Below are 121,896 nucleotides of genomic sequence, written 5' to 3' on the forward strand. Positions count from 1 at the left end.
TGTCTGTCTCTGAAATAAATAAATCAGTCTTTTAAAAAAGCCCCTTTGTTCTTTACTCTAGCACTTTGCATACATCAACCCACTAAAATCCATCTAAACACACAGAAATTGATGACATTATCTAGTGGATCCTGGTGTTCCTAGGAAAAAAATGGATGGAGGGTCTACTGAATTCTGACCTGGTCTACGGAAGTAGAAATCTCCGTCAAGTGAGCAGGGACTAACTTGAGTGACCAAAACAAAGTCAATGCCCGCAATCAGTTCTTGGACTTGAACAAAGGGGAGCTGGTTCCCCTTGAGGAGGGACCCCACAGTTACCCTCTTCACCCCTGTGTTTATAGCAGCATTATCTACAATAGCCAAACTACAGAAGCCACCAACTGATGATTGGATAAAGAAGATGTGGTATATGAATACAGTGGAATATTACTGAGCCATCAAAAGAATGAAATCTTGCCATTTGCAATGATGTGGACAGAGCTAGAGGGTATCATGCTAGCGAAACGGTCAGAGAAAGATAGCATATGATTTCACTCGTATGTAGAATTTAAGAAACAGAGCGGACGAAGAAAGAAAAAAAGAGACAAACTGGAAAACAGACTCTTAACTATAAAGAACAAACTGTGGGTCACCAGAAGGAAGATGGGTGGGGGGTGGGGGAACTAGGTGAAGGGGTTAAGAGCACACTCATCTCGATGAGTACGGGGTGATGTATGGAGGTGCTGAATCACTGAAACTAATATAACACTGTATGTTCACTCTACTGGAATTAAAATAATAATAATAAAACTAACAGAAAGGAATAATATTAAAAAAAAATAAAAGCAGTGTGAGCCCTTTAAAACAACTTGCCAGTTCTCTGGCAGGAAAAGAAATTTAGCCAACTTAGGACTGAAAAGAAAAATGGGCGCTGTACACATATATCAAATGGAAAGTAAAAAAGAAATAAAGTAACTGAGAATTTCAAATGGAGCTCAGTGAGAAAAGAGCGACAGATTAAAAAAAAAGGAAGAGGGAGAAGTTACACTCTACAGCTTTCTCCCAGCCTCCCCCAAGGGCACTTCCAGCCCTTTACCAGGGTGACTGCGCATTCAGGAAAGGAGATAATCAGACTTTCCTGGCTCTAACCTGACATGAACTCCAGGAGACCCAGAACATCACAATGGTCCACCCGTCAGAGCCAGGACTTTGGGAGAGATCAGGAGATCCATGGGGTGTCCACTTAGGTCTGTCTCATACTTGGCCAGATGGGTCCCCAAACCCACACCGTGGTATTTCCCCAGTTCTAGAATGTCCAATTGGAATAGACATCCTCGGCAACTGGCAGAGTCCCCGTAATGCAGGCGCCGCTACTGTCCCCATCTTACAGAGGGGAATGCGGAAGCATAGGACATTCTGTCCTTCACCCATGGGCACACAGCTGGAGACTGGGACTCCAACCGTGGCAGTCTGGCTGCAAATCCATGTCCTCAAGTGCTTGCAGCTTTGTGGGAAAGAGACGCAAGTGCACGGATGACCGAGGTGCCTTGGAGAATTGTAGCCACAGAGATGAGCATAGAAGTTATGAGGATCTGGGGGTGCGGTGGGGGTCAGCCAAGGGCTCCCAGCAGCGGTAGTGTCTAAACACAGTTTTGAAGGATGAGTTGGGGGGGGGGCAAAAGCGCCCTAGATGGGCAGAGGGGCCCTACAGAGGAGGGGCTGTCCTTCAGGGAGGTGGTGGGGATGGCTCAGGTTGTGGGAGCTCGGGGGTGAGAGCTATGGTACCTGGAACGGGAGGGTGCCAGGGTCCCCAAGAGGGCTACTGTGGGTGGGGTCCTGTGCCTGCCTCTTGGGGCCCCGCCCAGCCTGCCTTCCTGGCCACCCTAGCTTGTGACATTCCGGGGCATCCCCCAACGTGTGGTTTCCGTACAGAAGTCCTTGTGGTTAGTGTTTAGCAATGTACTTTCATCTCAGAGTAAACACTTCTTTCCTTTTGTTTTTTCTTCCTCTTTATTTATCGCCCTGGGCAGCTTCTAGATCCCCACCCCAGGCCCTAAAAGGAAGACAAAAGCTCTTTGGAAAGCCTTGGAGGGCTAGTGGCCCTGTGTGAAAGACTCTCATCCTGGTCACCTGGACTGAAGTCCAACGGCCTGGGAAGTGAAGGAACGCATTGCCCCAGGCCTTGGCAGTGGTTTAGGGGGAGAAAGGAGGGAGATGTGTGGGGTGCCTCCTGGGGGCCAGCCCCGTGCACTCCTTTTCCTTCTCATACTAGGAAGTAGATCACCTGTTTCTCGGGTGAGGAAAATCTGGCACAGAGAGGTAAGTGAGCTGGCCCAAAGTTGCACAGCAGCACGAGGAGGGGTGGAGTGGAAGCCTCACACTGGGGGGCTGTGACAACCGCCTTTCCCACAAGCCCACCCTGTGGCCTGAAGCGTGGACAGTTTGGTGTCTTTAGGTTGGTGGAACTTAGGGAGAGTAACTGAGAGCCTAGAGAAGACAGACTCAGTATTCTCCTTTTCGGGCTCCAGAGACTGGCATGAAAATAATTCCAGCCAACACCACTGAGGAGGGCTTTCGAGCATTTTGCTGGTATGGAGACATCGAAACCTCACCACACTTCTTCCTTCCAACCTCGGTGCTCGCACTAGTCTCATTTCACAAGTAAGGAAACTGAGGAACAGAAAGGGAAAGAAACCTGCCCATGGTCACACAGCGCATGAGTGGCAGAGCTAGGATTTGAAATGAAGCTGTCCCTTAAAAAAAGATCGCGCTTTTTTTTTTTTTTTTAAAGATTTCATTTATTTATTTGCGAGTGAGAGAAAGAGAGCAAGAGCTAGCGAACTGGGGGGGAGGGACAGAGGGAGAGGGAGGAGGAGAGAAGAGGACTCGAGGCTGAGCACGGAAGCTGGCGTCAGGGCTCCATCCCGAGATCATGACCTGAGCCGAAACCAGGAGTCACACGCTCAACCGACTACTGAGTCACCCAGGGACCCCTAAAGTGCTTTTTAATTTATTAATTAATTTTTAATTGTGGTGAAACACACATCCCATAAACTTTCCCATCTTAAGCGCCTGCCAGCGAATATTCTGGTGGCACTAATCACGTTCACACTGTTTGCAACTGTCCCCGCCTTCCACCGCCAGAACTTTTTTCCACTTGCCAAACAAGCTCTGTCCCCATTGAACAGAGACCACCCCCCACCCCCCGCCACCGCTGCCATCTGCCCTTCCCGGCAGCCCCTCCCAAGGAGCATTTCAAGCAGGCGCCACCCCCTGCATGGAGCCCAGCACGGAGCTTGAACCCAGGACCCTGAGATCCAGACCTGAGCTGAGATCATGCCTCCCCGACGGAGCCACCCAGGCGCCCCATGCGGCTTTTTATTCCCTGTCTCTGCAAAGCTGACTCCTCTAGGTACCCCACTGGAATCATAAGATATTTGTCCTTCGGTGACTGGCTTATTTCATGAAGAGGAATGTCTTCCGGGTTCATCCACGCCGCAGCCTGGGTCCGAAGTGTCCTCGTCCCTAAGGCTGAGAGTCCACTGTGTGTGTGGACCACACCTTGGTTATCCGCTCGCTGCTGACCAGCACCAGGGTCCTTCCGCCTTTTGGCATATGGGAACAAGGCCGCTATAAACAGGGATGGGCACCTATCCCTTGCAGACCCTGCTTTCAGTTCCGAGGGGCGCACCGTGCTTCACCCCATGACCTGCCTCTTAGCAGAACCCCCCACCCCCACGCCCCGGCTTCTCAGGCTGTTCTGCGAGGCCTCCTCACAGGGGTACTCGGCCCAGAACCATTCCGGGGGAAGTCTGTGCGACCCAAGAAGGGGCTCCGGTCCTTCCTGCCTGCCCCCCATGGACACTGGCTTCTTTTCAGCCACTCTCCTCAGCCTGAGATGCTCCTGTCTGCTCTGATAAGGTAACATGCCCCAAAGGGACCTTCCAGCCACAACCTGCCAGGACCCAGGCTCTCCGGGGCCCACTCTGACCTTGACGTTGTCTGGCCTTATGGCCTCGGTGAAGCTCCTGAGCCACCCTGGGCCTTACTTGTTGAACTGTAGCGTGGGTTGGTCATCCCCACCATCCCCTCTCAGGACCTTGTGTATGGAACGTGGGAGCAAACCACAGAAGGGCCCAGAACGGTGCCAGGCTGGGGATAGGCACTCAGCGCACATCCGCCTTACACCTAGGCAGGGCAGAACCCACACTTCGAGTGTGACCTTGGGCAAGTGACCGTCTCTCTCCAAGTTTAGCTTTTTTCATCATTCAGAGATAGTCAGGCCTCCCCTGCTTAATTCCCGGGGAGGAGATCAGGTGAGACCCGAATGTCTGCGAAGCCCATCTAGAACCTGTCTTGGGCCTCACTTGCTCTGCTTCTGTGTGGGTCCTGTGTCCCCAGGCAGGATCAGCATCTCACACTTGACCCTCAATAGATGCCCCTCAGTAGACACGCATCATCTGACCAGTGGTGCTACTGGACCCCAGGGCTCAGTCTCCCAGTTGTTTGCAGGGAAGCTGCCAATCTCAGGAAACCAAGAGGAAATTGCTCACACCAGGGAAAAGCCTGGGTAGAGCTGCACACAGGTCTGGGATGCTGTGGTTGGATCCCTCCCTCCGTCGCTTAACCCTGCTTCCCTGCATTTAGGGCTTATTTTCTGGTGGGCTCTCCCTACGTGACAGCAGACAGCCCGCAGTTCTTCGGTCTCAGATCAAACCAGTTAGCAACCTCCGTGGAAAGAGAGCCACTTTGTCTAAGCAGTCACAGCAAACATCATGGGGCTGCCTCCTTCCTCCCAGACTTGATCTCAAAACCGCCTCACAACATATCCTGGGCTTCTGAGGGGTCAGGTCTGAGTCACGGGTCCACTCCAGTCTAGGAAGTGGGTCAGCCCCGTTTCTGCCATGGGGACTGAGAGAGGGTGATTGATGGCTCCCCAGAGAACTGAGGTGCTGTTATCAGAAGCCGGGGCACAAAGAGACAGGTATGGAGAGGCCCAGACTCTGGTCCAAGCTCTATCACTCACTCCCTGAGCGGCCCTAAAAGTCACTGTCCCTTTCTGAGCTTGTTCCCTCATCTGTAAAAGAGGGTCAGATTCCATCAGTGGGTCACAAACTGGGCTGCTGCTAGAACTAACTGGTAAGCTTTTAAAAATGTAGATTCCCTGGGACCATTTTATTTTTTTATTTTAAAGATTTTATTTGTTTGACAGAGAGAGATCACAAATAGGCAGAGACAGAGAGAGGGAAGCCGGCGCCCTGCTGAGCAGAGAGACTGATGAGGGACTTGATCCCAGGACCCTGAGATCATGACCTGAGCAGAAGGCAGAGGCTTAACCCACTGAGCCACCCAGGAGCCCTCCCTGGGACCATTTTAGACTGTCCTGACTCAGGAGTTCTGGGGAAGGACCAAGGACTCTGCATTTTTGACAACAACCCAAAAATTCTGTTGTGTTTTGACTTTCAGAAGTCACGGGATGAGATGACGCCCAAGGTCCCTCCCACTCTAATGTCCTCTGGTTCTAAAGTGAATCAATGTGGGTCAAAGGCTGAGCAGAAAGATGGTTGCAGACCTAGCAGTGCTCACCAAATACTCCCGTCCCTCCCCAGCCCTGGCCTGCACCTTTCCACATGGGCGGGGCCCCATATGGCTCTGGCCAATGAGATGTGAGTGAAAAGGACACATGTTCCGTCCAGGAGGAGGTGGTTGAAAGTTCATGTCCTCTCTGTCACCTTGATGAATAATTCGTGAACAGAACCTGAACTTCGGGGTCACTGCCACATATAGTAAAGAGGGCTGGGGCCTTGATATTCTGCCTTCCTGCCTTTTTCCGGCTGAATGGGAACCTCCGGGGCCCAGCGGTGGTAGTCAGTTCACACCGTGGCCTCCAGAGAACGAGGAACAGGGAGGCCGTCCAAAGGCCAGAGGCATCCCAGGACAGCTGGAGAAGTGTGGGCGTGGATTGGCTGGACACCCCATGGCTTGTCGATACCCATGTAAGGCACTAGGGTTGGGGGAACGCTAATACTCCATAATGAGGTATTTATCCTTATCGGGGATGGAGGGCAAACCCAGCGGGGAGGAGTGACTCACCCTGAGTCCTGAATACCTCTGATGCTCAGGGAAATCCAGTCCAAAGGCTGCCCCGTCCAGATCATTTCCTTCCATAGAACATGACTTCAGAGTGGCTTTGAGAATGTTGACACCAATGGATGGTCACTGCTTTCAGAGGTGACCCCTTGTTAGGGTTTGGACATTTTCCCAAGGGTCATAGAAAACAAATCAGGACTCTGCCTTTCCATGGTAAACTCTAGCATTTGTGGACACAAGCTCACCCTTTGCCTTTGGGCTTCCCTTACCCCAGACAAGACCTCTACCCATGAGATTAAAAATCAGTTTTAAATTTTAATTCATTATGTCTTGATTTTTATCATTTATCATATTTACATAATTAATTGTATTTCCATTTTTTATTTAAAATTTATGTATTTTTAAAAAATATTTTATTGATTTATTTGACAGAATCACAAGTAGGCAGAGAGGCAGGCGGTGGTGGGGGGAGCAGGCTCCCTGCTGAGCAGAGAGCCTGATGTGGGGACCCTGGGATCATGACCTGAGCCGAAGGCAGAGGCTTTAACCCACTGAGCCACCCAGGAGTCCCTTAAAATTTATGTATTTTTTTTTTAAGATTTTATTTTTATTTATTTGACAGAGAGAGATCACAAGTAGGCAGAGAGGCAGGCAGAGAGAGAGAGAGGAGGAAGCAGGCTCCCTGCTGAGCAGAGAGCCCGATGCAGGACTCGATCCCAGGACCCTGAGATCATGACCTGAGCCGAAGGCAGCGGCTTAACCCACTGAGCCACCCAGGCGCCCAAAATTTATGTATTTTAAAAAAATATTTTGTTTATTTGACAGAGAGACACAGTGAGAGAGGGAACACAAGCAGGAAAAAGTGGGAGAGGGAAAAGCAGGCTTCCTGCTGAGCAAGGAGCCCCATGTGGGACTCCATCCCAGGACCCTGGGATAATGACCTGAGCCAAAGGCAAACGCTTAACAGGTGCCCCAAATTTTATTTTATTTTATTTTTTTTAAATAATACATGCCAGATATCTGAGTGGCTCAGTTGGTTAGGTGTCTGCCTTCGTCTCAAGTCATCATCCCAGAGTCCTGGGATCGAGTTCCGCTTTGGGCAGGGGTCCCTGCTCAGCTTCTCCTCTGCCCCTCCCCACCTTGCAAAAATAAACCAACAAAATCATTAAAAATGTTAATACATTCCCATAATACAAGTCAAACGATGTACAGGAAGAAGCCTAGGAAGATGTACAGGGAAAAGCCAGTCTTGTCACTCACCCTTATCTCCCAGTCCCTCAGTTCTGGAAATAGAATCCAGGGACATTTAAAGAAAAACTTGCTAGTAGGGCACCTGGGTGGCTCAGTTGGTGAAACATCTGACTCTTGATGTCGGCTCAGGTCAAGATCTCAGGACTGTCAGATTGAAGCCCCTGTCCGGCTCTGTGCTGGGTGTAGAGCCTGCTTAATGATTCTCTCTCTCCCTCTCCCCCTCCCTACATCTAAAAAAAAAGAAAGAAAGAAAGAAAGAAAAGCTTGCTGGTAATAATAGGTACGGTTTATTAAAATTTATTGTGTGTTGGGCATACAGCAGGCACTCTCCACACACCATTTTCCCAATGTCTACAATGACCCTATAAACTTGGTATATTACAGGAAAGGAAACTGACCCTTGGACAGATAAAATAACATGTCCAAGGTCACCCAGAATAAAAGGCAGAGCCAGGGCCAACATCACACTTTTTTCCAGTGTGCTGACTGCCTTGCAATATCACTAATTAACATTGGTATAATGTTTTCCTATTTATAAATTGTGTCCTAAGACATTTAAGGCTCATGACTATCATTTGGGGCAGGTAGGGAATGACTGTATTGTTATATCCAGAATATAGATAATGAAACTGAGGTTCCAGGAGGACCTATGGTTCTAGGAACACGTGACTTGGCCGTGTGCCAAGTGCCATATAAACCTGAATTCATTTAATCCTAATGACAGCCCTCAGAATTTTTTACTTTAGAGTTTAAGAAAGCGAGTCAGAGAGGCAAAGTGACCTGCCTGAGGTCACATGGCAAATAAACCAGAGAGGCAAAGTGACCTGCCTGACGTCACATGGCAAATAAACGGGAAAACCAAGAATGGATCACCTGGTCTAACCTCAAAGTGATATTCTTCTTTTTATTTAATTTTATTTATTTATTTATTTGACAGAGATCACTAACAGGCAGAGAGGCAGGTTGGGGGGAATCAGGCTCCCTGCTGAGCAGAGAGCCCCATGTAGGGCTTGATCCCAGGATCCTGAGATCATGACCTGAGCCAAAGGCAGAGGCTTAACCCACTGAGCCACCCAGGCGCCCCAAAGTGATACTCTTCTAATTGTCAAGCACTATGGCTTGCAGAGATCAAAATCTGCGTTTTCATTCGGCTAGCCCATCTATCCTAACACTGGAGCTAGGAGGGTAGTGTTATTGCTCCCATTTTCCAGGTGAGGAAGCTGAGGCCTTACTTAGCAAGATGGCAGGGTTGCCCAAAGGCACACAGCTAACCAGTGGCAGAGGCGGGATCTGAGCCTGTTCTGATTCTCTCTGGGGCTGTTCCCCCACACCCAGCAGCCAGACCTTGGACCTGCTTCCCAGGAAGTCACGTCCCGCTTTCACATCAGCTGGGCCAAGTCTGCACGTAGTGATTTCAGCAAAGATTAAGTGAGCACCTGGCCGGAAGGACGTGGAGGGAGAGAGATGGTCAAACCGGAGTCCAGGCGAAATGACCTCTAGCTGTCCTTCAAGCCTCAATTGTCAGTCCCCTTTAAGTCCCTGCCCCCAATTCTCCAGCTTCCCCGGTTTCCAAGTTCTTCTTGCCGCTGGCACAAACCTTCCAGACTTTCTCAGGGCACGAGCAGTAAAGGGGAACCCGGCTGACCTGTCCCTGCACCTTGCTACCATTGGGGAACAGAATTAGATTCAAATTTGCATAACGTGCTGGATTGGCTCCTGCGACCAGAGTGGGCGGGCTCAACTAAATCTACCTGTCAGAGGGTGGCGCGCGCCGGGTTTCTGGGCGGAAGTGGAAGGGCCACGGGGCCGGGGTGAAGGAGGCCGGGCGGCTGGTTGATGGTCAGAGCCATGAACCGCCTACACTACACCGCTTGGGCACGTGCGGCCGTGGAAAGCGGCGGTGGTAACCGCGCAACGGCTGTAGGGTAGCAAAACACAGTAACATTGGTTACTTCTGCGGGACTTCCTTGGGGAGAAGATGAGGCAGGGGAGGGCAGGAGTGGGAGGGAGATTTTCAACCTAAAGCTTTTTATGCCCAAACTGTGATCCGTGGGAGTTTATTAAAACATAACTTTAAAACTATGTACATTAGGGGCGCCTGGGTGGCTCAGTGGGTTAAGCCTCTGCCTTCAGCTCGGGTCGTGATCCCAGGATCTTGGGATCGAGCCCCACATCGGTCTCTCTGCTCAGTAGGAAGCCTGCCTCCCCCTGCCTCTCTGCCTACTTGTGATCTCTGTCTGTCAAATAAATAAATAACAAATCTTTTTAAAATAAATAAATAAAATAAAAATATGTACATTATTTTGGGGGGGCGCTTGGCAGGCTCAGTCGGTAGAACGTGTGACTCTTGATCTCCGGTTGTCGTTGAGAGACCCACATTGGGGGTAGAGATTACATTAAAAAAATAATTTTAAAAAATTAATTTAAAAATAAAATTAAGAATATATTATTTTAAAGATTAAAAAATTTTTATTATTATTTATTCGACAGAAAGAGAGAGAGATCACAAGTAGGCATAGCAGCAGGCAGAGAGGGGGAAGCAGGCTCCCCACCAAGCAGAGAGCCTGCAGCGGGCCTCCATCCCAGGACCCCAAGACCATGACCTGAGCAGAAGGCAGAGGCCTTACCCACCAAGCCACCCAGGCGCCCCATGAATATGTATATTTTAAATTTTATATATAACTTTAAAAATTGCATATATATTTAAATATTATGTTTTAGTAGGTTCTCGTGTTGTGTATATATATGTGTGTTCTACCTATGTGTGTGCTGACATAGATCTGTTAGATATAAAATACAGATGGATAGATAATCTTCTTTCCCTCCCCCACCCCTCTCCCCTCCCCCACCCCTCCCCCTCCTTCTCCTTTTTTTTTTTTTTTTAAAGATTTTATTTATTTATTTGACAGAGATCACAAGTAGGCTGAGAGGCAGTCAGAGAGAGGAGGAAGCAGTCTTCCCTGCAGAGCAGAGAGCCCGATGTAGGGCTCAATCCCAGGACCCTGGGATCATGACCTGAGCTGAAGGCAGAGGCTTTAACCCACTGAGCCACCCAGGTGCCCCCTCCTTCTCCTTTTTAAAGTAGGCTCTTCGCCCAGCCTGGAGCACAACATGGGGCTTGACCTCAGGACCCTGAGATGGAGACCTGAACTGAGATCAGGAGTCGCATGCTCAATGGACTGAGACAGCCAGGAGCCCCTGGAGGGATCTTCTTAGGACACTGTCAGAGAACTTTTTAGCCTGGCATTCAAAGCCCTCTACAAACTGCTCTAGCCTCTTCCCAGCTGCCCATCAACCCTGAACCCAAAGCTACAATCTGACAGAGTGATCTGTGTGTCCAACCACCTCTCTATCCTGACTTTGCCCCAGCCTTGTCCTTACCTTTGCCTTCACACCACTCTCTCTCCTTAAAGCTCTGTCTTTGAAGTTCTGCCCAGCCTCTGGGATCACTCAGCCTGCTCCCTGATCCACAGGTAGGAGTTGGTCCCTGCCTCCTCTGTGTTTCAGGCACTTGGTTTGTACTTGTCTGAGAGCACTTGTCAATATGTCTACCCACACAGTCCCCACGGTCCCCCTTGTTTCATCAGCCCACCTCCCCAGCGTTGGCCTGGTGTCATTTACTGATTCCACAAACACTTACTGAGCTCCTGCTCTGTGCCAGCTGCTATCACAGGAATTGGGGATAGACTAGGGAACCAACTCTGTAAGTTCCTGCTCTCCCGGACTTCATGTTTCAGTGAAGGCAAAGAGTTAATGGATAAACCAACGCAGTGCACAGTTTGTTAGGTGGTGACAAGTGCTCAGAAACAGAGCAGGGGAAAGGGACTACCCTAGACAGGGATATTGATTCTTGTTTGGTTTAGGGGTTTTAGGGGTGGTTGTGTGGAGGTGACATTTTAGGAACAAACTGAATGATATGAGGAGGACACCATGCAGTATCTGGAGAGTTCCAGGCTGAGGAAGGGAAAAGCGAAATAGTCATGTGTCCAGTCAGTGCCCAGCAAATGGATGGTGAATTAAATTGGACAATGGAGGAGCGCCTGGCTGGCTCAGTTGGTAGAGCATGTGACTCGATTTCGGGGTTGTAGGTTTGAGTCCCGTGTGGGGTATAGAGATTACTTAAAAATAATAAAAAATAAATAAAGTAAATCAAACAAGAGGGTGAGGGCTAGGAGGGCATGAGGACAGCTTCTTATATTCTCCAGGAGTGGTTACCCGGGCCTCTACCTGAAGGCCAGCTATAACCAGTAGCACAACCATTGGAAGCCACACCCAGCAAGTTGGGCTTCTCCAGAGAGGCAGCATGGAATTGTGGGAAGGAGAACCTAGCTCAGGGTTCAACCCTGGTTTGTGTGTGAAAGATTCTGTGTTAAATTTTTCATATACCTTATCTCTCTTACTACTCAAACAACATTTTGAGGGATGCCTGGTGGCTGACCGAGGTTCAGTAACTTACCAAAGGCTACACTGTCAATAAAAAATTCCATTGATGTGCCATGAAGTCAATGTTGTGACCAGCATTTTAAACAATGAAGTAGATTAGAAGATCTCAGAGTATTTGGGGGAAATCTGTTTCATCTATGTGAGTGTATTTGTATTATAAGATATATCCTCAAATATATGGAGGTTTGAAGGTAAAGAAACAAAAAATCTTAAGTACGCTGTTTTGGACACTGCCAGGAGTAAAGCACCTGCATGTACTGCTTTGCAACTGGGGCTGTTATTGGAATGTAATTAACCAGGCAGCAAACCTGAAACTGAATTGCTCAGAGACCCTCATTCATCAGACCTCTGTGCTGGACTGATGCTATGAATAGGACTACTGGATTAGTACTTCTCCTCCTCCTCCTCCCTTCTCTGGTCCTAGAAGACCACATCTAGCCCCTGATCTCTCTGCTTCATGGCTCTCAGGCCAGCCTCCAACCAACCATCTCCATTTCTAGGCTAAAAGACAATAAAAGTGAAAACTTTGGTCCAAAGAAAATTCTGCACACAGATGTTCACAGCAGCTTTATTCATCATTGCCAAAACTTGGAAGCCAACCAAGATGTCCTTTGGTAGGTGAATAGATACGTGTGAATAGATATACATGGTATATCCAGATAATGGTCTATTATTGAGCACTAAAAAGAAATGTGCTATCAAGCCATGAAAAGACATGGGGGCACTTTAAGTGCATATTGCCAAGTGAAAGAAGCCAGTCCAAAGAGGCCACATACAGACTGTATGATTCCAACCATATAACAACCAGAAAGGGTAAAACTATGGATACAGTTAAAAAAAAAAAAAGATCAGTGGTTGCAGGGGTAGGGGTGGAACAGACAGAGCACACAGGATTTTTAAGGCAATGAAAGACCCTGTATGATACTGTAATGAGGGATTCGTGTGATTACACATTTGTCCAAACCCACAGAGTGTACAACCCCAAGAGTGAACCCTAATGTAAACATGGATTTGGGTGATGACGATGTGTCAGTGTAGGTTCATCACTTGGAACAAATGTCCCACTAATTAGGGTTCTGGTCACCAGTTCCAGTATGTGTGTGTGTTTGCGGGGGGGGGGGTGGTGTTCCCCCACACCAACAAGCAATTGCTCCAGACACCAGGGCCCTGAAAGTCAACTCAATTCTTCCACTTCTACCCGAAGAAAGGGCCAGATCCCATGGGTGAAAGGCTCGGTCCTACAAGACACGCCCCCCCTTCAGATGCCAGTCACAGGTCCAGGTTGTCACCTGTGCCTCTGACCCACAAGATATAGATCAGAGGTTCCAAAGACCTCCCCCTCCGCCATCTTGGGTCCCATTAATTTGCCAAAGCTCATAGAACTCAGGAAACCTGTTTATTCACTAGACCACTAATTTTTTTTATAAAAGGCCCTGTAACTCAAGGACAGCCAGAGGGAAGGGAGGTTTAGGGTAAGGTGTGGGGACAGGATACAGACCTTCTGGATCAGTCTTGGAATCTTTCCTGTGTTCACCGACTGGAAGTTCTTTGAACCTCATCTTCTTGGGTTTTTACAGAGGCTTCCTTACCGAGGCACAACCGATTAAATCATTAGCCAGTAACCCCTGATTCAACCTCCAGCACCACTCTACTCCAGGCAGGTCACGGGGGTGGGACTGAAAATTCCAACCCTCTCAGCTCTGGGTTGGCTCCACCGGCCACCAGCCCCCACCCGGGCTTTCCGAGAAAGTCACCTCATTAACGTAACAAAAGACACTTCTGTGGCTGTCAACACTTAGGAAATTCCAAAGGGCTTGGGAGCTGTGAGCCTGGAACCTTGACCGAAAGCAATTATGAGAAAAATATTTTGTTCTCTGAATGACCAACTATATGTATTTTTACAAATAACAAAATCACAACCACTCTGGGTGAGAGATGTTAACAATGGGGAGGCAATCTGGGGGATATATGGGACACCTCCAATTTTTCTGTGAACCTAAAGTTGCTGTAAAAAAATAAAGTCTTTTGGGGGCGCCTGGGTGGCTCAGTTGTTAAGCATCTGCGTTCAGCTCAGATCATGATCCCGGGGTCCTGGGATTGAGCCCCACACCGGGCTCCCTGCTTTGTGGGGAGTCTGCTTCTTCCTCTCCCTCTGCCCCTCCCCCTCACTCTCAAGCTATCTAAGTAAAATCTTTTAAAAAAATAGATTAAATTAGGGACGCCTGGTGTGGCTCAGTGAGTTAAAGCCTCTGCCTTCGGCTCAGGTCGTGATCCCAGGCTCCTGGGATGGAGCCGCGCATCGGGCTCTCTGCTTGGCGGGGAGCCTGCTTCCTCCTCTCTGCCTGCGTCTCTGCCTACTTGTGAACTCTGTCTGTCAAATAAATAAATAAAATCTTAAAAAAATAGATTAAATTAAAAAACAAAAATAGAGTATTTTATTTTATTTATTTATTTACATTGATTATTCGATGCAGTTGAAATGCTGCTCGGAAAGGGGCCCCGGCTCCTGGCTCCAACCCTTATTAATTCTGTGGTGTCGAGCAAATCACTCGGTCTCTTTGCTTCCGAGGCCTCATTTGTACCATTTGTAATCGAAAGAGACCTACCTGGTAGGGCCGCTCTGAGCGTTTCGGGAATGAATACGTGGGAGTGTTCTCAGCAAGCACATTCCGGCCCACCCCAGGCGCCAGCCTTGGAGAGAGGGGCCGCAGGTAAGCAGAGGAGGAACCCAGGCCCCTGCAGACCTGCTAAACGAGACCTGGGCATTTACCGGAAGCGTCTGCGGCGAGAGCCCTTTACCCTGCTTACAAGGAGGCCCCCAGCTGTGAGCCCGCACCTCGCCTTGGCCGCTGCCTCCCCACCCTGCCGGACAGCACTTTGTGCTTTTGCCCCCATTCCCTTGGGTTCAAGGACGTCAAGGTGAACAGGGCTCTGGTGGTCCGTAGGGCACTTCCCCCAGCCACTCCTGGCTGTTTGCCAGGGCCTCTGCCGCTCTGCCTGGTGTTTGGGCATTGTTTCAAACCTATTCTTATCTCCACAATCTTGCAAGTCACCCTCTCTCCACACTGGCTAAGATAACCGCGCATGCATACAGCCCTCAAATGTTTAAAGCAACTTCCCACACGTTTTTATCAGATGAACTTCATGAAATCTATCTTGTGAGAAGGGGCACGGAAACACCAAGGCCCAGAGTGGTCAAGTGACTAGCCTAGGATCACACAGCAAGGAAAATCCTCTTTCTAAATAACAATAAAACACCGTAACTTCCATGCGGGTGGCACCTAGTGTGGACCAGGTGTTCACCTGCCTAGTCTTGCTTGATTCTCACCAGCGCTTCTCAAATTTTGCCTTCATATGAATCCCCTGGGCCTGATGTTAAAATGTAGGTTCTGATTTCGGGGGTCAAGGCTGAGGCCCGAGAGCCTGCATTTCTTTCTTTCTTTTTTTTTTTCTTAAAGATTTTATTTCTTTATTTGAGAATGAGAAAGAGAGAGCAAATTATTTATTTGAGAATGAGAGAGAGCGAGCAAGCGCGTGTGCGCACACACACAAGCTGGGGGGAGGGGCAGAGGAAGAAGCAGACTCCCTGCTGAGCAGGAAGCCTAATACAGGACTCATCCCAAGACCTTGAGATCATGACCTGAGCTTAAGGCTGATGCTTAGCGAGGGAGCCACCCAGGCACCCGAAGAGTCTGCATGTCTAGCAAGCTCCCAGGGATGCTGAGGCCACTGGGCTCCATGGACCATCCAGTGTGGATAACCAGGAACTTCTCAGTGTCCTGTGAGGTTGAGATCATCACCCTTGTTTTTTCAGGTGAGCAACTGGAGCCTCCAGGCCGTTAAGAGAATGCTTGGGACCACCCAGCTGGTAGGTGATGGTAGAGCAGAGATTCAAACTTAGATATCTGGCTGTCAGTCGGATCCCTCCTCCTGTTTGTCTTTCTGTTCCAGCTGCTTTAGCACCAGTGGGGGAAGGGGGGTGAGGGGGGGAAGGGGGGTGAGGGGGGAAGGGGGTGAGGGGGGAAGGGGGGGTGGGGGGAAGGGGGGTGAGGGGGGAAGGGGGGGTGGGGGGGAGGGCGGGGGGTGTGTTCCAGCTGCATTTGCTTGGAATGGCTGAAATCCTGTGATGTCATCCTGATTCTCTGCCCACCCAGCTGGGCTGGCCTGCTAAGGTGGCTCGCCCATCTTGGGACCAACGTCACACCATGTGGCCTGACCTCCCAGCAAGGGATGCACTAGGACCATGAAGTTCTTTGCCACACAGAAGTAAACTAGGACCGAATGTGACTCGAAGGGAGGAGTGGGGGAGGGACACTCCCACCGGTCAAACAGGCCAAGGGTGCCTGCAGGGGCCATGCGTGGGGCTCAAAGGAGGCCACATCCGTCAAAGCATGGGCGTGGGAGGGGTCCAGCGGCTGGTGGTTCTGACCTTCAAGCTCCTGTGTCCATGGATGACAAAGGTCACTTCATTTTTATTCAGTTTTATTCTTTTTATAACAGCTTTATTGATATATAATTCACATACCATAAAAATCACCCTTGGGACGCCTGGGTGGCTCAGTTGGTTAAGCAGCTGCCTTCGGCTCAGGTCATGATCCCGGTGTCCTGGGATCGAGTCCCACATCGGGCTCCTTGCTCGGCGGGGAGCCTGCTTCTCCCTCTGACTCTGCCTGCCTCTCTGTCTGCCTGTGCTCGCTCTCGCTCTCGCTCTCTCTGACAAATAAGTAAATAAAATCTTAAAAAAAAAAAATCACCCTTTTAAAGTGTACAGTTCAATGGTTTTCAATAATACAGTCACAGAGCTGTGCACCTGTCACCACTACCAAATTCCAAAACATTTTTGTCAACCCCCCCGAAAAACCCCACACCCCGTTCTGTCCTCCCCTCAGCCCCTGGCAACCACTCCTCTACTTTGTGACTCTATAGATTTGCCTATTCTGGACATTTCCAATATATGGGCTCACACCCTATGCGGTCTTTCGTGACTGGGGTCCTTCACTTCCTCAAAGAGGGAGGGGTTCGTCCGTGTTGTAACACACGGAAGAATTTCATTCCTTTTTATTGTCAAATAACAGCCCGTTGTATGGGGAGGCTACGTTTTGCTTACCCATTCATCAGTTCATGGACATTGAGTTCTTTCCTTCGAATAATGCTGCTGTGACACGGGATTGTGTGGACATACATCTCCATTTCTCCTGGGTCAGTACCTAGGCATGGAATTTCTAGATCAGATCGTAACTGTTTAATAGAATGAGGAACCGCCATGCTGTTTCCAAAGTGGCTGCACCCACGTGCAAGGGACAAGGGGTTGTGTTTCTCCACGATTTGAATTTATTAATTTACTTCTAAAGCTGCTGCATAACCGTAACCGAGCTCTCCGTCTGAGCAATGCCATGGAGAATAGCTATTCAGTGACGGTGAGGTGGAAGCCAGCTTGCCCTTGCAAACAGGCAGGTCTGGCCTTGAGGGCGGGTCCTTCCATTGAGCTGTGTGTTTTGGGTAGACACTTTACCTCTCTGAGCTGGTTTCTTTCTTGAGACCTGACGTAGGATCTCCTGGTAGAGACCACAGGTGAGTAGAATTTGAGAAGCTTTGGGCAATCTCGTCCCCCCGCTCCTCCCTCACCAAAATCATCCATTCTGGGAGGTTCCTGGGTAGCTCGATCAGTTGGGCATCCCACTCTTAATTTTGACTTGGGTCAAGATCTCAGGGTCCTGGGACCCAGCCCCTGCCTCAGGGTCCAAGATCAGCTAGGAGTCTGCTTCTCTCCTCCCTCTCCCTCGGCTCCTTCCTCCTCCCCCATGCTCTAGGGTGCTTTCTAAATAAAATAACTCATGCACTCCCAAAGGTCTGATTCTCAATTCCCACTTGCCCTTTGAGGGAACCCGCTAGTGGTAAAGAGAAGCACAAATAGACAAATAGATCTAGATTTCTTTCTTTCTTTTTTTTTTTTTAATATTTTATTTATTTATTTGACAGAGAGAGAGAGATCACAAGTAGGCAGAGAGGCAGGCAGAGAGAGGAGGAAGCAGGCTCACTGCTGAACAGAGAGCCCGATACGGGGCTCGATCCCAGGAACCTGGGATCATGACCCGAGCCGAAGGCAGAGGCTTAACCCACTGAGCCAACCAGGCATGCCTAGATTTCTTTTTTTTTTTTTAAAGATTTACTTATTTGGGCGCCTGGATGGCTCAGTGGGTTAAGCCGCTGCCTTGGGCTCAGGTCATAATCTCAGGGTCCTGGGATCGAGGCCCGCATCGGGCTCTCTGCTCAGCAGGGAGCCTGCTTTTCCTCTCTCTCTCTGCCTGCCTCTCTCTCTACGTGTGATCTCTCTCTGTCAAATAAATAAATAAAATCTTTAAAAAAAATTATTATTAAGATTTACTTATTTATTTGAGAGAGAGAGAAAGCACGGGGTTGGGAGAGGAGCAGAGGGAGAGGGAGAGAGAGAATCTTAAGCAGACTCCCTGCTGAGTGTGGATTTGAGTCCAGCTTGGGGACCCTGAGAACATGACCTGGGCTGAAATTGAGAGTCACATTCTGGACGCCTGTGTGGCTCGGTCAGTTACCCTCTCTATCTGACAAATAAATAAATAAAATCTAAAAAAAATAAAAAAGGTCATGGGGCGTCTGGGTGGCTCAGTGGGTTAAGCCTCTGCCTTCAGGTCATGATCTCAGGGTCCTGGGATGCTCCCCCCCCATCCCCACCCCCCCGCTGCCTGCCTCTCTGCCTACTTGTGATGTCTCTCTGTCAAATAAATAAATAAAATCTTAAAAAAGAAAAAAAGTCACCTGCTTAACCAACTGAACCACCCAGGCTCCCTAAATCAGTCTAGAGTTAAATCCCAGGTCTGTTTCACTGTCTATGACCTTGAGCCCATCAACTTTACCTTTTCTGCGAAAAGGAGATTGGATACCACATCAGAGCGTTGCTGTCAGGATAAAATGTCTTGTGGTAAGCACGCAATAGATTGTAGGCACTATTATTATTAGTTTTTGGGTTTTTTTTTAAAGTAATCTCTACACCCCACATGGGGCCCAAACTCATCAGATCAAGATCAAGAGAGTCTCATGCTCTACTGACTGAGCCCATCAGGTGCCCCTTGTAGGCACTATTATTAAAGCATGGGGCGATCCATCCATGCCACCGACACTGGCTGAATTCTAGGAAGCATCACTTTCTGTGATACAGAGATGATTAGGACCCTTGCCGTCCGGAGCTCCCAGGTTTGGGGGAGTGGATGCAAAACACATTGAACCCCACTGTGCTTATAAGTGCTGTGAAGGTGCTCCGTGGTCAGGGAGGAAGGCGCATGGCAAGGAGAAGGAAGTGGCTGTCGGAAGGTCTGTGAGAGGCCCCTCTCATGCAGTGTGGACAGCGAGGCACCCAGGACTCCCGGGGCACGGTCTCCTCTGGCCATGTCCTCACCACCCACACCCAGGATGTAGAAATGGCCTGTCTGCTCTGAGACTGGGGCGAGGGCAGACCTTTGGCTTATAAACCCAGACAAGAAAGATAAAGACTTAAAAACCTCAAGCACACGCCCAAACGTCTGTGTGCCCAAGGCCTGGTGGCCATAGGGCACTGTGGACGCCCTGAACAGCGGGCCTATGAGGGAAAAAGAGACATGTGATATCAACTGGATGGTGGAGGGAGACAGAATGGGCCCAGAGAAAAAGGGTTTTGAGGTACAACTGCCACTGAACGGCCCGTGGTCTCTGGCAGAGACACCATTGCTCTGTCTAGCCTCACTTGACTCATCCGCACAATGGGGATAAACACCGTCCTCCTCCAACAGTAACCGTCCAGACGCAGTGAGATGGGATGAAAATGTTGCTGCAGAAGCTAAAAGCTACGTTCGCGCGTGAAAGTCGGGGACTGTCATCGGCCGAGTCGGGGAAACAGCGTGGGGTGTCACTCACCAATAGGAAGGAAGGCAGTCCGGATGCGTCCTACAACAGACACAACCCTTGAAGACTCATGCCAGACACAAAAGACCACAGACTGCATGACTCCATTTACGTGAAATGTGCAGAATAGGCAAAGACAGACAGACGGTAGAGGAGTGGCTGCCTAGGAGTGGGGGAGAAGGTAGGGGGGTAACGGGGACCAACTACTAATGGATATGGGGTTTCTCTGGAGTGATGAAAATGTTCTGGAATTAAAGAGTGGTGGTGGTTGCACAACCCTGTGAACATACTAAAAACCACTAAACTAGCTGTACACTTGAAATGAGTAAAATGCATGGTATGTGAATTATATCTCAATAAAGCTGTCCAAAAACACCCCTCCAAACCCCCAAAAGAATGGTTATTTATTCTTCAGCACCTATCTGTGGTAAGATACCATGGGGCACCCATGAATGGATAACTGTATTTCTTAGTCTTCGTGTACTGTTTTCACCTCTATTCTTAGGTTGTTGTTGTTTTTTTTTTTTTTTAAGGATTTTATTTATTTATTTGAGAGAGAGAGAGAGCTGGAGACAGAGCATGAATTGGAGGTGGGGAGGAGGAAGGGGGCAGAGGGAGAAGGAGAAGCAGACTCCCTGCTGAGCAGGGAGGACTCGATCCCAGGACCCAGAGATCCTGACCTGAGCCTAAGGCAGATGCTTAACTGACTGAGCCACCCAGGCGCCCCTGCTCTTATTTTATTAGCTTATTGATTTGTTCATTTGCTCCTCAAACGTTTGACCACACCAGGTCCTGGGGATTTCAGCAGCAACAAAGCCCTGGCTTGAGAGTCCCATCCATGATGGAAGCAAGCCCAGGGTGCGGTGGGAGCACAGGGGAGGATTTCTGCTCCCCCCGGGAGGGTCTGAGAGGCCTCCTGAGGGACTCATCACCCTTGAAGACGTAAGAGAAAGGGGGACATGGAGATCTTGAGTGGAGTCTGGAGACCCTGGAGACAGAAGATGTCTGCTGGGCATGAGAGACATTGCACTAGGTTCACGGGGCACATGCTGGAGAGGCCTGAGTGCCATTCCAGGGAAGGAGAAGGCTTGGGCCCAGTGGGGGAGTACACGGGACGGGTGCTGAGCAATCATTTGCTGCATGAATATCAGATTTATAAAATACAGGTGCTCAGGATACACCTCCTGAGACTGCCTTCATTAAAATCTTGCCGGGGGAGCGGTGAGGGGGCACCTGGGTGGCTCAGTTATTAAGCGTCTGCCTTTGGCTCAGATCCTGATCCTGGGGTCCTGGGATTGAGCCCCCCATTGGGCTCCCTCAGTGGGAGGCCTGCTTCTCCCTCTCCCACTCCCCCTGCTTGTGTTCTCTCTCTCTCTCTCTGTCTCTCGCTGTGTCTCTCTCTGTCAAATAAAGAAATATAATCTTTAAAAAATAAATAAATAAATTCTTGCCGGGGATTCTCGTGTCTGATGGCTGGACACCCATCAGGGCTTACCAGAAGGTTGGAAACTATTGGATGCCCCCTCTTCTATCACCCTCTCCCTCCCCCCTCCCCTACCCACCCCCCCCACCCCACCCAGTCAGGCTCTCAGTGTAGGAGTTGCCCAGAAAGCTTCTAGAAAGATTCTTGGGCTGGATAAAAGTGGGAGGTGCTCTAGGGTCACGGAGGGCCAGGGCAGGCTACCAAGAGAGAGCTTTTGGATATTGTGCCACCAGAGTATCTGGATTCAAATCCCAGCGCAGCCACCTATAAGCCCAAAGACTCTGATCAAGTCACTTCCGGGCTCCAGTGTTCCCCTCTGCAAAAGGAGGAGAAAAAAAGTCAGAATAACAATTGGGCTGTTGAGAGTAATGAACAAATCGCAATTAGAACGTTATTAGAATCTGAGAGATCCGCTGTGGTTTTAGGCACATTATTTGACGCCTCTGTGCCTCGGTTTACACATCTGGGAAATGGGGGAGAGTAATAGTACCCACATCAAAGCGCTGAGATGAGGATGTAATAAGGTAATCTTTGTGCCAAGTCCTCAGCACCATGCCTGCCCAGAAAGGCTCAGTAAATCTGGGCTGTGCTGATGCTTTTAGCTAAACTTCAGCGCAATCAACTCAGGATGTGAAAATCCGGGGGAGAGGGGAAGTGGGAGGAGACCTCTGACGCTGAGGTCATTGTCTGGAGGCGAGGAGGGAAGGGCAAGCGACGGAAGGCAGTGAGAGTCTAGCAAGAAGGAAGAAAGCCTGGGTGAGATGGTCTCCGGAGGACTGAAGGCTCCTAGGGAAGAGGGAGGCCGAGGGAGGCCTCTGGGTCTGAGTCTGATTGGCATGGAGAGGCTGGAAATGTGAGTAGAGCTGAAGTCAGGCGCACAGACAGGTTTGGCAGGAACCAGGATGGTGGGAGTTCATCCTTTAGACACCGAACAATAGGGAAACACATAGAGAGTCTTGGGTAAGAGAACTATAGGTAATTTAGATATTTTTCTGTGTTTAAAAAAATATTTTGTAACTTTAAAAATGAATTTATATTATTTTATATGTATATGTATGTGTATATATATATATATATATACACATATATACTTTTTTAGGTTTTTATTTATTTTTTTGAGAAGGAGAGAGAGAGAGGCACAGTGAGCCAGAGCACAAGAGCAGGGGGAGGGAGAAGCAGACTCTCCACTGGGCAGGGAGCCTGGTGTCCGGCTCCATTCCAGGATACCTAACTGACTGAGCCACCCAGGCACCCCTATATGTCTATTTTGATATGTAGCATATGTTTTCATATTTAGGTTTGATTTATAAATAGATAATACATTCCGATGAGTCTAAATGTAAGAGATTTAAAAGGGTTTTTCAGTGAAAATTCTCCCACCCCAATTTCCTAGCCCCCCAGTTCTAAGGAAAAAACCTCCATGTCCCTCACTTCTTGTATATCCTCCCCAAGGTATTCTGTCTAGTCTAGGATGTGTTGTTCTAGCATTAAAAAATAATGTCGATTAAGATAAAAAGACCGGGGCGCCTGGGTGGCTCAGTGGGTTAAGCCGCTGCCTTCGGCTCAGGTCATGATCTCAGGGTCCTGGGATCGAGTCCCGCATCGGGCTCTCTGCAGCGGAGAGCCTGCTTCCCTCTCTCTCTCTCTCTGCCTGCCTCTCCATCTACTTGTGATTTCTCTCTGTCAAATAAATAAATAAAATCTTTAAAAAAAAAAAAAAAAAAAAAAAGATAAAAAGACCGAAAAACACATGCAACAAAAACATAGGCAAATTAAAACTTAGGAAAATCAAAAACCTTTGTGCCTCATTATGTACTATCAATAGAGTAAAAAGGCAACCCACAGACTGAGAGAAAATACTTAGAAATCGTATATCTGATACGGGATTAATATCTAGAACATATAGACAACTCTTAAACCTCAACACCAAGGGGGCGCCTGGGTGGCTCAGTGCGTTAAGCCGCTGCCTTCGGCTCAGGTCATGATCTCAGGGTCCTGGGATCGAGCCCCGAATCGGGCTCTCTGCTTGGCAGAGAGCGTGTTTCCCCCTCTCTCTCTGCCTGCCTCTCTGCCTCCTTGCGATCTCCATCTATCAAATAAATAAATATTTAAAAAAAAACACAAAAACTCAACACCAAGAAACAAACCACCCAATTCAAAAATAGGCTGAGGACATGAGTAGACGTTTTTCCAGAGAAGACCTACAAATGGCCAAAAAGCCCATGAGATGATTGATGCTCAACATGTCTCATCAGGGAGATGCCAATCCAAACTACAATGAGATACCTCCTCACATCAGTTAGGATGGCTGCTGTCCAAAACCCGGAAAAATGTCACCTATTTTGGACCTTTATTGACAGTACATTCTTTTTAAAGATTTTATTTATTTATTTGACAGAGACAGCAGGAGAGGGACACGAACAGGGGGAGTAGGAGAGGGAGAAGCAGGCTTCCCATCGAGCAGGGATCTGGCTGTGGGGCTCTTTCCAAGGACCCTGGGATCATGCCCTGAGCCAAAGGTATATGCTTAACCACTGAGCCACCCAGGCGCCCCTATTTTTTTTTTTTTTAATTAAGGAAAAAGACACCAGGAAATAACAAATGTTGGGACGATGTGGAGAAACTGAAACCCTTGCACATTATCAATGGGAAGGTCAGGTGGTACAGCCATTGTGGAAAACAGTATGGCCAGTCTTATAAATAAATAAATAAATAAATAGAAATAGAAATACCATGTGATCAAGCAACTCTACTGCTGAGTATATACCCCAAAGAATTAAAAACAGAAGAGAGATGGGTATAGCCATGTTTGTAGCAATATTACTCACGGTAGCTAAAATGGGGAAGTGCCCCAAGTGTCCACCAGTGAATGAATGGATAAACAAAACATGGTGTATACCTACAATGGGATAGAATTCAGTATTCATAAAGAAGGAAATTCTACCACCTGCTATAGACATTATGCTCAGTGAGATAAGTCAGACACAGAAAGACAAATACTATATGATTCGAGGGGACCTAGAGGAGTCATCGTCCTACAGACAGAAGATGGAATGGTGGTTTTGCAGGAGTGGGGGTGAGGGGGGACAGGATGGGAGTTACAATTCAATGCATGCACAGTTTCCGTTTTGCAAGATAAAAAGAGTTTTGGAGATGGATAATGGAGTAAAAAATGGTGAATGTGGGATGCCAGGGTGGCTCAGTTGGTTAAGTGTCTATCTTTGGCTTGGGGCATGATCCTGGGGTCCTGGGATCGAGTCCCGCAATGGGCTCCCTGATTCTTGGGGAGCCTGCTTCTCCCTCTGCCTGCTGCTCCCCCTGCTTGCTCTCTCTCTCTCTTTCTCATTCTCTGACAAGGGAAATAAATAAAATCTTTAAAACAAAAACAATAAAGCAACAGTTAGGTGGTAAATTTTATCTTACATGTGTTATATGACAATAAAAATACATTAAAAAAATAGACCCAATGTCAGGATGTGGCTGGGGTTGGAGATACAGATTTGGAAGTCATTCCCATAGAGATAATATCTCAAAGTTGGGGGGGGGGGTGAAGTAGAAGCCCAGGAGAAAGGGCACAGACCAAGAAGAGGGGAGGGGAGGAGGGCTAAGATTCCACAGATACAGGCAATTCTTGATGCCAGGGTTGTGAGTTTGAAACTTGTGTTGAGATTACATAAATAAATAATTTTTTTCAAGATTTTATTTATTTGTTTGACAGAGAGAAAGCAGAATAAGCAGGGGGAGCATCAACCCCATTTGCTATCCTCACAGTTTTGTTTTTTCCAGAATGTCATCTGTCAATGTCAGTCAGAATGCCACAGAATGTAGCCTTTTCAGACTGACTTCTTTCCATCAGTGATATGCATTTAAGTTTCCTCCATGTCTTTTCATGGTTTGATAGCTCATTTCTTTCTTTCTTTCCTTTTTTTTTTTTTTTTTTCGGTCATTTCTTTTTAGTGATGAGTGATATATCCTTGTGGGTGTACCATAATCTATCTGTTCACCTACATCTTGGTTATTTTCAGGTTTTGGGAATTTTGAGTAAGGCTGCTGTGTATATATGTATGCCGGGTTTTGTGTGGATGTAAGTTTTCAGCTCCTTTAAGTAAATACCAAGGAGCCGAATCCCTGGATCATATGGTAAGAGTATGTTTAGTTTTGTAAGAAACTGCCAAACACTGTCTTCCAAAGTCCCTTTGGATTCCCGCCAGCAATCAAAGAGAGCTCCTATTACCCCCCAGCTTTGCCAGCATTTGGTGTTTTGAGTGTACTGGATTTTGTCCATTCTAATAGGTGTGTAGTAATACCTCATTGTAATTTGCATTGCTCTGATGCCATCTGTGTTTCTTCTTTGATGAGGTGATTGTTAAGGTGTTTGGCTCATTTTTTAATCTTGTCATTCTCTTGCTGAGCTTTAAGAGTTCTTTGTATATATTTTTTAAAGATTCTATTTATTTATTTAACAGAGGGAGATAATAAGCAGGCAGAGAGGCAGAGCAGAGAGAGAGGGGAAGCAGGCTCCCTGCTGAGCAGAGAACCTGATTTGGACTGGATCCCAGGACCCTGAGATTGTGACCTGAGCCGAAGGCAGAGGCTTTAACCCACTGAGCCACCCAGGCACCCCTCTTTGTATATTTTAGGTAACAGTCCATTATCTGCCATTTATGTTTTTATTTATAATTTTATTTATTTATTTGCGAGAGAAAGGCAGAGATAGTGCGAGAGAGCACAGGAGGGGAGGAGAGGGAGAAGCAGGCTCCCCTCTGTGCAGAGAGTCTGATGCAGGACTCGATCCCAGGACCTTGAGATCATGACCTGAGCCAAAGGCAGACGCTTAACCAACGGAGCCACCCAGGCGCCCCTCAGATTTGTTTTTGGGTTGGGGAAATCCAAAATATGTTTATAGGTGGGTGAGCTCCCAAGATGTTGAAGAGAAAAATAATTAGCAGGAATACAAAACTGTAGATAGAGTATAATTCAAATCATACTACTTTCTTTATGTTATTGGTAACTTAATTTTGTGTAATTAAAAAACTTATAGAGGGGCACCTGGGTGGTTCCATTGGTTAAGCATCTGCCTCTTTTTTTTTTTTTTTTAAGATTTTATTTATTTATTTGACAGAGAGAGATCACAAGTAGGCAGAGGGGCAGGCAGAGTGAGAGGGGGAAGCAGGCTCCCTGCTGAGCAGAGAGCCCAATGCAGGGCTCGATCCCAGGACCCTGAGATCATGACCTGAGCCGAAGGCAGCAGCTTAACCCACTGAGCCACCCAGGTGCCCAAGCATCTGCCTCTTGATCTCAGCTCAGGTCTTGATCTCAGGGTTGTGAGTTCAAGCCCCATCTTAGGCACCACGCTGGGCATGGAGCTTACTTAAAATATACATATATATTATATATATAATATATATAAAACTTATAAGAAATTGCAACAATAGTAGAAAGGACTCTTGTGCTCTTTATCCATCTTTACTAATGAATTATATTTTATTTTATTAATTTTATTCTATTTTATTTTATTTTATTACTTTCCTATTCATTGAAGTATAATTTACAGTTAGCATAGCACACAAGTCCTAAGAGCACAAATCAATAAACTTTACATGTGTAGACCCAGAATAACCACCAACCAGACCAAGATATGGAACATTCCAGTACTCCAGAAGGCTCCCTTGGGCCTGTCCCATTCATGAACTCGCTTCAGAGGGAACCTCCATTCTGGCTTCTGTGGCTAGAGATTGATTTTGCCTGTTTTATTTATTTATTTATTTATTTATTTATAAAGTTTTTATATTTTTATTTGACAGGGAGAGACACAGTGAGAGAGGGACCACAAGCAGGGGGAAAGGGAGAGGGAGAAGCAGGCTTCCCACTGAGCAGGGAGCCTGATGCAGGGCTTGATCCCAGGACCCTGGGATCATGACCTGAGCCAAACGAAGAGCTTAAGGACTAAGTCACCCAGGAACCCTGATTTTGCCTGTCTTAGAACTTCACATAAACAGACTCATACAGTAGCTACTTTTTTTTTTTTTAATCTAAACTCTTACTCAACAGTGTGTCTGTGAGATTCCGTCATTAAAAACAACAAAACAGGGGCGCCTGGGTGGCTCAGTGGGTTAAAGCCTCTGCCTTGGGCTCAGGTCACAATCCCAGCGTCCTGGGATCGAGCCCCACATCAGGCTCTCTGCTCAGCAGGGAGCCTGCTTCCTCATCTCTCTCTCTCTCTGCCTGCCTCTCTGCCTACTTGTAATCTCTGTCAAATAAATAAATAAAATCTTTAAAACAACAACAAAACAACTGCGTAATAGAGATATGTCATGGACCATAGAGTTTATCCTCTTAAAGTATAAAATTTAAAAAATGACAGGAGGGGAGGGAACCAAGCAGAGCCTGTGACTCCTGGTCTCAGGGTTGTGAGTTCAAACTTCTCATTGGGTGTGGAGCCTATTTAAAAATAAATAAATACATAAGTAAATCAAATATACAATTCAGGGGCACCTGGGTGGCTCAGTCAGTTAAGCATTCGACTCCTGGTTTTTGCTCTGGTCCTGATCTCAGGGTCCTTGGATTGAGCCCTGTGTTGGGCTCTGTGATCAGTGTGGGGTCTGCTGGAGATGATCTTCCTCTCCTCTGCTCGCTTGCACTCTCTCTTTGTCTGTGTCTAAAAAAAAAAAAAAGAGAGAGAGAAAGAAAAAGAAAACCCCAACTCCTTAAAGTATACAATTCAGTAGGCTTTTAGCATAGTCATGGAGTATGCCACTGCCACCACAATCTGATTTCAGAACATTTTCATTGCCTCAAAAAAAACCAAAGAAACGAAACAAAACAAATACCCAAAGAAACCCAACCCTCCTAGCCATTAGCAGTGACTTCTCATTTCTTCCTCTCCCCAGCCTCTGGCAACCACTAACCTGTTTTCTGTCTCTATAGATTTGCCTATTCGGGACATTTCATATACATGAAATTAAACAATGTGTTCTTTTGTGATTGGCTGCTTTCACTCATCATTCTGTCTTTAAGGCTCAACCTTGTTGTGGCAAGCGTCAGGGCTTCCTTCCTTTTTCTAGCTAATATTCCATTGTACAAAGATGCTACGTTTTGTTCATTCATTTGTCAGTTCACGGACATTGACATCTTTGTATTTTTTTTTTTTTAAGGATTTTATGTATCTCTTTGTGAGAGAGAGAGAGAGAGAGAGAGCACAAGCAGGCTCCCTGCTGAGCAGGCATCCCGATGAGGGACTTAATCTTGGAATCCCGGGATCATGACCTGAGCTGAAGTCAGGCACTTAACCCGACGGAACCACCCAGGAGCCCCACATTTTCATATTTCTTTACATGTTAACTATTTTTTTCCCCTTCTCTGTGTTAGTCCATTGCATGAACATACTCCATATATTTTTTTCACCATTGGTATTCTTCTCTCCTCCTGGTTTTTGGCTATTTTAAGCTGCTATGAACATTTTTGTACCTACTTTTGTTTTGTACTCATTTTTTTTAGGTATATGCTTAAGGGTGGCTTGCTGGATCATTGGATATACACGTATACACGTATATTCAACTAACACTTTCGCAGAGTGGTTGTAGAAACTTACACTCACTCCCACAAGCCATTTATGAGAGTTCCAGTAACTCCCATTCTTGCCAGCATTTTGTATCTTAATTTTAATCCTGCTGGTTGGGGATAGTGCTATCTTGTTATGGTTTTAATTGGCATTCCGTGATAACTCATGATGTTTAGCACCTTCTTGTTGCTTCCTGGGTAATTAGGTATCATCTTTTATAAGTGCCCATATAACTCTTTGCCCACTTAAAAAAAGTTGGGTTGTCTGTCTTCTCTTCCTTTCTACCTTTTTTTCTTCTTTTCTTTTTTTTTTTTTTTAAGATTTTTATTTATTTATTTGACAGAGATCACAAGTAGGCAGAGAGGCAGGCAGGGAGAGAGAGGAGGAAACAGGCTCCCCACGGAGCAGAGAGCCTGATGTGGGGCTCGATCCCAGGACTCTGAGATCATGACCTGAGCTGAAGGCAAAGGCTTTAACCCACTGAGCCTCCCAGGTGCCCTCTTTTTTTTTTTTTTTAAAGTAAACTCTACCCCCAGCTTGGGGCCTGAACTTACAACCCCAAGATCAAGAGTCACCTGCTCTACCAACTGAACCCACCAGGCACTTTGTCAGTCTTTTTTTTTTTAATGTATTTTTACAACAGAGAAAGAGAGAGCACAAGTAGGGAGAGCAGCAGGCAGAGGCAGAGGGAGAAGCAGGCACCCCCACAGAGCAGGAAGCCTGATGTGGGGCTCTATCCCAGGACCCTGGGATAATGACCCAAACCAAAGGCAGTCACTTAACCAACTGAGACACCCAGGTGCCCTGATTTTTCCCTCTTTTAAATGTGTCTTTTGATGAACAGAAGTTGAACAGAAGTTCTTAATCTTTTTTTTTTTTTTTAAGATTTTATTTCTTTATTTGACACACAGAAAGAAACAGCGAGAGAGGGAATCCAAGCAGGGGGAATGGGAGAGGGAGAAGCAGGCTTTCCTCTGAGCAGGGTGCCCGATGTGGGGCTTGATCCCAGGACCCTGAGATCATGACCTGAGCTGAAGGCAGACACTTAACGACTGAGCCACCCAGTTGCCCCAGAAGTTCTTAATCTTAATTAAGTTCAATTTAACAGTCTTTTTTCTTATAGTTTATACTTTTTGTGTCTTATGAAATTTTTGCCTATTTCAAGGTCATGGAAAAATTCTCCTATGCTTTCTTCTAGAAGTTTTGTTGTTTGCTTTTTATATTTAGGACTCTGATCCATCCTGAACTATTTCCATAAATGGTATATGGGTGTGATTATACCCATTTTACAGATAAGGAAATAGATACTGAGTCTTGCCCAAGTATTCACTAAGGACTATTTTATGCCAGGCCTTGTGTTGGTTCCAGGTCCACAGAGACAAATAAGGAACAGTCCCTCTGTGTCCTCACACAGCTCCCAACCTGGGCAGAGGAAACAGCTAGGAGATGGAGGATTAAAATCTAATGTGCAGTGAGAGAGATAAGGGAAAGGTATGTGATTGTACAAAGGACAGGCACCTAACTGGCCTGCAGGGTCACGGAGGACATTTTTGAAGAGGTGATATCGGAGTGAGTAATTTTCTTCTACCTTTGATAAAATTATGCAAGTGATATTTGTATTAGAAACACAGATAAGCAAAAGGAAAATAATAATCACAATCCTTCTACCAACACATTAACCTTATTTACACTTTAATATAATCCTTTTGAAGTTCATTTTCTGTTTCTCTGAGACACACACACATGTGCGCACACACACACCCCAGATAAACACACAAACACTGCACAAAAATAAATGAAATCTTGTTATAATATAAAGCAAATATAATTTGCTTTTCTTTACTTAGTATATTTGAAATCATAAATACAAATCTAAACAAAATTTTAGTGACTTTTTTGGTATTTAATTCTGAAACATACAGATGTGTCAACATTTATGCAATCAATGTCTTATACAATTATTTCTAATACTTAGTGACTCTAAACAATGTTGAAAAGAGTACCTTTTAAAAAAAAAAGATTATTTATTTATTTATTTATTTGACAAACAGAGATCACACATAGGCAGGGGCAGGCAGAGTGAGAGAGGAGAAAGCAGGCTCCCAGCTGAGCAGATAGCCCCGATGTGGGCCCGATTCCAGGATTCCTGGGTCCCAGGACCCTGAGATCATGACCTGAGCCAAAGGCACAGGCGTAACCCACGGAGCCACCCAGGTGCCCTGAAAAGAGTACCTTTTAAACCACTATCTTTGCACTTTCCCAATTATTTTTTTATGGTGAATTCTCAGAGAGAATTGATCAATTTATTTTCCTACCTGTATCTCTAAACCTGGCCAACACGGGACATTTTTATACTTTCATTAATTTTTAAAAATTTGTTAGGTGAAAAATGGGATCTTGTGATATTGTGTTTGCATTTCTTTGCATTTCTAATAACTTTTTAAAATTTTTAAATTTTTTATTTTTATTTTTTTAAAAGATTTTTTTAATTTATTTGACAGACAGAGATCAGAAGTAGGCAGAGAGGCAGGCAGAGAGAAAGGAGGAAGCAGATGCAGGGGATGCAGGGCTCCAGGGATCACAACCTGAGCCAAAGGCAGAGGGTTTAACCCACTGAGCCACCCAGGCGCCCCTCTAATAACTTTTTTTTTTTTTAAAGATTTTATTTATTCATTTGACACAGAGAGATCACAAGTAGGCAGAGAGGCAGGCAGAGAGAGAGAGGAGGAAGCAGGCTCCCCGCGGAGCAGAGAACCCGATGCGGGACTCGATCCCAGGACCCTGAGATCATGACCTGAGCCGAAGGCAGCGGCTTAACCCACTGAGCCACCCAGGCGCCCATAACTTTTTTTTCATAATTATTTTTTTCATAATTATTGGCCATTTATGTTTCTTCTTTCTTACTTCTGTTCCTTTTTTAGGGCCATTTTTGTTTTGGAGTACTCAGGGTTTTTCTTAATCACTGAGAAGAGCTCTTTGTATATTGTTGGTAGTAATTCTTAGGGTTGCAAAATTCTTTTTTCCAGTGCTCTTTTGCTTTTACATCATGCATTTTTTTCCTCAAGTTATAGTTTAGTCATAATAGTATGAACATTCCAAAAGGAAAGTGTCATGAGAAATTTGCCCTCCTAGATAGAAAATGTATTCTAAAGCTACCATCATTAAAGTATTTTGGAAATAGCACAGAACACACAGAAAGGTCAATGGATACAAACACAGAAGCAGGTTCAAGCACATACAAGTTGGAAAGGTGATGAATAAAGAATAAATAACTGGCTATTGCGAAAATTATATTAGATTTCTCCCTCTCTCAACAACCAGATTCCAGATGGATTAAAAGATAAGAGCAAAAAACTTTAAAAAATTTTTTAAGTTTCGTATTGCGAAACAATTTTTTTAAATTAAAAAAAATTATTTAGGAAAAAAATTATTTGCTCTACGTCCAAACTGCGGCTTGAACTCACAACTCCTAGATCAAGAGTCTCATGCTCTATCCACTGAGCCAGTCCCTAAAAAAAATTTTTTAATAAAAAAAGTTTTTATCCTCGTGTAGTAGGCAGTAACCAAAAAGAGTGGCTCTTTGCACCCAAAAAGAACATCCAAGAAAACACTGGTAACACATATCTAAAGAGAAGTGTGCGAATTAATCACGTGCAGGTGAGAATGCTTGGAAGTGCACCCCAGGAATCCCTGTGAGGGCAGCTCTGAAGGCTGGAAGACCGCGCCGTGCCCACTCTAAAGAGAGGGTCAGGAATCGAACTCAGGGCGCCCTCACCGGATCCGGGGCTGAGTCCATGGCCGCCCCCACAGGCCATCATAATTATGTAAAATAGCACTTTTTCCATATATGGTACTTAATATCTGTTCTTCTGGTAGGATGACATGGGACCGGGAAAACAGCTCGAGGGGCGGGGTGTCAGAACCCCAGACCTTCCCAGCCGGCTCCCGCCCTGCCTCGCCCCGCCTCGGCAATGCACCAAAATCCTGGCCTGAGCCTTCTGCGAGCCTCCTCCTTCTGATTGGACTTTCTCTGTGTCAATCCTCTCCCTGGAACATGGCTGTTCGTCGGGCCCGCCCTATGAGGCGGGGCTCCCGCCTAGGAAGCGCGGAGGAAGGTGGAGCCGGTGGAGGTGGGGGCGGTTGGCGAGGATGAATACCCACCCCGCTGGACCCAGAGGCTCCGCCCACCCCCTTCCCACAGGCCCCAGATGTCTGTCCATCAAGACCGGGGACGGGCTGGAGTGGGCGAGGCGGTTCGAGGGGGCGGTGTCGTCCCTCCAGGCTCCGCCCTCGAGCCGGCGCCGGGATGGAATAGGCGGGCGGCCGCAAGGGCGGGGCGGGAAGGCGGCGAGGAGCTGAGCTGGGTGCGGTGAGGCGCGCAGATCACCGCGGCTCCCGGGCAGGGCACGGAAGGCTGAGCGAGACTGACCTGCTGCAGCACCCGCCTCGCGTGCTCGCCCCACCCCGCCGTCGCCCGAGCGCTCGAGAAAGCCCTCTCGGGAGAAGCAGCGCCCGTTCCCCGGCGCAGATCCAGGTTCAGGTGAGCTAGCCGCACCGGCCGGTCCCGCCCCGGGCGGGGGCGGTGGCGACGGGACGCGCGGCGTCTGGGGCGAGCGGCCGGACGTGTGGTTTTCGGCCTCTGCGCGGCCGGCGACCGGCGCGCGGGGCAAGGGGGGGTGCGAACGCCGCGGGCCCGGGCCCGGGCACAGCATCCTTCCGGGAGCGGCCGGAGGACCCCCTGCGCGACTCTCGGAGAGGGCGCCGCTGGAGGCAGGGCCTCGGGAGCAGGCCAAGGCTTTGGGGCCGGCGCTCCCCGGAAACCCTCCGCCCCTCCCCCTGCCTGCCCGGCGCACTCCCCCGGCGAGGCACCGGGAGCCTCGACCTCCCCTTGCGGCCGGGGCACGCGCCCCGCCCTCGCCTCGCGGAGAGCCCAAGTTGGGCAAACTTTTTAACCCCTTCCGGGGAGCCGCTGTCCCTAGGACCGGACCGAGCGAGCGTGAGATGGGGGGCTCGGGGGCAGCGGCTGCTTTGGAAGTTTCCAGGCGTTTTCGAAACGGAGGTAACGGGCAGGCGGGGACCGTTTGGCAGCTGTCAGGGCGTCCGCCTGAGTCAGAATCGGACTGTCCTGCTGCAGACATTGCACTCGGCTCAGTTTCCGCCCTCCGCTCCCGACTTCCTCATTCGCCCGGCTGCGATCGGCTGGGCGGAGGAGGGGAACGGGGAGGTGCGGTAGGTGCGTGGGGGACCGGGACCCGGCGGGTGCCAGGCGAGACAGGAAGGACCCCCCCCCAAACTCCCTCCGCCCCCAGCCCCTCAGCCGTTGACTTTTGACTTCCGCTACCCGGCGGAGGAGGGCCCAGGAATGCCCGCAGCCATCTGAGCGGTCCGGAGCGCACCTGATTCCACCGCACCTGGGGGCCGCCCCACGCGGGCGGGGGCGGGGAGCTGGGCCCTTCTCCTTTAGGACCAGACCTGCGCTATTGCATCGTCCCTGTTTGGGCCACATCGGGGTTGTTACCCTGCCTTCCCCGCTTTTCTCCGTCGGAGGAGGAGGGGGGGTATCCTCACGCCATCCTGTCTTGGGGCCACGCCCGGGGCAGGACTGCATCCCCTTATCCCTGCAGGGAACCCAGTCGTTTATAACAACGCTGAACACACCGGGACAGGGTTGCCGGCTGCCTTGAGGTGGGGGCGGGGCGAGGCCCCGGCTGCGGTCTGTGGCCCCACCCAGCTGGTGTGGGGAGAAAGGTTCCTGGGAAGTCCCAGGTCCTGGCAGGTCCCGGAGACCAGCGGCCTTTCTGCGCTAGGCGGTCAGAGGCCCAACAACTCCTCGGTTCAGTGCATCCTTTTCTAGGTTTAAGAGGATTTCAAAGTAACTGTTGAGTAACTGTTGAAGGGGAAGCGAGCCTTTGCTCCTTCCTGCAACACTGTGGCCATTTCTGACACCGCGGAGACCTGCTTGATAACCTCACCTGGTGGTTTATTCCCCTTTTGGTGAGGAGAGAGGCTGCTTTAAGGCCTGTTTAGACAATCACTCATTAATATTAGTCAATTTATATACAAGGCTGCGAGGTGCAGAGGGAGGGTACATAGATGTGTAATTGAACAAATATTTAACTGACTGCTCTGTGCCAGGGACTCTGGCAGGTGGTGGTGGGGTGGGAGATTGAGTAAGACCTGGCCCCTGCCCTCCGGCACTTAGGGAATGCTGAGACAAATCTGCAGATGACTCTAATATGAGACGAAGATGACATGGTCCTCAGAAAGGTACGGTGAGTCATGGGGACTGTGAGAGCAAGGAGCCAGACCACTCTGCCCAGGTCCCAGAGGCCTCGGCCCTCCAGGAGTTCCCAGTCGTCCCCCTACCCCCAGCCTCACCCCCACTTGCATAACTGAGCAAGCAAGAGATTGCTTTGTGTAACTTGAGAGTCACCGTGCCCCCCTCTTGGCTGCCGGTGACCCCGAAGAGCTCTGCTTTTCACACTCAGCCCCTGAGCCCCGCCAGTGCCTGTGGGCAGATCCAGGTGCCTGGATTGGCAGGCTCTGTGCGGGAAGGGCAGCTCCGCTCCAGAGGTGGTCTGTGGGGCTGCTTGCCTGAAGAGCACAGGAGGGTAGAGGAAAGAGAGGATCAGAGTCCCGGCTCTCTGAGTTTTTACTTTTTTAAAAGATTTTTAAACTTTTTAACCAAAGGGGTGGGAGATGGGACAACTTCCCTCTTGCAGAATGAAGGAAGCATGTTAATCACAGGCTGCCTTTTGCCTGTTCTTGCTCCAGAAAAAACAAAACGAGGATCTGTTAGCTTTTGGGAGAGAGAAAAGCACACTCAGAAAATGCGGCATTGTTGTGTCGCCTGCTAGGGTATTGCTGGAAACCTGGCTCTCTGTGCTTTCTTCACTTCCTCTTCTAGCTAATCCTTCAATCAAGTACTGAAGACAGCCTTTACCAGCTTGACATCTTTATTTCAAAAGGAGGGGAGGGGTTGGCTGTTGTTTTCCTCTGAGCCTGGCCTTACCCTTCCCTTGAAGGGGGAGAAAGAAACCTAAAGCCAGGGAAAGAAAGGGAAAAAAAAAAAAATCCATGCCTTGACAGCTTCCTCCCAAGCATCATGTTCCAAAAATATTTAGAATAACAAAATCTGTGTGTCGTCTTAATTAAACAAACGTCCTAATTTGCTGAGCATAAAACAGCATCTCTGCCCGCAGGGGCAGGAAGTGCATTTTCCCTTTGTGCAGCCCCAGAGAGTCACTGCCTCTCGGCCTTAACCCTTGGTGCGCTGAACTCCTGGGCTCAAGTCCCCTGGTGAGGACAGACTGGGCTCAAGTCCTCTGGTGAGGACAGAATGGAGCCCTGGTCACCCCCTGGGAAGTGTGTGGGGGGGTGCTCCCGTGACTTCTAGAATGCCGGTCTTAGAGATGGGAAGTGGGGGGTGGTGAGCCTGAGAGCTAGAGCTCAAATCCTGACCCTGCCACTTAATTAGCTTTAGGACCTTAGGCAAGTCATGTCACCTCCTGGAGCCACAGGGCCCTTCTCTGTCAGTGGGAATGGGGTACCTACCCTGAAGGGTTAGGTGTGAGAACTGAAAGAAGTAAGGTGTGCGTAGGGCCTATATACAATGGCTGTGTCAGTTTCTAAGAAAATATGTAAATGACAGGTCTCAACTCCCTGGGTCCTCAGGTCAGGGAGCAGAGAAGGGAAGGGTAGGTGGGGTGGGTGTTCCTAGCTCCTGCTTGGTGCTTTTTCTGCTTTCTCAAAAGGGGTGTGTGTGTGTTTGTGTGTGTGTTTGTGTGTGTGTGCGCGCCCGTGCCCGCGTGCGCACGTGAGTGTGTACAGTGCTTGTGGACTGTGAAGCAGAGGTGGGTGGGGCAGGGCGGCATCTGCTGATGCTTTTGGATGCCCTCAACGATGAGCTTGTGCCGAATAGCCTCCTTTCAGGGCTCTGGCCCAGGCAGAAGGTGTGCAAACTGTCTGCGGTTTTTGTTCTAAAACCTGGTTTCCTGTGATCCAGGAGGTCTAGGGTAGAGCCAGAGGGGTGACGTGGAAAGAGCACAGCTCTTGAGGGTCTGGAGACCTGGCTTCTGGCTCTGGTTGGGGGAAAATCTGATTTTGATAAAAAGGTCCCTGTCATCTTACAAAGACATGACTCTAGTTTATGTGCCCGTCTGTTAAACACAAGAGTGAGTGCCTGGGAAACTGGAAAATTCAGTAATTTTAATTTCTCTGAGATGCCCCTGTGGTGAAGGCACGTGCTCAAGCCCTACACAGATGGGAGTATAAGTTGTAAGAAACTGTCTTTTTACACTTGATCTTAACCAAAAGGCCGAGAAGTGATGAAACTGTCTTTTTTAAAGATTTTATTTATTTATTTGATAGAGATCACAAGTAGGCAGAGAGGCCGGCAGAGAGAGGGGAAGGGAAGCAGGCTCCCTGCTGAGCAGAGAGCCCAAAGCCGGGCTCGAACCCAGGACCCTGAGATCATGACCTGAGCCGAAGGCAGAGGCTTTAACCCACTGAGCCACCCAGGCGCCCCTGAAACTGTTTTAAAGGTAGTTTGGTAGTGTCCGCCAGAGCATAGTCCCTCTGACTAATTTCTAGGAATTCAACCCACAGATAAACTCAGATAATGCGAGAGGAAGTGTCCTAGGATGTTCTTTACGGCATTGTCATAAAAAAAAGACAGGAAAGAAGCAAACTGCCCATCAGAAGGGTCCGATAAATCATGGCACAGCTCTCCAGTGGGGATCCTGCAGTGTAGCCCTTAGAAAAATGAGGCTGAGCTGTAAGTGCTCATAGGGTGTGATCTGCAAGATAGGTTGCCAGTGGAAAGAAAAAAACTAGGTGCAAAGTAGTATGTCCAGTGCTCCCCTTTTGGTCAGGCATAGTGTGTCGCTGGGGCTCTGCATGGAAAGAGACCAAGATGCTGGTAATTGTGGCTGCCTCCGGAAAGGGAGGAGGGCCCCGGAAGCAGGAGTGGGGTGAGCATTGCTTTTCACTACCTGGCCTTTTTAGTTTTATTACCTGTCAGGATCAGGGGGTCTTCTGGCCAGTCTTGTAGGTTTCAGCATCACCGATGCATTGCTTTCAATTTCCCAGTTTCGTATTGTCTGTCGTGTGCGTGGAAGAAGGAAGGGTCTTAAAAACGGACTGACTTGCTCTCACGGCTGGAACATTTTGGGTCTTGTTTTCTTCCCCGTGACATCATATTTCCAGAGTAACCCTTTAAACAAACGCCTGTTCTGATCCACTCCCTTGTATTCTGGGAAATGATAGATGATTGCTTTTTCTTTGCTGTATGAGAAAAGGAAGCCCGCAGTGTGTGTCTGGAAAGTATTTTGGGATGCCCTTTTGCCAGGCTTCCCACAATTCCCCTGGCTCCAGATCGTCCTCTGGTCTTTCCTGGGGAGGCCGCTCCGACCCTAGGGCTAAACCAGACCTTCATTTACTTAGATTCTCTTATTGAAACTCGGGGTCCCTGAAACCACTAGCGTGCCCCTTCTCCCTCTGTCCTCAGTTGTCCCTCAGGCTTTTGGCCTGTGGTTTTTAATGTGTATTAATAACAGTGGAAAAGCCCAAATTCTTGAGAAAATGTGATCAAAAGGGTGTTTTGCGTTGGAGGGCCCCAGTTGCCTTCTCAAGAAAGACCGTCTTAGCCTTGGATGCTGTGAGGACTGGAGAAGCTGCCCCCTCTGCTCACTACCAGAGTTGGCTTTTTTTCCTGTGGCAAAGCCAGCAGAAGACCCCATCAGGGTCTTGGACAGGTCTATGTCCCTGCCAGGCAGCCTCTGGGCCTCCTGGAGATATGGCATGAGTCACACAGGAGTACACAAATGAGCCTGGGGCTAAAATGGGCCTGCCACCACATGGGCAGATGGCTTGAAGGCTGGATGCTGGATGGTGTCCTCTCCCCTGTCCCCACCTCCCCACCTCATGCTGTGAACACTCCAAATATTTGGGAAGCAGGGGGTGGGGAGCTGCCCTCCTGCTCCTGATGTGTGCCTCTCTAAAAAGTAACTGAGACGGGCTTCCGTTGGCCACTCTCTGGGGCCCCACTCTGCCCTCTAGTTTCTCAAGCCTGAGGTGATTCAGCTCCCACAAGGGGACACAGCTCTGGCCCCCTGCAGGTGGACCAAAAAGAGGCTCTTGGATCACCTTTGGCTGAGGGCGAGGCCTTCCTGGGAGTGTCTCTGGGCCTGACTGCCGCTCTTTGGCGGTGTGGCCTTCATCTCCAGCTTCTCCACGGGGCTCCCTCCCACTGTGGCTGGAGGGAGCCTTGCGGGGCCTTCCAGAAAGTAGCCACCGAAGGGTGTGGCTTCCTGCTAGGGCAGGTTGGGCCCAGGCCTACGGGGGAAGTGGAAGGTGCAGCCCCTCTTCCCCACCCTTGCGTGGCTTCCTCCAGGCCTCTCAGAGGTTCTAGGTCCTTATGGTCCTTACAGTCTGTCCCACGCAGAGGAGAAAGGGGGCCTCTTGGAGGGCGTTTCCTTCACCTCCACCTCCCCACAGACATTCCCTTTCTGGGACCTTTGCATCTTCGAGATTTCCCTTTCATGTGGCCCGTAACTCTAAAGCATGGCCTGCTTAAAAGAAGAATGAACAACAGAAAAAAAAAAAAACCCTCACTACCAAATTTATTTAGAATTTTAGAACACGTGAGCTGGAGAGGCTCTTAGGGATAATTTCACTCCCCCCCCCACCGCCCCCATTTGAGAAGGAGCTATTTGCCCAAAGCTCAGCCTGTGAGTTGGTAGAAAGCTTGGGCTCCTGGTTTCACTCAGCGCCAGAGGCTTGCCTCTCAGAATCACGTGGCCTCCTTTAAAAAGTGTTTTTAAAGTGTTATCTTCCCTTTCTTGGCCTTTATGCACTGTTTAGCCGAGCAACACATACTTAGCTCCTTTAATCTTTCCTCAAGAGTCTACTCTCCACACCCTTCGTCTTTTTCTTTTTGGGGGGAGAGGCGCTCCGGTTAAGAAATTGGGTGGGAAGTGTTCTCGGTTTCTCTGAACTTCTTCCAGTTGGACAGGGCCCCTTCAGCTGAAAGTTCCCACAGCTCAAAAATCAATATTTCACATGGGGTAGCGCCAGGCAGCCGGGTGGGCCGCTCAGAGGGCCACACTGGCTTTCCAGTGTCCGTCAGCTGGTGCTCATTTCTAGCAATTTTAAGTCATGTAAGGACTGAAGGGATCGATTTCTTGTATTTTCCATACGAAACCCCAGTGGCGGGAGCAAAACAAGGGCTTTGGGGGGCAGAGCTGCCACCAGCCCTTCGCCTTTTCTCCAGCTGCTCGACCTCTGCCTCAGTTTACCCGCCAGTGACAGGGAGGTTGTCTGGTTTTTCTGGGGCGTATAATTGACATGTAAAGATACCGAAAGTGGTCTGGTTCTTTCCTCTCACCTCTTTTTCATGTTCTCATCAATATCATCTGTCCTCGGGTGGTGGCAGGAGGGAATACGTGGTCAGGTTTTAAAGATTTTAAATGCGTCCAGCAAGTCTGTTCCTGATAACAAGAGTGTGGTTTTGAGGATGGCTGAGGAACCTGCCAGAAGGTCTATCTCCTGGGTCCGAGGCTGAGTTGTCACTGTCTCAGCCCTCGCTTCCTTCTTAGCACACAGTACAGCTTACCTTGTCGCTCTGATCGGAGCCGTGTTAGTGAAGCATTTTTTTTTAAAAAGGCTGTTACACAGCCGTGGAGGCTCCTTTATTTGGAGCTGCCTATGTTCAAAAGCCGCTGCATTTCCTGTGTTTTGCATGAAGTCACTGGGCTGGAGAGGGAGCTTCCTGTCTGATAAACATAAAGACACGCACTGGAACTGGTTTGGGGGACTCGGTCCAACTGGTCTGGGATGGGGATAGATGCTAGAACCTGCTGGTCTGAGGACGTGGAGGTCAGAGGTCCTGGGGGGTCAGAGGTGGGGTCCATCCTCAAGTCTAGAGCCCTAGGTTCTGCCCCCGGGGCCTGGTGCAGAGGTGGCTCCTCGTCAGGAGTGCTGGGGCTCGCTGCTCTTCTGTGAGCCTGGGATGAGGGGGCCCGGGCGCCAGAGCTTTCGAATGCCATTTGCTCATCTTTTCACTTGACAAAGCGCACATGCCAGGCACTTGTCTGGAAATCTCGGGGAAGAAAAGTGGTGGCAGGGAGTCATTTTAAATTTTTGTCTTTTTTTTTTTTAAAGTAGGCTCCACACCCAGCATGGAGCCCAACATGGGGCCTTGAACTCACCACCCTGAGATCCAGATCTGAGCTGAGATCAAGAGTCAGACGTTTAACTGACTGAGCCACTCAGGGGCCCCCAGTTTTCATCTACTTTTATTTAAGACCAGCTAATGGGATAAGGGTATTGACCCCAAATTTCTTTGGTGAATCTCAGTCATCAAAAGACTCCTTGGGCTGCTGCTGTGTGGCCTTCACCATGCTGGGCTTGGTGGGGCTTTGGTAGGGTGGAGGGCAGAGAGCCCATCTCCGGCCTCAGGAATCTTCCCCTGTGACAGGAAGTTGGAGGGGAGGAGGGAGGGACAGACCACTCATCCCAGGAGGCAGGCCCCTGCAACCCTCCCCGCCTGGGGATTTCTCAGCGTCTTGAGCCAGGCTCCCAGAGGCTAGAATTGCCTGGGCGGGGAGGCGGAAAGATGGAGAAGGTGGGGGGCAAGGAAGGAAGGAAGAGGCTCTGTTGGGAGGGCGTTGGCCTCGGAATCAGGAGGTCTGGGTTGAAGTCCCAACTGCTAATGAGAGTAAGAGTACCAGTAGTTAGATGTTGTTGAGCACGTGGTGCATTGCACTGCTGGTGCTTTTATGTGGATTATCTCATGTTAAGTCTTACCTCCTCATGAGGTAGGAAATTACCCCCATTTTACAGATGAGAAGACTGAGCAGGTGTTCACAACCCAACGCTCTGATTCCAGATGCCCCCATGTGACTGCCCTTCACTCCTGAACTTGTGTCTCCTCACTTGGTGGTGATAAGTGTTGGTCTGGTCCCCAAGGCCTCCTCTTGCCCTATTGGCCAAGAATTAATGAAAGGAGCAGAGCTTCTAGCTGCTGCAGAGTGGGGCCTCCATCCTGTTGTGCGGATGGCTACCCTAACATTGCATTGGCTGCTGACATCACCTTTAACCTCATCCGGCCATTCTTCAGATGCCTGTGGTTGGTCCTGAGGGAGGGCAGGTGACAGACCATCCTGGCCACTGTGCCTGCCTGCTTGTAGCTGGGCCATGGCTGGTCTTCACTGGAGAGGAAGTGAGGGCCAGAGGGGCCAAGGAGTCTTGTCCACTGGGAGGCGGGGGAAATAGCTCCCTGGCCCTAAAGAGAGACCTCTCTGTGACTGGGTAGGAGGCAGCAGGGGGATGATGGACAGAGGTGGTCTCAGAAATGTCCAGAACCCACGGGCAGGCCCTCTGCTGTGGCTCCTTCAGACCAGGGAAGTCACCGGATTGTAGCAACAAGTTGCAACAGTTTAGTTTTGTTGTGAAGAGAAAGTTTCAGAATCCTAGTGGCTGCTTTGGAGCAGATAGATGTTTATAATGGTAAGGGAGTTCTTTGGGGCATGAGGGGAGAAGATGGGTGGTCAGGGGGTCTAGAGGCTGGACTGGAAACAGGTCTAGAGACTGTCTTTGCTCTGGTATTTTCTTTCGCTCCAGATTAGTGGCTAGCTTGCAGGTGTTCCTTGCCTGTTGAGCCCTGTGCTGTCCCTTTCTTTCAGCTTCTGGCTCAAGGGAGCCTTTTCTGGATGACACCCTTTTCCTAGAGAGCTGGAGAGCAGCCCTTATTGGTTCAGAAAGGAGCCACAGGCTTGTACCCCCGCCCCTCCCCCCAAGGAATGAGTGGACACTTCTGGCCCTGCTAGTATGGCTCAGTCCATCGCCCTGAGTCCCCTCTGCAGCCTGCCGAGCGATCTGGGTCAGTACTGGGCTGCTCGGGCCTGACGTTGCGTGAGGAGAGTTTCTGTCCCCGTCCTCAGTGCCACCAGTTGAACACACACTCAGAAAACCCAAAACCAAACCCAACCCACCCTACCTGCACCTTAACCTAACCGTACACTCGTTTTACAGATTGACTGAAAATCGGTACTAAGAATTTCACACACACTGGATTTCAGCACTTAGTAGATTCCCGCCTATCCACGTAGTTTGCACTACTGTTTGGTGCAAGTGAGCTAGAGATTATTTTGGAATTTCTACTGTCTGCAGTGAGATGCTAGCTCCTGTGTTTGTGGGGTGGTGGCTATACGGACTAGGGAGTTAGAGAAAGCAGAGGGAGTCAGCGGGCTGTGGGCAAGGGAGTGGGTGACTCTCCAAGCAGCAGCTGGGTTATTTTTCACTCAGTTTATTTGTTCATTAAATATGTCAAAATGCTGGGGGTGTGTTGGAGACTGCTTTGGTGCGGGGCGCGTGTCTGCATGAAGCCAGAGTCTGTGGTTTGTATTCGGGGAGGGGCGGGGGGGCGAACCAGACAGCAGCCAGGCAGGCAAGTCACAGTCAGGCAAGGGCGTGCTCAGAGTCCCCGAGGCTGGCTTGGACAAGAGGCATCTCCGTCTCCCAGCCCCGGAGGCTGGGGGGGCTGAGAGTCCACGAGCGAGGCCTCTCTCTGTTTACAGCCGGCGCCGCCTTCTGCGTGTGCACAGCCCCCGTGGCTCCTGTCCTCCCCCGCTTCCGGGGACGCCGGGCAGATTGGGGAGCCCACCCGAATGCCCTCGTTTTACCTTCATCAGTTCTTTAAAGGCCCATGGCCCAAACAGTCCCATTTGAGGTCCTGGGGTGTTAAAGCCTCCACAGGTGAATCTGGAGAGGTGGGGGGCGCAGTTCAGTCCAGACTGGGAGAAGGGAGTGGGCGTGTGTATCCGCTGCGCTCTCTCCCACAATCCAGGGCCACTCATTCCATTCTTCCAGGCGCGAGGGACTTTCTGTGATTTCCCCAGGTTTTTATTTCATTGCTTCGAGCTGCAGTTTCCTCCTCTGTAAAGTGGCTAATAAAACCCATGTCAGTATCCTGAGTCGCTAAGGTGGGAAGGCTCGCAGCCTTCCACGAACTCCACTCATGGTGGGTCCCAGTACGTGTCCGTCCCATGCCCTCTCCTGTCCCCTCACCTGCCCCTCATTCACCAGAGCATCTTTTCCTCCATCCTGCTTCCTCCTCAGCTGTCCAGTGCGCTTTGATCCAGGTGCGGGGTAACAGGGCTTGTGGAGGGGACGGAGTTGTTCTTCCCGATAACCCCCCACGGTGATCTCATGCCTTACCCAGGCCTTGTTGACCAGCCATTGTTCCTGGAGGTGGCTTCCCTCTGATGAGCCGCAGACACTGTTCTTGCACGAGGGATGATGAGTAACATTTTATAGAATGCTGGTGTAGGAATTGAAACATAAATTCCTGTTTGCAGCCAGACAATGCTTTCCTCGCGGTGTCAACACTGTCCTGGACCGGGGGCTTGTTGGCACTTGTCCTTGCTGGCCTGCTTTTGGGTCTTGCTTTTCCCCTGTTGTTCCTGGGACCCTCGCCTGTGGGCGGCACTTAATGTGTGCTTGAGAAACAGGTGAATATATTCTCCCGAGTGTGCTGGCTTAGCGTCTGCGTCAGCACTTGGCTGCATGTGACCTTGGGGAGAAAGCTTTATTGCTTTGGTTCTGAGTCTCAACCACTGGGATGTGTATATGTCTCGTACTTATGTAATAGGCAGCAGGCTCTGGAACCCGGACCCTTTGTCCTGATCCTGATTCTCTCACCTGCCAGCTCTTTGACCTTGGTAAGCCGTACACACTTTCTGCACTTGTTTTCCTTGTGTGTGGGATGACAAAATGAGAGTCCCCATAGAGGATTTTGATGTTCATTAAAGTTTGGCTCTATTGTTTATGTGCTTGATTTCATACACAAATTAAAAAAAAAAAATTTAAGCAAGCTCCACGCCGGATGTGGGGCTTGAACTCACAGCCCTGAGATCAAGAGTCACATGCTCCACCTATGGAGCCAGCCGGGCACCCCTGTTCTTAACACTGTTTGTCCAGCCCGGTGCCAGTTTGTTATAAATATATCTATTTTTATCCATTTTAAGAAACCTATTCCTATCAAATTTTTCTGTCACTGTAGTTTGAAGTCAGGCTCAGGTTATTGCAATGAAAGTCTCCCAATCCCATGAAGGGTGGGAGGTGGTATTAATGTTCCCACTTTGTAGTTGGGAAAACTGAGACTCAAAGAACCTAAGTACCTCCCTCCCCAGATAGTGAGGGAGAGCTCACATCCTCTCCTGCTCCTGGATGTCCATGTTTGCTTTCATTGCCTCCCCTGCCCTCTCACCCAATCAATGCATTCAGTGTGGGCTGGGGGTGGGGTGATGTTTGTGAAGTTGGGGGTTTGTAGGTCTGGCTTTTGTATACAGCCTTAAAGCAGTGAGGCCCAGCCTTAAAACAGTGAGGCCTGGTGTTTCCTCGCTGGCTTATGGGGCCAGGTGTAAAGTGCAGCCTTCCGTGTCCCTCTGAGGCATGTCAGTGGGCGGCAGATGGGTTTTTGTGGCCAGGTGTGTGAGGTATGGTCAGTCTGGTTCCTGCGGGAAACTAGCTTTTCTCCCTCTGCTTCCCAGTGCCATCTCCTCTGAGCCTCCTGCCCCCCCACAGCGCCCTGCGCTCGGCCTGCCTTCTGCTGGAGCCCAGCCTGCCGCCCTCTGTTTCCTGCCTTTGGCAGGCTGAGGAGGAGGTGGCTGGCTGTGTCGCGCCAAGTGCTCGTGAAAAATGCCTCATTATGGGATTAATTACTGGCCGCTGGGCTCTGTGGCATTTACAGGACCCTGTAAGTGTTGGGACTTCTCACCTCCAACCAGACTCCTTCCTCCAAACCAGCTGGAGTTAGTTCTGCTGACTTTTTGGCTAGCCCTTGGAGCCTCGCGTTGGAGAAGGAATGGACAGGGGGCCTCTGAGGGTGAGACCGAGGATCTGGCAGCGACCCTCCCCGCCACCTAATAGCCATGGGCACTGGAGCCCCGGTTCTTCAAAGTGAGACCACTTCCAGGCTGCAAAGCCCCTTATGTGCAGACGGTTGCAGTATCACACCGGTGTACTCGAGAGGCTGGGAAAGGTTGGCCCTCTACCCCTTTAAAACCACAGGCTCTAATTATCCTTAGGTTGAAATAGTGGAGGCCACTCTCCCTCCCCCCTTTCTGGCTTTCAGACAAGAATCTGAAGAATGTGATACTGAGTGTGGACCTGAGCAAAGATCAGGGGCAGGATTCTGAGCTCTTCCGGGGGCTTTACCAGGCAGCCTTTGTGCTCCTGGACCTGGGACATTCCGAATTGGCTGTGGTTGGAAGTCTCTGACAGGCGCTTTAAATTCCAGGCTCTTCAATGGGTTCTGAAGGGGACAGCTGGGAGGGGTTGGTGGAGGTGGGGGAGTCACGTTAAAAAGGTGTTTGCCAGGGAAACAGCGGCCGCCCCAGGGGCTGGGTACCAGCCAGGAGGACTGCTGCTACCGCGGGTGACTGGGCAGGTGGCTGTGGGTCACCTCAGACTCCTTCCCCTTCCTGATGATTTCTCTCGGGGCAAACCTCTGGGGCAAACCTCTGGGGCAAACCTCTGGGGCTCGCTTCCTCAGCACCTGCTGAGCCGGCTGGGAGGCGGAGCTCCAGGGCACACACACCCCAACCGCACTAGTGTGTGCTGCACTAGTGTGTGCCCTGGAGCCAGTCCTTTAGATCCTCTTGGCTTCAGTTTCCTCTTCGGCGGGAACTACTGCCCATGGTCGCTGTCTGGTCAGAAGAAGCAAGTGCTGGCAGTTACTTGTCAGTGATGCCCATTTTACAGATGAAGGAAGGGAGGTTCGCGGTGTTCAAATGACATCCCCAGACATTCATTCAGCCTGTGAGTAGAGACTGCGGTGATCAGCCTCAGGTGGCCAGACTCCATGAGTGTCACCTTCTGCCCCGATCCCACATCCCTGGGCTGCACACTCACGGGTCTGTGTCATGCCCATGTCTGCGTGTGTCCAGGTTTGTGTGTGTGTCACGTGCCTGTGGTGTGGGTTCGTTCCCAGTCCCACAGTCCCCGTCCCAGTCAGGGCAGGGGCTGCTGCTCTTCCCTTCTTCTTCTTCTTTTTTCCTTTTTTTTTAAAGATTTTATTTATTTATTTGACAGAGATGACAAATAGGCAGAGAGGCAGACAGAGGGAGAAAGAGAGCCCGATGTGGGGCTCGATTCCAGGATCCTGGAATCATGACCCGAGCTGAAGGCAGAGGCTCAACCCGCTGAACCACCCAGGCACCCCGCTCTTCCCTTCTTGAGCGCAGCTCAGCCTTGACCCCTTTGGAAGCCAACCCACAGCCGTGGCTGGGGCAAAGGAGCAGTTCTTGGTGGGTGGTAAAATAAGCAGCCGCCAGGTTCTTGGTGAAGGACGTGGTGACGTCATCCCCACAGCCAGGCTTCCTGCTCAAGGACAGCTGGGTGGGCCTGCCTTGCAGACACGGGGGCTACCACAGCCTTCTCTAGGAATTCATTAGTCTTCTCCAGGAATTGACTTTTTCTGTCAAGTGGGAGATAGGTGTGTTTTTATCTTAAATCTGTAACTAGTATTTGGGTGAGTTTCCCCAGGGAGGCCAAAGGCCCTGGGGTGCTGCTTGTCGCCCCTGGTTTCTCTGGAGAGCTTGGCTCTGTCCTCCAGGCAGCCTGTGTGCCCGGGGTTGGTACCTGCTAGCCCGCTTGAGAATCGTCTCGAGCAATGAAGATGTAGGGAGGAGAGGCTGTTTGCTGATCATTTGGGAGGTCTTGGTTGTGCAGTCCAGGATGATCCCAAGCAGCTCAGGGGAAATGGCCGCCTGCCCCCTTCATCCCAAGTCCCACACTTGCCACAGCAACTCTCACTGTTGGCTTGTCTGACTGCAGAGTTTGCCTTTTGCCCACTCCGACCCCTTTTGTGAGATTCTGATTACCCCTCTGAAGGGTAATGAAGAAAGAAATTCCTCTCAAGTCTTTGTTCATGTTGCCTTGCTGGAGAAGGAGGCCACTCTGGTGTCCTTTTGTCTTTTAAATTGTAACTGGGGGGCTTCTGGAAGGCCACGGAGTGCACGGAAGCATCTCGGTGAGTTCCGTGAGGTGGTGTGCGGAGGGTTCATTGCCTCCCATCGATTCTCAAAGGGGTCCCTACTGGATGAAAGTGTTCACCACCACTGATCCAGAGAGAACTTTGGGTTTCCTGCTTCTAGAGCGTGTGTGTGTACACGTGTGTGTGTTAACAGATGGCATCAGCAGGCTGTTAGCAGGCATGAAGGTCTGTTCATTACAGGGTTAGGTTATGCCTCCCCAGGGATATAAGTACTTGGAGAGCAGCCTCTCTGAGCTCATCCCTGTAGGATAGTGATCTTCCTTGCATTAAGCTGTTAATATCATGTCATTTCTGGGCGTCTCTTGAGTTTAGGGCTGGGGCTTGGAGGGGTGATGTTCTGATTGTAGCAGATCAGATCTGCTGGGATTCTGCATACCGACAGAGCGCTGTCCTTGGCTCCGGGTCCTCAAAGGATATTTCCTAAATGCCCATATCCATGCCGTTTACTCCACCTCTCTGAGCCTCTGAGTATGTATTTGAAGGGGCGGGTGGGGAAGAGGAATAGGGCAGGACCACAGGCAGCACACTGGGCTTTGCTGAGGTTGTCGGGATCTGGTGATGGAGCAGGGGTCCTTGAATACAGCCAGTGCATGGCAGGTGACTGCTGTCCTACCTGCTGGAGGTTTGACCCCCCAAGAGCCTTGCTTTGGCTTTGGGATAGAGCTACTTCTTTTTAAATTTATTTGACAGAGATCACAAGTAGGCAGAGAGACAGGCAGAGAGAGGAAGGGAAGCAAGCTCCCCGCTGAGCAGGGAGCCTGATGGCGGGGCTCCATCCCAGGACCCCGAGATCATGACCCGAGCGGAAGGCAGAAGCTTAACCCACTGAGCCACCCAGGTGCCCCTCGAGCTGCTTCTTGACCTGACTTGTGGTCTTGGGTGACTCACTGGACCATTCCGAGCCTCATGTGCCCGGTGACAGCCGAGTCAGATTGGTATTTTTTCAGACCATCAGCTGAAACCTCATTGGTGGGTCATGAAGTTACTTTCACAGGTAGCAGCCAGTGTTTTTAGGCACCGAACAAAGTAGATTCCAGTGGAAAATACCAAGGTGAGTGGCCAGTATATATCATTTTGAGGAGCTTTCGTTTGACCTGTTTGTGTGTGTATGGGGGATTAAAAGCCCTTAAATTAAAAAAATTTTCTTTTTTTTGCTGTGGGTTGAAATTAAAAAACAACAAACAAACAAACAAACAAAAAAACTGTTGGCGCTCCAGAATGAGATGCTCAGGGGGCCTCTTTCAACCCCGACTTTGGACTTTGTGTGGTTCCCGCCTACAGGTCTGAGCCGAACCCAGTCTCCTCCTCCACTCCAGCTGAGCCTGTAAATGGAGTCCTTTGCAAGATCAAACTCTTTAAACTTCTTTACAAAATTCTGGGAAATGAGCTGCATTCCTGGGGTGGAATAAATCATGTCGAGTTAGGCTAGGCAGGATGTGACTTCAAACCCCCCGAAGTGGGCTGTGTGAGGGCAGTGCGAGTGACTGACTGACTCATTATGAGCTCAGCCACGACACAGACTTCTTGTGAGAAGAGGCAAAGATTGTTGGGGGGGCGGGGGCTGGGCCTGTAGGCCCGGGGCGCCACCAAGCACCGCTCCTCCGCTCGCCTATTGTGATCCTCACAATAGTTCTGTGAGAGGAGCAGTGCTCTGACCACATTGCAGAGCTGGGACTGTCAGCTAGACCTGGGGGGGCGGGGAGGGCTGCACCCCCACAGGCTCTCCAGTACTCACAACTGTCCTGGGGGGGAGCTGGTAGCACCTCCCTTTTATAAAGCGAGAAATTAAAGCCCAGGGGGCCCAGGCAGCCAGGTTGAATTTGTTCTGTTAACTGATAGGTCTGGGGTGTTCTAGGGCCTGTCTGGCTGCCTCCTGAGTTGGATTCCTTCTAAGACGCCTTCTGGGAAGGTCATGAATAAGTTATCACTGTTTGGAAGGGCTGTCTCCTTTCAGTGATGAAGCTCATTATCGGAGTTGACTTAAATGACTGCCTGATGGATTCAGGAAGATTGACCCCCGGCCAGTCCAGTCCAGTCGTGTGTCTCTTAGAAACAAATGAACATCAGGTATAGCTGGAAGGGGCACTGGTGACAAGGAAGAGGACACTGACATGGTCCTGGAGGCCACCTCTTCCGAGCCTCTCCTTCCTTTGCCTGCTCGGAGTGGGGCGAGGGTGGAGGACGACAGGTCACAGCAGAATCACTTCTGTTCGGGCGATCAGGTGCAGGATTATTGGTCTTCGAGTCAGGCACTCTGCGAATGGCTGGCAGAGAGTCTGGTGTTTGACCTCTGGACTTCCGACCTTTAGGGAGGCTGGAACCTTCCCCGGGTTATTCAGTGCCTGGGACCCATCCAGGCCTTAGAGTTTTCAGCCCCGCAGGGATAGGGTTGGGATGGCTGTTGGTGGTAGTGGCTATACTCCTCAGAGCTTGTTGTAGGGGTGTGTGTGTGTGTGTGTGTTTGTGTGTGTGTGTGTGTTGTATTATTTAAACATCACTCGGAGTAACCAGCTGGCCCGGATCTGGGCGCAGGGGTCTTCAGAAATTGCCCCTAGTTTCTCATGTGGGGTTGCATTTCCTTGCCATCCCAATGTGGACTCAGAAAACCCAGTGCCCTGCACTTTCCCACTGAGACGGCGGCGGTATAATTAGATCTTCTCAGTATGGTTATTTTTCTGCGTTGGGTTTCAGCAAACTGTGCTCACATGCTTGAGGAGAGAAAAACCGTCCTATCAGCAGAACCAGAGGGAAGGAGTAATTCTGCTGCAGGCGACTGAAGGGTTCAAGTTGCCCCTCATGTACGCATGCGCCGTCTCTGACGAGTCCTAGTGATGCCCTCAGTGGGAGGGCAGGGTCTGCAGGTCCAGTGCACACGCATTTCCTAACGGGGAGGTGGCCAAGCGGCTGTGTCAACCTTGTTACACCTGGGGGCGGGTCTGGGGCTCAGAGTCCTGGCTGTGTGGGGGGGACACCGCCTCCTATCTGGAGCCTTGGGCTTCTCTTTGCAGTTCCCTCGGTGTGGTGGCTGAGTGCTCGTCACTGAGAAGGTGAGCCCATGTGTGATCTCACTACGCACATGCTGAACCAGTTATACGCAGAGTCAGGCCTCCGGTGTTGGATGACTTACTGCAGATCCAGCTGGGGGCCTCGTGCCCCGCCTCTAACCCCCGAGTGAAAACTGTGCTCCCCACACCCCAGCACTGGACAGGAGGTTTTGGGAGACTTACCTTTAGAATTGGTTGTTCTCTTGGACAGCACAGCTCCAGAAGACACAACGAGAGACACTGATGGGGGACCCTCTCTGTGGACCCTGGGCTCAGTCAGCTCCTGCCTACAGGGTCTTGGGGGGTGGAGGGGACAGTCCCTGCCTTCAGGGAGTCTGATGGCTGATGGGAAGACAGGGAGAGGAAGCAGTGGTTCTGGTACAAGGCAGATTATGCTGGAATCGGTCTGGGGAGGGGAGGAAGCTAGATGAAGATCTACTGGGATATTGGGACAGGCTGCCCAGATGATGGGGAGAGTTGGCTGAGGAGCAGAGGCTCTCCCCTGGGGAGCTGGGTCTAGAATGGAGAGTGGCGGGAGGCAGGAGAGGTGGGGCTGGAAGCACAGTTGGGACGCGTTGGGTGCAGGAGTTGCTGGGTTTTAAAGGCCATGATGGGGGCGCCTGGGTGCTCAGTGGGTTAAGGCCTCTGCCCTGGGCTCAGCATTGGGCTCTCTGCTCAGCGCGGATCCTGCTTCCTCCTCTCTCTCTCTGCCTGCTTCTCTGCTTGCTTGTGATCTGTCAAATAAATAAATAAATAAACTCTTAAAAAAAAAAAAATAAAGGCCATGAGAGTCTTTCTTTCCAGGCAGGATGGACACGCTCCGTGGCAGAACTTGAATGGAACGATGGGGCTGGCTTCAAGCTCTGCTTTCTGCCCTGATTGGTTGACTGAGTCATTGGTTAAGAATGGATCTTGTGGCCCAGCAGACAGGGATGGTATCTTCTAGGAGGAGACCCATTCAGGCACTTCAGTCTGGGTGACGTATGGTGCCTGAGCCCTACTCTGGAAATGCTGGGTCACTTCTTACTTGGGAGGAAATGGCTGCAGTGTGCATTGACTCCTGCTTCTCCCTGAGCTGGGCTGTGTGCGCTGGTAGATCCGGGGCTGCCGCCAGGTGCCTTCCCTTGTCCCTTTCTGTTCAACCACTTTCTCCCTGGCCCTGTCCTGGGACTCTGCCCTCTCTTAGATTGCAAGCTGGTTCCTGGCTCCTCTGGGCTGCTTTGCAGCTGCTCACTTCTCCTGTCCACTCCGAGGCAGAGGTCAGAGAGGGTGATCTCTTTAAAATTCAGATCCGATGATGTCACCCATCCCCACCCCCAGGTGGCTTCCCCTTGTCCCTCCACTAAAATCCACATTCTTCGGCATGGTTGATAAGATCCTGGGTGAATCGCTGCGCTTGTCCCCTCCAGCCTCCAGCCTCCAGCCTCCAGCCTCCAGCCTCTCCTCTGCTAGGGCTACTCCCCCCTCCCTGCCTCGCCCACCTTCCGTTCTTACCCACGGAGGAGGAGGGAATCTGTGCACAAGGTTCTGCTGTCTTATTGTTTTTAATTAATTTATCTTAGGGAGAGAAAGAGTGAGTGCATGCGCGCATGGGGACGGGGAGGGGCAGAGGGAGAGAGACTCCTGAGCGGGACACGGGGCTCCATCCCAGGACCCTGCTGTCATGACCTGAGCCGAAACCAAGAGTCAGCTGCTCAACTGACCGAGCCACCAGGCGCCCCTCTGGTGTCCTCTTTGATGGTCTGGTTTTCATGGGTGTAGAGCAAAGGCAGAGTGACCCCAGGCCCTGCCTTCTGTAGTCAGGCACACGTGAGCCCTTCTCAGTGTTCCCCAGGCCGGGAGGAGCCTCTCCATGTGGCCTCTGTGGAAGGAAGGGCAGAGAGTGTGGGTTCTGGGGCTCTGGTGCTAAATTCCTCTCTGGCCTGTCTCTGGTCTGCTGTTCTTATCTGCTGAGCATCAACACAGGCTTGGGTTGGAATACTGCTAACGGCAACAAGTCCCAGCTTCTTCTGTAAGCAAACAGCATTCCTGAGGTGGGAGGGAAGGGGGCCCATCCTCCAGTCCTCAGCGGCTTCTGCCTCCTGGGCTCTGGACCTGGGAGGACCCTCCCCCCCCAACCCCGCCCCACCTCTGCATCCTGTGAGAATGAGTGCCTTAGGGTGGGCTGCTGCTGTAAGTTTGGCCCTGGGTGGAGGGACAGAGTACCGGCTCCCCCTCCAAAGATGCTTGTTCTACTAGGTTCTGTGGCCCATTATCTTGTTGGAGCCTGAGAGCCTGACTCAAATCGGGCTCTTCTGCCCAAGGCCTCGTGCACACCCCGCCAGGCCAGCACTGAGGAAGCGTTTTCCTGCAGGCTGGCCTGGAGTGCTTTGCCTGATTAGACAGACTTGAGCAGGCTTCCTTGTCTGCAGGCTCCTTGGAGCATTTCCTGTGCGGGAGGGCCACAGGGAGGCAGGTGTCCAACCTCCTGTGGCTGTGAAACCCTCTTCCTTTGTGGTGAATTACTGGCGTACTGTGCCGTGGTGTTAGCTGTGGACCTGTGTATCCTGGAGAAAGAGTCACCAAACTCCTGGAAACTTTCCAGGGGCCTTTGGTGTCCTTCTAGAGAAGGATTAGGGTTAATTAGGAGGATGAGACCTAGAAGTTCTTACTCGGTGTCCAAGTCTTCCCTGGCTGTTTGAGTTACAGCTCCTCTGACACAGATTTTCCCCTCATGGTGAAGCTGGGAAGGTGCGGTGTGAACAGCTTCAAGGTTACCGGAATTGAGTGGGGGAGTCTGTGGGACTCCAAGTTTACACCCATTCCATTTGAGTACAGTGCATTACAGACTTCCCTTGGGATTTGCAGAATTGGTGCGCTGCATTGCAGTGGTTTTTCTCAAGTTCCTTCTGTCTGTTCGGAGTTGGTCCAAAGATGGATGTCTGCTGTGCTTGCTAGATGTGGCCCGAGGGCTCCGGGAGAGGCAGGGAAGGCTGCCCCTGAAGCCTTCGCACGGCTCCCGACCAGGGCAGAGGCCACACCACACCAGCCAAGGGCCTCTCTGGTGTGTCTGGTGGTAGATGGTGGGTGCCTCCCCGTGATTAGTCAGGAGGGGTTAGAAGGTTCCAGAAAATGGAAATGGTTTTATTTAACCTTACGGAAAGCTTCTTGGGAACCAATAAATTATCTTCACTCCTGTTTCTCTCTGTGAATTGAAAGTCACCCCCACCCCCACCAGTACTTTCTTTACCCCCTTGTTTTGGGGCTATAAGAACTAGCCCATAAACACTTGGGCTTTGTCACAGTCGAGTAGCTGTGAGTGGCTGGGAGATGGCAGGCTGGGAGCCTTGCGCTTGCTGCCAGCTTGGGTCTCAGGGCGATTTTCCAGCTTCTTCGAAAGCTTCCCCATTACTCCTTTCTTCTCTTTGCGGTGTTCCTCATACATTCATTCAGGTAAGTTTAACTGAGCACCTGTTGGGGTCAGGCATTGTGCTGGACTTTGAAAATCAAGGACATGAATGAGACCTGTCTCCCATGCTCAGATGAAACTGCAGATTACGACAGTTCAGCTGTTGGATTACTCACGGGAAGTCACTTGTAGCTATGGAGGAGGACTTTGGGGTTGAAATTTGAGAGAGGGCTCCTGGTGTTGAGGATGAGGCTCAGCAGAGGCAGCTGTGAGCTGGGCTTGGTTATGAGGAGGGGCCGGAGCACGGAGATTGAGGGGTGGGCTCAGAAGGGCCCACTCACCATGAAAATATGGTTAGTTTTACTGGAGAAGATGTGGAGCCATCGAACTGTTTGGAACTGGTGAGTAATTGTCAGGACGGTAGGGTGTAGGACGCACAGAAACAGAGCTGCTGAGCCATCCTGAAGGCAGCGGGGGGTACGGATTGGAAGGAGGTGGATGACTCGGGGGAAGGCCAGGAAGGGGCGGCTGTGCAGGCTAGAGAGGAGGGGCGCAGTCCTGCAGCAGGGCGCTGGCCTGAGGGCTTGACGGAGGGCTTTGCTGATCCACTAGAAGGAGTTTATGGTCTCAGGTGACCAGATGGATGGGGTCTTGGTGGAGAGGCGGAAGAGAGTCCGGGTTTGGGGGAAGTTCAGGTGAGAATGGTGCTTGTGGACTCTCTGGGTGGAGACATGGACTGAGTGTTAGGCACTCAGATATATTAGAGGGGGTTTGCAAGAGATTTCTGGGTCGAATACATTTATCTGGGTGTCCTCCTGGGGACCAGTCCTGATGTATCAGAACCTTTCAGTGAATGGCATTTGGAATTCCCAGGATATGGGGTAAGCCAGCACAGCCAGAGGAGCACCCCCCCGGGCCCCCCTGCCCCCCTTCCCCCCAGCATGACTGCTGCCTGCCTTCCATGAAGGACTTGGACCTCTTCCAGCAGGCGAACTAGGTTGTGACTCAGCAGCTGAGGAGCTGCGTCAGGGGTCCTGGAGATTCATGCCCTGCCTGGGGAAGCACAGGAGTCTCCTTTGCCAGATATTTGGGAATCTCTACAGTCCATTCCAGTAGTGGGTTCAGGTCAGGTCCCTTAAAAGAACAGTGCATTATAGGGACAAGCACTCCTTGGAGCCATCCATAGTGGGTGGGTTCTGGGAATCACTTTTCACTGGGGAACTTCTGTTTCTAGAAGTGTGTACTTCGGACTCGGGAGAGCGTTTACTGAGCTGAAGTCTGGCTTCTTTGCAAGGTTTACTCCTGCAGCTCACCCCTCCAGTCTGTGCTCCTCAAACTGGGGGTCATTTTGCTCCCCCAGTCCCCATCTTGGGCAGTGTCTGAAGACATTTTCATTGTCTCTCCTGGGGACGAAGTGCACTCTCGTCTAGTGGGTGGAGGTCAGAGATGCTGCTAGATCCTGCAGTACACAGGACAGCACCCCCTCCCCCAAAGAATTCCAGCCCCAGGTGTTTGCAGTGCTGAGGCGGGGGAGCCCTGCTTTAACCCATCATGTCACTGTGTAGTTCTGAAGAACCCCCCCCCCTTCTCCCTTGGCCTGGTACCACCTCTTCCCCTCCCCCACCAGTCCTGGTCCCATCTTCTAGAACATCCCATCCCTTCCGTGAACCCCCTGCTGCTTTGAGTTTTCCTTCACCTTACGCCTTCCTCTCTGTTCCTGCGATGAGTGACTTACTCATTCGTCTTTCTTCATTGAGTCTTGTGTTGGCGCTGACTGTTTATGTGGCCTTCCCCTCTACAGTGAAGGTTCCACTAGTATAAACTCCTTAGGTCCTTTGTACCTTTGTCACCATATTTTTGCACGTGGACCTTCAGTATGTAGTAGTTCATTGAATAAGTAAATTTCAGGCATTCGACAATTCCTGGGTAACTTCAGCAGCCGCCTTCATAGGCCCTTCCTTAACGATGGAACTCGGGCGCCTTGCTAGTTTTGCTAACTCAGAAGCAATGGCTGCAGGAAGAAAGGAGAAGGGACGTGTTCCCTTGTGCTCTCCGGGTGGGGGTGGGGATAAAAAAAACAAGCAAGGAGGCTGCTGGCAGACAGGGGTGGTGAAGCTGGAATGGGGCTGCCAGTGTCTGCGCTGAGGTCACGGGGTCTCTGAGCTGAGGTCACGGGGTCTCTGAACTGGATCCTTGGCTCGGAGAACAGAGGTGGCTCACCCAAGGTCAGACAGACCCCTGGCCCTTCTCTCAGTGCCAGCAGTCTAAGGTGGGAGTTTGAGGGCCCTGGTACAAAGCAGCACCAGGAGGGGGCGGGTATTTGCAGCTTCCTGTTAGCATGAGTAGTGTCTGTGTCCCTGGTTTGCTGAATGAACCAGGGCGTCTGGGTTTGTTTTCTCCCCAGAGAGCTCCCGGGGTTGTTGTGGGGAGGCAGCTGAGGCAGAACCCCGGCCGGTGTGAGTTTGAACCTGGGCTTTGTGACCTGTGTGGGCCTCCTTGCCCTCACCTTTGGGGATGGAGAAAGGCCCTCAGACTGGATAGCTTTGAGATGAAATGGGAGGACCTGCAGCTCCAGGCTCAGAACTTGGCCATGGAAGCCTTTACATAGACCCTTGTTGTCTAGGAATGGACAAGCTCACAGTGTTTGGACCAATGATTTGTCCCAGTTGAATAAATTCTGTCTTTAAGGGGCTAGCTGTTTCTTTTCCAAACAAGCACACAAGTCAGTAAAAAGAGAACCAAGTGAAGGGTGGGAAGCTGGGAGGGAGCGGGGTTGGGGGGGGTCTTTGGGAAAACAGGAAGGAGTAAAAGGTCCAGATGGATGTTTGGGGAGAGGGGGAAAGGGAGAAGGCAGGCAATCAAGGAATTACATTTTGGGTAGAAAGCAGAGGTTTTTGGTCAACCTATTTTCTTTCAGTTTCATCATTTCCTGAGAGTCCTAATTTAGCCTCTGGTCGTGTCCTCTCGATTATGGCCTAAAAAGGCAACTACTTGGGTTTCTTGGAGTTGGGCTGGCACCCGCAGGAAGCTGGTGTGGAAAGGGCCGGCCTCCACCGGATCTGCTCTCCAGTGGGGAAAGCTGCCTTCTTTTTCCTTAACTCCTTGCTGGCCTGTGAACCCTGCAGAGTGCCACAATTTTCTGAGTTCCCCTAATCCAGACCCCTGAGCTTTTTCCCACAGTTTTCCTAGTGCTAGTGTGGCTGCTGCCCCCGCATGGGTGTGCTATTCCCGTGGCTGTGCATACCAGTCAACCCTTTTGAAAAGCATTTTGGTAATACTTCTCAAGGCTATAAAAATGTTCCTTTGTTTCAGTAATTACACTTCTGGGAATTTATCTCAAGGTGGCCCACCATCTAAGGGAAAAACCTAATGAGTGGTTTTTTTTTTTAAGCCCCTCCCCTGCCCCATCACTTTGGAATATTATACAGCCATTAAAAGTGTTTCCCAAGAAAACCTTGAAGTCAGGAGTCCTGAATTTGAGTCCTTGCTTCTCTAGGTGTGTAACCGAGTGGGATCACTCCCTCTCCTCTTAGAGCCTCTGCAACTTGGGCTGGAAAGTGAAGTTTTAGATAAAAATGGTCAGGCAAACTGTGGCCCTGTGGGGGTTTTTAGTCACAATGAATAGGAAAAATCCACAATGTGAAACCCCATGCTCTGCCTATGATCATGAAATCTCTCCAGTGTTTCTGTGAATAAGGATTAGGAGGACCGGAGGAAAAGAGAAAACTGACTTTAGGGGGAGGGTCTTAGGAATTTATGGGGATATTTTTCTTTCCTTTTGAAAACTTTATTTATTTGAGAGAGAGAGAGAGCACATACAAGCAGGGGGAGAGACAGAGGAAGAAGCAGGCTCCCCACTGAGCAGGGAGCCCAGTGCAGGGCTCTATCCCAGGCCCCCTGGGATCATGATCTGAACTGAAGGCAGATGCTGAACTGACTGAGCCACCTAGGTGCCCCTCATTTTGAAAACTTTTATATTATGTGTGATTTAAAAGAAATTTATTTTATTTAAATTCAATGAATTAATATACAGTGTGTGATTAGTTTCAGAGGTGGAGATTCATCAGTTACATGAAAGCCCCCACCCCCATCACATCATGTGACCTCCTAAATGCCCATCCCCCAGCTACCCCATTCCCCCACCACCTTCTGCTCCAGCAACCCTCAGTTTGTTCTCTAGGGTGAAGAGTCTCTTATGGTTTGCCTCCCTCTCTGATTTCATCTTATTTTTGTACAAAGTGTCAGAGAGGCCATTAAGTATGGTCCTAGGACAGGGAGGGGAGAAGGAGCTGCTGCCTCCCTAGCGTCCCTTCTCTGATGCCCCCTTTCATTTCTGACACCTCTGGCTGGTGATAGCTTTCTCTGTCTGCACCCTTCGAGGTCACTGCTCACGTCTGCATCACTGGAAGCTGTACTAGGCACACATGCATCCATAGCTGCTGGGGCCCGGGGCCTGCCCCCCAACTCAGGTGGACACCGGAGCTCAGCCACAGTCACTGCGTGTGAATGTACCCATCTGTGCTGGCGGGAGGGCTTTAATACACGCCCTTGTTTATGGTGACCCCATAAACCCCACCCCCGTGTCCAGCCCATGTATATTGATCTTGGCGCTGCTGCTAACCCACGTCATTCCTGTGAGCTGCTGACACCAGATATCTCTGTCCTTGGCCTGGCCGAACGGGGCTCAGCCGGGCGTAATGAAAAGTTCTGCTCAGAGAGGGGCATGGAGGCCTCGGGCCAACCCTGCATGGGAGCCTTGGCACCCCTCGAGACAGAGGGGTGCAGCCGTCGGTGTTGGCCCAGCTCTGGGGGGACATAGTAAGACTCCCCTGTCTTATAGGAAGTGTAGACTCCAGGTCTCATGAGGGGTAGACCGGCCTGAAAGGAGGGCAGGGTGAGGGGCTGGGGAGGTTGGCCCCTGGCAGCAAGCAGCCGCTGTGTGCATGGCCTTCCAGTGCATACCTGCTGATGGCATTCCAGGGGCGACCGATGGCCCAGGACTTGCAGCCCAGAGGGAGCTCATGGGCTGCCAAGCTGCCAGGCCGCCAGACGGCTGCTTTGTGTGGATCCCCCCAGGGCTGGTGTTGCTGGGATGAAGTGAGTCTGATGAGGCCAGAAGTCCTTGCGTGGGCAGCAGCAGGCCAGGGAGGGAGAATGTTAAAATTCTGACTGCGCTCTGATAGCACCCAGTGTGTTGGATGCTGTGGAATGTGTTCCCCCACACTCCCCGTGTCCCACTCAACGTATGGGCAGTCTGACCTGGCTCTGAGGCCAGCCTGACTTGTTCTGTGGGTCCCCAGCCCAAGTTTGCCAGGGAGAGCCCTGACTTGGGGTGGGGGGCGGCGGCGGCGGCGATCTAGGTTAGAGCCCTGCACCCTGACTGGACTGGGCGGCTCTGGGCAAGTAACTTGCCTTCTCTGAGCCTACTTCCTCATTTATAAATTGGGGATAATAAATGATCTTTTGTAGGGTGATTGATATTTCAGTGAGGTTAATGTTAGGCTACCTAATGACTGTTCCCTTTTCTTCTGCTTTGAGGGATCTCATAAAGGGCATGGAATATCTTTGGGTGTTATTCATTGGGCTGGAATAGTGGAACTTTTTTTTTTTTTTTTTTAAAGATTTTTATTTATTTGAGAGAGAGAGAGAGAGAGCACACGTCAGGTGGGGGAGAGGGAAAGAGAGAAGCAGACTCCTGGCTGAGCAGGGGCTGGATCCCAGGACCCTGGAATCATGACCTGAGCCCAAGGCAGACGGCTAACTGACTGAGCCACCCAGGCGTCCCTGGAGTAGTAGAATTCATAACCAGCAGTGGACTCAAGATTTGGGGGGACGGGGTTCGAGTGAATCCCTTGCGGCATGTTGATTTGAGATCGTCTTGTCCGTTTTGGGTTTGAAGTTTGCAGAAAGGTTTAGAACAGTAGCCTGTGAAGCCGTCTGCTCTGTGATCCTTCCAAGTCCTCAAGCAGAGCAGTGGCATGGGGATGGGGCGACTGGTTTCGGGAGTCTGGGTCCTAGGACTGAGGAGGCTGCCTGGCTAGTTAGTGGTCAGTTGGATGGCAGAGAGGGAGAGGGTGGCTGGGGTGTCCTCTGGCAGAGAGAAGCCTTCCATTTGCTTGAATGCCTGGTGGGCATTCGGAGATCCCAGTCCCTACAAACAGAAGGTGAGGCCAGGCCGTCCCTTCCTGCCTCTCGGACTGCTGTGTTCGGACTGCTGTTTTCTCTCAGGGCCGGGGGCGGGGGGTAGTCTTTGCAGGTGGATAAATGCCCCTGGTCCCCCAAGAGGGGCTACTAGGGTTTGCTTGGCTGGGACTGTAAACAAAGCCACCAGCTGAGGTTGCTGGGGAGGCTGCCAGGCTCTGTTCCATGGACTTGCCTTCCCTCCGGTGGGGGGTGGGGAGGCGAGTGAGCAGATTTCCTGGAAAACAACCCCTTTCCTGGAACGTGTCCAGGGGAGCCCCTTAGTCTTGATCTGGAAAGCATTTAATGAGCCCAGATAAGATAGGCCTGGGCAGCCCAGGCTTCTTTTGTTCTGTCCCTCCCAAACCTTCAGCCTCCTTAGCATCCAAGTCCCTGTTGGAATCTAGATGTGTGAAAGCCCGTGTGACTCTGGATTTGGATCTGGGGTCCTCCTGGCCTCCCAGGCCTGGAGATGGGGGCCTTGACCTCAGAAAAGAGAGGCCTTCCTGTGTTGCTTCTGGGCTGCTTCTCAGGGGTCTGTGGGCTGGCTTTGTCTCAGACCATGGTTTCGAAGTCCTGTGATCTGTTTACCTAAACCAGCTGTCCTCCCGGTGGGTCCCAGCCTCTGCCTTTGTGCAGGAATAAGCACTGTGGTTATCCTGTGCGAAGGCCATGGGACTAGGAGTCCCGAGTACCCCCTGGGTGACTCTGGACAAGCCCTTGAACCTCCAGGGAGTTCCTGTTTCCTTGTCAGTAACATGGGATGTGTAGCATACTTCTTACTGACCACACAGAGTTATGATGAGGGTCTTTTTTGTTAAGATTCCATTTCTATATTTGAGAGAGAGGGAGGTAGCAAGAGAGGGCGTGAGCAGGGAGGAGAGGGAGGAGGGGAAGAAGGCAGGGAGCACCACCCGCGGCTTCATACTAGGACCCTGGGATTGTGGCCTGAGCCAAAGGCAGCTGCTTAACTTACCGAGCCACCCGGGCACCCCATGAGAATCTTTTGAGATAACGAAGTGCGTGTGCAAGCATTTCATAAACCATTGAACCACACAGGTGTAAGGGATTATTTAATCCTCTTTATTTTGCAAATGAGTTTTGAAAAAAGCAGACACATGGTGCTTCCGTTCTGGACATGGGTTTGCAGGCTGCCTTTCACATTAGTGGTCCAGAAGGGAAGCGCTCCTAACTGTTCTGACATTTCCTGGAGCCTGACTTCTTTTCTTCTTGCCTTATTTCTTTGGCCTGTGTTAACCGAGATGGAATTAGCATCTCTTGGCAACATACTAGTGTGTTGGTGTTTTTATTTCTTTTTCCCCTCTTGGTTGACTCCGTGAAATAAAAAGTTTTTTAAACTGGCAACTTCCGCTGTGCATGGTTGTCTTTCTTTGCCTTTTGGGGCGGTGGGGGGGCGGGTAGGTAATTAGAAACTAGCTTTTGTTGGAAGTCCTCTTAAATTGTGTAGTGTCTTAACTGTCTCAGCTCATGTAGCAGAGTGACTGTGGTTACGTCTGACTCATCATTCGGTGTCACGGTAGTTTTATAGATCAGTTTGATTGTGGATGGGTCTTAGAATCTACCTTCCTGTGAACTTCTTACCAAAATATGTGATGACAACTTGTTGTCTTTTGTCTCAGTCGTGTACATCTTCTTCCCAAAAATGAAGAGCGGGAAGACACTGGCAGCCCTGCCACCGGGTTTTAGAAGTTTTGCTCTGTCTACTCCAGCGTTGCCCTGTTTGCAGAGATCAGACGGGGTCAGCAGGCCTTGTGCGGCTGAGGTCGTGGTATCTAACTTCTCCCCTTTGATTCTCCCGCAGGTCCTGGCTGTGAGTCGCCATGGCGCAGCAAGCCGCTGATAAGTATCTCTACGTGGACAAAAACTTCATTAATAACCCGCTGGCCCAGGCTGACTGGGCTGCCAAGAAGCTGGTATGGGTGCCTTCTGACAAGAGCGGCTTCGAGCCCGCCAGCCTCAAGGAGGAGGTGGGGGAGGAGGCCATCGTGGAGCTGGTGGAGAATGGGAAAAAGGTCAAGGTGAACAAGGATGACATCCAGAAGATGAACCCGCCCAAGTTCTCCAAGGTGGAGGACATGGCAGAGCTCACGTGCCTCAACGAAGCCTCTGTGTTGCACAACCTCAAGGAGCGCTACTACTCGGGGCTCATCTATGTAAGTGGGGTCCGGGGCTGGAGGTGGGGGGCCTGGCTCTGTCCCATCCCCCTCACCTGCTTGGGTGCTCTTGCTTCGGGAGAGGAGGGGGCTCGAAGAAAGCAGGAGTGACATCCTCAAACTAGGCATGGGAATGTCCTCACGGAATGTTCTGGTTTTTCTCTGCATAGCCAAAACACACCAGGAAGCCTGTTTCAGATCTGCACGGAGGGTGAATATCACGGTGTGCGCCCTCCCACGGGCCGGGGTCCTAGTCTTGGTGGAGATCGGAAGGCTGGTTCTTTCTAAAGCAAGGGAATGCCACGTCCTGGTTTCCCACCTCGTTTGTCCTGTACCACCTGGTCCCCTTCCCCTCCCCATGGCCCCATCTCTTTTTTAGACTCTGTCCTCTTGTTCTTGTTAGAGGCCTGTTGGTATGCCTTGCTTCCCCGGGCAGGATGCTTTGAGCAGAGATGAACGTGGAGAGCGAGGCTTGAACCATCCATTCTGGTGCTGTGCCAGGCTTAGTGGCCCAGAAGGGCCCAGAGCGTGCCAAGGAGAGGGAGCAGCCCTTTCTCTGTCCCCTGGGCATTGGGGCCACCTGTGCAGAAAGACTGCGCATCCCTGTTTTAGGAAATGTCAGGAGAGGAACGTTTTTCCATCTCCTGTGTAACAGGCTCCACAGTCTTAGGGTCCTAGGGTCACAGAGTTCTTTCTGATTTCTTATTTCTTCTCTTCAGTTCCAGGGTATTTAGTCTAGTTTCGTCTCAGGTAGGAAAGAAATATCTGGCTCTTGTTATTCCTAAAATAGCTCTTTGTTTAAAGATGCTGTTATATATTCACCTTGGCCTTCTTGGTCTGAATACAATGGTTCTCAAGATTTGTTTGAATGGGAGGAAGAAAACATCTTGAGAGCCGTACAGCCCTCTCAGTGGGAGGGCCAAGCCTTGGACCCAGGGGCTGGCCCATGATCACACATGTAATAAAAGGAGTGCTGGGCTCATCCTGGCCCAGGGACGGTGAGGGGCCCCCAAAGAGTCAGCCATTTTATTTTCTGTACAACCTCAGGCTGACGTCAGCACACATGTCCATTGGGCCCTTCTCCACCATACTGGACCGGTATCCCTGAGTCCCCTGCGATGTGCCAGAGTCCTCTGTGGGGCCGCGGGCCATCCTGGATTGCCCAGAGCTGTTCACCGGGCCAGACTGCATGCCAGCACTGCGTTCCCTTGCTGGTTGCTAAATTGGCGCAGGATCACGAGGTTCTTGTTTTCTGCCATCGGTGACCTCCCTTTGGGGATGAGCCTGATCAGTCCGGACCGTACACAGTGAGGCCGTACACAGAGAGGGCTTCCTGCAAGAGTCCTCCTTGTGGACCAGCTTAGTCCGGCTTGCTGATACGGCAGGTGAGGAGAGCTGAGGCCCAGAGAGGGGCAGAGCCCAGCGCAGGGTCATACAGCCTTCGACTGGGACTTGGGTTTCTGGACTCTCAGCCCAGGTCTCTCTTTCTTGGTGAGAGCACTGTATGGACAAAATTAAAAGCCTCTGTTTCTAGGGATCTTGATCACTGAAATTCAGCATTTGGTGACATGCAGAAAAACAAGGAGCCTGGAAGGAAGCATTACTTGTCTGTTGGGGCAGCTGGGAGCCAAGGCTGATTGCCTGGGAGTGGGACGCCCCCTGGGGAGGCTCCATAGCTTATTGTACCCACTCCGCTGTGCCCCGGGGCTGGCATGGGCTCTGGTATAGGGCATGGGAGGCGGAGCCTCCAGGACCTGGTTCAGATCTTTTCCCGGCCACGCGGCCTGGCCACAAGGAGCTTCTCTTCCTCCCTGGTGAGAAGCCTGTTGTACGTGCCAGCCCACACCTGCTTCACGGCAGGGCAGGGCTCCGCGGCCATGCTTTTCTCAGTGAAGGTAGCTGGTCCTCTGCCTGGCGTTCCCTGGTGTCCCTGTTCAGCTCGTGTAGTTACTAGGGATTTTCTGAGTGTGGCACCCACTGGGTGTCCTGTGCTGGCCTATGTCAACTGGCTGCAGACCGTCTCCTGTCCCACAAAGGGAAACGTTACTGAAATGCGTTCAGTGTTAGTGGCTTCATCTTTGCTCTGAAAGCTTGGGTTTCGCTGTGGAGGCAGGCAGAACTCTTTGGAAGCGTTCATTCCTGTTTCTGTCACCTCCCATGTGCAGTTCCTCCTGCCTCAGCCCAGCCTCCTTCCTAAGCATCTTTCCCAGAAGGGAAGTCGATCGTCTCTGCAGTTGCCCTACTGGGGACCCCAGCAGGTGCAGAGCGGCAGGGGATCAAAGCCGCTGGGCGAGGGCTGCCGCCTCATTCACAGTCCGCCTCTCTGCGCACGACGTTCCAAATTGCGACCCGGGGGCCTTTGTGCAGTGTGTTTGCCTGGTGGTGTGGGCGGCGTGGCTAATCTTGAGCCACAGCTGCTCTGTCTGTTTCCCGGGGGGTGAGGCCCTGGGTTAGGGGGCGGCTGGGCACAAGGAGCCTCTGTGGCCCGTGAATGGAGCGGCTCCCTGGCGTGGCCATGGAGGGGCAGAGCCACTCACTCTGTGTCCGCTGGTCCCTGAGCCTCCCTCTGCCAGCAGGCTGCTTCCTCCCACCTGAGCTGCCGGGCTCACACCCTGCTGGTTTGATGGGATTAGTCCAGAGAACTCTGAAGCTCTGCCGAGAGAGGCATCCACAGGACCATCTGCCCACCCAGCTGTCCAAAAGCCTTGTCCCAGGAGCCCCCAGTCCCCTTCTGTTGTCACGGCCAGCTGTTGGCACACATCTGGCTCTGAGGCACGCCCTAAAAGTGTGGCAGTGTGTCCCTGGCTTTCATCGGGCTGATTTCCTAGAGTGTGGGTTTTCTCAAACCCCAGGAACAGAGCTCAATTGTTTCTGAGCTCCTGGGATGACCTCACTGCTCCCTGGCCTTCCACTTCATCCCCGCCCGACAGTCCCACGGAGGGAAAACCAGAAGTCTCCCGCCTTTCTCTCATGTCCCTGTGATACCCGCGCTGCAGGTGGCCAACACCACGTGCAGACCTCTTTGCTTGGAGCTTTCTGGGTCCCTTGTGAAAGAGGAGTTGGAGGGAAAACAAATGACTGATTATCCCAGGAAGAAAGAAAATCGAGGGCCCTGAGTCCCCGCCTCCCTACAAAAGAGGCAGCCAGACACACTTGGTCATTTCCAAACTTGGCTGCTCTTCCGCAGGCAGGCCACTGGAGGTTACTGGGTCCCTCTGAGTTCTGCTTTTAATCTCTTAACTTCTGCTTGGGAAGTCCAAGTGCTGTAGCCCTTGGCCACGGCTGGGAAGGGGCTTTGTGCTCCCGATTGGTCCCCGGGTTCTAGTGGAGCCCACCTTTAGGTTCAGCCACTAGCTCCGTTTTCTGTTGTGGCAGGGCTGGGGGTGGGGCCAGCACAGAGCGCAACTCCCCTTAGGGTGCTGGCTGCTGTTGGATTGAGGGGTGCCACCATGGGCAGTGAGGTAATGTGATGATGAAAACAAAAAGACAAGAGTTCAGAGGACTGGCCCCTGACCGGGATGCTCTGGATTAGGGGTGGCGGGAGACCTAGGGCCTCTCCCAACCCTACCTTTAGCTGCCTTAGGACCTTCAGCTGTCATTAAACAGTCCGGGCTGCAGGTGTGTGTGAATCACGGCCCTGCACGGCTGCTTCTGGGCTTGCGGCACGTTGTCCTCAGAAGAGGGTGCTTGGGTTGCTCTCGAGACTTTAAACACAGCTGTACCTCCCACCTGAACACCTGTCACCTGGGTGGTCTCCGGAGTCCTGCCCAGCTTGTTAGGAGTCTCTCTCTCTCTCTTTTTTGGGGGGGGGGGGGCTGAGGAGAAAGATCTGGGAAGGGAAAGGTTATTAGAAAAAAAGAGTAGTCACAAATTAATATGAATTTACTTTAAGACACTGAAGACAGATCTGTCTAGATCTCTGTTGAGGCTTGAATATCTCTGCAAGAGTCTTTCAAGGTAGACTACTTTGTGGTTCTGCACAGTTTGCATGCTGCAGCCAAATCCTTTTCTCTCCGTGCCTCTCACGATGATAGTCACATCTCTTACTGTCCTTGGGTCCGAGTTTTGTAACTGGACTTCTGTCATCTGTGTCCTGCCGTGGATCTTGCCCGAGGCACCTGCTTGTTGGCATGCAAAGCTGGTCATACAGTCGAGGGAGGACCCTCGCTGAAGGAGCAGAGTCGGGGCTGGCGGCCCTCCACCTGCAGGGGAGTGGGGGGCGGGGGGCGTTTCACGTCAGCCCAACTCTGGGTCCTTGGTGGCAGACTCTTTGCCATGAAGTTTGCATACTGCCGAGAGTCCAGACTTCCTAACCCATTTCTGTCCGCTGCTCTTTTCTTTAGACTTATTCAGGCCTATTCTGTGTGGTCATCAATCCTTATAAGAACCTGCCCATCTACTCTGAAGAGATCGTGGAAATGTATAAGGGCAAGAAGAGGCATGAAATGCCCCCCCACATCTATGCCATCACAGACACCGCCTATAGGAGTATGATGCAAGGTGAGTGCCTCGGCCTTCCCCTGCCTTCCCTGGCCTTGCGGACACCTTTGCAGGTGCTCAGTCACATTCAGTGCACGGTGATCTAGGGACTTGATCAGCATTGATGGCCCTTGTGGTGGCACAGTGCATCTTGGCAGTCTCTGAGTCACTGTGAGAGAGCCAAGGCAAATGGCTATCAAAGGACATGTTTAAATGTTGAGAGAATGTTCTAGAAGGTTTAAAAACAACAACAACCCACTTCCTAATTATCACAATTTCTCATTCTTGTAGACTGTCTGTGCTAGTCCTCTTACTTCAGGCCCCTTCTTATGCCGCACACTCCTATTCCTCACTTCTCACATCTTTTTTCTTGTTCCTCCCTCATAGTCTGGAAACGTGCTTGGGTTTTTCCCATCTTTAAGAAACAGACACTAGGGATGCCTGGGTGGCTCAGTGGGTTAAAGCCTCTGCCTTCAGCTCAGGTCATGATCCCGGGTCCTGGGATCGAGCCCGCATCGGGTTCTCTGCTCAGCAGGGAGCCTGCTTCCTCCTCTCTCTCTCTCTGCCTCTCCACCTACTTGTGATCTCTGTCTGTCAAATAAATAAATAAAATCTTAAAAAAAAGAGAGAGAAAAAGAAACAGACACTAAGTCTCTCCTGGATTCTGTACCCCCTGTGGTTTGTCTTTGCGCCCTCATCACAGTGGAGGTTTGTAGAGGAAGTGTCTGCTCCACAGGCCTCCCTGCCCTTCTCCAGACTGTCTGACAGAGGTTACCCTCCCTTCTGTGTTGCTAAATCCGTGGTACTCACGTGTTCTTATCTTGCCTAACCTATCCCCAGCGTTGGACAATCTTGACCACTCCTTTTGAAAGCCCTTCCTTCCTGTGTGACCCTCTCTCTGGTTCTCTAGATCTCTGCCTACCCCTCTGCCTGGTTCTCTCCTGCCTCTCCCCTGCCCCCGCTCATCGGTGCCTCTCAAGGTCCCTCTGCTGGCTCCAGTGTTCCTCTGGATGACAGACCCAACCACTCGAGTGGTTTGACCGGCACATTCCGGCTGAGAACTGGGCCTGTCGCCAGATTGACAGCCCCTTGGCCCTGGCTGCCATTTCTCCAGCCACCCAGCCACTGGATCTCGGAGCCTGGCTCGCCCTCCACTGTCCGTTCTCATTCTCCCTCCTTTTTACAAGTCCATCAGCACTGTCTATAGATTTTATCTCTTTTCATATTTCTGATCTCCTTGCTCCTCTCTTAGCCGGTGGCCCTGTCCTCAGTTAGGGCCTCCACAGCTTGTCGCCTGCACTGTCTCTGTGATCTCCTAACCTTCACTCTCAATAGAGCCCTCTCTCTACTTTGAGCAGAGGGTCATCTTCCTAGAATGTAAAGCTGATCACCACCCCCCCTGCTCCAATTTTGAAATCTTAAAAAAATCTCGAAAAGTCTCCTCATGACCCCAGAGATAACCCCTGAACCCACCAGCAGCACACAGGTCCCCCTTGTAATTGGCTTCCCGCCTACCCCTGACTTGGCCGCCACACAGACCTGCTTACATTTCTGTCCCTGGCCTTTCTGTGTCCAGCTGCCTTGCCCGTGCCAGCTGCTTGCGATGCCTGGCAGGTCCCTAATCTCTGTTAAAGACAAGGCTGAAGCATGCCTGCCCTCCAGGGAAGATGTCTGGGCTAGATTTGGTGACACTTTATTTGGCTTAGGTGTTCAAAAATTTGTTTTTCTCTCCTAGACATGGACGGGGCCCATGTTGCCTTTAGATTCTCAAGCTCCGCCAGGTGCTTGGCGTGTGGTAGCATTTCATGTAATTCCCAGTCAGGCCCAACTTCCAGGCAGGGCTGTATGCTCACAACCACATATAGATAGTGGTTTCTTGAATCTTCATACTCATGTGTGGCTTCTTTCTTTAAACTTTGCAGCGAACCTGGGCAGTGGTGGTCCAGAACCTTGCTGCATTAGCAAACTTTATCCCCCGTATAGTGGTTTGAAGGGGCGACGAGCGCAGCTGTCCCGTATCGTGCCCACAGCGTTGGCGGGAAGGCATTTCGTTGCCAGACTTGATGAGTTATTCAGGACGTACAATTTTGGCCTAGCCTTTGGCTTCTGTTTATGTCTATGAAAATTTCTGGAGGAAGCCAGCCCTTTAGTTTTAAAGTAGGATGTCTGTTTCAGAGTGCTAACTAAAGCAGTCTGGTGGGTGAACATTCTGTGAGATTCCAGAAGAGCCTGAGTCTGTGTCTCTAGAGGCTATGAGTCAGTTTTCTCCTAGCTGTCTTAATTGGCCTGGTGCAAGTTCACCCCGGAGTCTTCCTGAGCTCTGTGCTGCTGAATTAGGGCAGTTCCACCCTCGGATCCTGGATTTGAACTGTTTTCTAGCACGCGGGCTTCTTTCACTTTCAGTAAGCCACAAGTTCTCTGGGGTGAGAACAACCTCATGACGTAGAGCACGGCACCAGCAGTTGGAGTCCTTGGAACTGGACTTCCAGTCTTCCGACAGCCTGCACGTCTCCTTCCTAAAGAGATTTGTCCCATTTTTATCCAACAACAGAAAACTTTGAGAGGCAAAAGCCAGAGCAGTAGGTTGGGGAAGTCGTTGGAAAAAAAGAGAGGGGTCCCCAGAGGGCCGGAGCTTTCCTTTGTGTTGACCAGGAAGTCTCAGCTGAAACCAAATGGCCTTGACAGGAAGTAGGGATCTCCCCAAATTATGAGAGCAAGTAGGCGGATTTTTCCATCTTTTGGAGATTGGGATGGAAATCTGTTGTGGGCCCAGGAAGCCAGAGGTGTTGCTGCTACCTTGGAATGTTCTGTGCAAATGCGGGGTCCCCGTAATTTCTAGCTCTCAGTCCACGAGGCTTTCCCTGCCCTCCACATAATGCTGGATTGCTGCAGCCTGAGCCCCACGGGGACCGACTGAGAACATTTCCCAGCCCCTTCTCATACGCAGCTGACCTGCGCAGCATTTAACAACAGGTTTTTTGTTCTTGGAGCAGAGAGGAAGTTAATTAACAGAAGTTGCTAGTCACGATAAGAAGGTTCACCAGTAAAGAAAGTTCCAGAGAGGAGCTGTGGTTCTCGCCCTATGTCAGGTGTGGACGGTGCTGTGGTGCCTCGGTGTCTGTGGGGAGTAGGGATGAGCTCCTTAGCACTGACTCTGCGGGAAAATGGGGTTGCTCTCTGCCACTTTCTGACCAGCCTGGTCCTTTTCTGCTTTTTAAACTCAACAGGAACTAGGAAAAAGTTTCCTCCCTGCACCGCCTGTGGCTTATGACATACTAGCCAAATAGGGTAGTTGGTGTCTTTGGGGACTTTTATGAAATGAGCTTTTGGCCTGTTGCTGGGACCTCCCCATCTTTCATCTCCTAAATGAAGGATTTAGGAGATTTTCATTTGGTTTGTCTGTGAGTCCTGATGCGTGCCCGTTGTCAGTTAGCATTACTAGTGTTCGTTTCCACTTTCAGAAGCAGCCAGTTTGGATGATAGATTATATGGTCACGCTACCTGATTGTCAGACCACACCAGGGTTTCTCACACTTGGCTGCGATTGACTTTGAGGCCAGAGAATCCTCTCGGGGGAGGGGGCTTGTCCTGGTCCTCATAGGATGCTCAGCAGCAACCTGGCCTCCAGCCTCCAGTTGCCAGCCGCTCCCTCCCTTTCCATGGTGACAACCGGAAACGTCCCCAGACGTTACTACCAGATGTTTCCCCAGAGGTGGGGACTGCCCCTACTTGAGACCCACTGGACTGAGCCCCGCAGATTAGTTTCATGGCGTGTCGACTCCCTGGATCAGTAGTGCCTCTGGCCTGGGTGGCCGAGGATCCGAGACTCATGATGCCAAGGAATGTTGGGAGAGACGAGTGCTGTCTGCCACGGGCACGGGATGGGGCATGGCAGCGTTTGGTGCCCTGAATTATTCTGTGGAGCTAGGAGGTAGAAGGTGCCAGAACACCAAGAGGCACTGGCACTGGAGGCTCTGGCAGACCGGGTGGAGGGATGAGATGTGTTTGTACCCAGATACCTGGGACTGCAGCTACGTAACGAGACCAGCTGCTACGCACACCTGGTGCCCGCTCGGCCGCAGCAGGTGTCCGGTGTCTCGGGAGTTTGGGGGGAAGGCGTGGCCGCTGAGGCCTGGCGTGTCCGGGAAGGTCCTGCTGAGGTTGGATCCTGTGGAAGGGCCGGCAGGTATGTATCAGTGGGTGGTTCTGGGCAGCCTAGACGTGCCCGGCAGTTCTGTTTGTCTTTAGTCTCGATCTTGGGTTTAATTAGAGTTGTCGTGACTTGGTTGGTTCACCCTCCAACCCAGGCCTTTCTGTTTGGTTAATCTGTTGTCCCGGCCATTAATGCGTCTTCCTGCCTCAGGGATTCAGTAAATGCATGTCAAGCTGGCCGCAGTGTGAAGAAGTGGGAACTGGCTGTTTCCCGCCAGGCAGAGGACAAGTGGGGCATGTCCCCGAGCAGGAGCCCCTCGTGGGCTATAGAAGGGGTGACCAGGTTGGGAATGGCATTCCTGGCTTCTTCTGGGGCCTGGCTTTCCCGGGTCTCCCTCTAGGGGTAAGGGTGTATGCGTGTTCTTAGAGGAGAACCAACCCATTAAAGGACCCGGCTTGAGCACAGTCCTCTCTCCAGCGAAAGCAGAAAACCTCCCCTCTGTTGATGAGGTAGAATGACAGGTTTGGGTCACTTGGGGTGACTTCATGGTATTTTAATGAGCTCCCAAGACTTCTGGGGGGAGTAGTGGCAGGGTCTGCCTTCCTTCCAGGCCTCTGCTGATCTGAGAACCATTTAACCCTTTGCTCTGTGCAGGCCCTGACTCTCAGGGGAGGCTGCACAGGCAGCGGCTGGTCACCAGGCAGTTGCCCGGGTCTGGTACGCCTCTGAGGTCTGTTGGTGATGGACTGACCATCGTGGGCCGACAAGGAGTAGAATTCTAATGCTGCCTTTGCATCTGAATGTGATCCTTCTTATTCATGGGCGGAGGGATAGGCCCAGAAATAAATGTCCCTGACTTGTCTAGTGACTGCAGAGTCGGACCCAGAAGCCAGGGTCTCCTGGTGGCCCTGCCAGTCCCCCAGGGGCACTGTTGCTCCTCGCTCTTGGGCTGCTATTTGGAGGACGGCTGGCTGGCAGCTCTCACTCCCTCTTCGCGGTCTCCCTGCCCCTTGCTCCTGTGGAGCTGCTTTCCAAGGCCTTTCTGAGTTAAAAAGCGCCGTATGGGTGAGGCCCCGGGGAAGGGCTTCGAGGGTGCAGTGAAGCATGACTGTGAACATACTCACGGGCCAGGCGGCCGAGGAAGCCGCAGACAGGGTAACTCCCCGGAGCAGGAACGCGTGGCCTGGAGGCTCAGGCTGCAGAGGCCCTACCGCTGGCAGGGAGGTCCTTAGCTGGGCCCCAAGGCCCACCCCGCAAGATCGTGCCCCCTGGAGAGCTCCTGAGGGGCAGGGAAGGGAGCTCAAGGGTTGGGGGGGGGAGAGCTGGGTTGGGGGCTGCGGGCGAGCATGCAGGGCTTTGACTGGTGACACGGTGATGCGGCGCCTCCACGGTAGGTCACTGGCGCCAGTTTGCTGGGCCTCTGTGAGCCTTGGTCTTAGGAATGACTGGCCTTGTGAGCCAGAGCTGTGCGGAGAAGAGCGTGCTGGGTTCGCCCTGGATTTGGGGGTGCCTGGCTCTGTCACGTCCCCCCTGACTGGGGCCACTGTCCCCGAGCCTTCCTTTCCTTGCTGGCCTCCTGGCATAGTGAATCCTACTCAGAGGGTCATTGCAGGGGTGGAGCGAGGCTCGTGCAGGGTGCTGGCCTGTAGTGAATAAGGGCGGTCTGGAAGGTGCCCTACGAGTCTGGAAATGCAGCTTCCTGACCAAACCCTGCCCTGCCCTCCCAGGTCAGCCTTCTTCCCGGCGCGCTCCCGCCCGCTGGATGCCGGTGATAACCAGTGCTTCCTGCAGGCGGCTCCTTCCTCTCCTCCTGGAGTAGCCTGGGACACTTGGGGCTCCCGGTGGCAGCACGCACAGGAAATGGCTTGTCATCTGCCTCCCTGCAGCAGCCGCATAGCACTGGGGCGTGTGTGGGCAGATGCGGTCTCCAACTTGTCCCATCTCGTCCATGGCCCATGGGCCGCAGGAGTCCAGGGGCTGACCTGGCTTTGGTGGGGCTTCAGGAAAACGTCGTGCCCTCGGGAGGTGGCCTTCTGGCGCCACTGAAGGGGTCCTCTGTCCATGTGGTCAGGACCTGGGATGGGGGTTGCACTATGACCCGCAGCCCCGGGCCCAGTGGAGCCAATCCCAGGAAGCTGCTTGCTTGGGGGCCCCCCCAAGGAAAGCCCTGTCCTCAGAATGAGGCTGCTTAATTATAACGTATTCCCGTCTGTTGGCCTCATGTCGGTAAAATCTTTCTAGAAGAAGAATCAGTGGCTCGTGGATCCTTTTCAAGGATTCAGCTTTATTTAGGCTTACTTTTCTGTTCGGTGTTTAATTCAACCCAGTAGGCCTGCTGTGCTCTGCTCCGAGCCACCTAAAGTGGCGGACAAGAATAAAGTGCCCTCCTGGAGCCCTGAAATTTTGAGGGTGGTTGAAAACGTGGCTCTGTGTCTCTGTGCGCCTCCCCTCTGAGGCCCCCCCCAACCCCAACCAACCAAAAGTCACCTGCAGGGTCTGTAACGGCCGTGACGAGCTGTGCGTGTACCCTCCCTGGGCGTGTACCCTCCCTGGGCGTGTTCCCCGCTGCCTGTGGACGCCGCTCACCAGCCGTTTTTCTTGTTCTCTTGCGTTCTGGCTCCGAGACTCCCAACAGAGCCTTGTGCCAGGAGGTCAGGACTGAACGTTGGTGTACTCAAGAGAAAAGGGTTGCTTTCCTTCTCCCGGCTGATTGCTGGAATTAAGCTGTCAGGTGAGAACAAGACTGATGTTCTAAAACTAAAGAGAAGAGAGCTGAAGTCTGCAGGTGTGAAAGGCAGGATTCTCTAAGTGGCTTCTGTAAAATTCCTTCGGTCTTGACCAAGGCTTGTTGGCCCAGAGTCCACCTTTGCAGTAAACTCAGGGGATCCTTGGTGTTCTGTTGGCTGACAGCCCGTGCTGACCAGGGCCCAAGGTGTCTTTCCAGCCAGGCTTTGTGACTTGATGAAGATCTGTTCTCTGCCCTGAGCTGGTGGGCAAATACAGTAGGGCGAAGGTCTAAGCTGAAAGCCAAGGGCAGAGATCGTGTCCCAGGAGCAAAGCCTGGCCTAACAGTTACCAACACGCTTCTTGCTGCGTTGGGTGGCCCCTTCTCCAGGCGACTGGAGCCAGTGGCTTCTTGAGGAAGCATCTCCTGGTGCCATTGCTGTTCATCTCCTGGCAGGGATTTTCCTGCATTCCTGGTAAAACTCCTCCCAGGGCGGCGTTTCGAAAAGCCAGCTCTGTCTGTGCTCTGACTTGGAGCCAAGTGTGTCCTGAGCTCTGCCTGGTGGTGTCCACTGTGTTCCCAGGGTCCTGTTGTCCTTCCTTCCTGTGCTCCCTTAATCCCTCCCAGATGGCCCAGCCCTCTGCAGAGCCGTGAGCTGGGGCTTGCTTGGGTGGGACTCAGCCGGGCTCCCCTGCCTCTCTTACCTGTTGTTCCCTGAGCAGCATGTGGTTTAAGAGCAAGGCAGGCTGACCTCCCAGTGTCCTGGCGGCATTTACTGTGGGCTGTCAGCACTCACTCGTGACTTTTGAATTTCCCTCCACACTGACCAGCCTGTCAGAGCTGTCTGCAGCAGCCCCACACAGAACGTTCTCGCTGCCAGACCCGCCCAAGGGCCAGCCCCGCCCAAGGACGAGGTGTCTGAGTAGCCCGCAGTGGTTTCTGGAGGGTCTGCCTGTGCCCTGGGAGCTCACCTGTGTGAGCGGCTGGGTGCATTTTGGCCTAGAGAGGGCCGGTTTGGGGCCTCGCCTGCCCTCTGCCATAATGAGAGTTAAGTGCCATCCCTGGGGCTTCTAATTATCGAGGGTGCCTGATGGGGGAGGCGCCCGTTCTCGGCCTCCTGCAGTGAGAGCCGTGGGCCTCCTCAGCGGGGTTCAGACACGGCCTCACCTGTGGGGGGCGTTGTGGGTGGAGACACAGGGCCAAGGCCAGCTGCTTGCTGGCTGGGGAGGCTGCTGATCCGGCACCTCCCTGGTCTGGGGCTAGCTTTGTGCCACAGAAAGAATAGAGCCAGCAACCACACAGTGTGCTTGGGAGCCACTGGCGGGTTGGGTGGCCCGGCGGGTGGGCTGCCTGAGGCCCCGGGACACTGGGGGCCCTGAGCCTGTGCTGACACGGGGCTTCAGTCCACCTGCTTTGCTCACCCCTCGACTTGCCTCCCAAGCACCTGTAACCCACGCTCGTGAAGGGGGCTGGCCTTGGGGAAAGCCCCGCATGAGTTTGCAGGGCCCCCAGAACACTTCCTGAGAGAGTGGCCGGCTCCTTCTCCACAGCACCAGGGCAGGCCTGCTGGTGGCCCGGGGCCTTCCCAGCTCCAGATTCTGAGCTTGAACTCACAGGTCTCTCCACATTTCAGACTTGGTGAAAGGCTTTTGCATTTTGGCCCACAAGACCCTGACACTTGTGGGGGTCTGAAGAGAACTAACCCCCGGAGTCTAGGAATGGGCCCTGGGCAGCCCGATGCTTCCTGTGCGAGGCGACGGGGAGCAGGGTTCACACAGTGAGCGACCCCAGGGTGGTGGAAGGTTGAGGCCTGTGTGTCGTGGGTCACCCCACATGGGTGGGTCACCCAACCTGAACCTGCCATTGGCTTTGCTTTTTTCTTAGCCCATGTCCATTGCTCAAAAGGCGTGGTTGACCTGAAGAGGGGTCCTGGGGGCAGGGTGCTATTCCAGGTGTGACCCCAAGAGCAGCCCCTCAGGAACCCCAGGAGGCCTTATCTCAGTGAGCATTTGATGAGTCAGTCCTAGCAGTGGCTGGTGGTGGACCAGGCCCAGTCTCTTCCTTCTGTACTTCCTGTCGGGGCTGATGTCACCACCCTGCAAGCCTTGTGGCCTTTTATGGACAAGAATTGGCAGCTCCTCTTGCTGAGGAAGTGAGCGATAAATAAAGCCCTTAGCGTAAGTCTCTACCTGGGGTGAGATACCTGGGGTCGGGTTTCCCCTCCTCATACCTGAGCTGGCCTTCCGGAGCTGGCTGGAGTCACATGTCTGCATTGGATGTGTGTATCAGTTCTGAAAGTCTTGGGGCATTTGGGGTTTAAAATAAAATCAGAAGAGGGGATGGCCTCATCACTGAAGATGTAACTTAAAACCTTTTTGTTGTTCTGTGAAGGGTGCACAGTGGAGAACTCTGGAGGTGCAAAGGGCCTGGGGTTGTTAAGGACAGTGTTTTCAGGGGCCTGTGCTGTACCATGTGCTTCAGGCCCTGATGTCTTTCAGTCCTTGGAGCAGCTCTGCTGGTGAGGCCCTGGCCTCTGATTCTGAGAGCTCATGGGGCCAGTCATCTCCAAGGGGAGTACAGAGCGGAAATCGGAACCCTGGCCCCTCCCTTCTGTCACCGCTCCAAACCCCTGGACAGTGGTCATCTGAAGTGTGCTCCCCCGAGCCCTGTCTCCACCACCCAGGCAGCTCTGGTATTTGTCTTCTATTCTTCCCGTGGGGAATTCGAGAAGATTTTATCTGAGGGAAGGCTGCTGCTTCCAGTGAAAAACCATGATAAAGAGATTCATAGGCCTCTCTCTACCCAACTCCCACCAAGTTAGGGACGGGGAAGGCGGGGACTCAGGGACCGCAGTCAGGCTGATGCCTTCATCCCTACAAGGAGCCTGTTTCCCAGAACTGGATTGTCTCTGCTGGGTGCACTCCCATGGTTCTGGACCATGGGGTTCCTGTTTAGCTGGCTCTCTCCTGGTGTGCTGGAAGGAAGAGGCTTTTCAAATAAGCTTTCAGTCCTTATGGGCCCAAATAAGGACTTCAGTCAGAACAGAGCGGGCTGAACTCTGGCGTGTCTGTGTGTGCAGCAAGGTGACTGTGTGGGGAAGGCTGAGGGAGGGTCCCTGCTGGAATGCAGTGGGGGTGTGGCAGAGTAAACTGAGTCAGGCAGAAACCTTACTGGTTGCTGAGAATTCTAACCATCCCAGTACCCAGAACAGATGCTTCTGAGCTCAGGGACAAATCCAGAAGTGCTGGGAGAAGACACACACGCAAACCAGGGACAGTGCCTGCCTTGTCTGCTGCCTTGGGTTACTGTGAGCCACAGGGTCACAGGCCCAGACCCACTGTAAGAATTGGGAATACCTTTCCAGACTTACGGGGTCACGGTGTTCTTCACTGCAGGCAGGTGGAATTGGGGTGCCAGGTGGTCAAGAGCTGAGGAAATGAGAGGGGCCTCCATTGGTTTTCCTCTGCAGAAATATTTGCCCAGAAGAGTATTCTGGTGTAAAATGCAAGTATGGGCGTGTTCCCTTGGAGTCTGTGCTGACCCTGGTGCTTCAGGGATTGGAGGTGAAAGGTCAGGAGAGGAAGGACTGGATGGAGCAGATGGAGGTTGCATAGAGTTTGGGGCTAGGATTGGAAATGGAAGTGTGTGCAGGCCTCTGTGTGTGTACTCACGCACACAGCTGTATGTGCGAATGTGTGCGTGCCCAGAGACGTGTGTCTGTGCATGCGTGTGCATGCTCACATCTGCGTACATGTACTTGTGTGCATCTGTGTCCGTGCATGTACGTGTATCTCTGCATGCCCACGTGTGTCCCACGCAGCTTGTCAGTCTGTGTGCATGTGTCTGCACACGTGCGCCTGTGCACGCGTGCCCCCCCGTGTGTGTGTGTGTGTGTGTGTGTGTGTGTGTGTGTGTTTGTGGGCTCTGCTGCTTCCTGTTGTTCAGCAATCCAGCATCTGACTCCTCCTCACACAATTAGAGGAATTCCAGCCATCCCAGGGACGGGGCCTGGACAGCCCTGGGAAAACGGTTCCTTCTGGAAGGGATGGGAATGTTTCCTTTTATGGTAGCGTCGGCTGCTGCTGCCTTAGGCTTGCCAGCACGCGCAGGTACATTCTTGCCCGCTTGTGGAGCGGTGACTAAACGTGCCCGCAGCTGGGGCCGGCCCGGGAGGAGGGGCGGGGGGTGGGGCGGGAGCCGGGGATCACAGCCCTGCTCGCTTCAGACCTTGCTGGTCGCCACACTGACTGTGGGGGGCAAGTGATGGAAACGGCCCTGTCTTCCCCAGCCCTGTGCCCCCACCGCCTCCCCATCCCATCTGTCTGAGGAGAGTCAGTGGGGGTTCCTCCCACCCCCTCGCAGGGTCTTGAAGGACATTGCTTTGTGGGAAGGTTGAGAGGCGAGTGGGGAGCGGGGTTGCTGACCGGGGCCTGCTCTGAGCAGGTCCGCGGTGGTGCCCCGGGTGTGGGGTGTGTGCACGGAGGTGCCTGGCTGAGTTCCCTTGCACAGCTGCCCCCCCGCCCCCGGTTGAGTTCTTTGGGGACTAGAGGGAGCGCTGCTGAGGAGGGCGGGGGCAGCTACGCTCATGCGGAGTGTGAGGCTTGCTTTTGCCTCTTTTTGTCCGGATGTCCTCTTTCCCTCCAGAGTGACCCGTAGTCAGGAGAAGAGAGATGGTGGCAAATGCCCTGCCCTGCGAGCTCGCAGAGAGGGGCACGTTGGAGGCCCTCCCGGTGAAGGGGCAGATGACCTAGATGAGGGGTGTCTGTCGGTGTTGAACAGTAAATCCTCTCTTGAGGCCATGCGCACAGGAAGCCATGAGTCACTCCCCGTTGTCCCATTCTGCGGGGCCCTGGCCGGCCAGCGGCAGCCAGTGAGCATGTCCTTCAGATCACGAGCGTTCTGTGCAGTACCGCCGCTGAAAACGGGCTGATCCTCCTCCACTACTCCTCCGCTAGTACTCCTCTGTTACTGCTCCACTAGTAGGGCTCTGTTACTCCTCTTCTAGTAGTCCTCTGTTACTGCTTGACTAGTAGTCTTCTATTACTCCTCAGCTAGTACTCCCCCACTATTCCTCAGCTAGTACTCTTCTGTTACTTCTTAGCTAGTAGTCCTCTGTTACTCTCCCACTGGTAGTCCTCTAGTCGTTGCCTAGTACTCCTCTATTACTGCTCGACTAGTACTCCTGTTACTGCTTGACTAGTAGTCTTTTATTATTCCTTGTTTAGTACTCCTCTGTTACTCCTCAGCTAGTACTCCATTACTCAGCTAGTAGTCCTCTACTGCTGATTGACTAGTACTCTATTACTGCTCGACTAGTAGTTCTCTTACTCTTTGCCTAGTGCTGCTCCATTATTGGTAGTCCCATATTAATGCTCGACTAGTAGTCCTCAGCTAGTACTCTTCTGTTAGTCCTTGACTAGTACTCCCACTGCCCTGGCAGTCCCACCACAACCCAGCATGGTGACTTTACAATAGACAACTAAATAGCAGCCATTTGTGGAATTCATTCTCTTGACTTGCCAGGCCCACTTCATCTGTTATTTCTGGTTTCTGAGCTAATCCTGCCAGGGAGCCAGTAGCATATTTATTTTATGGATAAGGAAACCCAGAGTTGGGATTGAAATAACCTCACCATGGGACTCCTGGGTGGCTCGGTCAGGTGGGCGTCTGCCTTCGGCTTGGGTCCTGGGATCGAGTCCCGCATGCAGGTCCTTGCTCAGCGGGGAGCCTGCTTCTCCGTCTCGGCCTGCCGTTTACCGTGCTTGTGCTTGCTCGCTCTCTCTCTCTCTCTCTGACAAATAAAGTCTTTGGGGTGGCGGGGAGGAAGCGCCTCCCTGCAGCTCAGATGTTAGTAAGTAGCCTGGTGTCCTGGGTTTGGCTGGTTTGACCTCAGGGAGTTGTGGGTATTACACGGGGCAGGGTGAAGAGGGGGAAAGTGAGTTTGTCTTCGCAGTTACTGCTTGAAAGCGGGCCTCCCGCGCTCACCCAGGTCTGCTCACACATCCGCGGGCGTCTCTGTCAGCCTTAGCTTTCGAAGCGTGGATGCTGCCATTCTTCCAGCGGGAGGGGACTGCTTTGTTTGTGTCGGTCCTTGCCGACAGGGTCACAGCTGGAGACCGTTGCCGAAGGTTCCTGACAGCCAGGCCTCAAGACCCAAGTTGTCACGGAGACCGGTCAGAGGCTGTGGCGCTGACAGGCTTCTGTCCCTCCCCAGACGGGCGGCATGGAGCACCCCCCACCTACCAGATGCCACGCGGGGTCTCTCCCCGCCACAGGGGTCCTGGGGCTCCAGGAACCCCGGGCTTACACACGTCGCGGTGGTGGCGGCGGCGGTGCGGGACCCCGGGGCTGTCCCGCGGCAAGGCCAGCCCTGTCTGCTCAGCCCTCACCAGCCACTGAGCCAGCGTCCCTTGTTTACACAGGGACGGACGGTGTTTCCCGCACCCGCACAGGCCTTCTCTCTGTCAGCCCTCACCCCGTGTTCCGAGCATCAGGGCAGGTTCCCCTCAGCCCCTGCAGACTCTTGGGGAGCTTTCCCCGAGGTGGTCTCCCAGGGGCAGGGCAGGCCACCAGGGTGGGCAGTCTGAGCTCCGGGCACCTGTGCCTGTCCCTTGTCCAGCGAGGCCCTGGGTCGGTGCGGGCGGCTGGTGTGTGCGGGGCCCCCGTGAGAGCAGCAGGCTGGGGTTTCTGCTCCTGCGAAACGGGCAGCTTTTCAGAAGCCCGACGGGGAGGCTTCTGCCTCGAGCAGAAGTTAACCTGGATGTTTCCTTTGTTTCAGACCGAGAGGACCAGTCCATTCTGTGCACGTAAGTGTTTCTGTCTGGGGAGTGGGGCTTGTGTCACCCCAGTGTCTTCTGGCTCGGAGGTCTCCTCCCGAAACCCGGGCTGGCAGGGAATATTCCTAGTCCAGCCCCGCCCTTCCCCAAGAGATGGGCCCTAAGGGAGTAGGTTAGCTGCTGGCAGCCCCGTGGCCCGGGGAAGCTTTATTTTAGGCCAAAGACTGACTCGCCCTCCTCAGAGAAGCCTGTGTACAGTGTGGGGAGGTTCGTAGCAAAGAGGGCCACGAGTCCTCAACAAAGCAGGGTTGGGAACGGATTGGCCCCTCCAGAGCACGTTCCTTCTGGCTCGGAACGGTGGCTTTCTCAACCTGCTATGCTGTAGGCACCGGGGCTGCTCGCCTGGGTCCTCTGAACTTAACAAGGAGATAAATAAACCCCGTTGCCTGCCGGGGGACTTGATGGTACAGAACATTCCTCCAAGTGGTTTCGAAGGGACATGCATAAGTGCCTTTGACCTCTGAGTCAACAGCTGCCTAAAACTGATGCTGGAGACTTTTGGACACAAAGGCTGCCAAGTGACCAGGGCAGGCAGTGTGTACGAATGTCCTGCTTGCTGTCCGGCCTCCAGAGAGCCATGGGAAGCTGCCAGAGTGAGGATTCCGGAGCTTAGCACTTACCTGCATCTTCCCTTTTTCTGCCACTAGGGTTGGGTCCCTCATTGACACCCAGCTGAGTTGGGGGCAGTGGAGGGTGCGTTGGGAACGGGACGGACTTCAGGGATTTGGCCATTTCTCCCCTGAGAACTTTCTTGCTTCTCTTGGCAGGGGTGAGTCTGGAGCCGGCAAGACCGAGAACACCAAGAAGGTCATTCAGTATCTGGCTCACGTGGCCTCCTCACACAAGAGCAAGAAGGACCAGGTGAGTGCGAGCCTTCTCCTCCCACGGAAGCACCTGATCTTCCCAAGGAAGAGCCTTTAGTGATCCGTGGTTTGGAGCATTTCGGGGATCGGAGCAGAGGCCGGACCCACTCTCGTGGCGGCTGCAGCTTGGCCATCCCAGGCGTGGGCCCGGTGGTAGCCAGTCCGCTTCTCCCCCAGCCTCCTAACTTTCTGAGTTGCTGTGGAAACGGGAGACCACGGGGTTTTGCAAAGCTGGTGCTCCTGGTGACGGCAGCTAATGGCTGTTTGGCCTCCGCCCCCGAGGTCGGAAGAGAGATTCCAAAATTTGGTTCTCAAGTTGATGGAGACCTGCAGCCTCTCAGGCAGGCCTGCTTTTGAGTCCCCGCCGCTTTTCCCCGCTGTTGAGATGCCTCTGGGTGGACAGTCCCCCAGGGAAGAGAGGAAGGGCAACCGGCAAGTCATCTCACTTCCCTTTTTTTCCCCCTTCCTCTTGATGGATTTTGGTCGAACTCAGCAGTGTCCTCGCTAGGTGAGCCTTGCACGTTTACTGCACGTTCTGCACCGGGAATGCGTGTTCTGCCCATCGTGTGCCCTTGGATTATGTATTTTTTTTTTCTGAGCAGCTTTTCACTCCACACCATTGTCACTTTCTGCAGCTAGACCTGTTCTCTTAGGCTCGGCTCACTGACTGTCTCGGGAGAAGGGGCGGGGTGTGACACACGGTGACCTCTTGTGCACTCTCAAATGTCTGCTCCTGCAGAGCGGGGGTACGGGGCTGCGTCTCCGAAGCTCTTCTCACAAACGGTGGCTGGGCCCCGAGCTCTCCCGTGAGCACGGCAGCCGTGAGGCTCCGTGCCGAGCCCTGACTGAGGCGCAGTGGAATGGGCATCCGCTCCCCCAGAGCCCCGCGCCTTTGGCGTCCGGACCAGATGGGGATGGCTGGCCCCCCACTGCCACCCCTGTGCTGGTCAGGAGCCACGCCTGGAAGGCCCCCCACATTGGAGCTTCCCCGGGTTGGGGGTGATCCCGTCTTCAGCATGCCCGTGTGGTGCTCTCTCTCTCTCTCTCTCAAGCACACACTCTTAAGCTTCCTTGTGCAATCTAAGTGCCCAAGGTGTCCCCTCAAGCCATCAGGGGGACCTGCGCCGTGTCCGTGGCTCCCCATTACTGGGGAGTTGTGTGCAGCGTGTGTCAGTAAGTAGCGGTGTGTGTCCCTTTGCATGCAGACCTGGGGTGTGTCCTGCAGAAATGTCCTAATGAGTACAGTCTTCTGGAATCGCACCAAAAGTAACTTTTCATGTGCCAGACTTCTCAAGACATTCTGAATCTTTTTCCGTGGGGCCTCAGGAGTTATATTTAGAAACTAATAAAGTTTTTCTCGCTCCCTCTCTCCAACCCCCCATTTTCCATTCTTAAACACAGAACTGTGAGGTTGGGAGTCCTCTAGCTGTGGTTTCCCGTCTCTGAATTTGCAGTAAAATCCAGCTTCCAGCTATTTGTTGAATGCGTAGTATGAGCCTGGGTCTGTGGAGGGTGACCTTGGAGTCCCTACCCTGGAGGACGGGAGACAGAGCAAGAACAGAGACCCATGTGCCTAAGCTGCAGGGCCGGGGCACTCTGCTCAGAGACAACGCGTGCTGGGGGTGGGGTGATAAGTGATAGCTTGTCACATCCTATGTCTCAGGTCATAGTGCGTGACGGGCACTCTGTCCCTGGCTGGAGAGACTGAATGGGTCGCCTCTGGCTTCCGATTACTGCTCAGGCCCTCCGTTGTAAAAGCCACAGACAATTGGGTTGATTGCCTTGCCCAAAGCCGTACAGTGATTTTCCATACGCAGCTGGGGCATGAGATGCTTGAACTTGGTTTATGGCTCTTGTGTTCTGGAGCCTGTCACAGCATACAGTGGGCCAGAGCTGTCCCTTGCAGTGACTCGGTCACTTGTCCCAGGACTGCCCCCTGGAATGTCCCAGACTTCACCCAGGCTGGTAAGGTGCAGCTTGGGGAAGGGACTTTCCAGTTAGACCTCCATAGCCTGAGCAGTGACCTTTGGCCCCTCCTCCTCTTTCTCCCTCTTTTTTATATACTAGTTGGAAGCCCTGGCAGAAACACCACCCAGTGAAGCCCTTCAGAATCCATATGGGTGATTCCAAATCTTAGAACAGTATAGACTACCAGCAGGACCTCCTCCTGTCATTGTATGCAAATACTGCTGAAAAATAGAGGTCTTTTCTGTGCCCAGTTGTGGGTCAGTAAAGAAGAGCCCAGACGTTAGCCCTACCCGTTGTGTGCGTGGAGCCTGGCTCTGGCCTCCATAGCAGCTGTTCCCTACTTGGCCCGGCGGCCCCATGTTCCACAGCAACAGCGTGCGGTCCCAAAACAGAGACCTCAGCTTTGCTTCCAAGTCGGGGCTGGCGGCGGCGAGCTCTGGTGGGGACCACGCTCCCATCCGTCCACGGAAACAGGAATGGGAGTGGCTCAGCCAGCTTGGCAGCCTGGCCTGTGCTTTGAGAGGAACGTTCTAGTGGGTGGGGGAGCAGTGCTCATCCAAACCTGGCTTCGCAGGCCCCTCCCAGCCCATTTGGGGCGTTGGGGTGGGGGGCACGTCCTGGGACTGCTGGTGCCAAGCACACACGAATGGTGTGTCCAGTGGCTTCGACCCCTGCCCCTCTACGTGGCTCTGCTGACCTTCCTTTACTCATCTCTGTGGCGTGAAAACAGAAGGCTCCCGTGCCCTTGTGGGGAGCCCCAGCCAAGGATGGCTGTTGGAGGAAGAGGGCCTCCTCGGGCCCCTTCCCGCCTCTGGTGGGCTTCCAGCGCTGGCTCGGGGTTCTGCAGACACGCCTTCTCTGCAGCAGGTGTGCCCGAACCTCACGACTCTCCTGGGAGCTCCTGCTACTACCAGTTTTCCCTTTCATCACTCACAGGCAGCCGTTCCCGGAAAATCCTGGCTTGAGTCCAGCCTCGCTAATAGATACAAAAGCCGGCCTGGCCCCGTGTGATGTTCTTTCCCCCTAGAGAGAGCCCAGGTATTAAGGTGAATGAGAGCCGAATTCTTCTCAGCCAGTGTCAGTTATTACCTGGTCTGCTCAGAAGGTGATGGCTGCTTCCAGAATTGATGGAACCCAACAGGGTTCCATGCAGGGCTGCGGCGGGGCGGGGGATGTGGCGGTGACGGATAGGTGCGAGTCAGTACCTGCTTTGCGGATTGAGTGCTGGGTGACCTCGGGTAAATCATGTCTGCTCCCTTGACCTGCGTTTTCTCTTTTGTGAAATGGGGCCACCCGGTTTTGCCTAACCTGAGACTCAGGAGGACCCAAGGTTAAGAAGGCCTAAGGGGGTGTTTTGTCATCCACTGCGTCCCATGAGACCACAAGTAGAGTTCATCAGTGTTCTTGATAAGCAGTTTGGGACCCACAGTGGGCCTTGTTGACCCCCCAAATCAGACACCTGACATGCTGGCTGCTGGCTTGGGGATTGGCGGGACAGGGTCCAGCGAGGAAAATGCAGTGTTTGTTAGGACACAGATGAAATGAGTTTGTGTCTCCTTGTCCTGTGAAAAGGAAAAAAAATGTTGTTGGGTCTCGGGGCTTAGAGACACGGAGGGCAGAGAGAAGCCCTTGTACCTAGAGGGTGGGGACTCTGTCCCTGAGAAATGGCGCCTCTCCTTGGTTCTCAGTGCTGCTTCCCAAGGTGTCCCCCACAGTTGGTCTGGGCTGTTGTCCCAGGCTCTTGACAGCGGGGAGAGCCACCCACCTTCCCTTTCTAGGGACATGGGTTGGGCGGTCCTGGGAAATAAGTCCGAACCAGTGAAGGTTTCCAAAGGCCTGGTGGGAAGGTTGCTCCCGAGTGACACGGGCCAGGCCAAGGCTGGCGTGGCCAGAGCCCGTCTGGAAGCTTCCGTTCCTGGCACCATGGGCGTGTCGACATGGCTCTGCCGCCGTCCTCCGCTGCCTGGCGGAGCAGGTTTGGCAGCCCAAGCTGCTGCGCGACCTTCACTGCCCCTCCGGGTTCCCTTCTAGGGCGAGTTGGAGCGGCAGCTGCTGCAAGCCAACCCCATCCTGGAGGCCTTCGGGAATGCCAAGACGGTGAAGAATGACAACTCCTCACGATTTGTGAGTAGCGGTGTCCAGCTTGCGGGGCCCGGGCTCCCATCCAGAGCTCGGTGCATGTCACCTTGTGGCCTGTTGCCCTCCAGTTGGTGTAGCTCTGCATACGTGGCTTCTTCAGCCCGGTGGCAGAAGGCCAGTGGGGGAGAGTAGGGGATTACCTGCCGGTCCCACCAATTGTCCCTGTAGCCCACAGCCCGTTAGAAGCTGGGGCCGGCTCAAGGAGTGGGGGACACTCGTGTGCCTCAGTGAAGGGGCGTGGGCGCCTCTCGATGGAGTCCTGGCCCTCTGAGTCCGGAGTACTCAGGCAGTGTGGGCACAGGGCCCCTGGCCTCCCAAGTGGGCAGTCTCTTGCTTTTGTCCCTTAGGCTGTAGGTGGGGGGCCTCTGATCACTTCCTCTGCCTTCCTTAGGGCAAATTCATTCGCATCAACTTTGATGTCAATGGCTATATCGTTGGAGCCAACATTGAGACTTGTATCCTTGGTTAATTGCAGCCGGGGTCCGGGCGAGAGGAGACGAGTCGCTGGTGGACAACAGCTGCTTCGGCAGCTCCCCCTTATTATGGGCCTTTTGGGGCGCCTCACCTATAGTGTTGGGAGGAGTGCTGTGAGCAGCTCATTGAACCCCAGACCCTGAACTTGGGTGGTTCTTTAGTAACCAGACAAAGTTGAGCCTTGAAAAGAATGGGATGACAAAGACCGTCCGGTATGGTTCCCGGAGGGGTGGAGTCTGAGCAGGTGGTACTCGATTTCTCCCTGGCATGGGCATCCAGCCTTGCTGGCGATAGTGTCCTGCTCTCCATCCTTGTGTGAGAGGGGGCTCCTCAAAGACAGGGCTCTGAGTGTGAGATCTGCTGCTCAACAGGCCGTACCCCTCAAAGGAGAGAGCCAGGGTAGTTGGTTTTATTTTGCCATTTGCCACCTGCTCAGGTTCAGTTGCTTTTGGCCGGGGTAGGGAAAGTGCCTTCTCTGCTGCATGCACAGTTCCTTAATGTTTGCAAAGATCTCTTGGAGAAGTCGCGTGCCATCCGCCAAGCCAAGGAGGAGCGGACCTTCCACATCTTCTACTACCTCCTTTCCGGGGCTGGAGAGCATCTCAAGAGTGAGTAGTGGGCCCAGCGGCCTGGCCTGTGGGCTGCCGGCCCCCGTCAGGCCGCACCTTCCAGGTGGGGAATGGAAACGTCACCTCCCAAGGCCTTGGCCTTCTGTTCTGACCATGCCAGAGAAAAGCCAGGGCAGTGGAGTCTGGCTCTGTGAGTCACCGGGCCACGGCGCTCTCTGAGGCTCTGTAGAGGGCAGTCTCACATGCTAAGGGGAGAACATTCCTGGCTACTCTGCAGTTCTCAGGCCTTGAGGGCTGCTTCCCATTGTCCCACACTTTGGCGGTCACAGTGCAGCCTAGAGCGCTGGATACGGCACCTCCCCGACCTGCATTTGCCCTCCATCCCTCTCAGCCGACCTCCTGTTGGAGCCGTACAACAAATACCGCTTCCTGTCCAATGGGCACGTCACCATCCCCGGGCAGCAGGACAAGGACATGTTCCAGGAGACCATGGAGGCCATGAGGATTATGGGCATCCCCGAAGAGGAACAAATGGGTACAGAACTGGGCCTCCTGTGGCTGAAGGAGGGGAGGCGGGGGGCTGCTCATCACACACCCTTGGAGGCATTGGGAGGCCTGGGGAGAGCTTCCCATTGGCTCAGAGTCTGAGGGAGTCCTGTAGAGGCCGGGAGGAAGGTCTTGAGATTGTGGGAAAATGGTACCTCAGGCTTGAGTATTAGGGTTGTTTGCTCCCAGCAGCCCCACAGGCATTTGTGCCCAGGGGAATAGGGCCAGGCGTTCAGCTGCTCAGGGCTGGGGTTGTCTCCATTCTTGCTTTGTGTTGTGGGGTATGGGAAGGGGCCAGGGCTGGGACCTTTGCATTGGCGAGGGGTGGGACATGCTTGTGCCTTCCTGTTTCCTCAAAAGGAGGATAAAGAGGCCTGTGGCTTTATTTTCGAAAGATTGGGGGAGAGGGAGAGTACACCCTGTTCTCTGGCATGAGGGTTGGAGCCACCTTGGCTCAGCCACAGACAGTATGTAAATGGTGGGCATGGTCTTGTCTGATAGAACTTCATTTATAAAACTAGGCAGTGGGCCCTGAGGCCAGAGGCATGTTCTTGGTCCAGATTTAGAAGTTTGGGGAGGTTTGGTTTGGTTTTGTTTTTAAGAGTTTTTGTTTATTTGACACAGAGAGAGCACAAGTAGGGAGACCAGCAGGCGGAGGGAGAGGGAGAAGCAGGCTCCCCGCTGAGCAGGGAGCCCAATGTAGGGCTCGACTCTAGGACCCTGGGATCATGACCTGAGCTGAAGGCAGCCACCTAACCAACTGAGCCACCCAGGCACCCCAGTTTTGGGAATTTTAACAGAGCTTGGGTCTAAGCATTAGGGCTGCCAAAGCCAAGGTCTGTCTCTCCAGTGTGGTGGGGCCCACCTCGTGGCTTGTCCTCTTCAGGGGCTCCTAGGGGAGGGACTGGCCCCACCCAGGGGCTTATTCCAGCCACTCCGTCCCCGGTTCTGAGCTGCCTTTGATTGTCCCCTAAAGGCTTGCTGCGAGTCATCTCGGGCGTCCTTCAGCTTGGCAACATCGTCTTCAAGAAGGAGCGCAACACGGACCAGGCGTCCATGCCCGACAACACAGGTAATGCCCATGGTTCCGACACCTGGAACACAGGGCCCGCGATCTGGGTTTGGATTTGCTTGGAAGAAGCCTTAGGAATTCCAGCCAAACTAAATACACATTACATGTATATTTATGGCTGGCTGTCGCTTTTTTTTTGTTTTTTTTTTTAAGATTTTAACTCTTTATTTGACAGAGCATGAAGTAGGGGGAGGGCTGAGGCAGAGGGAGAGGCAGAGTCCTCCCTCCTGAGCAGGGAGCCCTCCATTCCCGGGCCCTGGGATCATGACCTGAGCCAAAGGCAGGCGCTTAACTGACTGAGCCACCCAGGCGCCCCATGCTCTGTATCTATGTATCTGTCTATCTATCTGTCTTTCTTTCTTTTAAGAAAATACAAATGTCACCCTGGCATATCCTCAGGGAGTAAGCCTCAGAAGGAGCTGGAAAAGCCCTTGGTCATGTGGACCAGGGTTTCCCTCCGTTGTTCTGGAGGCCAAACCGGTTATCCCAGTCCGTAAAACCATGATTTCTGCTCTCGCTCCGTCTCCTGCTGCCTTTCCCCTGAACACGTCAGGACAGCCGACCGCTGCCATCCTCACATCTGTTCCTCCGCCACTGCCGTCCCCTGAGTCACTGCAAATGACCCCATTTAAGCTGTCAGCCCTCAGGTGCCCTTCTTGGGGCTTCTGAGAAAACGTAACACATGTGTGTTTGGATTGTAAGAGATGTTCCCAGGGAATGTATGCTGTTGCGCCCCCTAGCACCGGGGCCGGGGTGGGGGGCTGCTCCTCCAAGTCCTATTTGCGGGTAGGACCCACTTCCACTCTCATTGTGTGGCCAGGATTGTGCAGAGGAACCGGCCCCAGGCCCCCTGTGAGGAGGGGCCATGACCATGGGGTCTGAGGGGAGACCTGGGCATCATGCGCGGGGCTGAAGAAGGGCCCAGAGCCAGTTGTCCTGGTAATGATCGCTCAGTTACCGCCTCCCGGTTGAGCACAGGGACTCATTCTCTTGGGTTTAATTAAAACTTCTCACCCCTTCCTTCCTTACTCTTTGAAAAATCGCAGCTGCCCAGAAAGTGTCCCACCTCTTGGGTATCAACGTGACGGATTTCACCAGAGGAATCCTCACCCCACGCATCAAGGTGGGCCGGGACTACGTCCAGAAGGCACAGACGAAGGAGCAGGTAGGCCCTCGGGCCGGGGGTGCGGGCTGTTTTCCTGGCAGGGTCGCTGTGGTGGCTGGTTTGGGGCCCGGTATGGGCCACTGCTGTGATGGGCACCTTGCCTGGGTCCCTCATTCAGTCCTCCCAGCAGTTCAGGGAATAGGGTGGTGTTGACCCCCAGCGAGAACATGAGAAAACTGGTCCAGGGAGTCAAGATGCTGCCCCAGGCCCCTGGCTTAGGAACGGCCATGGGTATGTTGTGCTCCTTTGCATGGAGTCGACATGGGGACTGATTGGTGAGTGTGGAGGCTCGTCCTGTTCTGGTGTAGAGTGAAGGGGGAACTCGCTGTTTCCTAGCACAACTCATTCTGGTGCCGGGACGGCGGCACCCACCGCCCTCGAAGCCCGTGCCAAGAGGCTCTCTCCCCACAGCCTGCTGTCTCATGGTGAGAGACAGCAGCGTCTTCCCTTGGCTGTGCCACGTGGGCGGGCCTGCCTCCCCCAGGAGCTGGGATCCCTCCCCAGCCAGGCCCCTCTGTTGCCACTGGCGATGGGGGGGCTCTAAGGTGCTGTACCCTACTTTTCAAAAATACTTCAAAGTTCACATTTGTGAGTCCTTTTTCAGCCGTCCTACCATAGCAAGGAACGTTGATTTCAAAAGACAACTTGCATAATTAGTACCAACTGCATTTCCCTAATAACTAAAGAACCTTTATTTTTTTCCATTATGAAACTGTTGTATGAATGCTTAAGATTCAGAAAATACAGGGGTGCCTGGGTGGCTCAGTGGGTTAAAGCTTCTTCCTTCGGCTCAGGTCATGAACCCAGCGTCCTGGGATCGAGCCCCGCGTAGGGCTCTCTGCTCAGCAGGGAGCCTACTTCCCTTCCTCTCTCTGCCTGCCTCTCTGCCTGTTTGTGATCTCTGTCAAATAAATAAATAAAATCTTTAAAAAAAAAAAAGATTCAGAAAATACAGGAAAATCTAGATAAAGAAAAAAAATTGTCACAGTCCTAGTCAGTGACAAGAATTGGGCAGCTTTTTATTTCCTGCAAGGTTTTTTCTTTTCTTTCTTTTTTTTAATTTTTATTTTTATTTTATTTATTTTAAGTAGGCTCCATGCCCAGTGTGGAGCCCAACGCAGGACTTGAACTCAAGACCCTGAGATTGAGACCTGAGCCGAGATCAAGAGTTGGATGCTTAACCAACTGAGCCACTCAGGCGTCCCAAGGCTTTTTCTTTCTAAAACTTAGTTGTCACCATGGCTTTTTTACCGTGGGACTGTTCCAGCATTTGCAGAATAAGAGAGCGTAATGAGCCCATGAGCCCGTTGCACAGACAGCTTCAAGAGTTCCCGACTCCTGGCCTGTCTTGGCTCACCATCAATCTTATTCCCCCACCTCTCACATTGAAGGAGACCTCATACGTCTTACCGTTTCTTCTGTAGATGCCTCCATATGTCCCTCTTTATCTTTTTGCGAATGTCTGAGTACTTCATGCTGTGCGTGCATGGTCCGGCACCTAAATTGTTTCAGTTTCGGGTCATTGTAAATAACGCTGCAATGACCCTACTTGTGCGCGAAGCTTTTCTTCCTATCCTTAGGGCTGTCTCTCTGGGGGACAGCCGTGCAGGGGGATTGACTGGAGCAAAGGGTTACAAGGTTTAGAGGCTCCTTGCATCTGACATTCTGTCCCCCTGGGCGTGTCCCCTCCCAGGCGGACTTTGCCATCGAGGCCTTGGCCAAGGCCACCTACGAGCGAATGTTCCGCTGGCTGGTGCTGCGCATCAACAAGGCTCTGGACAAGACCAAGAGGCAGGGCGCCTCTTTCATCGGCATCCTGGACATCGCTGGCTTCGAGATCTTTGAAGTGAGCTCCCCTCCCGTGCTCTCTGGGCCACCCGCTCCCTGGCAAGGAGTCTTCTCTCCTCCGGTCCCACGGCTGTCTGAGTGGGCCAGCTCCTCCCTCTCTCGGAGACAGGACACATCAGCTGGGTGTATTTTAAGCTCCAGCAAGCACCCGTCCCCCCACCCCCCACCCAGGCAGTGCTGGCGAGAACGGAACCTTCTGGCGGGTGCACTGGGAGCCTGCGCAGGCAGGTGCTTTCTCAGATGGACTCTTCTAGCAACTGTTAATTGAGTGTTGGAGGAGACCTTGTGTCTGGCCCTGGAGACTGAGGTCTGGCTGGAAAAGTGACACTTGGGGTAGATCAGAGGTTCTTAGCCTCGGGCAGGTTTCAGAGAGAGACTCTGAACTCTGAGGGAGGCAGTGGGCAGGGGACTTACCTGTTTGTCACTAACATCTCGTTGATGTGACGCCATTCCTTTTAATTGGGAATTGAGCAGAATTGACAAAGCGCAGTTGTCCTAGCAGGGCTCAGGGTCTGTCTCGGGGGGAAGCAGACGCTTTCACACCACGGCAGTTTGTGGAGATGACGTGCTGTCCTTCCCGCTCGTCTTCCTCAGCCTCCTGGAAGTCAGGGAGCCCGCAGCTTGTGCATGTTAATAAGGAAATACCACGTGTTCGTGTGGCACAGAGTTTTCATAATTACATTTCAGGCCTAACTGTTTTCCTTTTTCATTAGTCCATCTATTTTATTCATTTTCAAACTCTGTTCTGAGAAAGGCTTTACCAAACTTCTAGAAAGGTCCATGGACCCCAGGTAGTGAGGAACCCCTGCTCTGGGTTTGGTAACGGAAGGCCGCCTGCGGGTCTGGGCTCCCCGGGGGCCCGCACCAAGCTGCCAGAGGAGGTCCATCCTGAACTCCCACCCCATGCCTCACCAAGGGGCCGCGGCTTGGCGGCAGGAGGGCAGGCACTGGGCTGACGTCGCACTCTCTCCCTGCAGCTGAACTCGTTCGAGCAGCTGTGCATCAACTACACCAACGAGAAGCTGCAGCAGCTCTTCAACCACACCATGTTCATCCTGGAGCAGGAGGAGTACCAGCGCGAGGGCATTGAGTGGAACTTCATCGACTTTGGTCTCGACCTGCAGCCCTGCATCGACCTCATCGAGAAGCCAGTAAGAGCCAGACCTGCTCTGACCTCAGCTTGTCACTCCTCCCCTCCAGGGAGGGGGGGGCCCATGCCCCGCCTCCCGCTGCACGTTGACATGGGGTAGAGGTGTTGTGTCTGGTTCCGCTCCGTGTTGGTGCCACCTGCAGGAATAAGCCCTCGGGCTTGGATCTGGTGCCTAGGGGCCTCACCCGGCTGCCGACCGGTGGGGGGCTGTGGCTGGTGCCCAAGTATTCTGTCTTCTGTCCTGGGAGACCACCCAGTGTTTACCTGAGGGGTGGGCTCAACAAGCCTGTCTTTGTCTTAGAGAAACAGGCGTGCTTTTATGCCGTAGCATCCTGTCCCCAGGTGCTTCTGCCCCGTGGCCATGGGCAGAGCCAGGGTGTTGAATGCTGCTTCCGTTGCAGGTGCTGAATCTGCTCTGTCCCCCTTAGGACTAACTCTGCACCAGAGCTGCCGGCCCCCGGCATTGGCTGTGGGTGGGCAGCAGTATCTGGAGAGCAGCTGGGGTCGCCTGCTTGTGTTTTAGGTTGGGCAGGATGTGCTCCTTCATGGAGCCCGAGCCGTTTCTTGGTCTGGGTTCTCTCTCGTTCCCAGAGTCCTGAGCCGCTGGAAATGGGTACAGCTGGAGACAACCTGACATGCCAGTTGCTGGAGGATTTGGGAGGGACCTTGTGCATTTGGAAGTGTTAAGGCGGGGACAGGGGTTGAAACGATTCCTGAGCCTAATGTCAAGCATTTTACTTCTGTGATGAGTTTTTCTTAAATCAGTTGAGGTTTTCAGTGAGCAGGACCTCATCTGCCTTGGAGTCCGCTTAGCCAAGCTCCATAGCATTTCAGTTTTCCTTGTCAATCCAGCGTGTTGCTGGGGCTCTCGCCACATGGGGTGCATACGCATTATGGGGGGCAGTGTCTCCAAGTGCCCCGGGCGTGCGGGTCATGGTACACACCTGTCAAACCCACCATGTGATTTCCAGGGCACGGACTCTGATGAACCATCTGGTTAAAGTGTGTCAGCCGCAGCCTAGACCTCAGAAGTTTCTTTTTAAATTAGAATTTTTAAGTGGGCTTGGTACCCAGTGTGGGGCCCGAACTCATAACCCTGAGGTCAAGAGTCATGTGCCGTATCCCCTGAGCCAAATGGGTGCCTCAGACTGGAGTTCCCAGGTTGAGTTTTGCTGATGCTTCCTTTCACCCCCTCTGTGGGGGCAGGTGTCACCACCTTCTGCTGACACTCTGGGGCTTCTGAACCCGAACCTCTGGCTTCTCATGAAGGGAATGGGTGGGGTGGGTCCCCAGATTGTACTCACCTGTGGGGTGCTGCGTTTTTCCCAGGCAGGGCCCCCTGGCATCCTGGCCCTGCTGGACGAGGAGTGTTGGTTCCCCAAAGCCACCGACAAGAGCTTCGTGGAGAAGGTGGTGCAGGAACAGGGTGGCCACCCGAAGCTCCAGAAGCCCAAGCAACTGAAGGACAGAGCTGACTTCTGCATCATGCACTATGCAGGCAAGGTGAGGCGAGCTCGCGCAGCTGCACGTGCGGGGGGCGGGGGGGGGGGGGGAGGAGATGATTCTGTCCACGCCAAGGGGCGGGGCAGCCCTGGGGGCGAGTGGGGGGTAGGGACTGGCCAGCGGGTCCGTTGTGGCAGTAATTGGCATCCACATGGCTCTCCCAGCTGGCGGAGCCCCGTGCTGTGCGCTGTTGCACGGGGAGCTCGCAGCCTGCTTGGACGGCGTTCAGACTGGTACTCAGTGGTCTGGTCGTTAGGTGCATTTTCTGGACATGGAAGGGAGATCCGTGCTACAGGCAGATGCTAGAGTTTGAATGAGAGCCTGCCACTCGTCAGTGGTGGCACTTTGGGTCAGTGAACCTCTCTGAGCCATGGTCGTCTCATCTGGAAAATCAGTAAGCCCCGCTGTACAAAGTTACTGAGTTCATGTAACTTTGGCTGCTGGCACAGCCTGTGCTGAGAGCCGCTCGGCCTTCGCATGCCTGCTCTCGGGCTGCGCTGTCGTGGCGTCTGTGCCTGTCGTGTGTGTTGGGGAATGTTCAGCAGCACTCCTGGCTAATACCCACCAGAGGTCACTAGCACTCTCCCTTGGTGTGACCAGAAGGTCTCTAGACATTGCCACATGTGGGGTGGGCATGGTGGCTCTGGTGGAGAGCCACCACTGTGGGTGACAGCTGTGTTAATGGCCAAGGCTGCCCAGCCACAAAATGGCAAAATTGCTCTTGTCCCGACCTGAGGAGGGGTGTCCTAAGTGCACAGAGCTCTGGACTTCGAATAAAGCTGGTTTCAGCAAGTTCTGTGTTCTTGCTGGAAGCTCTACCAGGTGCAGCCGGAACATGGGATGAGTTGGGCCAGGCCAGCCTTGACGCTCTCATGGCTCTGCTCCCCAGGGACACCTGGTCCCCACACCTGGTCCCCGCCCACTGCTCGGGGTACGGTGTGGAGGGGCAGCCTGTGGCCCGGCCTTCAGCTTGTCTGCTTCCTGTGGTTGCTGAGGCACACAGCTCGAGACTTTAAAAACACCCATTAAAAAAACCAAAACACCCCGAACTACCAGTGCTGTTTCTGTAGTTACCTACAGTAACATCCCTGAGCCTGCATTCCCACTTCTGTCTTTGTCAGAAATGCCCGTGTAGAGCCACACACAGGGCTTTTATTGCAGTGTTATTTATCATGCCAAAAACCAGTCACAATGGAAAGCCCGCCCGTGTGCCTAAATGGTGAACCTGGCCACGTGGCCTGGGCTGCAGGCGTGATGGCTGCGCCAGGCGACCAGGACTCAGTGTCGGGGGCGTTGACACTTCCCCAGAGGTAGCATGAAGCCAGCATCACACACCGCACGGTCGATGGGCGCCTGTGGGGGAACCTCCAGACGGGGCGGTAGAGGAGTGCTGGCCCCAGGACAGTGGTCACCTCTGCACCATGCTGTGGGTTCGGAAGAGGGAGGCTGAAGCGGCCTGAGGCGGCCTGCTCTGGGTATTGTTCTGGGGTCTTTGCTGTGAAAGTACAGTGGATTTAAGAATGTATTTCAGAAAATAAGAATAATACAAGCTCAGGGAAAACTCAGGCGTCCTGAAAAGATAAAGCAAAAATCCTTGCTCTATTAATTAAAAGAAATATTGTAACATTTGGGTTATGTCCTGCCAAAATTTTTTTTCTTTATACTTATGTTACGATTAAATAAATAAATAAAATAAAATAAAATAGGATTCCATTATATTGCCACAGCCTAAATTTCTCAGCCAGTCCTCCATTGTGGATATTCATGTTGTGGGTAGTTTTCTCTCTGTCGCCCGTCCCACTGCTGAGGACGTCCTTCTGCGGCCTTGCCACACTCTTCACTCCCTCCTTTCTTGGAGAAGGAAATACCAGGTCGAGGGGTGTTCGCATTCTTAGACTTCCTCACCCATGGGGCTGGCTGGCTTCCGGAGCGCCTGTCTCCCCAGAGCAGCCTGTGACCCGGGCTCCCAACTCTCGCAGGTGGACTACAAGGCCGATGAGTGGCTGATGAAGAACATGGACCCGCTGAACGACAACATCGCCACGCTCCTGCACCAGTCCTCTGACAAATTCGTCTCGGAGCTGTGGAAGGATGGTACGCCCTTTGCCCCCCGCCCCCTGCCTCCCCGTGGCCTCGGCTGGCCTCGGCTGCCTGCCTTCACCAGTCCTGGGACGAGGGCCGGGCCTGCGCCCGAGGGAGTGCCACCGTGGCCCAGATCCCCTGCACGCTGGTCCCCCATCACACACCCTTCTGCGGTTCCACCTCTCCGGGGCAGGCCGGTGGCTCTGGAATTCTTCCTTGCTTCTGTCGGCTCCTCCTCTCCCTCTGCCTGGTTTTGCTTTAACCTCTCTGTTGCAGAACTACAGAGCACTCAGAGGGCCTATTTCTATCAGCGCTTTCCCTTTCTCCACCTAGAACCAGGTGACTGCCCCCTGGGGGGCTGACCCTCGTGTGCAGTGCGACGCGCTTCTGCTGAGTGTTCTTGCCCTTTGGCTCTCCCTGCCTGACTGCCCCTGTCCCCTCTCTGTCCCCCACTTGCGGGCAGGCTGTCCACCTCGATCTTGGAAAGGGGGGAAAAACCAGCATAAAAATTCATATTCTTCTTAAGAGCTGCCCCCTCTCCAAAGGGGGTGCTGTCTTGCTGCTTGGATGGCTGTGGGCATCTCAGCATAAGGTTCAGGGGTTGTGTGTCCTACTGTGTGTGTGTGCGCGCGCGCAAAGAGCCTCTGTGCTTTAGTTCAGCGCTCTTGGTGAGGCTCTGCTCCTTCTGGGCCCAGCCTCCAGGGGGCAGGACATGCTCCCCTGAAACGGCCGGTTTCTGTGGGGGCACATTCACCCTTCCTCTGAGCACTCTGAGCGGCCTTCACAAGCCTCCCACTCCCAGGAAGCCTTTGGTAGCTAGTGGGGTGGGCCCTGGGTACACGAGGTCCAGAATGCCTCCCACTTTGATGGACCAGTTTGCGGGTCTGTCCTTGCCCCTGCTGCTGTCTTCAGAGAAATTCTGAGCTCTGGCCACAGAGGAGTAGGAAACAGACTTTGTCTCAGAGTCCTCAGCCTTTTTTTTTTGAATATTTTTAAAAAATTTATTTATTTGACAGAGAGAGATCACAAGTAGGCAGAGAGGCAGGCAGAGAGAGAGGGGGAAGCAGGCTCCCTGCTGAGGAGAGAGCCCGATGCGGGGCTCAATCCCAGGACGCTGAGATCATGACCTGATCCAAAGGCAGAGGCTTAACCCACTGAGCCACCCAGGTGCCCCAAGAGTCCTTAGCTTTTATATCCAGGAGCAGAAGGCTTCAAACTTGAAGTTGACTCTTGCTTAAAATGGACCTCCGGTCACCAGCCGCATTGGTTGGATTTGCTTGTTCGTTTCCTTTCACTGCGGAGGACGTGGTTCCTTCATTGCTCTGGGCCTGCGCCACAGTGCCAACCAAGGAGGGCGTGTGAGATGATAAAAACTATGAGCTCAGAGACCCTGCAAGACACAAGAGTGGGCAGGGGTCTGCAGACTCCTTGGGACCTCTTCGCTCCTGACACCGTGTGCTGCTCTGGGCCCCCAACCTACCTACCTACCTACCTATTTATTTATAGTTATTGTTAAAGATTTTATTTATTCATCAGAGCGAGAGAGAGTGCGCAAGCAGGAGTAGTGGCAGGCAGAGGGGAGCCCTGGGATCATGACCTGAGCTGAAGGCAGACGCTTAACTGGCTGAGCCACCCAGGCGCCCTAGGTCCCCAGTTTATGGGGCTCTGCACGGGAGGCCCCCAGACAGTGAAGGGATCCTCCAGAGTCCTAAGAACCATGGCAGGTAACTTAACAGCTCCCACTTTCTAACTCCCAGCCTGTGCCCTTAGGAAAGGTCAGTGTGATTTCAGGGTACTGCTCTTTTGTTACGTTGTTCTTAGTGGGACGTGGAACTGCAGGGTCCTACAGGTCAAGTTTTAACACCTCCCTAGAGCCAGCCTAGTGTAGTGGCCAGGCTCGCTGCCCTGAAATCCTGTTGCAGCTCTGTTACATCTCTCTGGGAAGAGGAGCTTGCACGGTGGGCTGAAGAAGGGTGATGAGAATGGGGGGTTGTGGGGATAGCCTGTGGACCCTCTGCCGTGGCTTTGCAGGCTCTCCAAACCCTTTGCCCTTTCCCGCCTCTTGTGTAAAGTCAAGTTTGCTGAATGTTTGGAGTTGACCTTCGCCCTCTGTAGATTCTAAGTAGACACGGTCTTGTTGTTCTGTAGCTTCTTCTCCTTCTGTCCAGGTGTCTGTCTGTCTCTTTCCTGTCCCTCCACCCCCGTACTAGGACCACTGGGCACTCATGGGCTTTTTTGGGTGGTCTCTGCAGTGGACCGCATCATCGGTCTGGACCAGGTGGCCGGCATGTCAGAGACAGCGCTGCCCGGGGCCTTCAAGACACGGAAGGGCATGTTCCGGACCGTGGGTCAGCTCTATAAGGAGCAGCTGGCCAAGCTGATGGCCACACTGAGGAACACCAACCCCAATTTCGTCCGCTGCATCATCCCCAACCACGAGAAGAAGGTGCGGGTGCCTGGCCCCGTCTGTCTCCCTGAGCAGACGTGCTCCCCCTGCCTCCCACCACACACTGAGAGCCCCGGCAAAGACCCCGTGCGGCTCGGCGCAAGGCTCCCTGAGCACACAGGCTACAGTTGTGGTCTGCCTTCTGCTGGGGTGCCTGCGGGCTGCCGGGACTCCCACCCCCGGGGGCGTTTACCCCGCGGAGTCCCGAGGGGCCTGCCCTGCCTCCTTCTGTCGACACCAGGCGCTGACGCGAGACCACCCCGTCTGTCTCCCTCTCCAGGCTGGCAAGCTGGATCCCCACCTGGTGCTGGACCAGCTGCGCTGCAACGGGGTCCTGGAGGGCATCCGGATCTGCCGCCAGGGCTTCCCCAACAGGGTGGTCTTCCAGGAGTTCCGGCAGCGGTGAGCCGGGGTTGGGAGCCTGCCCTTCCCATGGCGGGCTGCATGGGCGAGGGAGCGGTTGCCTCATCCCCGTGGAGCGGGGGTCTGGCTGGCTCCTCCCGTTCCTTCTCTGTGCCTCCCTCTGTATGACAAGGGGTTTCTCCGTCTTGTTACCTTGTTGTCTGTCACTGCTCTTGACTGGGGACCCTGGTACTGCTTGCTTCTGCCCAGGCATCTTGGAGGAGAAATTAAAGAGGAATGAGCCAAAGACGGGGGTGTTCAGGGGACTTTGTGGAAGTGGAGGTTTCAGAGCACTGTGGCTTCCTGCCGTGTGTGCAGAGCAGGACATCAGTGACACGGTCCTGTGTGCGTCATGATTATGTTCAGTGCCAGTTGCTGGCCCGATGCGGCTCTCTTTCTGGGACTGTCCCACTTGTTAGAGGCCCCTGTAGCGCCTTGGGGGAAAGGGGACAGATGTGGACACTGGGCCATTGGCAGTTGGTGAGCCGAACCTAAAGCTTGCCCTTGTGTGACTAAAACAGCTCAGTGTGAATTTCTGTTCACTTTCTGGAATGCCTGAAGGCTGTCTGTGTCATTCAGCCTAAGGAGAGAGCAGGGTAGCATTTGCCGAATGTCTTCCTCCCCTGGGAGACTCGTGAAGGGAATCCCCGTGTGTGCTGTCCTGTAGGGATGGTCCTCCTCTCTCCCGTGCATCCCAGGCCCTGTGGAATCCAAGTGAGGAGTGGACTGACCAGGCTTCTCGTTCTTCCTCAGATACGAGATCCTCACACCGAATTCCATTCCGAAGGGCTTCATGGACGGGAAGCAGGCCTGCGTGCTCATGGTGAGTAGAGCTGCTGTCTCTGCTTCCTGCTGGGGCAGGGGGTGGGGGGCGGTGACACCGATGGTGGGTGTGCATGTGCATGGCCTGTGCCCGTGAGCCTGGACCCGGCCCTTCTCGCTGGATGACAGCTGCGCTTTGTTGTTCTGCGTTGACGCAGTCCTGATTCTGCCGGGGCCCCTCTCGGCGGCCCTGTTAGCCCTGGGCTGGTCAGAGATGGCGCGCAGGACTGGGCAGTGTGGAGACTAATGCTGTGGTCACGGTAGGCTCTGGTGGGAGCCGGTCCCTTCCTTTGGGGCCCAGTCTCGTGCTTTCTTGCTCGTGTCTCCTGGGATCGTCACACCCAGTGTGGGTGGCAAGGGAAGCCCCGCAGCAAGGCAGCCAGCCCGGAGCACGGCTCTAGGCCCCCACAGTGTGTGCTTCTGGACATTTCCTCTCAGCCCCTCGAGCAGTGCCTGCTGGGCAGCAGTGTGTCGGGAGGAACGACAGCCCCTGGGGACTCAGTGGCGGAGCTGGGGCCGGATGCCCGCTGTTCTGTGTCCTACTGTATTGGTGTTGTGGTGTTCTTCAGGCGGCCAGGGTGGGCTGCCCCTGCCTCCTGTTGTCTTTCCTCTGTGTTCTTTCCAAAGCGGAGAGAGAATGGGGTGGGAGTTGTCAGAGGAGAGGGAAGGAAGAAGTAGACACCTCTGTGCGAAGCTCTGCATTAGGTGATGGGGGGGGCGGGAGGGAGGAGAAGGCCCCCTGCTGTGCAGTGCCACCAGCTGGGGGAACCGGGGCCTGACGGGGAGGGCCGCGCGGGCCAGCCTTTCTCCAGGCTGTCCAGGCTAGGGGTGGGGCAGGGAGGGCAGATGCGCGTGGTGGCTCCACCCGCAGTGTCCTTCCCTGCTCCTCCCAGGGCCTCTCCAGGACAGTTGGGGCCATTTGCCACCCCCCACCCCCCCCAAAGCTAGTTCGGATTCCACTCGTCCCATCCCAGGCTCTGCCTTTTTCAGGTCGTGTTTCAGTCCTTGTCTCCTAGGCAGACAGGCAGACAGATGGGCCCCTGCCTCGGTGGGTTAACAAGAGAGCCCTGTACTATACCCAGACCGCTCAGTGATGGTAACGGGCATTCATTCTGCTGCGTCCGCAGCACGTGTGGCCCTTTATTGAGCTCAGCTTTCCTGTTCAGATCTCACAGCCATACGGGGGCGGAGGCACTATTATTTGCTTGATTTCTTCACTCTTGTCCTAATTAAAGAAAGTATCGTTCCCATTTTCCAGCTGAGGAAGCACAGGCTCCTAGAGGTTAAAGCCCCAGGTCCCCTAATTAGTGTTTGGTCCAGGGCTTGGCCTGAACTGGAGCATGTCCTGGTCTTGGAGACGGTGACGATGCCGCTCAGCCACCTGTGGTTCGAGGGTGGCCTGGCTGGGCACGGGTGGCCCGTGGTGGCAGTGCACGGAGGTGGGAGTTGGAAGGAGAGAAGCCCTTCTGGTCCCTTTGATGTCGAGGTTCTGTGTTTTCCCGCTGTCTGGTGCGTCACCTGCTCTGTGCGGGAAGCCACCTGCCCCTCATTCCGGCATCCTCTGAGCCCCCCTTTCTCTGGCTCTGGGGGACAGGCTGCCCAGCGGAGAAGTGGCCACTGCTGGGACGGCCCGCTGGCTCCAGCGTTGTTCTCAGGGCCCCGTGGTGGCACGTGGTGAATGGCCCGCTCTGCTCCCCTCTAGATCAAAGCCTTGGAGCTGGACAGCAATCTGTACCGCATCGGCCAGAGTAAGGTCTTCTTCCGGGCCGGCGTGCTGGCCCACCTGGAGGAGGAGCGGGACCTGAAGATCACGGACGTCATCATCGGCTTCCAGGCCTGCTGCAGGGGCTACCTGGCCAGGAAGTGAGTTCTCGGAGGGGCCCACCTCTGCCTGGCCTGCCCGTGCTCTGGCTTCCTGGCTTTCCTGCCGCACAGGGGCACGGATGCTAGCCAGGGCTGGAGCTCTGTGCCCCCTGCTTTCTGGATTTCTGTCTCGGGTTTAAAGTGACGGGCTGGGAAGGGGTGACTCTGGGCCTGATTTGCCTGCCGCAAAGTTGTGCTTCCCAGTATTCCTCACGGTGTCCCTTGTAGGGATGATGCCCAGTGGTGCCTGTCCCAAGCCCCTTGTGCTCCCAGTACAGGAGACTGTCCTCCAGTCTGGAGCTTCTCCTCGGGAGTAGGGCTCACCTGCTGCGGGACAGTGGCTATGGCAGTTGCACACTGGGCTTCCGAACCCCTGTGTCTGTGCTTGTGGCTTTGTGTTTCAGTGTGAGCTGGGAGCCCTGGGAGACAGAACATAGCTTTGTGGTGTTTGGACAAATGGGGTCCTCACATATCCCCAAGTTGACACATTAAGCCCACCTTTGCAGGACACGAGCTGTTGTTTTTCACCAAAGGCCCCCACTGGAGGGTGGCAGAGAGCTGGAAAGCTGCAGTCTGTCTACTGAGTGACGAGCAGTTCCGCTAGACACAGAGCTAGTTAACCACAAGGGACTTTCACCCTGTGAACATACTTGTCCCTTGGTGATGGACAAAGACTTGGTGACCTGGGTCCTTGTCACCTTCTGGGGGCTCACCTGCAGGACTCACCCCCAAGGCCAGGCTCCTTCCCTGCACTTGTGCCTTGAGGCATCTCAGGTGGGGAAGGGTTGGCTCCCCCATCTGCTGGAGCTGTGTGGTCTCCTGCCCTGACGGGGTCCCTCTCCCCAGGGCCTTTGCCAAGCGGCAGCAGCAGCTGACGGCCATGAAGGTCCTGCAGAGGAACTGCGCCGCTTACCTCAAGCTGCGGAACTGGCAGTGGTGGCGGCTCTTCACCAAGGTGGGTTCCCCACGGGCTTCCCTCGCTCCTGACCCCCCCAGCGCTCTGCTGGCCTCCGTCGCCTCCTTCTGGCCTCTGTGAAGGACTTGGGGCCCAGGGAGTTGCGTGTAGCCTGGGCCTCCCTGCCCACCCCTTACCCGAGCCTGCCGACGTGAGCCTGGGCTGGGCTTGCCCTGCAGGGTCTGGACCCTGTGCACTTTGGCATGTGTCTGGCATGGACGGCCTGGGCGCTGGGGCCGCGCGTGCTGGGGGTGCTGTTCTCCCAAGCAGCCACAGGGCCATGGGGTGCTCCCAGCTGTACAGGCCTTCCCCTCCCTAGGCACCCCTCCCCCCAAAAAATCCCTTCATCAGGAATGTAGTTCAGGTTGCTTTCGATTGTAATAGATAATTTGTGGCCATTGTGAAAAGTTAAACTAACACAGAGTGTAGAGAAGCAGACACGTTCACACGTGATTCCTTCAGCCCCGAGCCAGTGTCTGTGCCAGGACGATGTTTGCATGTTTATTCCCGCTTTTTTACTCTTTAAGTCTCCGCTCACAAACCATACTCACGCAGTCTTACCTAGCTGAGCTCTGACTTGTGTAACCAGGCTTGTGTTGTGTATTTGCCATTTAGGATTCCTTCGTGAGCATTATTTTTTAAAAGTCAGCGTCTTGTCCCCTGGAGACACTTCCTGTTTTATCTGGCCGCTTTCCCCGTCGTGTGTGTTTCTCTCCTTCCTAGTTTTTCATCCATGTGAACACGCTGTCCACATCTTTGTGCACGCACGGGTGGTTTCCCTGACCTGTATTTTAGCGGGGTCAGAGGCCCCGGACACCCAGCACCGAATCCATCTCCAGGAAGATGGTCTTTGTTGGTACCTATTCCTTCTCCCCCCGCAGTGGGTCTGTTTGGCCATCCCTCTAGGAAGCTTGCCCCTCGAGCCTGCCCTTTGCAGGTGAGGGCCTGAATAGGTATCCTCAGCCAAGCGCCTCTGCCTCCATCTCTCCCAGGTCAAGCCGCTGCTGCAGGTGAGCCGGCAGGAGGAGGAGATGATGGCCAAGGAGGAGGAGCTGGTGAAGGTCCGGGAGAAGCAGCTGGCCGCTGAGAACAGGCTCACAGAGATGGAGACCCTCCAGTCCCAGGTAGGTGTCTGTGGGCTCTGGCCTGTTGTTGGGCCGGCCGCTCCCAGTGCTGCCACCTGCTGGCCAGCAGGAGGCGGGGCGTATTGGGAGTTGCCGGAGAGGTTTTGCTGTTCCTGTAAACAGACCCCACTGGGATTCTGTGATATAGGGAGGTGCCCGGTGGGACAGAGAGTTCCTGGTTGTTGGGTAAATCTCTCCGAATCCATTTCCCGGGGATGGTGGTGCACGGCTCACAGGGTAATGGTGAAGGACCCGGAACACGATGTTTGGGGAGTGCCTGGGAGCCTCGGCAGCCTCAAGACAGGAACTGTTCTGGTGGGCGGGGAAGCCTGAGCGCCAGGACCTCCGAGCTGCCAGGGCTCACGTGGTCCCCATGCTCTTTGCAGCTCATGGCAGAGAAGCTGCAGTTGCAGGAGCAGCTCCAGGCGGAAACGGAGCTGTGTGCCGAGGCGGAGGAGCTCCGGGCCCGCCTGACCGCCAAGAAGCAGGAGCTCGAAGAGATCTGCCATGACCTGGAGGCCAGGGTGGAGGAGGAGGAGGAGCGCTGCCAGCACCTGCAGGCCGAGAAGAAGAAGATGCAGCAGAACATCCAGGTCAGCCCCCTTCCTCCTCCCAAGAAGGGGTAGTGCTGCCTGCAGGACATGGGGTGGAGGGGATGGAGTGCAGTGCCCCGGGAGCCAGAGAGGAGGCTGCAGTCGCCGGGGCTGTGGGAGGCCGCTCTTTGGAGAGCTCCTCTCCGCAGGCAGGGAGTCCTCACAGGCGTCAGACACGGGGGATCCCAGACAGTTTGATTTCATACCCTCAGTCTTCACTGTGGTCCGTCCGAGGAGCCAGGGCGATCGGCTTTGCCTTTGGCTCATGCTGCTGGGGGGCAGCTGGCTCGGGGATGCACCTCAGAAGCAGCGAGCGCACTGTTGGGCCGGGTTCCCTTTTCGGCTTGCCCTAGTTGTGAAGATGGAAGCCCACCAGTGGGGTGGGGTGGGTCCGTGTGGTCTGCTCCCCGCTCACAGTCTCCCCGGCCCCGCGGTAGGAACTGGAGGAACAGCTGGAGGAGGAGGAGAGCGCCCGCCAGAAGCTGCAGCTGGAGAAGGTGACCACCGAGGCCAAGCTGAAGAAGCTGGAGGAAGACCAGATCATCATGGAAGACCAGAACTGCAAGCTGGCCAAGGTGAGGCCCAGGGGGCCCAGCCACATGGTGGGCAGAGGTGGGGGTTGCATCTGGGCACAGGCTAGGCTCCGGGATCCCGGTGCACCTGCCTCCCTCCCTCTCCTGCGGCCACAGCGTCTGGCGATCACGGGCCCTCCTGCGTGTCTGTGGCCTCTGCATGCCAGCGTCCTACTCAATGGGGTGTTTCTCACCACTGAGTGGGGCCTAAGGACAAGGTTTGGCATATCTTCTCGGTAAAGCTCTCTGTCAGGTTTCAAGATGCAAGACTTACAGCTGAGCCATCTGTGGGGTCTTGCACATCCGTCTCCGAGGGGCTTCAGGCACCGTGGTGGCTCAGTGTGGAGGCGCGGGTGCTCTCCAACAGCCTTCCCAGTGTAGTGGCTGTTTCTCTTAGAGCCAAGTCGGGTCCCCGTCGGAGTCTTATCCAGTGAGCAGATAAAAGCTCAGAGTCGAGTCAGTTGAAAGGGTCAGAAGGCTCCCCCCAAGCCCAAGTGTGGGGACCGGGTGGATGTGGCAAGATGCCAGCCTATGGACTCTGTGACACGAAGCTCAGATACCTGGACTGGGGGTTGGTGTTCGGTTAGTTCTGGGCCTGGGAGGTCAGCCTGGTTGGGGACTTGTTAATATTAGGACTCCAGTGGTAGCCACGCAGCAGAAGGTGGGGGGAGCAGCTGGGGTGTTTTGGAGAAGCTTTGGCACGAGAAAGGCGGAGGTCACAGCCCACGCATTGGACGGGGGCCGGGCACATAGCCGGTAGAGTCATTGTGTCTGAAGCCCCTTCCCAATTCTGGCTGCCACCTGTGTGTCTTTCTTACTTGAGCTTAATTAAAGGGTGACGCAGGTCCAGGAAGGCCTTAGGCACCCCCATTTGTAGACCCTGAGGAAGCCCACCCCGCTGATTCAGGGCTGCCAGTGACTTTTCTTCTTTATAAGATTTATTTATCTGAGTGAGACCATGAGGGGCAGAGGGAGAGCATCTCAGGCAGACTCCCTGCTGATTGTAGAGCCTGACTTGGGGCTTGATTTCAGGACCCCAAATCATGACCTGAGCCGAAACCAAGAGTCTATCACTTAACCGCCTGCGCTGCCCAGGTGCCAGCTGGTGACCTTTTAGGATTACCCTTTGATCTAGAAAATCCTGGTGAATCAAGCATTTGAGTCCTCCCCTTGGTTCAGTCCTAAATTTCCAGGCAAGTTATACTTTGAAGAGTGCTAAAGTGTTCTGTGCTCAACTAACTTTACTCTTTGACCCACCTCACCCCTCAGGAGAAGAAGCTTCTGGAAGACAGAATAGCCGAGTTTACCACCAATCTCATGGAAGAGGAGGAGAAATCGAAGAGCCTCGCCAAGCTGAAGAACAAGCACGAGGCGATGATCACCGACCTGGAGGGTAAGAGGCAGCGGGCAGGGACTGAGGTGCCCCTGCTGCGGGCCCCAGCTGGACCTTGCTGCCGGGAGCAGGAGCACCGGGCTGGTCTCGTGTTCACTGCGTGCAGGCAGGCTCGTAATTTGCAGCCCCTAACGACTGTCCTGAAGACCTTGGGGACAGCTCTGGTCCCTGTGGGCGTCTGGGCCTCTGGGCACTGGCTGGACTGGGGACGGATATTCCCCCACGTGAGGGGCTCTTAGAACACTTCGGCATTTCTCTCTTGTCGTGTGCCGTGAGTTGCACAATATTGACGTCCTGAGAGGTCCGAAGTCTGATCCCAGCTTTGCCGCTTACCGGCTGTGTCACCTCGCAGCTCTCCCGTAATCTCCGTGGGCTTCAGTTTCTCTTCTCTTCAAGGGGGCACAGTGAACGGGCGTCCACAGGGACGACACTAAATCACACGTACAGGCACACCATGCGGGGCTGGGCTGGACAGATGGCACGAGAGGCCATTGCTTGACTCGGGGCAGGTGACCAGTTGTGCCTTCGTCTCCCTGTCTTGTGGGAGGACAACAAGGTAGAACACAGGTCTGTGTCTTTTGAGACGTGCAGGTAGCAAAGGGACAGGTGAGAGGGGACCACTGCGGAGGCTCCGAGCTCATGCCAGAAACCACCGCTCCGTCAGCAGAGACTCGGGGCAGCCCTGTGTGCCCAGGGCACTTGGCGTGTAGGGCCCAGACTGTCCAGACTGAGCACCAGGAGGGTTTTCCTATCCCCTCCTGCCCCCTTCACGTTTGTAAGGGCTGAGGCGAGTCAGGCCGGAAAGGGGAAGCAGGGTGCTGGAGGGACCTTGCTGCCCAGGGACTCTCTCCCTCATCCAGGTCTAGGAGGGCAGAGCCACTGGGCGGGCAGACACACAGGGGGGCTCAGGTTTGACACCGGTGAGTGTTAAGAGAGATGTGGGACAGTCTGAACACACACGGCTAGTGGGAGTGGGAATCGGTAGTGGCCTTGAACAGTCTGGTGCTGCCTGGTGGCTTTGAAGCTTCACGTGAAGCTTCACGTGCCTACAACCAACTCAGCACTCTTGGCCACATACCCTGGGGCTTCCGGGCTAGCGCGCATGGCAGCAATGCTCTTGAGGGCACACGGTGAACGCGACCCGAACGCCCATCAGTTGTGGCACAGGGATCGCTGGGGTCCGTTCACCAGACTGGTCCATGGAGCTCAGTTGCACTGACCCTTAACTTGCTCAGTTTCAAGGTTTTACTGTTGAGTGACAGAAGCAAGTGGAGGAATGAGTCGCTGACCCTTACTGAGCACAGACTCTGGGCTAGGAGCTGTCGTGAATGCTTACGAATACCAATGCCCACGAGCCTCGCAACCTCCTGAGTCAGGTGGTCTCCTTATCCTTGTTCAGGTGATGCACAGAAAGGTTAAGGGGTTACCTGAGTGACGTCCTAATGGGAATCATAAGGCCATACATTGGACCCTGATCGCCCATAATGACTGTATAGAATTCATACAGGATGTTCCCTTACACAATTTAAGTTCTTGAATGAAGCCTGTGTTTTAGGGAAGCAGACCTGGTACAACTTAAAGGAAAACAAAGGAGCCGTGAGCACAACTTGCAGGGGAACGTAGGTCCCTGGCAGGGCAGGTCAGCAGAGTTTGGGGTGACATCGGACGTGGCAGCTCGGGGGGTGTTCTTTCCTTCATCCAAGCCTTGGGTACAAGTGTCTGCTTACTGTGATCTTTTAAGGCTCACATATGTTTTAGAACAAAAACTCAGTATTTTTTGTAAAAACAGAAAAAGGTGGAAAAAAAAAATCTGTGGGCACTGAGGGCTCTGTTGGTGTCCCCTGGCTTGTTCCTCAGAACGCCTCCGAAGAGAGGAGAAGCAGCGTCAGGAACTGGAGAAGACTCGCCGGAAGCTAGAGGGGGATTCCACTGACCTCAGTGACCAGATCGCCGAGCTGCAGGCCCAGATCGCCGAGCTCAAGATGCAACTGGCCAAGAAAGAGGAGGAGCTGCAGGCCGCCCTGGCCAGGTGAGGGCCATAGTCAGCCCACAGCAGGGTCTGTCCACCCTGCTGGCACCTGCTGCCATGCAAGCTGTGCTGCTGCTGTCCTCTTGGAGCTGTTGCGCAACAAGATAGGTCGTGTCCCGTTAGGGCATGCGTGTGGCTGCTTCGTCACTGTCCCTTTTTAGTCCCCCAGAAGTCATCCCCAGTGCCCTAGGCCTTCCTTTCTCACATTTTTAAACTTTCTGGTTATAGGTCTGCTTTAAAAACAAAAACAAAAAACCCAAAACTTCGTTTTAGTGTCACAAGAAAACTGAGCAGAAGGTGCACAGAGTTCCCCAACAGCCCCGCACCTCCCCCATGCGGCCCTGCCCAGTGTCACTTCGCAGCCCCGGGGTGGGGGGGGGGGCACATTAATTGCAATTAATGAACCTGCACTGGTGTAATTCTCACCCCCAAGGTATGTACTGCACCTTTGTAGTTTTCCTTAGTTGCTGTAATGGTGCAGTGCAGGCGGCGTTTCATTTCCTTTTTAATTTTCACTGAACATTTACTTATTTACTTATTTTTACATTTCAAGCACTGAATTTCAGTTTGGAAAATGAAGTGATTCTTCTTTTTTTTTTTTAAAGATTTTATTTATTTATTAGACAAAGATCACAAGTAGGCAGAGAGGCAGGCAGAGAGAGAGAAGGAAGCAGGCTCCCTGCAGAGCAGAGAGCCCGACGTGGGGCTCGATCCCAGGACCCTGGGATCATGACCTGAGCGGAAGGCAGAGGCTTTAACCCACTGAGCCACCCCGGCGCCCTGAAGTGATTCTTCTATGACGTTTTTCAGTTCTCAGAGTGGTTTTGCTTTTAAGTCTTCTGGAAGCGTCAGATATGTTTCTGTGGAGAGGAGCACCTGAGGCCTATGGTGACGATTTCCAGAAGCAGCTTTGGCTGCTCCTCTCCAAAGCCTTTTCTTCACGCTCTGCTCCCTGAGGTGGAAAGAGCCTCCTGATGTTGGTCTCTTCGACAGAGTGGAGGAAGAAGCCACCCAGAAGAATATGGCCCTAAAGAAGATTCGTGAGCTGGAATCCCAGATTTCTGAGCTCCAGGAGGACCTGGAATCAGAGCGAGCTTCTAGAAATAAAGCTGAGAAGCAGAAGCGGGACCTTGGGGAGGAGCTGGAGGCTCTGAAAACGGAGTTGGAGGACACTCTGGACTCCACGGCTGCCCAGCAAGAGCTCAGGTGCGTTGTGCAGCCGAGGGGCCAAGTCACTAAGGATGGGAGTGGGGAGTGGGCAGGGAGGGTGAGGCCCCCTCAGCAGCTCTAACCTGGGTCGAAGAAACTGCTGTGGAGTTCGAGTGAGCCCCGAATCCTCCCCAGAGAGCGTCTGCAAGCCTGGGCTGGAGGATTCATGGCCTGGAAGGGAGCATGGCTGGGCAGCAAGGCTGGGGCGGCCGGCGCCTCTTGCCAGGCTCTTTGCAGCTGGGGAGAAGACCCCAGGGCGGCAGCACGCCCAGGCCTGGCCTCCATCCTGAGGGTGCTTCTTTACAGGTCCAAACGCGAACAGGAAGTGAACATTCTGAAGAAGACCCTCGAGGATGAGGCCAAGACCCATGAGGCCCAGATCCAGGAGATGAGGCAGAAGCACTCGCAGGCCGTGGAGGAGCTGGCCGAGCAGCTAGAGCAGACGAAGCGGGTGCGTGGGCTTCCCTGGGACGGGCTCCGTGACTGCGGGCGGCACTGGGCTGCTGGCGGGGCAGAGTCCTCCTGGAGGTGGGCTGCCGCCCTGGGCCAGGCCTGCAGAGCAGAGCGGCTTCCAGTACCAGCTGCCTGGGTGGAAGTCCAGGCTCCAGCCCTAAGCGGCTGTGTGACTCAGGCCAGTCGCTGCCTCTGTGCCTCAGTCTGCCCATCGTAGAGGAGACGAAGGATATCTGTCTCATGCAAATCCCTGACTGTTGGAGCTGATGACAGGTAAAAGCACGTGAACAAGTGAACGATAAAGACTCAGCAAGTTGTTCGAGAATGACTGTTAGTGTTTTGTTCAGGACCCGCCAGACCAGAAAGCCCCCATGAATTGGAGTGGCCTGGTGCCGAGTGCCAGAGGGCCCCAGGTTTTCTCTGGAGCACCCCCACGTGCTCAGCTGGAGTCTTGGTGGGAAGCTTTGGGATATTGATCCTGCTGGTCTCAGGCAGGGGCTGGGCCAGACGGTTCTCCAAGACCACGTTCTCCCTGCTGTGGCCCCTGGCATGTAGCCACTCTGGGTGGCAGCCCGAGAGGTCAAAGGCTTTTGCACGTGACGGCCTGTACAATATTCTCAGAGGCGTGCCTTGTCCATCCAGGCCCCTTCTGGTGGAAGCCTTACCTTACCCTTCAGCTTTTCCTTTCCCAACATACCCCGTCATGTGTATGACTCTGTGACCAGCTCAGTGGAGAGCAGAATGGGACTGTCGAGTGGATTCTATACACGCCACTCGTAGATATTCTGGAAGATTATCACGTCATCACTCAGAACACACATTTCACAGAGGCTTTACTGGAAGCCTGACTGAGCAGCTATTACTTCTCTTGGTGTTCTGATACTGCTAAAGTCTTCCTATCTAGTGATAATAGATCCTTATGCTTGAGCTGGGCAGGGACCATTGCTAAGCTGAGGACGCGGGCTGTGTGTCCCGTCCGGCCAAGTGAGGAGTGCGGGTCAGGCCTGAGCGTCTGGCCTGAGGCTCTCGGCTGCATGTGTCCCCCAGGCTGGCCTGCTGGTGTTGCTGCTGAGAGAGCAGACTCCTCTCTCCCGGCTCTTCCAGGGCCTCGCTGCCCCTTCCCACCTCGTGGCTTGCATCCGCACAGGTGAAAGCCAACCTGGAGAAGGCGAAGCAGACGCTGGAGAACGAGCGAGGGGAGCTGGCCAACGAGGTGAAGGTGCTGCTGCAGGGCAAAGGGGACTCTGAGCACAAGCGCAAGAAGGCCGAGGCGCAGCTGCAGGAGCTGCAGGTGAAGCTCACCGAGGGCGAGCGCGTGCGCACGGAGCTGGCCGACAAGGTCACCAAGCTGCAGGTGAGGCCTCCGCTGCGTCCCGGGCCCCGGGCAGGGGTGCCTGCTGCCGCGACTCGGTTTTGGCCCGGATCTCCAGAGCTCCTCCCCTGCTCCCTTTCAGGGAGGCCTTTGGGTTGGCCTGACGGCTGAGGTGGGGCCAAAGCACTCATGGGCCTTCTCCCTCCCGTCCCCGTGCAGGTTGAGCTGGACAACATGACGGGGCTTCTCACCCAGTCTGACAGCAAGTCCAGCAAGCTCACCAAGGACTTCTCTGCCCTGGAGTCCCAGTTACAGGACACACAGGTAAAGACGGCAGCAGGGCCCAACTCCTCCGATGACCCGTCCTCCCCCGTATCTATAGGGTCTCCGGGTCCTTCTGCCCTTCCTCTCTCCTGCTCCCCCTGGCCAGGTCTGTAGCAGCTGTCCTCCAAATCAGAGGGACCGGCTCCTCCCTCCCGTGGAGGGTGTGGGGCCTGCAAGGCTCTGGCCCTGAGCCCCGGTGTCCCGCGTGTCTCGGTGTAGGAGCTGCTCCAGGAGGAGAACCGGCAGAAGCTGAGCCTGAGCACCAAGCTGAAGCAGATGGAGGATGAGAAGAACTCCTTCAGGGAGCAGCTGGAAGAGGAGGAGGAGGCCAAGCGCAACCTGGAGAAGCAGATTGCTACCCTCCATGCCCAGGTTCGGTACCACTCCCCTGCTGGGTGCCCCGCTGCCCCCTGGAGACTCGGGAGCTGCTGCGGGGAGTCTGTAGGCCGGGCAGAGTCCGCCCGGGCGCCATATCTCAGGAAGCTCCTGCCCTCGCCAGCCAGAGCTGCTAGCCAGGGTCTCGGGTGGAATTCAGGGGGGTCTGTACATGTGGTGGAGGAGACGTCCTGTCTGTGTTTCCACTAGTCAGGCTGACATCAGTGTGGTGTTCGATCACACATGTAGGCTGTGAGGCAGGCAGCAGCAGTACGTGAGGTGTGAAGGAAACCACAGATCGCTGTGTCTGAGCCGTGGCGAGCTTTGGGGCATCATGGTGGGCCCGTCGCTTTGGGAGCTCGTGCCGGACACACTGACAAGGGAGCACATGGACACTGTGTCACAGTGTAAAGAAGTACCCAGCAACTGCATTTTTCTGTATTTTTGTACTTGCTGATCTTAGCATCTCACGCTCATTAAAACACCATTATAAGGAGGTCACAGTCTTTTTCTAGACCGTCAGAGGGTCTGTAACCGGAAATAGATTAAGAGTCGCATTCTACATCTCATGTAGGGCTCAGCGGCCAGCCAGGAGATCTGTGCTGCCTCCTGGGGAGAGGGGTGTAGTCTGTGCTCCAGTCTGGGTGGGAGTAGCTGGTGGCTGGTGTGGCAGCTCTGGCTCCGAGTGCGAAGGGGGGCTGCAGGACTGATGCCCGTAGATCTCCTGCCTGCAGCAGACAGACTCTGTCCCTGGCAAGAGACCGATGTCGGAGGATGATATAGGACGATGGAAAGCAAGAGGGTTGGTGTACATCTTGACCGAGAGGCTGCCCCAGGGCTGCAGGCACTAGGCAGATGCCCTCGGCAGAAACCTCGTTTCTCTCACTTCAGCTGAAGAGGGGCATGTCCGTGACTGGGCCTCTGCTCATGGCGTGCGAGCTGGCTGCCCCTGCCCTGGACCTGGGCCGTCTGCCTAACTCTGTGCCCCTGCCCAGGTGACGGACATGAAGAAAAAGATGGAGGATGGCGTGGGGTGCCTGGAGACCGCGGAGGAAGCCAAGAGGAAGCTCCAGAAGGACCTGGAGGGGCTGGGCCAGCGCTACGAGGAAAAGGTGGCCGCCTACGACAAGCTGGAGAAGACCAAGACGCGGCTGCAGCAGGAGCTGGACGACCTACTCGTGGACCTGGACCACCAACGCCAGACGGCCTCCAACCTGGAGAAGAAGCAGAAGAAGTTCGACCAGGTGGGTGCGGCCGGGCTGCCCCCGGGGCCCGTCCCGTCGGGCACATCCATGGGGCGTCGAGGCTGGGGTCACCTCACACCTCGCTGGGGAGGGCAGGGCTCCCCCTTGCAGCAGGGTGTTCTTCCCCTTTCCCACGTCTGACATCTTTCAGATTGTCTGTAATGAACCAGTTGTACTCTTACATAGGACTTTTTTTTTTCTTTACTCTCAACATGGGGTTTGAACTCAAAACCCCAACGTCAAGTATGCACATGTCCTAATGACATCCCTGTGATGTAGGATTTTTATTGATGCATACTACCTCTGCCTCATTCCAAAAGCTCTGGGGCCCAGACAGTGGGGTAGGACAGTTCAGGCAAACTGGTCAAGTGTAGCCCCATACGTGTTGCTGGGGGTGGAGGTGCACCGGATCCCGCCACGCTCCTCTCCTTGCTGCTGTCCCCAGTTGCACCCCTGCAAGGTGCTGGCAAAGTCTAGAAGATTCATCCTCTGGCTGTTTAAGAAATGGGGCTGGGGAATAAAGAGGTATCGGCAGAAGGTTTGGGGAGATGGGGTGATGAGGTCTGGCCGCGGGTGGGCCTGCACGGAGAGTAGACACCCAAGAACTTGAACGTAAATGGGCATCCTTGACGAGCGCCACAGGTGGGCCTCTAAACAGCCAGATGGACATGGTTTTTAAGGAAAACAGCAACTGGTTGTTCAGGAGAACAAGGTTTTTTCTAGTTCTGAGGGAGAAACGTTCTGTGTACGTTCTCAGGGAAGGGGTGCTGATTGTAAAATGATGAAAACTGGCCTCACAGGGTGCTGGCAGAGGTGATCTCTGTCCTAGTCTGGTTACAAGGACATGCTACATGGCATGTGCCACACTTGGGGCCCGCCAGGTACCCTGGGCGACAGCCTGGTCCCCTCCCCTTAGACCCGCACCTAGGACCCTTAGTCCCCAAGGAGTATGGGTGTGGAGGCTTTGCTCACCTGAGGGCTGGAGGCTCATAATGACCACCTCTCCCCCAGCTACTGGCAGAGGAAAAGACCATCTCAGCCAAGTATGCGGAGGAGCGTGACCGGGCAGAGGCAGAGGCCCGGGAGAAGGAGACCAAGGCGCTGTCCCTGGCCCGGGCTCTGGAGGAGGCCATGGAGCAGAAGGCGGAGCTGGAGCGGCTCAATAAGCAGTTCCGCACGGAGATGGAGGACCTCATGAGCTCCAAGGACGACGTTGGCAAGAGCGTGAGTACCGGGTCGGCGGCTGGCTCTGGGGAGGGCGGAGTGGGGACAGCCCCATGGACTAGGGGCTGAGCGGACACCAAGGCTGGGGATGTTGGGGACCTCATCCCTCAGCTCCTGACTCGGTTTCCCTCGGCGGGGGTCAGGTCCACGAGCTGGAGAAGTCCAAGCGGGCCCTGGAGCAGCAGGTCGAGGAGATGAAGACGCAGCTGGAGGAGCTGGAGGACGAGCTGCAGGCCACAGAGGACGCCAAGCTGCGGCTGGAGGTCAACCTGCAGGCCATGAAGGCCCAGTTCGAGCGGGACCTGCAGGGCCGCGATGAGCAGAGTGAGGAGAAGAAGAAGCAGCTGGTCAGACAGGTGTGGACGGCCCCCCACGCTCACCCCCGTTTCTGGCAGGCTTCTTTCTCCTTTCTCCCCCTGGGTTGTGTCGGGCTCCTCCTCCACTCCTTCAGGTTCCAGTCGCCTGTCTCCAGGGTCAGGGACCCTTTCTTTGATGGCCCGTAGTCTTCGTGGGACCCTGCAGGCCCTGTGCAGCCTGGCCTGGGCTCAGAGCGGGGCAGGGTCTGGGTGTGGATGCTGCTGTCTGAGCCGTCGGCCTGTCCCCCAGGTGCGGGAGATGGAGGCAGAACTGGAGGATGAGAAGAAGCAGCGCTCGATGGCAGTGGCTGCTCGGAAGAAGCTGGAGATGGACCTGAAAGACCTGGAGGCCCACATCGACTCTGCCAACAAGAACCGAGATGAGGCCATCAAGCAGCTGCGCAAACTGCAGGTGAGGCCACGGGCCGTGCGGGGCGCGTCTACCTGGGCTCAGGCAGGGACTGGGCACTAGTCGGTGGCTGACAAGTGCCGAGGAACACCACCCTCTCCTCTCCATGGCCGACTAGGATGCCCTCAGTCCTGGAACAGAAAGCAACTTGCACTAAGATTGTTGACTTTGTGTGTGTTAAGCAAGGAAATGCACATAAACCTAGAAACACAGTGATGTAGGGATGTAGTACTTGGCGGTAGATTCCAGAGTAAACCAGACATGGCCCGGGGTCATGGCCCAGGTCCCAACCCCATACAGCGTTAGTGGGCAGTGATTGAAGCTTCCGAGGTGAGCATAGACCCCACCTGCAGCCCACAGTACAGAATGCACACTTGGGAAATTCTCACTTCACCAATAAGTAAAGATCATAGGTTTTGTTTATTTATATGTTTTTTATTATTAAAATTTAATATTATTAAAATTTAATAATTTCAACATTATTAGCATATAGTGTTACGTTAGTTTCACGTGTATGACAGTTATTCATCACTATATCCATACAGTACTCTGTGCTCATCAGGATACGTGAAAGATAACAAATTCCATTCAATTCTCTTTATTTATTAAAAGAGTTGGTATATTTATTAGAGAGCTCGAGTGGGAGGAGGAGCAGAGGCAGAGGGACAACCAGATTCCCCACTGAACAGGGAGCCCTATGCTGGACTTGATCCCTGGGATCATGGTCTGAGCTGAAGGCAGATGCTTAACCGACTGAGCTACCCAGGCGCCCCAAAGATAACAAATTTTAAAAAACAGCTCTGCGAAGCCACGTGGCACACCGAAACCCAGCCACAGAAAGAAAAAGTTTAGGGTCTATCGGTGAGGTCGTAAGGCAGTTGTCCCTGTTACCATCTGGCCTGAGGAGTCCCACTTGAGGATTTATCTATAGAAGAAAAAAAAGAAACAAACCTATTTGACTAAGATCTTTAGAGTTAGAACCAGTCACAGGAGAACAAAGGAAATGTGTTTCTTCCCTATAGTGGGGGCTGACCTGGCAGGTGGTTGTGGACCCGGAGGACCTGGTGTCCCAGGGAGCAGCCTTGGAGCACTGCTGCATTTGGGTCAACAGGACGTTGTAAAAAGTGTACCCCAGATTGCAGCTCGGGCTGATGGGTACCGGGTGACTGACACTGCCGAAGGTGTGCTTTGTAAAACCTGATGGTCAAAAACGTGTGAAAATGATAAGGATTAAAAAGATCTGTGTCATTATTTTGCCCTTTACTGTTAAGTTGGTTACATGTGGCAGCAGGCTGAAAGCAGCCCAAGGTCTTGAGGGTGGGGTGGTGGCTGTGGGGGGTACCAAGCTTCTCCTGCCCACCCCAGGCCCAGATGAAGGATTACATGCGGGAACTGGAGGACACACGTGCATCACGAGAGGAGATCCTGGCTCAGGCCAAGGAAAACGAGAAGAAGCTGAAGAGCATGGAGGCCGAGATGATCCAGCTGCAGGAGGTGGGCCAGGCCCCAAGAGGGCACTCGGGGCACCAGCAGGGGCAGCCTACGGCCTCTGCCCAGCCAGGCTGGGCCGCCCAGTGGCCCAGCTGGCAGCCAACAGGCCAACTTCAGCAGTGGGTTGGGGGTGGGTTTGGCTTTGTGAAAGAAGTCCCTGCAGGGTTTCGTAAAGTAGCCGGGCTTCCTGGTGTGACTAAACTGTGTGTGTGAGTTAAACTGTCACCATTTGGGGCCAGCTCCCTTGCATGAAATGAAGCTTCCTGGTACTCCCCACCTCCTGCTGAGTGTTTACACCTGGCAAGGGGAGGGTGCTTTCCCAAATGCTCCGGCACCACCGCGTGTCCCCCTTGCTGCCTTGTGGGTCACACAAGAGGTGTATCGCTAGAACCTTCCCTCTGCTCTAGGCAGTCTTCTTCAGCCTGAGGTTAATGTGCCACTTGGTGCTCCTACTGGGGCTGGGTGTCTGGGCATGTCCTCGTCCACACTGTCCTCATGACTGTGCCCTCGAGCCTGGGCCGGGGGTCATCCCTCCCTCTGAGGTCAAGTGTGGCTCTCTGTTGGGACCACCTTACCCAACTGGCTTTCAGACTCTGTGCTCTCACCCAAACTCCCATCCTCGTCCTCCCGACTTCCGGTCTCCCCAGAATGCAGAGGGACCAGATCCCATTAGCCCAGGACAGTTTTTTATTTACCTCTACCTCCCCAGTCTGACTTGGCTGTAACACTTAGAGAGAGGGGCTTTGCAAATGTGGTGCCTAAGTCATGGTCTCAGAGGAAGGAATCAGCCCTGTAAGCCAGAGGGGCTCGTGAGGAAGGGCTTCGTGGAGGAGGCAGACCTGGGAGGGGGTTTGAGAGGAAGGGCCAGGGGCTGGGGGAGCATGGTGCTGCGAGTTCCAGGAATGGGAGGGGGGGCTCAAGGGACTTTGGGGTGTCCCAGATGGTCACAGTCCACATTCTCATGGCAGGAACTGGCAGCCGCCGAGCGCGCCAAGCGCCAGGCCCAGCAGGAGCGGGATGAGCTGGCCGACGAGATTGCCAACAGCAGCGGCAAAGGGTGAGCCATGGCGTGCCATGTTGAGCTGAGGGCAGGTGTGCCCATCCTCTGGGACAGGCCCTGTCTCACTGCTCCCCGCTCTCACCCAGAGCCCTGGCGTTGGAAGAGAAGCGGCGCTTGGAGGCCCGCATCGCCCAGCTGGAGGAGGAGCTGGAGGAGGAACAGGGCAACACCGAGCTGGTGAACGACCGGCTGAAGAAGGCAAACCTGCAGGTGGGTGGGGCCAGGGCCGCCAGGCGTTTTCCCGCACCAGGCTCTGCTCCTCTGAGACCATGCTGGCAGGAGCCTAGGGCTTGCTGGGCTTCGGAGAGGGTGTCCTGGCACCTGTGAAGGTCTCCCTTGGTTTCATTCTCTGGACCCTGGCTGTGGGGGAGCTCCTTTTTCTAGGAGGGTCCAGAGCTCATGAACTTGGGGCACAAGGGCCTAGTGTTTTCTGAGGCTCTTGAGGAACCAGTGGCCCCGCTTCTGCCCCAGGGAGCCCCCCGCCCCAGCCCTCCTGGGGTCACCAGCCTTCCTTCCTATAGATCGACCAGATCAACACCGACCTGAACCTCGAGCGCAGTCACGCCCAGAAGAACGAGAATGTGCGACAGCAGCTAGAGCGCCAGAACAAGGAGCTCAAGGTCAAGCTGCAGGAGATGGAGGGCACTGTCAAGTCCAAGTACAAGGCTTCCATCACTGCCCTGGAGGCCAAGATCGCACAGCTGGAGGAGCAGCTGGACAACGAGACCAAGTAGGTGTTCCTTCCCATCGTCGGCCTCAGCCTGCAGACCCCTCTGTTGCTGCCCGAGGCCCAGAGACTGTTGTCCCCCTCCTGACGGCTGCTCATCCCTTCCATTGGGGCTTCTAAGTTTGCGTAGGAGTCCATGGGCCCACCTCTAGAGTTGGGGCTTCGGACAACTGTCTCTAGGGCCTGAATCAGGCAGAGGTGGCGCTTGCTGCCTGCTTGGGCAGCTAGTCTGTGGGCTCAGCAAGACTGGGGCGTCGTTGGAGGTAATGGGCAGGTCACACTGGGTTGCAAATCTCAGTTTCCCCTTTCCTTGCTACGTACCTGCTCCTTGGGCTGTGTCCCCCCTCCCCGGAGCCCACTTCCTCCTCTGTGAAATGGAGTTGTCGCCGTGCGTCCCCCGCAGGAGACCAAGCACGTCGTGGGTGTTGGGTGGAGATGGGCCGGCTTCTGCCTGGGGGCTTCCTCGTGAGGGACATGCCCGTGAGGCGCGGGGACAGGTCGTCCAGCCGGTGTGGTGTGGTGTGGCGGGACCCTCTGAGCCGGGGTCCCTGAGCCGCCGCCTCTCTGCCCTGCAGGGAGCGCCAGGCAGCCTGCAAACAGGTGCGTCGGGCCGAGAAGAAGCTGAAGGACGTGCTGCTGCAGGTTGATGACGAGCGGAGGAACGCCGAGCAGTTCAAGGACCAGGTGTGTGCGCATGCGTGTGCGGGCGCGTGTGTACGTGGGAGCGTGTGCGTGCGCGCGAGCGCGTGCGTGGGGCCGCAGCGCCTGGTGGGCCTCTCCGGCTGGGGCGCCTGACCGGGACCTCTCGTCTCCACAGGCTGACAAGGCGTCGGCCCGCCTGAAGCAGCTCAAGCGGCAGCTGGAGGAGGCTGAGGAGGAGGCCCAGCGGGCCAACGCCTCCCGCCGGAAGCTGCAGCGCGAGCTGGAGGACGCCACTGAGACCGCCGACGCCATGAACCGCGAGGTCAGCACCCTCAAGAACAAGCTCAGGTGAGCCCCGTGGCCGCGGCCTGCCCTCCCCGAGCTCGGGGCGCCGGAACGCTCTTTTCAGACGAAACTCCCAGGAGCCGCCCCCGTCTGCGTCCGGTGCCGCGCCGTCTCCGCCCGTGCGGCTCCCGGCCGGGTGAGCCCTGCGCTCCGTCTCTGGGAAAACCCCGCCCGCGGAACCAGGCCGGCCCGGAGGGGCTCCAGGCTGGCTGTGGGGCACTGGCGGCCGCCCGGCCTGGCTGAGGCGGCCCCGCGGCCTTCACGGCGCCTGTGCCCACGGGGAGGCGCGGCTGTGCGCTCTCGCAGAGCGTTGCTGCCGGAGGGGGAGCCGGCGGGGCAGGCAGAGGCTCTTTTTCCCGGGATTCCCGGGATTCTCGCTGCTTCTCTCCCTTCGGCGTGAAGGCGACAGGAGGCCGCCTTCCAGCCCGTCGCTAATAGCGTTGTGCGCGCGACCCGGAGTAGGCGTCGGGGTCCCGTCCCGCGTGCGGTCCCCGTGTCTCCGTCTGCCCCGCTGCTGCGTCGTCTGAGCCCGGGTGTGCGGGCTGGCGTGTGTCTCGCGCGGGTGACTGCGTCTGCTGCTGGGCCTCCCTCTCTCGCCGTCAGCCCCGGCTTCCCCACGGCTTCTCACTGGTGATTTGGAATGAAGCGGGAGCCCGTGGTTCTCCAGGCTCCCCGGTTCTTGGCCCACTGCCCAGGGCGCTGGGGCCTGGTGTCCGTCTACAGATGGCTTGGAGGGGTGCCAGCTGTACTTGCCCACCTGGCCGGCCCTGCTGACCCTGTGCCTCTGTCCCCAGGCGAGGGGACTTGCCGTTTGTCGTGCCCCGCCGGATGGCCCGGAAAGGTGCTGGCGACTGCTCGGACGAGGAGGTGGATGGCAAGGCGGATGGGGCTGAGGCCAAAGCTGCTGAGTAATCTCTCCTCCTGCTGCCTGGAACGGATGGACAGACCGCCAGATGACTCCGTCTCCCCTTTCCAGCACCCCCCACCCCGCAGCACCCTCCTCCACCTCCTGGGGACTGCCGTGACTGTGACCTCCCCACCCAGTCCCACCAGGCCAGGAGACCTCAAGCCTGCGCCTCCCCGCCCGCCCCCCAGGCCTTGCTGAGGGCGTTTGGCTTCCTCCACTGCATCTGCTTCTGCACCCTCCCACCCCCAGCACCCGATACCAAAGAGTCAGAGTCTTGGGCCCCTGGCCTGGGAACTGAGTGACCAGCAGGCTCTCGGCCCTCCCTTGCCACATAGCACAAGACAAGGAGGGCAGGCCACCGGGGATGGGCAAAGAGAGTTTTCTACGAATCTATTTTTCTTCAGACTAAGAAGTTTTGATAGCCCAGCACCCCAGAAGAGTTGTCACCTTCCTTCCCCCACCTCTGCCACCAGCTCCCCCTCCTCCTTTGCTGTTGGCAATCACACACGGCGACCTCACGACCTCTGCCCCGTTGGCCCCGCACTCCCGAGGGCCCTGGGTGATTGGGTAAGGGCAGGCCCAGGGCTGCCCCCTCTGTGCAGGGCACAGAATGCGGGGTGCAAGGAAGGAGCCGTCCCTCCCCACGCGCTCTGGGCAGCGCCACAGTGGTCCCCTTCCTGTTTCAGAGTGTCTCAAGTGCAATGATGACCCCCTTCCCTCCTCTGTGGAGGGCAGCCGGCCCCTGCCACCAGGGGGCTGCTGGGCCCAACAGACAGGGCTTCGGGGCCACGCTGGGAAGGCCATCGGGGGCTTCTCCTAACATTCTTGGGGACCAAATATATTTAATGGTTAAGGGACTTGTCCCAGGTCTGACAGCCAGAGCATTGCGAAGGGCCAGCGGCCCTCCCACACGACCTTGTATCTACTCCAGGACTGGGGCCCGAGGGTACATAATCTGCACCATCGACTCAGTATGGTTTAAAGATCTGCCATCTGCATGGATGTGTTTGAAAGCAAAAAAAAAAAAAGGTTTCTTCTCCCCTCGCCTTATAATAAATGATAAAATTCCAAGTCTTTATCACTGCCTTTCCTTTGGAACCATGTTTAGAAGAGAGTAGCTTGTCCTACACTGGTCTACACTGGTTGCTGAATTTACCTGTATTCCTAACTGTTTTGTATATGCTGCATTTAGACTTACTTATGGCAAAGAAGGCATCTTTTTTTTTCTTTTGAAAAAAACTCAACAAATCATGAAGATATATGAAAGCTACGTATGCCTAAAAAGCTCTGAATTCAGGTCCCAGTTGCTGTCACAAAGGAGTGAATGGAGCTCCCAGCCCCACCCCTTTTTTATATAATTAAAGTGCCTTAGCATGTGTTACAGCTGTCACCACTACAGTAAGCTGGTTTACAGATGTTTTCCACTGAGCGTCACAATAAAGAGTACCGTGCTACGAGCCGTGTGTCTGCTGGTGTCTCTCTG

General features: G+C 53.5%; 1 protein-coding gene across 2 annotated transcripts; it reads left to right on the forward strand.

The window, feature by feature from the left end:
* The first annotated feature begins 33,040 nt into the window (after window positions 1–33,040).
* MYH9 (myosin heavy chain 9) lies at window positions 33,041–121,466 on the forward strand. 2 transcript variants are annotated; one of them, XM_032346410.1, is made up of 41 exons: window positions 33,041–33,258; window positions 62,213–62,564; window positions 66,908–67,064; window positions 80,700–80,727; window positions 81,525–81,618; window positions 85,620–85,712; window positions 86,119–86,182; window positions 86,711–86,809; window positions 87,162–87,305; window positions 88,293–88,388; window positions 89,435–89,553; window positions 91,247–91,399; window positions 92,379–92,552; window positions 93,881–94,054; window positions 96,034–96,148; window positions 98,389–98,582; window positions 98,863–98,984; window positions 99,738–99,807; window positions 101,509–101,669; window positions 102,516–102,624; window positions 103,617–103,748; window positions 104,135–104,341; window positions 104,779–104,916; window positions 106,183–106,306; window positions 108,164–108,335; window positions 109,329–109,541; window positions 109,851–109,995; window positions 111,145–111,351; window positions 111,529–111,633; window positions 111,853–112,005; window positions 113,004–113,252; window positions 114,264–114,476; window positions 114,620–114,832; window positions 115,083–115,244; window positions 116,607–116,735; window positions 117,701–117,789; window positions 117,879–118,002; window positions 118,314–118,522; window positions 119,095–119,203; window positions 119,337–119,509; window positions 120,301–120,418. In XM_032346410.1, the coding sequence occupies exons 2-41, from the start codon at window positions 62,232–62,234 to the stop codon at window positions 120,416–120,418; spliced, it is 5,883 nt and encodes a 1,960-aa protein (XP_032202301.1). In that variant the 5' UTR covers window positions 33,041–33,258; window positions 62,213–62,231. The 2 variants fall into 2 exon arrangements, with proteins under 2 accessions (XP_032202301.1, XP_032202302.1); XM_032346411.1 differs by lacking the exon at window positions 33,041–33,258 and having other exon boundaries at window positions 62,232–62,564; window positions 120,301–121,466.
* Window positions 121,467–121,896: the final 430 nt, after the last annotated feature.

The sequence above is a fragment of the Mustela erminea genome, chromosome 6, assembly GCF_009829155.1.
Source record: "Mustela erminea isolate mMusErm1 chromosome 6, mMusErm1.Pri, whole genome shotgun sequence".
Classification (NCBI taxonomy): Eukaryota; Metazoa; Chordata; class Mammalia; order Carnivora; family Mustelidae; genus Mustela; species Mustela erminea.

Coding starts and splice junctions, on each gene's coding strand:
- MYH9 (XM_032346410.1), top strand. CDS start 62,232: ATGGCGCAGCAAGCCGCTGATAAGTATCTCTACGTGGACAAAAACTTC. Junction 86,183..86,710: donor TGGAGCCAACATTGAGACTT/GTATCCTTGGTT, acceptor ATGTTTGCAAAG/ATCTCTTGGAGAAGTCGCGT. Junction 89,554..91,246: donor AGGCACAGACGAAGGAGCAG/GTAGGCCCTCGG, acceptor GTCCCCTCCCAG/GCGGACTTTGCCATCGAGGC.